At 28.6% G+C, this 144,179-nt stretch overlaps 9 protein-coding genes across 12 annotated transcripts; 1 reads left to right on the top strand and 8 right to left on the bottom strand.

The window, feature by feature from the left end:
- Positions 1-17,842: 17,842 nt before the first annotated feature.
- LOC145754695 (thioredoxin-like protein 4A) lies at positions 17,843-19,594 on the bottom strand. Its single transcript, XM_082570798.1, has 3 exons — positions 19,529-19,594; positions 18,576-18,701; positions 17,843-17,996 (listed from the first exon to the last, which is right to left on the bottom strand). The coding sequence occupies exons 1-3, from the start codon at positions 19,543-19,545 to the stop codon at positions 17,843-17,845; spliced, it is 297 nt and encodes a 98-aa protein (XP_082426924.1). The 5' UTR covers positions 19,546-19,594.
- An 11,384-nt stretch (positions 19,595-30,978) lies between these two features.
- LOC145754649 (thioredoxin-like protein 4A) lies at positions 30,979-32,292 on the bottom strand. Its single transcript, XM_082570741.1, has 3 exons — positions 32,164-32,292; positions 31,608-31,735; positions 30,979-31,150 (listed from the first exon to the last, which is right to left on the bottom strand). Exons 1-3 carry the CDS (start codon positions 32,290-32,292, stop codon positions 30,979-30,981), a joined length of 429 nt encoding a protein of 142 aa, XP_082426867.1.
- Positions 32,293-34,967: 2,675 nt separating this feature from the next.
- On the top strand, positions 34,968-36,055 carry LOC145755881 (uncharacterized). Its single transcript, XM_082572117.1, has one exon. The coding sequence runs from the start codon at positions 35,147-35,149 to the stop codon at positions 36,053-36,055; it is 909 nt and encodes a 302-aa protein (XP_082428243.1). The 5' UTR covers positions 34,968-35,146.
- Positions 36,056-40,084: 4,029 nt separating this feature from the next.
- Positions 40,085-58,145, bottom strand: LOC145755880 (uncharacterized). Its single transcript, XM_082572116.1, has 22 exons — positions 58,037-58,145; positions 57,133-57,182; positions 56,887-56,959; positions 56,060-56,103; positions 55,791-55,866; positions 55,056-55,105; positions 54,857-54,935; positions 54,685-54,734; positions 54,486-54,564; positions 53,831-53,880; positions 53,550-53,619; positions 51,516-53,317; positions 51,206-51,316; positions 49,627-49,851; positions 49,198-49,511; positions 48,994-49,036; positions 47,032-47,142; positions 46,232-46,286; positions 44,700-44,941; positions 41,999-42,157; positions 40,850-41,016; positions 40,085-40,395 (listed from the first exon to the last, which is right to left on the bottom strand). The coding sequence occupies exons 1-22, from the start codon at positions 58,143-58,145 to the stop codon at positions 40,383-40,385; spliced, it is 3,972 nt and encodes a 1,323-aa protein (XP_082428242.1). The 3' UTR covers positions 40,085-40,382.
- Positions 58,039-66,387, bottom strand: LOC145755458 (uncharacterized). Its single transcript, XM_082571697.1, has 7 exons — positions 66,222-66,387; positions 61,679-61,780; positions 60,555-60,922; positions 60,248-60,323; positions 59,095-59,262; positions 58,255-58,350; positions 58,039-58,109 (listed from the first exon to the last, which is right to left on the bottom strand). Exons 3-6 carry the CDS (start codon positions 60,912-60,914, stop codon positions 58,325-58,327), a joined length of 630 nt encoding a protein of 209 aa, XP_082427823.1. The 5' UTR covers positions 60,915-60,922; positions 61,679-61,780; positions 66,222-66,387; the 3' UTR covers positions 58,039-58,109; positions 58,255-58,324.
- A 524-nt stretch (positions 66,388-66,911) lies between these two features.
- Positions 66,912-68,203, bottom strand: LOC145755879 (3 beta-hydroxysteroid dehydrogenase type 7-like). The gene is made up of 4 exons (XM_082572115.1): positions 67,991-68,203; positions 67,740-67,928; positions 67,348-67,508; positions 66,912-67,026 (listed from the first exon to the last, which is right to left on the bottom strand). Exons 1-4 carry the CDS (start codon positions 68,201-68,203, stop codon positions 66,912-66,914), a joined length of 678 nt encoding a protein of 225 aa, XP_082428241.1.
- LOC145755416 (thioredoxin-like protein 4A) lies at positions 67,762-69,563 on the bottom strand. The gene is made up of 5 exons (XM_082571651.1): positions 69,435-69,563; positions 68,900-69,027; positions 68,335-68,493; positions 67,991-68,219; positions 67,762-67,928 (listed from the first exon to the last, which is right to left on the bottom strand). Exons 1-3 carry the CDS (start codon positions 69,561-69,563, stop codon positions 68,466-68,468), a joined length of 285 nt encoding a protein of 94 aa, XP_082427777.1. The 3' UTR covers positions 67,762-67,928; positions 67,991-68,219; positions 68,335-68,465.
- A 1,723-nt stretch (positions 69,564-71,286) lies between these two features.
- Positions 71,287-85,794, bottom strand: LOC145755878 (protein NLRC5-like). The gene is made up of 5 exons (XM_082572114.1): positions 85,529-85,794; positions 84,573-85,470; positions 83,492-83,650; positions 71,689-71,855; positions 71,287-71,334 (listed from the first exon to the last, which is right to left on the bottom strand). The coding sequence occupies exons 1-5, from the start codon at positions 85,792-85,794 to the stop codon at positions 71,325-71,327; spliced, it is 1,500 nt and encodes a 499-aa protein (XP_082428240.1). The 3' UTR covers positions 71,287-71,324.
- Positions 85,795-98,187: 12,393 nt separating this feature from the next.
- LOC145754541 (thioredoxin-like protein 4A) lies at positions 98,188-104,165 on the bottom strand. Of its 4 annotated transcripts, XM_082570609.1 has the most exons (8): positions 103,960-104,165; positions 101,083-101,210; positions 100,337-100,511; positions 100,007-100,165; positions 99,647-99,877; positions 99,089-99,280; positions 98,644-98,856; positions 98,188-98,375 (listed from the first exon to the last, which is right to left on the bottom strand). In XM_082570609.1, the coding sequence occupies exons 1-3, from the start codon at positions 104,086-104,088 to the stop codon at positions 100,358-100,360; spliced, it is 411 nt and encodes a 136-aa protein (XP_082426735.1). In that variant the 5' UTR covers positions 104,089-104,165; the 3' UTR covers positions 98,188-98,375; positions 98,644-98,856; positions 99,089-99,280; positions 99,647-99,877; positions 100,007-100,165; positions 100,337-100,357. The 4 variants fall into 4 exon arrangements, with proteins under 4 accessions (XP_082426735.1, XP_082426734.1, XP_082426733.1 ...); XM_082570610.1 differs by lacking the exons at positions 98,188-98,375; positions 98,644-98,856; positions 99,089-99,280; ... (2 more) ...; positions 100,337-100,511; positions 103,960-104,165 and adding exons at positions 101,477-101,538; positions 101,807-102,019; positions 102,252-102,720; positions 102,831-102,989; positions 103,410-103,528 and having other exon boundaries at positions 101,104-101,210; XM_082570608.1 differs by lacking the exons at positions 100,337-100,511; positions 101,083-101,210; positions 103,960-104,165 and having other exon boundaries at positions 99,647-99,935; positions 100,007-100,159.
- Positions 104,166-144,179: the final 40,014 nt, after the last annotated feature.

The raw sequence follows: 144,179 nt of genomic DNA, 5'->3' as shown, positions 1-144,179 counted from the left end.
AAAGTCAAGTAATAAAGTAGCTTTAACAAAGTTGCAACAATAGCCATACTATATTTAAGGTAAAAATAACAAAAACAAACAAAAGCACATTAAATATGAATTTGTTTGTAAAAATTACTTAAACTTACCCTCATTTTGACTTCTTCTTGGTCCTGGATATTCTTTTTTGTAAGTTTTCGCTGGAGTTTGCAATACCTCAAAATGTTCCTTCAAAACAAACAATTATTAAATATTAAAATTATTAATAAACAAATATTAAAACTTTTATTAAAAAAATGTTATTTTACAAAAATATTAACTTCATGTATTTTATTAAAAACACGCTTATATTTATTAATACATTTAAATTTAAAAACCTTATTTAAAGCAGAGAATCTTGGTTGTACATTTTCATTTAAGGTGGAACCTTCAATGCAAATTAAACTGGGCTATAGTTCTGTGTCATATATACTACTAATATTATAAAGCAATAATATAAACAAGGAACGAAGTAACAGGGGTGCTATTCGCTAAAAGCGAATCGTTTTTTTAAATTAGCGAAACATTTTTTACCAATATGTTAAAAAAAAATCAATCAAAAACGATTTAGGTGATAATAAAACACTTGTGTATATTTAAATATGTATTTTTGACAAAACTAATTTTAAACCGGTTTTATACTAATTTAATCACATCAACATGTCCCTGCGTAAATGTAGGTTGCTATAGGGCATTTAATAACAATAACTTTTTAGGATCTAATAATGCATAAATTTCACTCCCGCATTTCTTTAGTTGTTGAGCAATAAAGTTGAACTTCAGTAAGGATAGTATTACATATTAAAAATAAAACACAAGGCATTAGGTGTTATAAAAAAAACAAAGATCATGTCTTGGGCCCAGTAATTGCTCTAAAATGCGATCTAATTTTTAGCGAATCGATTTTTAAGCGTTAATTCAAGCCCTGATAAAGAAGACTGGACAAAATCTAAAATATCTCTAACAGTAAACTGTTTGTTATTTAATAAACCAAGTCACAGATATTTTTTCATTCTGGTCACAAGTATTATCGAAATAAAAACCATTTTTTAAATCTCATATTTTACAGGGAAAAATAATAATAAAAATATTAATTATTTAATATCCTATTATTAACAACATTGAACATTTTATGGTTCAGTTTCAACCTTAATATGTTTTATTTCAACAAGCAATCAAATTTTTAGAATTGAACCCCATCTAATTAACTATAGTATGGGTAGACAACAGGGTTAGATATAGTATTTTTAATAATGATTGATAATTAACTTGCTGATTAATTTTAGGTTGATCAGAAGTGAGTATTGTTTGTAGCATCTTATTCAAGAACACATTGACATAAAAGCAATAGAAATCAGATATAAAGCCTTATATTGTAATGCCCTGTAGATTAACTACTGAATTAATTTTTCATGCTTTACTACCAAACCTAGCAACATTGTGCAGTGGGTATGGTATTTAATATTAACAAATAAAGGTTTAATTTACCCTCATTTTGTCTTCTTCCAGGTTCTGGATCAACCTCATACAGAAGTTTTACTGAAGTTTGTGATTCTTCAGGTTGTTCCTTTAAACAAAATTTATTGCAAATTAGAAATTAAATTCAAAATTACCATAAACAGTATTTATTCTTTGTTTTTGATTGTTTATATAACAACATTTTTATTGAGAAGTTTAGTGTTTAAACCTGATTTGAAGCAGAGGATCTAGGTTGTACATTTTCATTTGATGCAAAACCTTTAATATATAAAAAATATTAAAATAAAGAGGTTCTTTATAAACCACGATACTGCTGGTATTACAAAACAGTATTCCATTTTTTTTTGTATATATCTTTATCCTCGATGTGTGAAAGTCGAGTGCGCGACTTAAACATAGAGTAACATCAGTTACTCCAACCCAGTCTCGAGTTGCCTGTGGCAGTTTGGGATATTACAGATTATAATTGCCCGATAATTATGCTGCTGAATAAGTGGTGGCTCAGCAGGAGCTCATACAGTTTATAGCACCTTACTCAAGGGCACTACAGCTTGGGATCAGTGGGGATTGAACCAACGACCTCATGTGTGGTGTTTTTAACTTAGACTTTAGGTTAAGAGTATTGTTTAAAGCATCTTTAACCATTAGCGTGGTGTCGTGGCAAGAACACTTGCTACATCACCATGAGGTCGTAGGTTCAATCCCCACTGCTTTTATGCAGGAGTGCCCTTGCCTAAGGCGCTACAAACGGTATGAACTCCTTCTGAGTTCACAAAAAAGTTAAATTTACCCTCATTTTGTCTTCGTCTAGGTTCTGGATCAACCTCATGTGGAAGTTTTACTGGTGTTTGTGATTCTTCAGGTTGTTCCTTTGAACAAAATTAAAATTAAGTAATACAACTTTATTCCTGTATTATGTGGTTGAAATTTTATTACTTTACATTTTTATTTAACAGTTTACCAAAATCCAAAACATGATAAAAAATAATAACAGTATTTGACATTTGTTTTTTAGTATAAATAAAACAAAAGTTTATTGATAAAATTAAAGTTAAAACCTGGATTGATGCAGTGGATCTTGGCTGTACATTTTCATTCGAAGTGGAACCTTTAATGTGTAAGACTTTTGTTAATATGGGATTTAGTTTTAATTTTTAAATTCTTTGTAAAATATCAAAACAATAAACTTAAAGGTTTTAAAGTTAGTGGCTCAGCTTTTTGATCTGTGCTAGCATTCTTTCAACAAAACACGCAGACTGTTATGATAAAAATATTAACTTTTTAAATTGGCTGTAATTCAAGATTAAAAACCACTTTTAAAAAAAACCTTCTTAAACGCAAATTGTTATGTCGGATGCAGATAGCTAGAACTCATCAGGAGTAATATAGTTTAAACCCCACCAAAAATGGGAAAAAGAAATCGGATTTCTTGTGAAAGAAGAAGTTAATAAAACTACACAGCTGCTACGCATTGAATTTCAAAAAGAGACTGAATAACAGATATTGCAAGTTAGTTTGGAAATGCACCAAGCTTTAGAACATGCTGTGTTTGGTATGGAACAAAAATATAAAACGCTGGAAATAAATGTACAAAACTCCAGCACGTCCACAATAAAGTCAAATAACAACCTTAAAGAGAAATTGGACAAATATACAGTAGTTGCGGATCCCATCATCGCTGATGAAATAACATGAATAAAAGAAAAAGTGGAGGTTAAGTCAAAAGAATTTGTAGATAAGTCGCAATCATAACAAAAACTTATTTCCGATCAACTAAACAAGCGGATTAAAAAAGAAGAGTTAATTCAACCTTATGTTTAAACACTAATGGGTACAAACCAAAATATAGGCGAAGTTAAGGTTAAAATGTTTGACAGAAAGAGGTCATATAAAGATTTTATGGTTAAGTTTTATGGTTAAATGAAGTAAAAATAAAGATTTCATGGTTAATTTTAAACTGGCAGCAACATATACCAAATGGTCAAACTACATTCAAGGAATTCGACTTGCTTTACATTTAACCGATACAGCCTTTAGCGTGGTGACAACTCGAACTTCGTACCCAATACTATCTTAAAAGAAAAGTTAAAGCAGAAATTTGGAATAAAGATACCTGACTCTGTTTCGGCATTGCATACCAGAGTTCGTCTAGAAAAGAAAGTTTGGTAAATTTGGCAGAGAAAATTAATTCATTGGTTAGACAGTGTCGAGCGTCCGATGACGCAAAAATATGATTACCCTGCAGCTTAATAATAACAATGATTAAGTGCAGTTAAATTTGCCAAATAAGAAGAGAGCTCAACTGGCCCAAACATTATTATATCGTCCCATGGGGTGTTTTTAGACTCGGAAGAGACTTAAAAAATAAATGAGATTTGTACATTGGAATTAAATCAGGCCCAAAAACAAATATGCGTAAATTTAATACAAGATTACAGAATAAAATACAACTATCCAGCAATAACTGATATGACTAAGCATAAGATTGAAACTGGAGGCTCTAGGCCTATAAAACAAAGGCTATTGCGCATCAACTGAAAGCTGATGGATTGATCAAACAAATGCTTTAGGAAAAAAATATTTTACCGTCGAACAGCCCGTGGTGCTCAACTATAGTGTTGGTACAAAAGAAGATGGTTCTACTCGTTTTTGTGTAGATTACAGAAAACTAAATTCTGTGACAAAAAAGGATTCATACCCTTTACCGGGAATCAACAGCATATTAGATACTCCGTAAAAGGTTTACATTGGTTTTCAACACTTGATTTACAGAGTGGTTACTGGCAAGTAATTGTTAAGCCTGAAGCAAAAAAAACAGCATTTTTGAATGTTTAGTGGCTGGGTGCTTTTAGATGTACCTCATAGTAAATGCATCATGCATTTTTTTTGTAAATGCATCATGCATTTACATATATCTTTATCCTCGATGTGGAAAAGTCGAATGCGGGACTTAAACATACAGTAACATCAGTTACTCCGACCCAGTCTCGAGTTGCCTGTAGCAGTTTAGAATATTATAGATTATAATTGTCCAATAATTATACTGCTGATTAAGTGCTGGCTCAGCAGGAGTTTGTACAGTATATAGCGCCTTACTCAAGAGCGCTACAGCATGAGGTCAGTGAAAATTGAACCCACGACCCCATGTGTGGTGTAGCTAGTGTTCTTACCACTACACCTCGCTGCCGGTTTAGATGACATCTTAGATCATGGTCGCACTTTTAAAAGCCTCTGTGATACTATAAAGAAAATTTTTAATTGTTTACCAAACGCTAATCTGTTATTGAACCCCGAGAAATGTGCACTTTACGACAAAATGTGAAGTATCTGGGCATGTGATATTAAGAAAAGGAATTTGAATGTCAACCAAGAAAATAGAAGCAATCAAGGAATGGCCCCAACCAAAAACTGTTAAAAAAATTCAAAGTTTTATAGGTTTATGCTCCTACTACTGAAAGTTTATTCGTGGATTTGCCGATATTGTCTCTACATAAGTTATTTAAAAAAAATACGAGGTATATATGGTAAAGCAATTGCAAGCAAGCTTTTTCGTGATTCCAAAACTTCAATGATTTTCGCACCCATATTGCAATTTTCAGAAAAGGGCTAATATATCATAGATGGCGATGCAAGTAACTACGCCATAGGTGCAGTATTGAGTTAGCTCCAAGCTGATGGAACTTCGGGTGTTATAGAATATTTTACCGAGACGTTTTCAAAAGCAGAACAGAATTATTGTACGACACGAAAAAGCAATGGAAAAATTTCATTTTTATGTTTTCGGTAGACCGGTGACGATTTGTACAGAACACGGATTTTTACGAGGGCTACTTAACTTTAAAAAACTGGACGGGATGACTCGCCAGTTGGAGCGTTCACAGCAGTATGATTTTAAAATTATTCATCGTGCGGGCCTAAAACATAACATCGCTGACACGTTATCATGGCACCTTTTGAATCATGTAAATCGTGCAGTGAAATCGAAGAATAGGAATAAATAATCAAAGGGACAGTGGCAACAACGACAAAACCTGCTTCGGAATCAACACTAACTACGCAACAAAAAATGTTGGTGGCACAACGTAACAATCCCCATATTTTAGAGTGATTTTGGCTGCCAAAGAAATTAATGTACGGCCTAAACGAGACATAAATTTACCATTAAGTCAAGCGGCTAAATCTTATTACTTTTAATGGGATTTACTAGTTTTGCAAAATAAAGGATTATGTCGGAAATGGGAGAGTGCCGACAACAAAAACTGTTATTTTTAATTACTTGTACCAAAATAAAAGCGCTAAGCAATCATTAAAGTAATGCATGGGGCGCCTTCCACCAGACATTTTGGCATAAAAAAAACGTTTGATAGGCTTAGTTGCAATTACTATTGGTTTGGCAGTAAAACAGATATAAGCACATTTTGCAATTGTGAACTGTGTGCTTCTTAAAAAAGTCTAATGAGAAAATCAAAATTTCCACTAAAATTACACATGGTGGGATATCCAATAGAAAGAGCTACAATCGACGTGCTATGTCAATTGCTTTGTACCACAAAAGAGAATCGCTACATATTTGTAGCCATGGACTTTTTTTCTAAGTGGCCAGAGGCTAATCCCATACCTGACCAGAAAGCAAAAACTGTGGCAGAATGTTTTAACTTTGCAACTTTTCACACAATTTGGAGTTTCTTGCGAACTATTTTCTGATTAAGACTCCAAGTTTGAGTTATTTTTATTTAAAGGAATTTTAAAATCATTTGGCGTATGTAAAACAAGAACTACTCCCTATTATGCCCAAAGTGATGGAATGGTTGAGTGCTTTAACCGGACCATACTTGCACAGTTATCTATGTACATCGACATCAATCAAAAAGACCAGGACCAATACCTGCCATATTTGTTAACGGCTTATCAAACTGCTATCAATAAAAGCATTCACCTTACACTGGCAGTTATAATTTTTAGAAAACAAATAAATATGCCAATGAATTTTTTTTGGCAGCCCAGAAAACACCCAGTACTCGATAATTGAATACGTTAAACAACACCAAATAACAGTGGATTCTGCTCACGACTTTGCCTGCGAAAAATTGCAAATTTTAACACATCGCATGAAACGGTAGTACGACCGTAATACCGTAGCTGATCCCCTAAATGAAGGCGATTTAGTTTGGCTTTATTAGCCTATACGAAAAAAAATATTGTTATATAAACCCTGACAAGGCCCATTTACAGGTCCAGCGAATAAACGATTTAGTGTATAAAATTAGACTGTCGCAAAAACACAAACTAAAAGTGGGTAATCGCAATCGACTTATAAGAGAAACTCTCCTCCCACATAGTATTATAAACCTAACAAGCCAAACATGGGTTTACTGCATGAACCCATGTCCACTTCTTCTCCAATGCTGTGCTTTATAAAATGTTTTTCATTGAATGTCGGTAGTATATAGCTATGTAAGGGGGGTAGTGAAACATTTATTTGATTAAATAATACTCTTGAGTATATTTGTGTAACACTAATTCAACTAAATTTGTTTCTGACACTAAAATCAACTTTTATCAACAATTAAAAGGAGTAACTGACAAAAAGAATTGTGTTCATAACAAAGAACCATTTTATGTTCATTATTCTTGTTAGGGAATGACAAATACCAAAGGTGACTATACTCCAAGCAAGATCATAATTTCACTTTAACAATATTGAATGGGCAGCTATCTTTGTTTGTAATTGGAAAAAATTGTATTGTATTAAAAATGAGAGTCAGCATCTGAATCCAAATTTAACTTGCAAATAGTTGTTCCAGTATCATTGCAGGCAAACATTTTAAAAGGGCCCATCAAAAGCATAAAGGTGTTATGTCAATATTAAAGAATTTACAAAATCGTTTATATTGGGTTTCATTGAAGTGCAATGTAATCGAACATAGTAAAAAATAGGGATGGGTCCGAGTTGCGAGTACTCGACCCATGCTAGGAATATTTTAATACTCGCGCTCGTCAAGCATTTTTTAGTACTCGGATGCCGAGTAAAATGACGTCATAACCGAGTACTCGGACTCGGCCAAGTATCGCGACAAAATACTTAGGCTCGTCGAATCTGAGTAATTTTGATTTCAGCCCATCCCTAATAAAAAATGTGCGGGTTGTTTTGAAGCAAAAATAAAAAGAAAAGATAAACAGCAGCATCTATTTCCTGGTAAAACGGTTTGGCTTAACAAAATTGTGGTTTAAAATTCACAAAGAGATGCTTGCTTAGCCTTTGTAATAACGAAAAAACTTAAAGACAATACTTACCGTATTAAAAGACCAAAGTATCATAACAAACCGATGGTAGTTAGTAGATCACGGCTGTATAAACATGGGTTAGCTAAATGGTGTATTCGTTTATTGTATATTACTTTTTGGGAAGGGAAGTGTGTTACGAATTTTACATCATCTTATTTAGTCAAAGTTGTTATCTGCATTTAGTCACGTGTTTACACATATAGTCACATTTTTAACCTATAGTCACGTGTTTACACCTTCTCTCTATCACATAAGCTGTACCACTTGACTTGTTACTTAAAATGTATTGAAATGATATGTATAGAGATTCGTGATGCGAGCTGTGAACAGTTGTGTGTTAATTTTCTCGCAATAAAGTATCAATTTAGAAAAGGTTTTTCTGTCCCGAAATGAACTGAATTGAATGAACTTCACAATAGAAAAAGAAGAGATAACGAATCATTAAATGTACTAACAAGCGACATATTAACTATGGGTAAACATTGTCCAATTTATAACAGAAAATTAGGAATTTTATGATACTTAAGAGCTAGGAATTTCATGATTAAATTTTTCTTAACCCCATTACCTTCAGGTAGTAACATTAAATATTGATTTATAAATAAATGAACAGAAATAAAACATAATTTAACAATGCTAGGTTAATAACTTGTTATAGAGTAATTTTTAACTTATGATAAAACTAAAACTGTTTTATTATGCCAACTCAACAAGATTTATTTATTTAATATTTGAGCTATACTACTAACTTGTTCAAAAGTAAAAAGATTTGGTAAAAATACCTGTTTTATAAAATTCAGAATCATATACTGAAGCCCCAGGCATGAGTACTCCACCATATTGCTTATTTTCATGGTAAGTGATATTTTTGGTGATTTCATTTTGGTGAACTTCACGAATTATGTTGATTTGTGGATTATTAAAGTTTATTATAGTATCTTTAATAAAATAAATTTTAATGATAAAAAGCTACAGTTGTATTATGTTTATTGTCTCGATGAGGGAAGGTTAAATGCGCAACCCAAACATAGACTAATATCAGTTACTCTAACCCAGTCTCGAGTTACCTTTACCAGTTTCGGATATAATATAGATTAAAATTGCCCAGTAATTAAGCTGCTGATTAAGTGCTGGCTCAGCAGAAGTTCATACCGTTTATAACACTTTACTCAAGGGCGCTACAGCACGAGAGCAGTGGAAATTAAACCCACAACCTAATGGTGGTGTAGATAATGTTTTGTTGAGTCTATATTTAAATTAAGACTTGGTCTGGTTTCTATAGTCGGGCAAACCCACTCATATTAAACTAACAAACAACTTACTTGGAAGCAAATTCCTTGAAATTTCAGCAAATTCACCGCCAGAAACATTTAAACTAAAAGGTTCTGCTCGCAAGTTCTGTAAAGTTGAAGTTAATTCAAAATTAAAGTGTCGTTACAATTTATTATAAGTAAACCAGTAAATTATTGTTACATTAATAATTCACTTGTACGTTACGGTTCTCAGAAAAACTTTCTTATTGTACAGTCTTAGCGAATTCTCTACGGTAGTTTGCGGTCCTAAGTTATTTTTTCAAGTACCTTGTGTCCTAGCTAACTCACTCAAGTACCTTGCAGTTGTAGCTGACTCTCTCTTATACTTTACAGTCCTAGCTGACTCTCTCTTGTACTTTATGGTCCTTGCTATTTCTCTCTTATACTTTACAGTCCTAGCTGACCCTCTCTTATACTTTACAGTCCTAGCTGACTCTCTCTTGTACTTTACAGTCCTCACTAATTCTCTCTTATACTTTACAGTCCTAGCTGACCCTCTCTTATACTTTACAGTCCTAGCTGACTCTCTCTTGTACTTTACAGTCCTCACTAATTCTCTCTTATACTTTACAGTCCTAGCTGACCCTCTCTTATACTTTACAGTCCTAGCTGACTCTCTCTTGTACTTTACAGTCCTTACTAATTCTCTCTTATACTTTACAGTCCTAGCTGACCCTCTCTTATACTTTACAGTCCTAGCTGACTCTCTCTTGTACTTTATGGTCCTAGCTAACTCTCTCTTGTACTTTATGGTCCTTGCTTATTCTCTCTTATACTTTACAGACCTTACTAATTCTATCCCGTATTTACGGTTCAAGCTTTTTTTTCTGCAACCGTGAAGTGCAAGTGACTTAATTAATTAAAATTAAAAACGTACCTAAAGTTTTATTACAAGAATATTTAATTTTTTAGTGGTATTAGGTTGGTATTAAAATTTTACTAACAACAAGATACCTGGGAATTTAAATTTGATTGTGGATTATTATTGTTTGGCAAATCTGGATCATTATTGTTTGGCAACTCTGAATCATTATTGTTTGGCAACTCTGAATCATTCAATTCATTGGTTTCTTCCATAATAAAAATTTCGAACAAAATTTAATAGTTTTCGATGATATTATTTTTAGCAAGACACCTGAAAAATTAACACAAAATTTCGTATTCTGATAACACTCATTTTAAATTACATTTAATTCCCTAATCACTTTTGCAATGTCAAAAATACACCAACACTATTACAACACTATTATCACTTCTGCAATGTCAAAAATTTACCAACACTATTATAACATTATTACAACACTATTACAACACTATATACAGATATAAACAAAAAAGTCTATTTGAAATAAGGTGCCTTTGAGCAGCGAGGTTAATACTGTCTATCATTCGTCTAATTTCTCCTTTTTATTCCTGACCAGTGTTCCCGCTAAGAAAAACCCACCGCACAGATGCCCAAAAAAGTGCACAATTTCGAAACCGGGTGCACAGGTGCCTAAATTCTTTTAAACCCACAAATTTCACTTAAATATATAACCTACCCCTTCCAAGCCTTATAAACATGATCAATTTATGTGTTTTGTTAAAAATAATAGTGTGTCGTTTTGTAGTGCGTCGTTTGTGCCTTTTTTAAAATTTTCGTAGTGTATCCTTAATTCACACCATGGGTCTCTTGTTTTTAAAAATGTTTTTCTACATTTTCGTATATACTTATTACACCAAAACCTTAAAGTTTCATTAAAATAGCGTTCCTTTTTTGCGCGGTCCGAAGATTTTACTGCGCAGGTTCCCTGCAAAGTTGCAGGTTTCGCGCTTAAAGGGAACATTGTTTATGACTTATTTCTTACAAGTTGGTGAATATTTAATTGGCCTGTTGGGCAATTAAGCACCTTTAAAGTATAAACATCAAAAACGATTATATGTTATAAAAAGAAATTCTTTAATACAATTTTTTGCAAAATTTGCATTAGTTTTGTAACTTTAAAGTGCGTTACTTTAAATCTTTTTTTCTACTTTTATTGTGACCATTATTATAAAAAGTAGTTTTAAAACGGATCAAATCAAGTGCTTTGGCCTGCAAAATTTTTCATGAAACTGCAGAGAGCTTGCAGCATAAAATCCGCAAATAACCTTAAAGCAAGACCATATTTTACCGATATTTAAAATAAAATTTGCAAAAAATAAATAAGCAAAAAATTTTTATCAGTTGTTAAGATAATTAGGTATGTTAATTTTTAAAACTTTTATTCTTTTGTATGTGTTTTAAAATAAATTAAAAACAGGCATTTTTATGCTGCAAAATTTTACGACTAACCGTTTTTAGTTATATTTGAGGTTGTCAGTCGATCCGTACTCGGGTTCAAGTCGATTCTTACTCACATTACGTAACCCTTTATACAATTTAGGCACATATATGTGACGAATCAAATGTACTTTATCTTAAGAGTAATATGCGATAAGTGTGCGTGCACTATTTTAATTTACAACAAAAATAATGAACATTCAAAATTTCTGTTGTGTTAGTTCAGATCGACTAGGACGCATTGACCCGAGTCTGGGTCGACCGGCAACCATATTTGAAACTATAACAAAACTTTTTCTGTAATTTTGCTTTAAATATCGATAATATAAATTTAAAATAATGTTATGTTGCCAGAAGGTTTGGCTGTAAAGAGATTCAGCCGGAAAAAACACGGCATAAGTCTACGACAATATTCCCGCTTATAATGTCAGCATAAGATCATCATTTACTAATATTTAAATTTTGCAATAAGTACAGCATATATAAAAGTTTTGATAAGTTGTTACAATAATGACATTTTTTTTTTAAGATTAATGTTTTAAAAAATAATTTTAAAATAAACTATTAACAAGAGATTGCGCCTGCAAAAAACGGCAGAAAGTCGAAGACAAAATTGCTGTGTACGCAGCGTAAGACCATATATCGCCGACTAAATATATACTGTTTTTTTGCAAAATTTTATTTTAAATATTAGGAAAACATGGTCGGTCTTATGCTGGCATTACACGCTGCAGCCAGTCTGGAAAGTAGGGCAGCGTGAATGCACGATATTTTTTTCATTAAAAAAAGGCACGCCTGGAATTAGCGTTTTGCACACCTGGTTTCTTAAAAAAAATATGCACGCGCAGTACTGACGCCTAAAACACGCTAACATATATCACGCGTGCACGCCTAGACCGGAAATTTTGGTACGCGTGCACGCGCGGTCATGCATTTTTTTACGCTTGCATGCACAAGATCTCGTGAAAAACTCCCCTACTTTCCAGACAAGCGGCTAGCATGAATTTTTACCGCATAAACGCCTGTTTTTTCCGTTTTAAATATACATTTTTAAAATAAAAACAATTGTATTTTTTCTATTATATATGCTAGCGTGAATTTTTAACCAAAAAAAATATGTCTTTGTTAGTTTTAAATTTTGGTTTTTAGAATATAAAATAAAAAGCGGTGTTTACATTTTGCTTTTTATTAAATCGTTACTAATACAAACTTGTTTTTATAACATTGTTAATAATACTAGCTTAAAGTTAAAACAACTTTTATGTTTAACTTACACGAAACATGAATGACTTTGTAGCGACCTTCGAGTGTTGATGTTTATATCAACAGATTAAGTGATACATTTACGTCTAACGCCACAACCACCATTAACTATTTTAATTATTTGTCCTCCACTCCAAAACATTATATTGCAAGAAAAATAAAACAAACTTGAACAATATTTATATATTTTAAATAATTATTTTAATACTCAAACCAGAAAAGGGTTTATTGTTACCAGAAGATTATCGATCAGTTACCTTACTAAAAGGAGATTACGAAATTTGATTTAGTTAAAAAGTTGAAATATCAAAAATAATTTGAACATATAACATAGTTACACAGCCCAAAATAAATATTTTATTATATTATATACAAATCTTTGTGTTAATTCTATTATTTTTATTCCTGTTTAAATTGTTAAATTGGTTTTTGTCGTTTTTAACCGTCGTATTAATATAACAAAGTACTGCGAAAGCCCCAGCAAGAGGTCCTTGGTTCGATCCCCACTGCTTTCATTCCGTAGCGCTATTTAGTTCAACTATAAGTAGTATAAAATTCTGCTGAACCAACACTTTTTTTTGTGATAGGTTTTGATATTTTTATTGGCTAAGTGTGTGCTGTTATGACGTGTATGAGCTATCCGTAAACGCTGGGCTCAAGGGCGAATAGTGTGGCAATGGTGCAGCTCGAACCCGAAACCATTCGGCTCGTAATCCGCTGTCATGACCGCTTAACCACACTACTGGACTGCCGAGCCAACACTTATTTAGTAGCATAACTATCAGGCAACAACCCCACCTTAACTTGAAGACAATTTAAAAATATTACTCTAAAATAAATTTTTTTTACAATATGTATTTATGATGCTAAAATATGTACATTAAAAACGAATTTTACTAAAGTAATCTATTTAAAAAAATGATTTTTAGACAGAATTTAATATATACATAAGAAGACAGTGCTAAAATAATTTAAATTTTTGAATTTTATATTTCATCAAATTAACAAAAATCTTAAAAATTTAGTTTTGTTTGTTTTCGGTCTCTGAGAGCAGGGGTTGTTCATTTAATGTGTTTACGTAGTTGTCATTGTAGTTAAGAGTGCTGCTCACATCTAAAAAATAAAAAAAAATGCATTATCAATACATCTTGTATTTTATTTATCCTTGATGTAGAAAGGTCGACTTTACAACCCAAACATAAAGTAACATTTGTTACCCCAACTCGGTTTCCAATTGACTTTGCCAGTTTAGGATATTATTGATTTTTTTTGTATATATTTTTATTCTCGAGATTATAATTGCCCGGTAGTTATGCTGCTGATTAAGTGTTGGCTCAGCAGGAGTTTATACCGTTTATAGTGCCTTACTCAAGGGCGCTACAGCATAAGAGCAGTGGGGATTGAACCCACGACCTCATGGTGGTGTAGCAGGTGTTTTTACCACTACACCACGCTGCCGGTATTGATTATAATTGTTAACTTATTAAGCTGCTGATTAAGTGCTGGCTCAGCAGGAGTTTAAAAAGTTATTTTTCTACAAAATAAATTTTTTATAAATAAAATTTAAAAGTACATACCCGAAAGATTGGCAATATTCTTTGTATCCAAGTTCGTAGAAAAAATGTTTTCTTGAACGCATTCAGTGGGATTTGAACTCGATGCGTCTTGCTTTGCCTTTGGTAGAATTAAACCAAATTTGCCAGGGTCTAAAAAAAAAAACTAATAGGTCATTATTTGATAAAATTATGATGGTTAAAACATTTGGCTTAACTACATGAAGTCTTTGGTTCGATCCCCACTACTTTAAAGATGTAACACCCTTAAGTGGTCTGGTGTAGTGGTAAGAACACTTGCTTCACCACACATGAGGCCGTAGGTTCAATCCCCATTGATCTCATGCTGTAGCGATCTAGAGTAAGGTGCTATAAACGGTATGAACTCCTGCTGAGCCTGCACTTAATCAGCAGCATAATTACTGGGCAATTATTATCTATAATATCCCAAACTGCCACAGGCAACTCAAGACTGGGTCGAAGTAACTGATGTTACTCTATGTTTAGGTTGTGAAGTCGACCTTTTCACATCGAGAATAAATAATTTAACATGAAAATGGTGGAAAATTTTTTTACCGGCATTTTTTTCGCTATTCAATTTTGAATTCTTAATCTCATCAAATAAAGGTTGGATTCCGATCATTTTATGAATTTCAGAAGCTGTGAAACCCAAAATCCGTTCCAGGTTATTTACATACTTGTAAACATAACGCCTAAAACAAAAAAAATATTAAAAAATTTTAATTTTTAAATTTATTTTTCTTTAATGCCGGAAGATCAACTTTACGACCAACTTTTGTCAGTTTGGAATAATATTGATTATAATTGCCCAATAATTATGCCGCTGATTAGGTATTGGCTTAGCAGGAGTTCTATTTATAGCGCCTTACTCAAGGGCGCTACAGCATGAAATCACTGGGGATCGAACCTAAGACCTTTTGTAGTGATGCTAAGTGTTCTTATCGGTAAGATTTGCTGTCAGATTAAAACTGAGTAAGAGAGTTAAAAAACTAAAATGTTAAAGCCAATATGCCACAAAAACTAGTTACCTTGACATATCAAAATTTTAAAACCACATATTACAAAAATTTTGTTTAAATTTTATTTTTTCAAAGGAGGGTTAAGATAGAGAAAAAACGAATCAATGTTAACATTTCTATGTAATAAAACATCGTTATAAAAACATTGAACATTTTATTACCTTGCTGGACATTTGACGATGATATTTTTATCGTAATAATACCGAATTCCCCTCGACAATTTCTCGTACGTCATTTTTGGTTTATTTTTTCTTAAACCCCATCGGCTAAAAAAATTACAGAATTTAATTGATAAAGTTAGTATAAATTTATTTATCCTTGATGTAAAAAGGTCGACTTCACAGCCTATACATAGAGTAACATCAGTTACTCCGACCTATTCTCAAGTTAACTTTGGCAGTTCAGGATAATATATAGATTATAATTGCCCGATAATTAAGCTGCTAAGTAAGTGCTGGCTCAGCAGGAGTTCATACCGTTTATATCGCCTTACTTAAGAGCGCTACAGCATGAGAGCAGTGGGAATTGAATCCATGACCTCATGGTGGTGTAGCAATTATTCTGACCACTACACCACGCTGCCAGTTGATTATAATTGCCCGGTAATTAACCTGCTGATAGTTTTTAGCTTTAGTTTTTAATGCTTTAATCAAGGACGCTAAAAAAAATATTAAAAAACTTTGGATGTAAAATATAAAAATGGTAGAATCAATTACTTCGCCACTTCATCAGGTTCTTCCATTTTAAACTGCCATTTTCGCCAGTCCATTTAATCAGATACAGGTTGGATCGCATAATAACTCCAATAAAAACTGCCACAACTGAATAGGAATGTAGTGGTTGGAACATTTGAATTTATTACAAGAGGTCCTGGGTTTAATCCCCACTGCTCTTATGCTGTAGAGCCCTTGAACACCAAACAACCAACGTTGAAATGAGGATAAACAATTAAACTGACAACACTGGCTCCCTCTTGTTGATGGTGAAACCCATAAGTCGTAGAATTTCAGGTTTAATCTCAGGTAAGATAAATCTGGGGTTTTGTCACACAGAAAGTAGGTGTTTTCCCCAACCAAAGAAGGGGACTCCTGTACAATATAAGTTATAGTCAGAATACAAGTTTATTTCTTTAAAATTATTAAACTTAAATTAAACATCAACCAATATTTTTCACTAAACTTAAAACCTAATCTTTCAGTAAGATCATGCTGAGACATATCTGTTACAACCGAATTTATATATGGCTGTGGTGGTGCTCCAACCAGAAACCTTTTGCACACTAACCCAATATTAAAGCAGTTAACAACTAAGTTTTGTTTACCTGCATTTTTGTGGCCGCGATCATGTGACACCAAGCTACGTTTTCAACGTACATTCGAGTTTGTAGCGCCTCTGGTGGAATAGGAGAATTAATTACTTTAGTCGCAAGGTGACGCAAAAGAAACAATTTGGTGTTGTTGTTATCTTAGCCATAAATACCAGAACCTGTGAGTGCACGCGTGACCAGTTTCTACAAAATATTATGCTGTCAATAATAAAAAAAAGAACAAAAGCAAACAATTATATGCTGAGTACACCGACAGCGTGGTGTAGTAGTAGGAACACTTGGTACACCACCATAAGGTCGTGGATTTAATCCCCACTGATATCATGCTGTAGCGCCCTTGAGTAAAGTGTTATAAACAATATAAATTTCTGTTGAGCCAGCACTTAATCAACAGCATAATTATCGGACAATTATTATTTATAATATCTCAAACTACCACAGGCAACTTGAGACTGGGTTAAACTAACTATTGTTACTCTATGTTTGGGACACTTGTTCGACTTCCCTGCATCGAGAATAAAGACATAAAAAAAATATAAATAATGTGACTTTACCTAAAATGTTTCCATTTTTTATCTTTTTTTCGTTCCACTCCAGCACAAGCTCCTTCACGGTTTCTTTGTACTTCTGTATGACGTCACAGAAGAGTAACAGTAAATAGTGTCTTCACTAGCACCCACTAGTGGTTCCATGGTTCAATTTGGTCCGAAAGCTTCGATTGAGCTCGTGTAGAGACAATAACCGACATTGTTTGCACAACAAGCCTCCAGCACGTTCATTGTTCCTATATGACGTCATAATACATTAAAGAATAGGCTGTAGTAATCTGCACCAATTTAGTTCTAGAATAAATCAACTATGTTGTCGAATTCTAATATAACAACGACGTAATTTATGACATCACAATGCCTACCTCCAACATTTATTTTCCATAATTTTTGTCAAGGAACTAAATCCCTGTAAGTGACAACACTGGCCTTATGCAAAACAACATGACATCCTTGTCTGACTGACATGAGACTACTACAATCTATGACGTCACACTTAATCCATTTAATTTTTATGTGGCATCTAAAAAAATAAACAAAATAAGATTTAAAAAAAAATTAAAATTTTATAAAAAATATCGAATATAAATACTTAATACCACGCATAAAATTAAATTATTAAAATTTTGTGTTTTAAATAAACTTCATTTTTTTAAACTGACAACAAACCAATCAATTTTAGAATATTCCTACTCGTTAATATTGATATTTTGTTTAGTAATCCTTTGGGGAAACCACCAAACCTGTCCCCTTTCTTGTCCTCCTAAATATTGTCTCTAGAATGTCAATCATTTCTTGTTTATCCTCCATTGGCCAGTTAATCTTGTTTTTGTTTCCTGTCCCAAAATCGATCATTATGTGCTTGTTCCTGAAAACAATTTTATTCAGTTAATAATTTGTAAATATTTTAAACCTAATTTTAATATTTGATTTGTTAAACTTTCATGTATTTATTCTTATTCGTTCTTGATATGGGAAGATTGACTTTATGACCTAAACTATGAGCAACATCAGTTACCCCGACCCAGTCTTTAGTTGCCTTTGGTAGTTCGGGATATTTTTTTTTGTATATATCTTTATCCTCGATGTGGGAAAGTCTAAAGCGCGACTTAAACATAAAGTAACATCAGTTACTCCGATCTAGTCTCGAGTTGCCTGTGGCAGTTTGAGATATTATAAATTATAATTGCCCGATAATTATGCTGCTAATTAAGTGCTGGCTCAGCAGGAGTTTATACCGTTTATAGCGCCTTACTCAAGGGCGCAACAACATACGAGCAGTTGGGATTGAACCCAGAACCTTATGTAGTGTAGCCAAGTGTTCTGACCACTATACCTTATTGCTAGCTCACTGAACCAATAAGAATTAAACCGCAAACTGCGGGTTAGTCTTTCTAATGCTTAATTATTGTGCCGACAAAATTACATTCTTAATGTGAACAACAACCTGTAGAAGAACATAGTTGTGCAGGGGTCGTATAATTCGTACATTTTCTTGAAGTCTGGCACCTCAGTAATCTCAACCAAGTAAACAACAGCAAAGTTCTTCACTTTGTCAGCTATACTATACAAGGTCTAAACATAATTGTTGATTTATTAAAATGTCAAATACAGAATTCTAAAGCAAAATATTTGTGTTGTATAAACGTCAAAATTAAATATCTCGTAGAATGATCAAAAAAACTTTATTTTTATTAATAAAACATATTGTTTTTTTAAATTTAAAATTATGGCACCTTAACACTACACAGCATATTATTCTATAAAAACTTAATTTTCTTTAATAAATTAATTTTAATTAAACTTTCTTTAAACGCAGAAAACAAGTCTAGTAAAGAAAATAAATCATTAAATTGATTTTGTCATTTTTTCCCGTCGCATTGTTGTAATATTAATTGTATATCGTATTTATTATTTACTATTATCAATGCGCGAAAAACCAAAATAAAAAAAAAAAATAAAATAACACAAATCCACTTTTCCACCAAAAATATTAAACTTATGCCTAGTTTACCTAAAATTTTGTCTAAAATATCGTTTCTTAATACGTGAAAATATTAAAATTCGGCGCGGTAACAAAATTTAAACATTATTGAACTTATTTAGGATCTCTATTAGTTTCGCACGCCCTACATAAACAGGGTGTGTAACCGAAATTCGGCACATGTAATTAAACAAAAAGGTTGCATAAATTAAACCCTTACCCTAACCCTCACATATTCAGTTAACCCATAAACACATCTGACTCGTAAAGCGGACTTAGTTATACTCATTAAAACATATTTCAACTAATTTTTAATGTCTGGTTGAACAATTGCCATACTTAGGTTATAACGCCTTGTTAAATTCGGGCGTGCAAAACTAATAGAGATCCCTTATTTATATTTAAAATCATTAAATATCTCGTCCATTTTCATGCAGGCCGGGTCCCAATCGTGGCCGAACCGAATCACGACAACTTTTTCTTGCTCGTTTAAGATCGGTTGATCGACTTGCCAGCCGTTTGTAAGATGTACGACATGGTTACCTTTTAACTACATCAACCACTACCAAATATATCATTTAAATACCGGTCCTACTAATCACCACACGGCACCACACGGCACCACACGGCTCACCACACGGCACCACACAGCTCACCAGACGGCACCACACGGCTCGCCACACGGCACTTACCAATCACCACACGGAACTTACTAATCACCACACGGCGGTTACTAATCACCACACGGCACTTACTATTTACCACACGGCACTCACCGATCACCACACGTCACCTACTAATCACCACACACCATCTACTAATCACCACACGGCACTTACCAATCACCACGCGACAGTTACTGATCACCACACGGCACTTACTATTCACCACACGGCGCTTACTAATCACCACACGGCACCACACGGCATTTACTAATCACCACACGGCACTTACTATTCACCACACGGCGCTTACTTATCACCACACGGCATTTACTAATCACCACACGGCACTTACTATTCACCACACGGCATTTACTAATCACCACACGGCACTCACCGATCACCACACGGCACTAACTAATAACCCAGTCCATCTACTAACCACCACACAGCGCTTACTAATCACCACACGGCACTTACTAATCACCACACGCCACTTACTAATCACCACACACCATCTACTAATCACCACACGGCGCTTACTAATCACCACACGGCGCTTACTAATCACCACACGGCACTTACTAATCACCACACCGCACTCACTAAACACCACACGGCCCAAACCAATCACCACACACCATATACTAATCACCACACACCATATACTAATCACCACACGGCACTTACCAATCACCACACAGCGCTTACTAATCACCACATGGCACTTACTAATCACCACACGGCACTCACCGATCACCACACGGCACTAACCAATCATCACACACCATCTACTAATCACCACACGGCACTTACCAATCACTAAACGGCACTTACTAATCACCACACGGCTCTTACTAATCACCGCACACCATCTACTAATCACCACACGGCGCTTACTAATCACCACACGGCACTTACAAATCACCACACACCATCTACTATTCACCACACGCCAATTTTTTTATTTTTTATTTAAAACGAACATAACACAACATAAGATTTTTATCAAAGCAAAAAGTCGAACATTTGAAATTTATTTATTAAGTTTTAATTTTTTGTAGATTTTGATTTTTTCGCTTTTGGTCGTTTTCGTTGATTCGGTTTTCTAGCAATTTTTTTTGATATCCGGTATGATCAAGTTTTTAGATTAGATTTGGGGTCGCCTGTGGTTTCCAGTCAATTTCTAGTTTTATTATGTTGTTAATGCTTTCGCAATTGTTGTTAGTCCAAAAGCCAAATTTTTTTTCTCGTTGAGATTTGTTTACATGTTTAAGAATTTTAAGTTTTAAGTTTTTAAAATATTGTCCAAATTTGGGATATGTATCAAGGTTGTTTTGTAATTGATTTGCCACATCCGCAAATTCAATAGTGGTGTCTGCAGATACTAAACCATCATTATTTTTTGCTAATTGCTTGTTCATTTATTAAAATTTAAAAATCGTTATTAACTTTTAAAATCTTGGTCAATTGTATATCATGATAATAGTAACTCAAAAATGAATCAAAATTATAATTTTTATTACTAATTACTAATTAATGGATGTTTGTTTATTAAAATTTAAAGGTTGTTATTTATTTTTCAACTCTTGGTCAGTTGTATATTATGATATTAATAACTCAAAAATGAATTAAAATTTTAATTTTTGTCACAAATTACTAATTAATAGGTGTTTGTTTATTAAAATTTAAAGGTTGTTATTAACTTTTGAAATCTTGGTTAATTGTTTATCATGATATCAATAACTTGAAAATAAGTTAAAAAATAAATTTTCGTCTGTTTATTTTATTTAAATGCTTGTTTATTTAATAAAAAATAGGAATTGATATTAAGCATTGAAACTTTTGTCTTATGTTTATCATGGTATTAGTAATTTAAAATTTTATTTAAAAAATATAATATGTTTGATTTTTTTATTTAAATGCTGTTTGTTTATTAAAACTCAAATATCAAAAAAATGTAATATTCTTAGTTAAGGTTTATGCATTTCTATTTTATCTTTAAAAGTTTATGGTATAAATAATCAAATAATTTCAAACCGTATTTTATTTATCAAATAAATTTAGTTATTAATTTGTACCCAAATCTAACTTCAAAAGCTTACGTATTTTCGCCATGGGAAGACAAAGTTGATTTGTTGGAAAAGTGTTGCGGGTGAAGTCTTCTTCTATGTTTAGAATCTCATTTGTCCACATCCAACCAGAGCTCGAGTTATTAACTAAAAGGTCAGGGGTACCTTAGTGTTGTGCGTCACTAAATTAGAGTCAATCACAACTTAACTTAATAACACATAAGCATAAATTCTTTGTTTTAAGACGGTATGCAAGCTGTTCCGATGGTAAAACGTAAAAAATGCTGTAACAAGTGAATAAGAAATGGTGTTTGGTGATTAGTATGCGGTGTGTGGTAATAAGTAGATGATGTGTGGTGATTAATTAGTAAGTGGTGTGCGGTGATTAGTAAGTGGCGTGTGGTGATTAGTAGATGGTGTGTGGTGATTGGTTTGGGCCGTGTGGTGATCGGTGAGTGCCGTGTGGTGATTAGTAAGCGCCGTGTGGTGATTAGTAAGTGGCGTGTGGTGATTAGTAAGTGCCGTGTGGTGATTAGTAAGTGCCGTGTGGTGATTAGTAAGTGCCGTGTGGTGATTAGTAAGTGCCGTGTGTGGTGCCGTGTGGTGACGTGTGGTGCCGTGTGGTGCCGTGTGGTGAGCCGTGTGGTGCCGTGTGGTGAGCCGTGTGGTGCCGTGTGGTGCGTAGGACCCTTTAAATACAACTTTTTAAACTGGTTTTATTATTTCGTGCAATTTCGTAAAATTTTTCGCAAAACTAAAAATCCCAAAAATTTGTACGAGCAAAAGTTTACGCTGTTTCGTGTTTATCGAATTTGTTAAAACATCTGTTATTGCGTAAACGTTTATCCTTAAAACATTTTAAGAGATAAATATTATTAAAAAGGAAATGTGTAGGTGTACGCTTGTAAAAGTAATTTATAGGATTGTCAAGAAAACAGTAAATTTTTTTTTTTAAAGATGACCCTATACACTTACTAGAAGACAAGTTGTTTATAGGCAACTTTTCTTAAATTTACTGATAAGTTATTTGTCTAAGTATGGGCTTAAGTCTTTTTGTGGGAAAGGAAGAATTGTTAAGATTGTACTTGTTCCAGTAAAGACTTTAAATAATATTTAACATTGCTGGATATTTAAACATAATCTTATAAGCATCGTTACAAATAAAACACAATATTGCTGAATAATTAGAAATTTTAATCGCTTCTACAAAGTGTTTGGCAAGCGGTGAAGAAATAATATTTGCATAACATACAAGCACTTAAAAGCACATCTACAATAACTTCATAAGACTCAAGTTAACATACAACAGTGGTTGCAAGTCAAAATAATAGAAAAGACTCAAAATTTCATTAAAATATTATTTGCACTAATTGACATACATCTTTAAAATTCATTTTAACTAGTTAAATATATGACAAGAAAAAGTTTAAAGCCATGCCCTTTATGCCTCTATTGTAACATATAAAGTAATAAAGAAGTTAAAATGTTTTTATAGGTTGATAAGATACAAGTAAAATAATGTCTAATATTGTCATTTATGCAAAAGTTTTATAATATAATAAATTCCCTGCCAACATTTAATATATATAGAAAATAACAACATTAAAACCTAAAGATCCCTACTAAAAACTACACAAAACTACATATTAGTAAAGCACATGCACACTTCCTCATTAAAATGCATTTTTTAACAACGGAATTAATCTTAAACTCAAATAAACAAACAGTTCATTAGAAGTAAATTATTCCCAATATTTCCACAAAATCAAATATAGTAAAAATTAGCACTTATCTGAGCACATTGTTTACAACACAGAAATATTAAAGACCAAATAATGAATGAAAATTAATAATTGAAAATAAAACTGTAAAATGAATTAATAAAAACTAAAATTAGCACTTATACAATAAAGAGCACGTTGTATACAACACAGAAATATTAAAGATCCAAATAATGAATGAAAATAACTTTAAAAATAACTTTTCTAACTTTTCCATTTTCTTACAATTTACTTTTTTGCACAGAAAAGTTTTTTTTTCAAACAAAATGAACAAAGTTTTCATGATTTCAGGGCCACAACCTAGTTAAGTATAAGTGAGTGTAATCTTGATGAAATATAACTTAATTGTTGAGAAAAATTATCAACATTTTTAAATATAACTTTAACAAATACTTAAAATTTATTAAATTACTATTATGTATGGAAAAGTGAAAACTCACATTATTTGTTGCTTCAGTTACTTTATAACTGGATGATGGTTGATTATGTTTCACTAAATAAAACAAATTGACAGATTAACAAAAAGTAAAAATTTAACAATAAAAACATTTTTATCGTAGACTGTAATTAATATCATGTTTTAGAGGTTAAAAAAAATATATAAATAGGTTTAAAATATTGTGTTTTAAGAGTTTAAAATATTGTGTTTAGGGGTTTAAAATATTGTGTTTTGGGGGTTTAAAATATTGTGTTTTGGGGGTTTAAAATATTGTGTTTTGGGGGTTTAAAATATTGTGTTTTGGGGGTTTAAAATATCGTGTTTTGAAGGTTTAAAATATTGTGTTTTAGGGGTTTAAAATATTGTGTTTTGGGGGTTTAAAATATCGTGTTTTGGAGGTTTAAAATATTGTGTTTTGGGGGTTTAAAATATCGTGTTTTGAAGGTTTAAAATATTGTGTTTTGGGGGTTTAAAATAATGTGTTTTGGGGGTTTAAAATATTGTGTTTTGAAGGTTTAAAATATTATGTTTTGGGGGTTTAAAATATTGTGTTTTGGGGGTTCAAAATATTGTGTTTTGGAGGTTTAAAATATCGTGTTTTTGGGGTTTAAAGTATCTTGTTTTAGGGGTTTAAAATATTGTGTTTTGGGAGTTTAAAATATTGTGTTTTAGGGGGTTAAAATAACGTTCTTTAGGAGTTTGTATTTGTGTTATAATTTAAAGTTATTCTTCTTGCCTAGTAAAATGTAAATGGACGTCTTAAAAAATTACAACCATTTAAAAAACAAAAAATTTAAAAATAGAATGTTACAAAACAAAATATTTAATAAACAATCTACAAAAACAAGTAGTCTTAAAAGTGTTAAAAACCTCTTTTACTAAAAGTTAGTTTTAGTTTATTCTAGTTAAGGGATTTAAATATAGTCAATATGTTTGTTCTATAGTAAACATGTTTAAATAATGTTGTATAGTAATCAAAACTTACAGTTTCATATTTGGAACTTTTTGGCTTGCTTCCCATAATAGTTTTCTTCCATCCTCAGTAAAACCACAATCCGATGTTTCTAAGTATTGAATGTTGTGGAGGCATGATGAGAAAGCAACAGCACACTCATATCCAAGATTGTTGCAACTAATATCCAACTTTTTTATCTGAAATATTTAAACTTTAATTAAAATTTATCATTAGCAAACCAATAGTTTAAATAAAGTTTTATTGTTAAATTATAATTTGCTTTTTGATAACTTTAATGAAATATTTTAAATATTAGAAATTGAATTTGTTTAATATAACTTAAAAAAATAATAATTGTTAAGTTTAAATATTTTTGTTCTAAAGATTTAAATTGTTCTTGTAGTTAGGTTACATGTTGCATTTATTAATTTTTAAAACTTTTAATTTTCAAATAATTTGATTCTGGAAAAATACTAAAACTTATTTTAGCAAACATTTATACAATGGATTGTAACTTAACAATGGAGCATTGTTAAAGTTAATGGGCATTGTGACTGTTTAACTTTTTTTACAAAATTATAAATTTAATAAAAATTAAAGTTTTGTTTAAACAAATCAATTTTAATATTAAATGTTTAAATTTATCTTAAACAAAATTTATATTTTACTTAATTTAAAAATTACTCTAATTCAAATAATTAATTTAAAACAACTATTAATCCGATAACTATTGAAACAATAAATTTAATTGTTGTAGTTAATTTTAGTAAGTGAAGTTAAACTTTAAGTTTGAATAAAATAAAATAAACTACTAATTAAAATAAATTAAAAATAATATTAATAAAATAAATTCATCAATTTTCTTAAATTATACCAGAAATTTAATAAAAAACATTTTATTGATTTTTAATTATTTCTAAATAGGAAAAATACAAAAATAATTTTATTTAAATATAATACAATAAATTGTAACTTAACAATGACCCATTGTTAAAGTTAATGAGCATTGTGACCGTTTTTACTTCTTGTTATAAAATTGAAAATAAATTTTTGTTTATATTCCTATAAACTCATTAAAAAAGTTTTGTTGTTACATAAAGTAATTTTAATATAAATTTTATTTAAATCTAGTGCTTGTTCAAATAATTAATCTTTAAATACCAAGCAATAAAGTAATATACTCACAGGAGATGTTAGTTTTGAACAACCTCTAGCAATGGCCAATCCACCAACTTCTGTGATGTTACACTTCCAAATATCAAGTTCCTCAAACTTGTCAATAACCTCACCCAGTAATGTTGCAGTTCCATCACCAATTTCGTTCCCTAATAAGTTCAACTTTATCTAAAACAAAATTTATATTTTACTTAATTTAAAGATTACTTTAATTTAATTACCTAAAAAAGTTTTAAAAAATATATTCTTTATAAAATAGTAATTATGAGCATTTTGAATTAAAATAATAATTACCAACATTTTAATTCTTCTTTAAAGCTAGTTTAAATAAATTTAAAATTTAATTTTGATAACTTCAAGTAATTTAAGCCCAGATATTTATAAACAATACTTTGCAATTAACCCAGTGAGTACAAAAATATTTAGGGGTAATAATAAAAACCCCAGCAATAATATGGGGGTAAATATTATTTTATCCCAATTTTTTAGTTTATGAATCAAATTATTTTAAGCTTTGTTTGGATCAATATTTTATGAGAGTTTTTTTAAGTGAAGCAAATTTAAAGTTAACATCGATTTCTGTTTTCTTTGTTATAATTGTAAATAATAAGACTTTTACGTAAACTTGTAATATTTGTTGCTATCGACTGTGTTAATCAATACATAAGAATTTAAATACATTTTTGTAGATTTTAAAAAACAACAATATAAGACACCTTAACAATTATAACAAAGTTCAGGATAATAAACGATATATTTAACAGAAAGCATGCCCCCTAGTGGGTCTGTAATTTTATACATTTACCCCCTGCTGTTGATTTTACCCCAATAGTTTTGTAATTTACCTTCATAGCATAACAAAGCTGCCCATTTTAAGCTGTTTATGTATTGGATTGATATGACATTAACCTGCCAATATATAATCACTTAATGATCAACTTTTTTTACCAGCACCCAACTTATATCATTTTCATTTTGTGTGTGTAAATACATATATATCTATATGTTATATTATAAAATTTTTACAGGATTTTGTTTTAAATAAGTTCAATAAGTAGTTAGTAACATTTAACTTAATATTTGGACAAAAGTTTAAACTTTAAAACAGAATAACTACACCACTAAAATTGATAAAGTTTTAAAAATAATTTAACAACAACAACAACATATACGTTAATATAGAACCAAGTTGTATAATCCAACTTGTTAATAAAATAAGTAATTAAGTGAAATTCCACCGACATATTGGATCTATTTTATCTACATGTTATTGTGCCAAACTTAACCGTTACTTTAAAGAAACATTACTTGTTGAACTTAAAGTTTAATTATTGAACATTTTTTATTTTTTATTTTAAATTTATTTTGTATTAAGATAAAGAATGTTGAGTTTTGCTTTCAAAAATTTATTGAAATTTACTTATTATCACACTTATTGTTTTAATAAAATTTTATTGTTAATTTATAAATGTTTTTTTTAATAAATGAGCCAAAATATTTAAATGTTTAAAACTGAATTTGTTAAATGTCACTAAAAATAATGTATTGATTGTTAAATTTAATTATTTTTGTTTACTTTAAGTTTAAAATTCTCCAAAAGTTTACGAAGTAATTTTGCTTTAAATATTTTTTTAAAACTTTCAATTTTTAAATAATTTAATCCTGAGAAAATACAAAAAATAATTTTATTTAAATATAATACAATAGACTGTAACTTAATAATGGACCATTGTTAAAGTTAATGGGCATTGTGACCGTTTTTACTTCTTGTTATAAAATCGAAAATAAAATTGTGTTTAAATTTCTATAAACTAAATAAAAAAGTTTTGTTATTACATAAAGTAATTTTAATATTAAATGTTATTTAAATCTAGTGCTTGTTTAAATAAATAATCTTTAAATACCAAGCAATAAAGTAATATACTCACAGGATGTGTTAGTTTTGAACAACCTCTAGCAATGGCCAATCCACCAACTTCTGTAATGCGACACTCACTAATATCAAGTTCCTCAAACTTGTCAATAACCTCACCCAGTAATGTTGCAGTTTCATCACCGATTTCGTTCCTTGATAAGTTCAACTTTATCTAAAACAAAATTTATATTTTACTTTAATTAAAAGTTACTTGAATTAAAATAACTAGGATAAAAACAGTTTAACAAAACACTTTATAAAAATAATAATAACTAAAATTTTGAAGTAACACAAAAATGACCAACATTTAATTTTTACTAACTTGTTATTTATTTAGAAAATTTAAACTTTAATTAAAATTTACTTATTATCACACTTATTGTTTTAATAAAATTTTACTGTTAATTTATAAATCGTTTTTTAATAAATGAGCCAAAATATTTAAATGTTTAAAATTGAATTTGTTTAATGTCACTATAACTTATTATTTATCTAAAATATTTAAACTTTAATTAAAATTTACTTATTATCACACTTAGGGTGAAGTAATTAAAGTCGAGTTAACGGTAATTGCGAAATAAACTCGAGTTAAATCGCTAAAAAGTTAACTTTCGAATTAAGGTAGTTTAAACTCAGATTAACTTAAAATTAATTAGCTACTTTATCAAAAAAAAATTACGGCAATAGTCCAATAGTAAAACTAGATTGGCCTAAAAGTTGTTGTGATCGTTTGGACAGAGTCGATAGGTAATTCATAGGTAGCCTATAGAAAACAATACAACAGCACAACAAAGTTGTATAATTAGTAAGTTAGTACTGGTTGTAATGGCTTTAGTCAGTCCGTAAATCGTCAGTGATGTACCGGACATATCATTGTAAGGTATTTTACCTTTTTTTTGTCTCCTGTTGCATATATAATGTGTATAGTCAGTTACAACCTAAGTTTTATATGGGCTCTGCCAAATAAATTTAGTTAAAAGATTTATAATTAACTATTTAAGTAGTATTTTATTAAGTTGTGGCACGGGCAATATATTTAACCTTTATTGTAGTTATTGAAAATAGAAATTACAAACATCCTGTCAATCCCTAACAATGGGCAGGTCACGAAGTTTGGAGAATACTTTTATGTCGTTAAAGTTAAAAACCGTCCACCCTGGCTTGGCTAAACAAGGAAATGTGCGATGATGGTTTTAAGCATTTTGCTTTGGTAAATACCTATTTTGGACAGGGTATCATATTTTTAATCTAGAAAAGCTTTGGTATTATATTCATGCGAAGTAAAATCTAAACCCTTCCATTTAAATTTTATTGATAACTATTTATTCGAATAACAAAATATAAAAACATAAATAATACAATAAATAAATATGCAAACTATTAAATTTCATAAAAGTTGTTTAAACATGCTGCTCGGTAATTTTTTAAATTTTTTGTTTGCTATATTTTTATTTCAAGTTCTTTCATTTTTAAATCATGTTCTTTTATTTTCATTTCTTGGTCCTTTATTAGTAACTTTTTGGTTAGTATATGAATTTCTTTTTTATTTTCTATTTCCTGCCTAAGTGGTAACATTTTTGCCTCCCTTACGTCACCAGAATCGCTTTTTCTTTTTAAAGATTCCTTTTTTAAACTAGATCTCTTTATTGGTAATAATATTCACAACATAAAATTTAACCTGGTAATTCTTTACATTCTATAAAAATTCCTCCATTTGAAGAACATTCAGTAACAATTTGATCATGACTGGGGTGCTACCAGTAAGATCAAGAATCAGCAAGGCATCATCATCAAAACTGTTATGCAGTGAATTGATTTCATTGGGAATTAGAGCTATTATTTAAAACAAAGTTTTGCAGGTTTGTAGTAAATTTATCGTTGTGTGTTATTTGGTTTATCATAAAAAAACAATTGTTACTATTGATTCGAAACATTGTTACTATTGATTCGAAACAATTGATTCGAGTTCCTCTTTGAGGTCCAGGAAGCGTCCGCAATAGCCTCAGCTGTTACTACAATACAACACGCATTTAATGCAGGCTTTAACTAATATAAAATATGGTAATATTCAGATAAAGTTAAATAGCTCTTTTATATTTTTAAGCACATTTTTCAATAATTTAGCTTTTAAAAAATGAATTGATAATTAAACTTTTATTTAATTTATTTGTCACCATATATTTTTGCTTATTTTATTTGACCTTCAAGTTCAGTATAAAAAAATGTCCTAAAACTGGCTGACTTTTGTTTAAAGTGCAGTTAACGGTTAACTAAAATATAATCAAAACAAAACATAACCTAAAGTATTTGAAAACCTATTAAAAATAAACTAAGTTGCATTTTAATTTCCACAACAAAAAGGTTTATGTTAAACTCACCAATATTCAATTTCCATGTTCACTATTTTACAATCGCCCATTTTAAAAAAATTATTAAAAAAATCTGAAAAAGAAAAAACTTGGTAAATTTCACCACTTGGCGAGTCATTGTAACAATCACTACAGTTGAGTCAACAAAGCACTTATAATGATGTCATAGTACAAATAATGACGTGGAACAATAACATTTGTTGCCATATTGTCATTGAAGTTTTTAATATTTATAAGAAAAAATAAAATAAAAACTTAATCATGAATCTGAATAAAAAAATATAAGAAGCAAAATTGTGTTTCGATAAAATAGTAAAAGTAAAAGTTAATTTTTAACCAAGTTTTTAATTTCATAGGTTTTTTAACATTTTAAAATTCTCTTAATTAATTGTACCAACTGAAGTAACTTAACATCAACTTTAAAATTATTTTAATTTTTCTTTGAGCTTCCAACATCTAAAATCCATTATTTCAAAAACTTTTGAATATTCTATCTGTTAATATCGATATTTTGTTGAGTAATCCTTTGGGGAAACCACCAAACCCCTCCCCTTTCTTGCTCCCCTAAATATTGTCTCTAGAATGTCGATCATCTCTTGTTTATCCTCCATCGGCCAGTTAATCTTGTTGTTGTTTCCTGTCCCAAGATCGATCATTATGTGCTTGTTCCTATAAACATTTTTAATCAGGTAATAGTTTGTAAATATTTTAAATCTAATTTTAATATTTGATTTGTTAAACTTTCATGTATTTATTCATTCTTGATATGGGGAGGTCGACTTCATGACCTAAACAATGAGTAACATCAGTTACCCCGACCCAGTCTCGAGTTGCCTTTGGTAGTTCGGGATATTATAGATTATAATTGCCCGATAATTATGCTGCTGATTAAGTGCTGACTCAGCAGGAGTTTATACTGTTTATAGCGCCTTACTCACGGGCGCAACAACATACGAGCAGTTGGGATTGAACCCAGAACCTTATGTAGTGTAGCCAAGTGTTCTGACCACTACACCTTATTGCTAGCTCACTGAACCAATAAGAATCAAACCCCAAACTGCGGGTTAGTCTTTCTAATGCTTAATTATTGTGCCGACAAAATTACATTCTTAATGTGAACAACAACCTGTAGAAGAACATAGTTGTGCAGGGGTCATATAATTCGTACATTTTGTTGAAGTCTGGCACCTCAGTAATGTCAACCAAGTAAACAACAGCAAAGTTCTTCACTTTGTCAGCTATACTATACAAGGTCTAAACGTAATTGTTGATTTAATAAAATGTCACATACAGAATTCTAAAGCAATATATTTGTTGTATAAACGTCCAAATTAAATATCTCGCAGATTGATCAAAAAAAACTTAATTTTATCAATAAAACATTTTTTTTTTATTTTTGTTTTAAAATTATGGGACTTTAACACTACACAGCATATTATTTTATAGAAACTTAATTTTCTTTAATAAATTAATTTTAATTAAACTTTCTTTAAACGCAAAAAATAAATCTAGTAAAGAAAATAACACAAATCCACTTTTTCAGAAAAAAATATTAAACTTATGCCTAGTTTACCTAAAATTTTTTTTAAAATATCGTTTCTTAATACGTGAAAATATTAAAATTCGACGCCGGTACCACTTAAACATTATTGAACTTATTTGTATTTAAAATCATTAAATACCTCGTCCATTTTCATGCAGGCCGGGTCCCAATCGTGACCGAACCGAATCACGACAACTTTTTCTTGCTCGTTTAAGATCGATTGATCGACTTGCCAGCCGTTTGTAAGATGGGGAAGCATGTACGACATGGTTACCTTTCACCTACACCAATCACTACCAAATATATCATTTAAATACAACTTTTTAAACTGTTTTTATTATTTCGTGCAATTTCGTAAAAATTTTCGCAAAACTAAAAATCTAAAATTTTGTACGAGCAAAAGTTTACGCTGTTTTGTGTTTCTCCAATTTGTTAAAACCTCTGTTGTTGCGTAAACGTTTATCCTCAAAACATTTTAAGGGATAAATATTATTAAAAATAAGTGTGTAGCTTGTAAAGGCTTGTAAAGGTAATTTAAAGAATTGTCAAGAAAACAGTAAATTTTAAAGATGACCCTATACACTTACTGGAAGACAAGTTGTTTATGGGCAACTTTTCTTAAATTTAAGTTATTTGTCCAAGTATGGGCTTAAGTCATTTTGTGGGATAATTATTAATAGGGGGAAAATAAAGGAAAGAAACCCGACAAAGAAAGGGTTGTTAAGACTGTACTTGTTCCAGTAAAGTACTTAAAATAATATTTAACATTGCTGGATATTTAAACATGATCTTATAAGCATCGTTACAAATAAAACACAATATTACTAAATAACTAGGAATTTTAATCGCTTCTACAAAGTGTTTGGTAAGCGGTGAAGAATTAATATTTGCATAACATACAAGCACTTAAAAGCACTTAAAAGCACATCTACAATAACTACATAAGATTCAGGTTAACATACAACAGTGGTGGCAAGTCAAATAATGTCCTGGGTCCAAATAATAGAAAAGATTCAAAATTTCATTAAAATATTATTTGCACTAATTGACATACATCTTTAAAATTCATTTTAACTGGTTAAATACATGACAAGAAAAAGTTTAAAGCCATGCCCTTTATGCCTCTATTGTAGCACATATAAAGCAATAAATACAAAGTTAAAATGTTTTTATAGGTTAATAAGATACAAGTAAAATAATGTTTAATATTGTCATTTATGCAAAAGTTTTATATTAGAAGAAGTTCTCTGCCAACATTTAATATATATAGAAAATAACAACATTAAAACCTAAAGATATATATAGAAAATAACATTAAAACCTAAAGATCCTTACTAAAAACTACACAAAACTACATATTAGTAAAGCACATGCACACTTCCTCATTAAAATGCACTTTTTTAACAATGGAATTAATCTTGAACTTAAATAAACAAACAGTTCAATAGAAGTAAATTATTCCCAATATTTCTACAAATTCAAATATAGTAAAAATTAGCACTTATCTGAGCACATTGTTTACAACATAAAAATACTAAAGACCAAATAATGAATGAAAATTAATAATTTAAAATAAAACTGTAAAATGAATTAATAAAAACTAGAATTAGCACTTATATACGGTGGCCCAGAAGGGCAAACCAAAAAAATGATAAAAAACGAAAATATATTTTAAAACCGAAAATAACTTTTTAAAACCGAAAATAAGTTTTACGTAAACCGAAAATAAGTTTTCATAAACCGAAAATAAGTTTTACGTAAACCGAAAATAAGTTTTCATAAACCGAAAATAAGTTTTACGTAAACCGAAAATAAGTTTTCAAAAACCGAAAATAAGTTTTACGTAAACCGAAAATAAGTTTTCAAAAACCATAAATAAGTTTTACGTAAACCGAAAATAAGTTTTACGTAAACCGAAAATAAGTTTTCAAAAACCGAAAATAAGTTTTACGTAAACCGAAAATAAGTTTTCAAAAACCATAAATAAGTTTTACGTAAACCGAAAATAAGTTTTCAAAAACCGAAAATAAGTTTTACGTAAACCGAAAATAAGTTTTACGTAAACCGAAAATAAGTTTTACGTAAACCGAAAATAAGTTTTCAAAAACCGAAAATAAGTTTTACGTAAACCGAAAATAAGTTTTCAAAAACCGAAAATAAGTTTTACGTAAACCGAAAATAAGTTTTCAAAAACCGAAAATAAGTTTTTAAAAACCGAAAATAAGTTTTCAAAAACCGAAAAAAAGTTTTACGTAAACCGAAAATAAGTTTTCAAAAACTGAAAATAAGTTTTCAAAAACCGTAAATATATTTTCATGACCTTTCACCTTTGAAAAGGCTTAACTTTACTAGCCTTATGCGAAGGAACACCGGTTAGCGATTAGCCTTCCCTTTTGGGTTAAAAAGAATATTTGTTTAATAAATGTCAAACTTGTAAAGATATAACTTGTTTATTTAAGCTGGGCACTATATTATTAATCTTAATCTGTTAATATAAGATAACAAAAATGAGGTAAAACTGTGTCTGACTGTAGTTATCTTCCAATTTATAAATCTTATCCAAATTGTTTAAGTTTTAGTTGGCCTTTGCTCTTCTATAAGCAGTAAGTTGCGGCAGTTTTTCTTCTAAGTTATTTATTGGTCAATATGATTAACAACATTCAAAACTTATAAAGGCAACTTAAAACTAAGTTTGTTAAAAGAACGTTACCCTTTAATAGGGCTGGGAAGCTAATTAAAAAAAATCAGCCTTAAGGGTGTAAGTCCCAATATTTACCTAGTTTGCACATTGTTAAATTTGTTTTTATGTTTTAAAGAGAAAAATGGTGTTTATTGTTTGTAAGTATTGTAATAGCAATGAACAAGTTAAATTAAACCATAAATTTTGTACACAATGTGGTTTCCTGTTGAATAAAGAAGAGATGGCTATAAGATATTATTTTTTTAAAGGATATACATATGATGTTATAACCAACTTTCTGTACAAGCATCATGGCATAAAATTAAGCACAAGAACTTTAAAGTCAAGACTATCAGTTTATAATTTGTCACGCCGCTCTTTGTTAAATGAAAATGAATTAAAAAATTTAATCAAAGAAAAAATTAATGGATCTGGCTGCCTAATGGGTTACAGAATGATGTGGAATTCTTTAAAATTGGATGGTGTCGTAACCACCAGAAAGAGTGTAGAAATTGCTCTTCGAGAACTTGATCCTGAGGGATCTTCATTAAGACGGGCAAAAAAATTAAAAAGAAGATCATACTGTGTTCCAGGACCCAATTACTGCTGGCATGTAGATGGGTATGATAAGCTGAAGCCATATGGATTTTGTATTCATGGATGTATTGACGGGTATAGTCGCAAAATTCTTTGGCTTGAAGTTTTAAGATCAAATAATAATGGTTCAACAATTGCAAAACTGTTCTTAACACACGTGGAAAATGAAGGTGGCTGCCCCAAAAGAGTAAGAAGCGATTGCGGGACCGAAAATGGAATATTAGCATCTGCACAATGCTTTTTTATTGATTCTACTGAAGGACATATTTATGGGACATCTCCTCATAATCAACGTATTGAATCTTGGTGGTCCACATTGCGAAAATCTGTAACAACATGGTGGATGAATTTCTTTAAAGATTTGGTTGATCAAAATCATTACACTCCAGGAAGTAACATGCAGAGTGAATGTTTATGGTTCAGTTTTTCAAATATTTTACAAAAGGATTTAATCAATTTTAAAGAAAATTGGAACACACACTATATTAGAAAATCAAGATTTGATACAGTTTGCGGCCGTCCTAATGAAATATACAACTTTCCTGAATGTAGAAACACCTACGATTTTTTAATACCCATTGATTTACAACAATGCGAATATGTTAGACAAAATTTCTTACAAAATTCTAATCAAGAAAGTGCTTTTCAGGATTACTTTACGTATGTTATGGAAGAAACCGGCTTAGCATGTCCGCAAAACTGGCATGAGTCGTTATTGCTGTACTTTAAACTGTGTGGATATGCTACTGACTAAAATAAGTGTTGTTTTATAAGGTTCAAACATGCCAAACACAAGCAAATTTGCTATTTCAAGCTCTGTGTAATAAGTAGTTAGTAGCCTATTAAATTATGAAAATATATTTTGGGTATTTAGAAGGTAAGGAAAGGGATTTGAATTAAATTTACCTCTTGTTGCATGTGTAGTAAGTTTGTATTATTTAGCAGTGCCCTTATATATATAAATATTTTTTGTAATCATTCGCTATTTTAATTTGTAATCATTTGGCATTTTTTAAAAATTATTTTAGTGTTTGTAGTACTACTTAAGTTTCTATTGTATTACATTCATTTTTTTTTAAATATGAAAATCAATAAAACGAAATTGATTGTTATCAAATTAAAAATTTTATTTGCAGTATTTAAATCAATCCAAACCCAATTTCCCATTGAACAGCTTTTTCAAAAGAACTTTCCATATCTCTAGCAGAGCTTATATGTGTGGGCAATCTTAGTGGTAGTGAACATGTGCTAACTGTTGGTAAACACTGGCAACTCGTGCCATTTGCAGTTTTTTTGCAATCATTCACAAATTCAACCGTTAAATTATAAGGCATACCAAGCGCAGGCTTAGTAGGCGATCCACATATAAATTTCATGATAGTAGACAGTTTTATTCCAGCCTTTTCTGTAATTAAGTTGTACATCGAAATATTTCATAAATGTTAATGGTTACACGAAAAAAACATATTTTCATCATCTACCCATAAATTTTAAAATTTACTGTCATAATATTTTAAAATTTACCGTCATAATAGGAAGCTTCAAGAAAATCTAGGAAACTTTTGTATGTCTGAATTTCTCGGGTTTTGTAATTGCTTCCTTCTTCTGAAAATTGAGGTTTGAGAAGGTTGCTAATCGTATCAAAATCCCAATGAAACAATTCAGAAGGACAAAACACTGATTCAAACAATGCCACATTAGCACATAGTGCAGACCTCATATTGTAACATTCCATTTCCTTTGAAATCTCATTCAGTGCATTTAGGGACGGTTCAACCCTTTCTTTGATGAATAAACTTCTATTGAATAAATCGTTGAATATGCTTAATGACCTTTTACAAACATTGAGTAATATATAACAAACATACATATCTAATCCATTATCTACAAATTGGTTGGTACTCATAAACGAAGAAAAAAAATAACTTACTTTAACAGGGACCATTTATTTGTTAATTTAGCTTTTAAAGGGTCTCCCCTGTACCCAATGGCTTCTAATGCTGGTGATGCAACATCAGAACACAGTGTATCTGAGAACTCATTGTCTGTTTTAGCTTTTACTACCTACAAATAAAAATAGCATTGTTAATTTAATTATATTGCTGGTGATAAAAAATGTACATATATAGGCTATCAATTAATAATTAAAAGTACTTTAAAAAACATTTATTAAAACAACAATTTACCTGAATATATAAATTGGAAAACAATGAATCACTTTTAAGTTCATCCGGAACAGTTTCAGTAGCACCATCAATTCCATTTAGTAAGTATTTGTAAACCCATGGGGATAGAAAGCCAGGTCCACACCCTCCATTGCATAAGCTTGCAACAAATAAATGACCAATTGCCTGTGCAGTGCCATCAACAACACTTACAATTCCACAACACGGTTCTAAACCCTTTTTTTCATCTCCACTAAAATACTGCGACTTAATGTCATTAATGGCTTCTGTACATAACCATTATATATAATTTATCATGAGAACCCAACATTATTATTTTAATAAATAAATATAACAAAATCTAATGTTACTCTAAAATATCTGCATTGATTAAACATAAATTAAGTTAAATTTAAACCTGCATAGAAGTCACGAGAAACGCTACCAGTGTCAACTCCACTTTCTCCAATAAAGGTAAATCTATACGCCATATTCTGTTTCTTTTTATTCCAGGTCTTGTCAAAAAATACTTTAAAATCTTTAAAAGCCCATCCTCTTCTAACATTGATGTTAAGAAAATCATCATTTTGAGACACATTTACTTTTTGAATTTCTTCTACAATAGATTTTAAGATATCATCACCATTTTTTGGTAATACTGATGTTGTACTGATACCATGATCAATACTGCCTTCAGTTTCAACATCTTCACATAAGTCAATTGTGGGGCTACTATTTCCACAATAATAAACTGGGTCTCGACTTTGGCCACACTCACTGGCATGGACCTCAATAATGCTCCGCAAAAACCTTTGGTTGCATATTGGGCACAATGTTGTAGGCTCTCTGTTTGAATAAAACTAAGTTAAGCATAATCTTACCACAAAACTTGTGATTTCTAATTTAACTTTAAAAGTAGGCCTGTCTACCCAATTAATTGTTTTAATAAAGTTTACATTTATACTATAAATTCATTACTTAGCTAAATCAGCTGCTTTTTCTGTTTTGCTTGTGCTTGCTATTTCAGAGTTGTCTGTACTAGTCGAATTAAAAGCTTCATCTTCATTACCTTTAAATAAAGCAGGTAGGCACCAGTCATCTATGCTGTTTTTTTTTAAACAAGTGTCATTGTTTTTATCGGGACACAAGTAAAAGACTATTTTTCCAAAGGGCCTTCCCAGTTCCTCTTTATACCTTATCAAAGAAAATTTTGTATCGCTGCCTGGAATACTGTTAACTATTGTTCCATCCGGGTACAGTAGGTTATAATCTATATGGCTGTTAAAATGTTGATCGTATGCAATTCTCTTTTTTATTGCCTCTTGTCTAATTGTACCTGAAGAACACCCCTTTGTTACTTTTAAGGGTAAAATAGAACCACGCATAATTTGAAAGTTGTTATTCATTAACCCAATGCCAATAGTTACTTCTTTATCCAACTTTAAAAACTTTTCTTTTGTTCGAAAAGACAGAGATTGACGCTTGGTTGACTGTTGATTATAGTAGTCATTATAAGTCATTGGGCGTTTGTTACTTGAACTATTATGAACAACATCATTGCTTGAATGTAATGGTACTTCAGTAGCATCATTTTTTTCAATAGGAAGGCTACATTGCGGACAATATTTATAAAGAGCTTGAATTGGATAACCACAGTTTTTACAAAATCCCATTATTTTAACATAAAAGATTTTTCCCTTACTCTTAAAAGGGAAGAAATTACAATGTATATAACTGTTAAATGAAGTTTTTGTGTGACAGACTGTCATTGTCACACAGCGTGCCTGGTAATTACCAATTTTTTATAAATATATATTTATTTTTGATGTGGGTTCTAGACCTAAATATAGAGTACCATCAGTTAACACGACCTGGTCTCGAGTTGACTTTGGCAGTTTAGAACATTATAGATTGTTTTTGCCTGATAATTAAGCTGCTAATTTAGTGTTGGCTCAGCAGGAGTTCATACTGTTTATAGCGTCGAACCCAGGACCTCATGCAGTCATGCCAAGCCAAGTGTTCTGACAGCTACACCAATCTGCCAGTGCGATTTGGATTAATAATTACAAAACTAGGCATAAGCAAGCAAAATATACTAGCTACCAGATTAAATAAACTAGTTTTAACCTTACACGTTTGACATTTATTAAACAAATATTCTTTTTAACCCAAAAGGGAAGGCTAATCGCTAACCGGTGTTCCTTCGCATAAGGCTAGTAAAGTTAAGCCTTTTCAAAGGTGAAAGGTCATGAAAATATATTTACGGTTTTTGAAAACTTATTTTCAGTTTTTGAAAACTTATTTTCGGTTTACGTAAAACTTTTTTTCGGTTTTTGAAAACTTATTTTCGGTTTTTAAAAACTTATTTTCGGTTTTTGAAAACTTATTTTCGGTTTACGTAAAACTTATTTTCGGTTTTTGAAAACTTATTTTCGGTTTTTAAAAATTTATTTTCGGTTTTTAAAATATATTTTCGTTTTTTTATTATTTTTTTTCGGTTTTAAAAAGTTATTTTCGGTTTTTAAAATATATTTTCGTTTTTTTATTATTTTTTTTCGGTTTTAAAAAGTTATTTTCGGTTTTTAAAATATATTTTCGTTTTTTATTATTTTTTTGGTTTGCCCTTCTGGGCCACCGTACTTATACGATAAAGAGCACGTTGTATACAACACAGAAATAATAATGAACCAAATAATGAATGAAAATTAATAATTGAAAATAAAACTGTAAAATAAATTATTAAAAACAAAATTAGCACTTATACGATAAAGAGCATGTTGTAAACAACGCAGAAATATTGAAGACCAAATAATGAATGAAAATAACTTTAAAAATAACTTTTCCATTTTCTTAAAATTTACTTTTTTTGCACAGAAAAGTTTTTTTTTAAACAAAATGAACAAAGTTTCCATGATTTCAGAACCACAACCTAGTTAAATACAAGTGGGTGTAATTTTAATAAAATCTAATCTAATTATTGGGTAAAATTATCAACATTTTTAAATATAATTTTCGATTATACAATCCTAAATAAAACAAATTGACAGTTGAAATAACATGTTTTATAGGGTTTAAACTAACGTGTTTTAGGGGTTTGTATTTGTTTTTAAATTTGAAGTTATTCTTCTTGCCTAGTAAAATGTAAATGTATGCCTTAAAAATTATCAACAATCTAAAAAAATAAAAATTGAAAATAGAATGTTACGAAAAAAAAATATTTAATAACTAATCTACAAAAATAAAAGGTAGTCTTAAAAGTGTCAAAAACCTCTTTTATTAAAAGTTAGCTTTAGTTTATTCTAGTAAAGGGATTTAAATATAGTCAATATGTTTGTCCTATAGTAAATATGTTTAAATAATGTTGAATAGTAAACAAAACTTACAGTTTCATATTTGGAACTTTTTTGCTTGCTTCCCTCAATAGTTGTTCCCCATCCTCAGTAAAACCACAATCCCATACACGTAAGCATTGAATGTTGTGGAGACATGATGAGAAAGCAACAGCACACTCATCTCCAAGATTGTTGCACCTAATATCCAACTCTTTCATCTAAAACATTTAAACTTTAATTAAAATCTGTTATTAGCACACCAATAGTTTAAATGAAGTTTTATTGTTAAATTATAATTTGCTTTTTTAACTTAAAAAAAAATATTTTAAATGTTTAAAATTGAATTTGTTTAATATAACTATAAAAAATAATTATTGTTAAATTTAAACGTTTTCTAAAGATTTAAATTGTTCTTGTGGTTAGGTTACATGTTGCATTTATTAATTTTTAAAACTTTTAATTTTCAAATAATTTGATTCTGGAAAAACACTAAAACTTATTTTAGTAAACATTAATACAATGGATTGTAACTTTACAATGAAGCATTGTTAAAGTTAATGGGCATTGTGACTGTTTAACTTTTTTTACAAAATTATAAATTTAATAAAAATTAAAGTTTTGTTTAAACAAATCAATTTTAATATCAAATGTTCAACTTTATCTTAAACAAAATTTATATTTTACTTAATTTAAAAATTATTCTAATTCACATAATTAATTTAAAACAACTATTAATCCAATAATTATTGAATCAATAAATTTAATTGTTGTAGTTAATTTTAGTAAGTGAAGTTAAACTTTAAGTTTAAATAAAATAAATTAAACTACTAATTAACATAAATTAAAAATAATATAAATAAAATAAATTCATCGATACTCTTAAGTTGTACCAGAAATTTGATAAAAAACATTTTATTAATTTTTAATTATTTCAAAATAGGAAAAATACAAAACTTAATTTAAAAAAAATATTAATAGATTGTAACTTAACAACGACCCATTGTTAAAGTTAATGGGCATTGTGACCGTTTCTACTTCTTGTTATAAAATTGAAAATAAATTTGTGTTTATATTTTTATAAACTAAATAAAAAAGTTTTGTTGTTACATAAAGTAATTTTAATAATAAATGTTATTTAAATCTAGTGCTTGTTTAAATAAAAAAATTGAAAAATACCAAGCAATAAAGTAATATACTTACAGGATGTGTTAGTTTTGAACAACCTCTAGCAATGGCCAATCCACCAACTTCTGTGATGTTACACTTCCAAATATTAAGTTCCTCAAACTTGTCAATAACCTCACCCAGTAATGTTGCAGCTTCATCCCCAATTTCGTTATTTGATAAGCCCAACTTTATCTAAAACAAAATTTATATTTTACATAATTAAAAGTTACTTTAATTAAAATAACTGGGATAAAAAATAGTTTAACAAAACACTTTATAAAATAATAATAACTAAAATTTTGAAGTAACACAAAAATGACCAATATTTAATTTTTAATAACTTGTTATTTATCTGAAATATTTAAACTTTAATTAAAATTTACTTATTATCACACTTGGGGTGGAGTAATTAAAGTCGAGTTAACGATAATCGCGAATTAAACTCGAGTTAAATCGCTAAAACGTTAACCGGCGATTGAGGTGGTTTAAACTCAGATTAACTTAAAATTAATTAACTACTTTATCAAAAAAAATTTTTTAGTTGTTTCATGGTTCATTAGTTTTTAGGTTAATTGGTTTAGTAACTTGTTAACATGTGCAATGCATTCTTTGCTGGAACAACAACGTTTCATTTTGAGTTCGTAGTTTAGAAAATCACGGCAATAGTCTAATAGTAAAACTAGATTGGCCTAAAAGTTGTTGTGATCGTTTGGACAGAGTCAATAGTAATTCATAGGTAGCTTATGGAAAACAATACAACAGCAAAGCAAAGTTGTATAATTAGTAAGTTAATACTGGTTGTAATGGCTTTAGTCAGTCCGTAAATCGTCAGTGATGTACCGGACATATCATTGTAAGGTATTTTACCTATTTTTGTTTCCTGTTAAATGCATATAAAATGTGTATAGTCAATTACAACATAAGTTTTATATGGGCTCTGCCAAATAAATTTGGTTAAAAGATTTATAATTAACTATTTAAGAAGTATTTTATTAAGTTGTCACAAGAGCAATATATTTAACCTTTATTGTAGTTATTGAAATTAGAAATTACAAACATCCTGTCAATCCCTAACAATGGGCAGGTCACAAAGTTTAGAAAATACTTTTATGTCGTTGAAGTTAAAAACCGTCCACCCTGGCTTGGCTAAACAAGAAAATGCGCGATGATGGTTTTAAGCATTTTGCTCTCAGTAAATACCTATTTTGGACAGGGTATCATATTTTCAATCTAGAAAAGCTTTGGTATTATATTTATGCAAAGTGGTAAGTAAACCCCTTTATTTAAATTTTATAGATAACTATTTTTTTTGAGTAACAAAATTTAAAAACATAAATAATACAATAATTAAATATGCAAACTATTAAATTTCATAAAAGTTGTTTAAACATGCTGCTCGGTAATTTTTTTAATTTTTTGTTTGCTCTATTTTTATTTCAAGTTCTTTCATTTTTAAATCATGTTCTTTTATATTTATTTCTTGGTTCTTTATTAGTAACTTTTTGGTTAGTTTATGAATTTCTTTTTTATTTTCTATTTCCTGCCTAAGTAGTAACATTTTAGCCTCCCTTACATCACCAGAATCACTATTTCTTTTTAAAGATTCCTTTTTCAAAACTAGATCTCTTCATTGGTAATAATATTCACAACATGAAATTTAACCTGGTTATTCTTTACATGCTATAAAAATTTCTCCATTTGAAGAACATTCAGTAACAATTTAATCATGACTGGGGTGCTACCAGTAAGATCAAGAATCGGCAAGGCATCATCATCAAAACTGTTATGCAGTGAATTGATTTCATTGGGAATTAAAGTTATTATTTAAAACAAAGTTTTGCAGGTTTGTAGTAAATTTATAGTTGTGATTTGGCTTTCTTTTTAATATTTTTGTATAAATTTTGTAAATTTTCTGGTGTTCTATTGCATCATTTATTGATTAAATTAAATTTTTTTGTTAAATCAACCCAAACTTTTTTTTTGCAGTTGTGGTAGAAGAATTTGTTAATTTTGAAGTTATAACTGGATAAAATTTTACCAATTCCAACAGTTCTCCTTCGCTTTGATCGTAGTTAAGAGTTCTCATTTTTTTTATCCATTTTATTCCTAGCTACAAAAAGATTACATAAAACACATAAACAATAATTTTTATGCAGTCTAACTATATTAACGTAAAAATTTCTTCTTAACTTTAAATATTACTGAAAATAGTTATTTATTATTTGGTCTCGCACAGCTCACCCAGCCAATAAATGACCAGCTTCTCCATTTGTTTCAATTACTGGGATTTCAGCATCGTAAGGTGCCAGTTTCTCTTGCCTTGTTTTCAGTGCAAAATTATGAAGACACATAATTGCAACTATTATAATTATTAAATTGTTCAGACGTGTCCGAAGTGGAATTGTAAGGGCCCGAAAGATTTGTTTTAAAATGCCAAAAGACTGTTCAATTCTTGATCTTGTTTTTATGTGAGCTTTATTGTACTTTTTTGTGGTAATGTTAAGGGATGAAGTAAAGGAGTCATTAAATATTTTTTACAGGGGTAACCATTGTCACCTAACAACAGACCAGACACAAATCAATCTTCAGAATGGTCACGAATTCTTTAATTTTCAAAAATTCGGGAGTCATGAGTCGATTCTGGCCAACGCACAACAATGTTGGTAAATACTCGGTGAGCATCACAGATGGCCTAAACATTATAGGAAAAAAATCCTTTTCTGTTTCTGAACACCTTAGGAGAATCACCACCAGGTGAAACAATAAGGATATGTGTGCTATCTATTGCTCCAACTACTTTGGGAAACCCTGAAACTTGTCCGAAATCATCCATGCATGTTTGCAGAGCCAATCCATAAGGAAATGTTACAAATAAGTGTTTGCGCGAAGTTATACACTTAGAAATCCAATGTACGATAAGACACATCGTACATCTATGTACCCCAACTAAGTCTCCATCACTACGTTGCAAATTCACTGTTGCATAAAACCTTAGGGTTATCAAAAGCTGCAACAATGCTGAAACACCATGGCTTCTAATTTTTAAACCTAAATCTTTTTCAATAATGTTATAAAGCTGTAAAATGCTATTTTTATTAAATCTGTAACGCTGGACTATTTCTCTTTCTATATATTTTTCAGGGGATTTGTAGTATCTTTTAATCGTTTTTGGGAATTTTGTTATTTGTATTCGTTACCTCAACAATTTCCAAAGTATCCATTTTAATAAAAAATTACTTAACAATCGTTTATTCCTATTGACAATATTTAAGAACAATTTGTAAAAAAAGTTTCTATAGCATTCATTTTTTTATAATAGTAATCTTAAGCCTGAATAAGCTAAAGGTCTGTTTTTTGTTTACTAACAGTAACTAATCTTAACTAAGTCTAACTTAATAAAGAAAGTTAAATGTTAAATTATTACTAAAACCCTTCAAAATCACGTTTAGCCTTATTATTTACAATAACTTAAATCTCGTGCAAAAAAGTGAACAAACCGTCCTTGGTTACAGCAAAAATCAACAAAAAATGTCGTTCGCTGTTTTGATTCGCTATAGCGATTTCAAACCTGTTTAAACCAGTTTTTAAACAAAAATTGCAAGTTAAACTAGGATTAGTTAATCCAAGTTTAACTCGACTTTAATAACACAAAAAAATAAAAAGTTAACCGGGGATTAAGTTAACTCGACTTTAATAACTCCACCCTTATTGTTTTAATAAAATTTTACTGTTAATTTATAAATAGTTTTTTAATAAATCAGCCAAAATATTTAAATGTTTAAAACTGAATTTGTTGAATGTCACTAAAAAAATGTAATAATTGTTAAATTTAATATTTTTGTAAAATTTTGTTTTAGATATTTCTTTAAAACTTTTAATTACGAAATAATTTGATTCTTAGAAAATACAAAAAATAATTTTATTTAAATATAATACAATAGACTGTAACTTAATAATGGACCATTGTTAAAGTTAATGGGCATTGTAACCGTTTTTACTTCTTGTTATAAAATTGAAAATAAATTTGTGTTTATATTTCTATAAACTAAATAAAAAAGTTTTGTTGTTACATAAAGTAATTTTAATATTAAATGTTATTTAAATCTAGTGCTTGTTTAAATAATTAATCTTTAAATACCAAGCAATAAAGTAATATACTCACAGTATTCGTTAGTTTTGAACAACCTCTAGCAATGGCCAATCCACCAACTTCTGTGATGTTACAACCCCTAATATTAAGTTTCTCAAACTTGTCAATAACCTCACCCAGTAATGTTACAGCTTCATCACCAATTTCGTTCCCTGATAAGTCCAACTTTATCTAAAACAAAATTTATATTTTACTTTAATTAAAAGTTACTTTAATTAAAATAACTAGGATAAAAAACAGTTAAACAAAACACTTTATAAAAATAGTAATAACTAAAATTTTGAAGTAACACAAAAATGACCAATATTTAATTTTTACCAACTTGTTATTTATCTGAAATATTTAAACTTTAATTAAAATTTACTTATTATCACACTTATTGTTTTAATAAAATTTTACTGTTAATTTATAAATGTTTTTAATAAATAAGCCAAAATATTTAAATGTTTAAAACTGAATTAGTTGAATGTCACTAAAAATAATGTATTAATTGTTAAATTTAAATATTTTTGTTTATTTTAAGTTTAAAATTCTGCAAAAGTTTATAAGGTAATTTTGTTTTAAATATTTCTTTAAAACTTTTACTTTTTAAATAATTTGATCCTGAGGAAATACAAAAAATATTTTATTTAAATATAATACAATAAATTGTAACTTAACAATAGACCATTGTTAAAGTTAATGGGCATTGTGACCGTTTTTACTTCTTGTTATAAAATCGAAAATAAAATTGTGTTTATATTTCTATAAACTAAATAAAAAAGTTTTGTTGTTACATAAAGTAATTTTAATAATAAATGTTATTTAAATCTAGTGCTTGTTTAAATAATTAATCTTTAAATACCAAGCAATAAAGTAATATACTTACAGGATGTGTTAGTTTTGAACAACCTCTAGCAATGGCCAATCCACCAACTTCTGTGATGTAACAACCTTCAATATTAAGTTCCTCAAACTTGTCAATAACCTCACCCAGTAATGTTACAGCTTCATCACCAAAATAGTTCTCTGATAAGTTCAACTTTATCTAAAACAAAATTTATATTTTACTTAATTTAAAGATTACTTTAATTAAAATAACTGAGATAAAAACTGTTTAACAAAACACTTTTAAAAATATTAATAAATAAAATTTTGAATTAACACAAAAATGACCAACATTTAATTTTCACCAACTTGTTATTTATCTGGAATATTTAAACTTTAATTAAAATTTACTTATTATCACACCAAGAGTGAAGTAATTAAAGTCGAGTTAACGGTAATCGCGAATTAAACTTGAGTTGAATCGCTAAAATGTTAACCGGCCAATTGAGGTAGTTTAAACTCAGATTAACTTAAAATTAATTAGCTACTTTATCAAAAAAAAATTACGGCAATAGTCTAATAGTAAAACTAGATTGGCCTAAAAGTTGTTGTGATCGTTTGGACAGAGTTAATAGTAATTCATAGGTAGCTTATGGAAAACAATACAACAGCAAAGCAAAGTTGTATAATTAGTAAGTTAGTACTGGTTGTAATGGCTTTAGTCAGTCCGTAAATCGTGAGTGATGTACCGGACATATCATTGTAAGGTATTTTACCTATTTTTGTCTTCTGTTAAATGCATATATAATGTGTATAGTCAATTACAACCTAAGTTTTATATGGACTTTGCCAAATAAATTTGGTTAAAATATTTATAATTAACTATTTAGGTAGTATTTTATTAAGTTGTGGCACAGGCAATATATTTAACCTTTATTGTAGTTATTGAAATTAGAAATTACAAACATCCTGTCAATCCTAACAATGGGCAGGTCAAAAAGTTTAGAAAATACTTTTATGTCGTTAAAGTTAAAAACCGTCCACCCTGGTTTGGCTAAACAAGGAAATGCGCGATGATGGTTTTAAGCATTTTGCTCTCGGTAAATACCTATTTTGGACAGGGTATCATATTTTTAATCTAGAAAAGCTTTGGTATTATATTCATGCGAAGTGGAAAGTAAACCCTTTTATTTAAATTTTATTGATAACTATTTTTTTTAGGTAACAAAATATAAAAACATAAATAATACAATAAATAAATATGCAAACTATTAAATTTCATAAAAGTTGTTTAAACATGCTGCTCGGTAATTTTTTAAATTTTTTGTTTGCTATATTTTTATTTCAAGTTCTTTCATTTTTAAATCATGTTCTTTTATTTTCATTTCTTGGTTCTTTATTAGTAACTTTTTGGTTAGTATATGAATTTCTTTTTTATTTTCTATTTCCTGCCTAAGTGGTAACATTTTAGCCTCCCTTACTCCACCAGAATCGATTTTTCTTTTTAAAGACTCCTTTTTTTAAACTAGATCTCTTTATTGGTAATAATATTCACAACATGAAATTTAACCTGGTTATTCTTTACATGCTATAAAAATATCTCCATTTGAAGAACATTCAGTAACAATTTGATCATGACTGGGGTGCTACCAGTAAGATCAAGAATCGGCAAGGCATCATCATCAAAACTGTTATGCAGTGAATTGATTTCATTGGGAATTAGAGCTATTATTTAAAACAAAGTTTTGCAGGTTTGTAGTAAATTTATCGTTGTGTATTATTTGGTTTATCATAAAATATAATTGTTACTCACAAATGACTTTCTGTGTAAAAGAGCTAATGGGATTAGGTGGTGGCCACCTCCTGTTTTTCTAATTTCTCTTTTTTGTTCTGTATTAGCTGATTTGGCTTCTTTTTAACATTTTTGTATAAATTTTGTATATTTTCTGGTGTTCTATTGCATCATATATTGATTAAATTAAATGTTTTTGTTAAATCAACCCAAACATTTTTTTGCAGTTGTGGTAGAAGAATTTGTTAATTTTGAAGTTATAACTGGATAAGATTTTACCAATTCCAACAGTTCTCCTTCGCTTTGATCGTAGTTAAGAGTTCTAATTTTTTTTTATTCATTTTATTCCTAGCTACAAAAAGATTACATAAAACACATAAACAAACATTTTTATGCAGTCTAACTATATTAACATAAAAATTTCTTCTTAAATTTAAATATTACTGAAAATAGTTATTTATTATTTGGTCTCGCACAGCTCACCCAGCCAATAAATGACCAGCTCCTCCATTTGTTTCAATTACTGGAATTTCAGCATCGTAAGGTGCCAGTTTCTCTTGCCTTGTTTTTAGTGCAAAATTATGAAGACACATAATTGCAACTATTATAATTATTGAATTGTCCAGACGTGTCCGAAGTGGAATTGCAAAGGCCTGAAACCTTTGTTTTAAAATGCCAAAAGACTGTTCAATTCTTGATCTTGTTTTTATGTGAGCTTTATTGTACTTTTTTGTGGTAATGTGAAGGGATAAAGTAAAGGAGTCATTAAATATTTTTACAGGGGTAACCATTGTCACCTAACAACAGACAAGACACAAATCAATCTTCAAAATGGTCACGAATTCATAAATTTTCAAAAATTTGGGAGTCATAAGTTGATCCTGGCCAACGCACAACAATGTTGGTAAATACTCGGTGAGCATCACAGATGGCCTGAACATTAACAAAAAAAAATCCTTTTCTGTTTCTGAACACCTCAGGAGAATCACCACTAGGTGAAACAATAGGAATATGTGTGCCATCTATTGCTCCAACTACTTTGGGAAACCCTGAAACTTGCCCAAAATCATCCATGCATGTTTGCAGAGCCAATCCACTAGGAAAAGTTACAAATAAGTGTTTGCGCGAAGCTATACACTTAAAAATCCGATGTACGATAAGGCACACCTTGCATTTATGTACCCCAACTAAGTCTCCATCACTGCGTTGTAAATTTTCTGTTGCATAATACCTAAGGGTTGCCAAAAGCTGCAACAATGCTGAAACACCATGGCTTCTAATTTTTAAACTTAAATCTTTTTCAATAATGTTATAAAGCTGTAAAATGCTATTTTTATTAAATCTGTAACGCTGGACTATTTCTCTTTCTGTATATTTTTCCAGGGATTTGTGAAATCTTTTTATTGTTTTTTTGGAATTTCGTATTTTGTATTTGTTATTTCAATGATTTCCAAAGTATCCATTTTAATAAAAAATTACTTAACAATCGTTTATTCCTATTGACAATATTTGAGAACAATTTGTAAAAAAAGTTTCTATAGCGTTCATTTTTTTATAATAGTAATCTTAAGCCTGAATAGGCTAAGGGCCTGTTTTTTATTTACTAACAGTAACTAATCTTAACTAAGGGTAACTTAATAAAGAAAGTTAAATGTTGAATTATTACTAAAACCCTTCAAATTCATGTTTAGCCTTATTATTTACAAAAACTTAAATCTCGTGCAAAAAAGTGAACAAACCGTCCTTGGTTACAGCGAAAATCAACAAAAATTGTTGTTCGCTGTTTTGATTCGCTATAGCGATTTCAAACCGGTTTAGACCAGTTTTTAAACAAAAATCGCAAGTAAAACTAGGATTAGTTAATCCGAGTTTAACTCAACTTCAATAACAACTAAAAAATAAAAAGTTAACTGAGGATTAAGTTAACTCGACTTTAATAACTCCACCCTTATTGTTTTAATAAAATTTTACTGTTAATTTATAAATCGTTTTTCAATAAATACGCCAAAATATTTAAATGTTTAAAATCGAATTTGTTTAATGTCACTAAAATAATGTGTTAATTGTTAAATTTAATTATTTTTGTTTATTTTAAGTTTAAAATTCTCCAAAAATTTATAAAGTAACATTTTGTTTTAAATATTTCTTTAAAACTTTTAATTTTTAAATAATTTGATCCTGAGGAAATACAAAAAATAATTTTATTTAAATATAATACAATAAGTTGTAACTTAACAATGACCCATTGTTAAAGTTAATGAGCATTGTGACTTTACTACTTCTTGTTATAAAATTGAAAATAAGTTTGTGTTTATATTTTTATAAACTAAATAAAAAAGTTTTGTTATTACATAAAGTAATTTTAATATTAAATGTTATTTAAATCTAGTGCTTGTTTAAATAATTAATCTTTAAATACCAAGCAATAAAGTAATATACTTACAGTATTCGTTAGTTTTGAACAAGCTCTAGCAATGGCCAATCCACCAACTTCTGTGATGCGACAACCACTAATTTTAAGTTCCTCAAACTTGTCAATAACCTCACCCAGTAATGTTACAGCTTCATCACTAATTTTGTTCGATGTTAAGTTCAACTTTATCTAAAACAAAATTTATATTTTACTTAATTTGAAGATTACTTTAATTTAATTACCTAAGAAAAATTTTAAAAAATGTATTCTTTATAAAATAGTAATTATGAGCATTTTGAATTAAAATAATAATTACCAACATTTTAATTCTTATTTAAAGCTAGTTCAAATAAATTTAAAATTTATTAAAATTTTAAAATTTGCTTACCTTCACTTTTAAACCTTTAAAGATACTAGGCAGTTGAGAAGATTTATCTTTACTAAAGCCCATCATTAAAGAAAGGGGTTTGGTCAGTTGTTCAAACAAGTAGCCAAGATGGATGTAGTCACTCGGCAACAAAGATTCCTCAAACTCGAAGTATAAATGATCAGGTAGAAGACTTAGAACAGACTGGTTGAGGTCATCATCGTTGGATTCATACAAATAACTGCTAAGTTCATTAATAGTTGATGAAGAATCAACATTTTTACACAAATCTTTAGCATATGTTTCTAGAACAGCTCGTTTTTCATCATAAGCTGTTGAAGAACCAGATTGAAATTCAGACAAATCCTTGGAACTGTAAAACCCAAACAGAAATTTTGTGACGACTTCCCATCGACTAGTGGAAAACTGTGGAACACATTCTTGAAATTCATCCAGACTTGCCCATAAGAATAAATACATGGCAGCAAACAGTTCTTGCCAGGTGAGATGACTGAAGTTGCTTCGCTTGTCTCCTTCTAATATCTTGACTTTCATGTTTGACGAATCATAAACAAAAGTGTCAAGAAATGTTTTAAGCATTTTTTCGGTAATTCCAGCCTTTTTAATGTCTTTTTGATCAAAAATAATTTTTTTCTTCTCAAACCCATTCCAGGCAAGATAAGCTAGACATTTAAATTCATTCTCAGGAACTACTGTGTTGTCAGGAAAATGATCTGACCTCATATAATGCAATAAAGAAGCAAGCATAACATTTGTCATAGTTTTTAGATTAACCTCTGAACCAGACAAAATTGCTTGATTGATGCAGTGCATGGATAGGATACAGTTGACAGGAACATAATTGTAAGCATCAATATCTGGATGATCTTGTAAGTAGGTTAAGACTTTAGGTGAATTTTCCCCACATATTTGCACGCAAATGTTTTCTTGTGCTTCCTTATTGAAACCAAGTAGTTTTAACACTAAGATAGGTCTGCAAGAAGGATGCCACTCATACATTTGCCTTGGTCGAGAAGTAATAAACTTATAAGCATTGGGAAATAACTTTCCAGTAAAAATGTTTTTTAGAAAATCCTCAGCAGAGCCATTTGTAGATACCAAGTTTTTGGGTGCTTTCCCTAAGGTAGTACTATCAGCTTCATCGAGTCCATCAAAGATGAGGATAGTGTCAGAACTGTTTTTAATGCAATTAAATGATTCTACATCAGTAGACTCTGGTCGATTCCAATCTATGGATGAATTTGCAACAAGAAACCTGAAAATCGACATTTTTTCATGAAAATCAACTGATCGCAAAATAATGCTGAATATAAATTTTATTTTCTGAAGAAACTTGTTATTATTAGAAACAATTTCCTGAATCAGAATTTTAATAAAAGTTGATTTACCAGTCCCTGCGTGCCCAACAAGTGCCATGACTTTAGAATGTATTTTAATAAAGTCTCTTTTTTTCTTGTCTAATTCAAGTCGTTCAGTTTCATTTCTTGGCTCTTTGTTGAATTTCCATTCAGCTGCTGCTTCAGCATTTCTTTTTGCTAATTCAAATACGTCATTCACCTTAATCTTTGTGCCATAGTGTTTGCCAGGTTGAGTTAACTTGGACATTCTTTCAAATTGTTCTTTTCTGGTATGAAAGTGATCAACTGAATCTAAATCTTGAATATCAGTGGAAGAATATTGAGTAAGTTCTAACTCAACAAATTCTAATTGTTTGTCTAACTGAACAGGAGAGCAGAATTCATGGGCAAAATTTCTAGCTTGCTCAAAACACTTAATGGAAAGTTGTTTACATAAAGAATTATCTAAAACAATAAAGTATTAAATGTAATATATTCATATAAATTATTTATATATTGTATATATTATAGAGTAGTGAACTTCTTTGTTAAGGCCCATTACAAAATAAAAATCTGCCCAAGATTCTATATTAACTGTACTGATAAAAATTACTCAGTTTTGTTACAAAGTTATCAAAATTGCAACCTCAAATTAAATAATAACATATAAATTTACTAAGAATTTTTTTTCTTTTACCTTTTTCTGTTAGTTTTGAAAAAAATTTTCGAAAACGTTTGACAAAAGATTTGGATTTTTTAGGAATTAGCTGAAAACATAAATTTAATTTTCAAAATGTTTAAAAATAAGTAAACATTTATTTCAAAAACTTTAAAATTCTTGCAATAGAGCTTAAATAATTTTTAAAACATCTCTTATAACTTTAATTAGTTAATTAATTATACTTAAACTGTGTCTCTAATGTAAATATGACACAACTTTGTAAATATTTATTTTTTTAACAAATCTAAAGTTAAAACCTGATTTGAAGCAGAGGATCTTAGCTGTACATTTTCATTCAAACTGGTACCTTCAATGTTAATAAAGTTTGTTTTTAGGATATTGAGATTTAAAGGTAAATATTGTATATAGAGAAAATCCCTACGCTCGCGTTTTAATGGTAAACTTTGCTTCAATAACACTTACTTTTTGTGTATTTTTGTAAGTTATTTGTAACCGTTTCTGACTGGTAAACTTTTAAAACTAACGACATACCCTTAAATTGTTAGAATTTTTCAAATACAGCCTACCTAATTAAAATACTTTTAAAAGTAAGAAATGTCTTACATAGTATTGCAAAATATTGTTTTTTATGTTAAGTTTGTTTCCTGCGAAAAAATTTAAAAAGGTGCAACAAATGGTTAAAAGGGAAAAATAAGAATATTTCCCTATGTCTGCCAGCATATGAGCTAACGACAATGATGTCGTGCGCTATGTGACTCGCAAGCACAGGGACTTTTTCTATTGACAATATTCTCGAAAACTACCAATTTTCAAAATAATGTTTCCTCGTGCAAGTTGGAAAAATTCGAACATAATTTAAAAAACCTGCAACTACATTTTACTATACTAAAAGTAAAAATAACAAAGACAAACACCACCACATTTTTGTTTGTAAAAGTTACTTAAACTTACTTTCATTCTGCCTTCTTCTTGGTACTGGAAACTCCTTTTTGTAAGTTTTCGCTGCAGTTAGTGAATTATCAGCATGTTTCTTTAAAACAAATATTTAAGTTTAGATTGATTTTATTAGACAAATTTCTTTAAACAAATATTAAAACTGTGTTTTTCAATTTGAACAAGCTTAAATTTATTGACAACTTTATAATTAAACCTGATTTAAAGCAGAAGATCTCGGTTGTACACTCTCAGTTAAAGTAGAACCTTTATTGTAAATGAAAATGAGTTAGATACAAGTTTGCTATATACTTCTTGTATTACATATTAATAAATATAAATATCAAGAGTCCCATACAATAAACATAATTTAATTTTGTTAAATTTACCTTCATTTCGTGTTTTTCTTGGTTCTGGATCAACCTGATGTGAAAGTTTTACTGGAGTTTGTGATTCTTTAGGTTGTTCCTTTAAACAAATTTTTTTGTAAAATTAAAATTTAATTCAATAATTTTTAAAAACAGTATTAAAACTTTTTTATTTATTGTACTTATAATAAAACTTTATTGATATTTCTAATGTTAAAACCTGATTTAAAGCAGAGGGTCCCAGTGGTACATTTTCCCTGGAAGTAGAACCTTTAATGTAAACACTTATGTTAATATAGAGTATGATTTCAATTTTTAAACTTTTTTTTTTACATTTAAAAAAAAATTTAAAGTATAAAGGAAGTTAGCAAAGAAAAAACTAAATTAATAAGATTATTTTCAATTGGCAGTTAAATCCAGAGAGCATAAAAAATAACAAAAAGGTAACTTTTAAAAGTATTTTAACATTTATAATGCAGCATTAAACTTTGCATAACAAACAAATATCTGAGATTAACTAAAACATAATAAATTAAAAATGCAATATTCAGTAAGAACCATAACAGTTGACTATGCATTTATAATAAAAAAAGTCATATGATCGCCCGACTTATTTTAAGTCAGGCTATACTTCTAACTTGTTTAAAGGTAAAAAAATTAGAAAAAATATCTGTAAATAATATTGTGTACAGTAATTTTACTGCTAGGATTACAGTACAAAAATATAAAATATAGAACTGAAAAGTCTGAGAGTTTTTTTAAATACTGTAAAGTACAAGTAATTCTAAATTTATTCTTATATGGAAAGTTTTATATTTACAGCCTAATTATATAGTTACTTTTGTCAGTAAATATTTAAAATCTTTTTTTCAAAAAATCAGCCTCCTCATTATGCAAAGAAGTAAATATTAAAACACTTTTATATAATAACATGATTATATTTTGGTAAATTTACCCTCATTTTGACTTTTTGGTTCTGGATCAACCTCAAGTGGAAGTTTAACTAAAGTTTTTGATTCTTCAGGTTGTTCCTTTAAACAAAACTTATTATAAAAAAAAATTTAATTTTACAACTTAGTTTCAATCATAAATGCCTAAAGGTTTAATGATAACCATTTAAATTAAAAAAAAAGTTGTCCCTTCAATTAAAAAAATCTAATTTAATATTTTTACTTTATTTGTTAATGTAAATATTTAAACATTGTATTGACAACAATTTAAAACCTGATTTGAAGCAAAGGCCTGTAAATTTTCATTTGAAGTAAAACCTGTAAAAATGCTGGTATTATGTAACAACAATTACTAGATTTATTATATTTAAGGTTAAATATAAATTGTTTTAAGTCAAGGTAAGAAGAATTTTCAATCCTCTTTACTTAACCCCTTTTATTATTGTATATTACTTCCACTAAATTTAGCGACCAGATAATATTGCATTATAATAAACAGATAATTAATTTTTTAGTTTAGCAGAAATAAGTATTGTAACAAATATAGACCGTTGTTATCTATTACAGCGATGACATGTTTCCACCTTTACTTGTTTGTTATCTTTATTTTAAGTTTCGTCACTTTTATGTAAGTGGCGCAGTTGTAATGAGATCTTAAGTGTTATGTTAAGTTTTATTTCAATATATTTTTGTTTTTTGATTCTATTTGGATAAGATTGTTTTTGTAAAATATAAGCAAAAAAACTTAATTTTGAATATAGAAAAGAATTGCTTGTAGCATCTTATTCAATAACACTTCGACATGTAAACAGTAAAATCAAACACAAGACTTTATGTAGTGATACCAGTGGTTATATCATTAGGTATTACCGCACAAGGTTTAAGGTTTAATACCAACTGCATCTATCTTAAAGTGTTATTTTGTTGATGACAAACTTAGTCACTTTTGCTATTACTAAATACATAAGCAGATTAAAATTACCAAACTTAATAAAGACATTTACATCCGATGCAAGATTAGACTATGATGTCAGTCTACTTATATCAAAGATAAACATATACCAAAAACACTTCCATATTATAAACAAGATTTAAATTTACCTTCATTTTGTCTTCTTCTTGGTTCTGGATCAACCTCATGTGGATCTGGAGTTTGTGATTCTTCAGGTTGTTCCTTTATAAACAGTAAAACTTTGGTTAAGTAACTACAAAAACTTTTTTATGATTACTAGTTATATTTATTATTCAAACTAAGTCCAAAATCTTATTATTTATTATAAACAACATTTAAACTTTGTTATTTAGTTTAAGCATGCTTATATTTATTGAAAACTTTAAAGTTAAAACCTGATTTGAAGCGGAGGATCTCGGTTGTACATTTTCATTAGAAGTAGAACCTTTTAAAGTAAATAATATTGGATTAAAATAATGTTTCTTACAGGTGGTATTATATTGCATGAATATAATACATTTATTATACTTAAAGATCCCAATAACCTGTTAATCGTTAATTAACAAAGTTAACTTTGAAAATCGATATTAAACTTATTAATCTCCATTGCATTACGCTCTTTTTAATATAAGTTTATTAATCTAATTTTTTTACTAGTAAACCATGCTAAGAAGGGGTAGAATATATGAAAAATATCATCGTTTATCGGGTTTAAACAGTGCCATTTTTTAAATGATGTAACAGTGTATGTAAATGCCAACTGGTTGTCATCATTAACCAATCAAGTCTGCTTTAGAAATTTTTATAATTTTGTTTGTTTAGGTAAAATATCAACTATGGTCTAAATTATTGTATTTATCAAAATAGGATTGTTCCTTGTTTGTTTTAATTAAATTTTAACGGTAATGGTTATCAATAACTAAGCAGTGATAACAAGTTAATATATTGTGTAACAAATAACCATTTAATAAAGTTACTTTTTAGGTTAGCTGTGCCCACCTACAATTACATTAAAACCTGAGAAGTTAGTTTCGAATGGTAATAAATATTTTACAACAACCAACATTTGTTTATGTTAAGAATAAGATTAGTGACAATTAAACATTTTAATCATTGTTAAAAGTTTACTTTACAGCCTTATTCTACAGTTACTTTACCGAAACTAAATCAGTGTTTAGAATTATATAATGTTATTGACCACATGATATATTTATATTATCATAGACAGACCATAGACAAGCAAGGATCTTAAAAAAATATTAGAAACACTTCCATAAAATAAACAAGAATAAAACTTACCTTCAAATTGTCTTCTTCTTGGTTCTGGATCAACCTTATGTGGATCTGGGGTTTGTAATTCTTCAGGTTGCTCCTTTAAAAACAGTAAAACTTTGGTAACTACCAACATTTCTAATGATAACCAGTCATATTTTTTGTTGAACAAGATCTTATGACCCAATTTATATCAGTGTTTAACTTTTATTTGAGTAAGTATCGAATAGTTTTAAAGTTAAAACCTGATTTAAGCCAGAAGTTCTTGGCCGTTCATTTTCATTTGAAGTGGAAACTTTGATGTAGATACACAAGTTAATTAGAGCTAACTTTTATACTTGCTATGAAATAACAAAAAATAACAAAAAACTTTAAAATATAAAAAATAGTTGGCAAACTCCTAATGTTGTGTTGAAAGTAAAAATCAATTACAAATTTTTCGTTGTAAATATCTTTATTTTTAATGTGGGAAGGTCGAATGCGTGAGTTTGAAATATTATAGATTATGGTTGCCTGATAATTTAGCTGCTGATTAAGTGCTGGCTCAGCAGAAGTTCATACCATTTATAGCTTTTAACTCAACAGAGCTACAGCATGAGAGCATCGGGATTCGAATTCAGGACCTAATATGGTTTAGGTACACCATGCTGCCGATTCAAAATAAAGCCCGAAATCGTAAATGAAATAAACTGACTCTAACTGTACAATATAAAAGTCCTGATTGTAAGTATTATTTAATTTTGCATCACAAACAACTTAAATTTCTTGAGTTAGGTAAATAATTTAACTAGTTTCATGCAATATTTAAAAGGCAGTTAACACCTCGATTATATTTAAATTGTTTTATATTTGCTTAAACTATTATGCTCAACCCCATTTACATATTTAATGTAGTATTTTGTACATCATTATTATATAAGCCATAATCTTTTAATTTTGATTATTGAATAAATTTATAAAAATCAAACATAATTTAACAATATAAGGTTAATAATTTACTAGCACAGTTTTTTTAACTCTTCTATCAGATCAAAAATGCAATTTTCAGAGTATAATTATGTATTGTGAAAATAACTTGAAAATACCTGTTTTAGGAAATGTAGAATCGTATATTGAAGCCCCAGGCATGAATGCTCCACTATATTGCTTATGTTGAGTGATGTTTTCATGGTGAGTGATGTTTTGAGTGATCTCGTTTTGATGAAAATCACGAATTACGCTGACTTGTGGGTTATAAAAGTTTATCACAGCATCTATAATAAAAATAATTTAATATTAATAATAAAATTTGCATTGCTAATATGTTGCATAAAATAATGTTTTGTTAAGTCTATAAATAAACTAAGACTTGGCCTAGAGCAGCATTATGAAACTCGTTAGGTTAAATTTAACGATCTTGCTAATGCTTCAAAATTTAACGAGTTATCTTGCTCGTTAACTAATTACAAAACCACCTAGTTCATTAAAAATAAGAGAGTACAAAAAAAAGGATTTCTTGCTTCGCAAAGGGACAATTCTTACATTTTTACTGGATATCTCGGGGTTACATCAAAGCGGTGATGTTAAAATTTTATCCACAGGGGTGCTTTTATATTGTCATTTTTATAATGAAAAGTTAAGGCTATAGTGGATAGCCCAGCAATAGTCCATTTGTATGGTAATTTGATAATATGGTAAATGTTTAAAAACACATTTATTAACAAAACAAAATATAGTTATTTTATATATATACTTGTTTGTAAAAAAAACTTAAAGAAAACCATGACTTAAGATTAAACAGTTTGGTTATATCATCCATTTCGAAATAATGTTTTCCTTCGAATCCTTTATGTTTAAATGCTAAATTAAATTGAGTTTGGCAGATTGTTCAGTTTAAAGTTTCATGGCATTATATGTTAAGCATTTATTACACCAATTGTATATGTAACAATTTATATTAATAAGTGACAGTATATTTATGAACTTAAAAATATATCTTAGATGTAAAGTGATAACCAAGACAAAATACTTCTTGCTAAGTTAATGAATAGTAAATTCTACTCGCTAAATTTTGCCCGATCTTGTTCTTAAAATTTGATATTTTTTGTTTCGAAATACCCATTTTTTCTCTAAATACATTTTCGCTTGCTAATGATATATAAGTAACAAGATCGTTAACTTAACAAGTTTCGTAATGTCGGCCCTGGTTTCTATAGTCAGGCAAACCCAATCATATAAAATTAAAAAACAAAAACTCACTTGGAGGCAAATTCCTTGAAATTTCAGCAAAATCGCCGCCATAAATATTTAAACTAACTGGTCCTGCTTGCAAGTTCTGTAAAATTTATTTAAATTTTAATAAATGTAACATCACTATAGTAACACAACCTCATCCAAACACTTAAAATAATAAAATTAAAAGGTTAATGTTATTATAACAGCCATAAAGTTTTAAATTTGTTTCCTTTAACCCTTTTTTTAAATATATTTAGCAACCTTGTCCTATTAGATGGTTTTGGGAAAGTTTAATTATAAACCTTTATTTAGGTTTAAGTAAATAAAATACCTGAGTATTTAAATTCGATTCTGGATCATTATTGTCTGGCAACTCTAGATCATTATTGTTTGGCAACTCTGGATCATTATTGTCTGGAAACTCTGGATCATTATTGTCTGGAAACTCTGGATCATTATTGTCTGGAAACTCTGGATCATTATTGTCTGGAAGCTCTGGATCATTATTGTCTGGCAACTCTGGATCATTATTGGCTGGCAACTCTGGATCATTATTGTCTGGCAACTCTGGATCATTATTGTTTGGCAACTCTATTTCACTATTGTTTGGCAACTCTAGGTTATTATTGGCTGGCAACTCTGGATCATTATTGTTTGGCAACACTGGATCATCCGATTCAGTTTCCTCCATAATAAAAACTTCGAACAACTTTTAAAGTTAGAAAGCACAAAAATTCATTTAATAACGAGATAGTGTTTAGAAATTTATTAAGCAGATTACCTTAAAAATAAACACAAAATTTATATTTTGGTTAACTAATTTAAAATTTTTTAATAATTAGTGCAAATAGAACAAAATTAAATACGAAAATAATGGATTACAAAAATATTTTTTGGAATTATTTTTTACAAAGTGTTACAAATACATTTAATGCTTTTAACTCACATAGTTCCAGCAAAATTTAAATATTTTAGTAGTTGCAATTTTATATTCGGGTTTTGAAAATTATTAATATATAATGCCTTAATAATAGTCTTTTAATATAATGCTTTAGTAATAATCTTCTATTGCACAAAATAAGAATTTGGTTTTGTCTATTTCGTTGCATTAATTTAATATTCATTAATTAACTTTTTATGACTTTATTAATGCGCTAAAAATCATAAAAGTTTAATATACAAGTTTTACTAAAACATAGTCATCAACTCATGTTAGAATAACTTTTAGACTAGAGCAAAACGTTAACGAATATGCTTGGTTGGTTTTAGTGCTATTATAATGCCATCGTGTATGTATGGCTAAAGTTACAAGTTTTTGTTTAATTTAAAGTTGGGGTTTAATCTTCCTCTAAAAAATAAATTGCTAGGGACAAAAAAAAATATTTTTCCTTTTTTTAACGCTTCTGTTTTACTAAAACAAAGACAAAACCATTAACAACAATAAAAAATATTAACCTTGTGTTTTCTATGCTGCAATTTAGATGGAGTGGCTGTTTTCCGAAGTCACGTAGTCACAGAAAATATTTGTTAACACAAAAAAGTGATTGGTGCTGAAACCTAAATAAAAATAAAATATCAAAATACGTTAATCTCACAAATAACTGCACTCTTTCTATTAGCACAAAAGTGAAAAAAAAATTTGTAACAAAAAAACTATTAATTATTGCCAGCAAACTAATTTCTGTTTTTTTTAAAAGACAAACACAATCCTTAACATTTATAAACCTTTAACAATTAAGTTAATATTACAAATAGATACCAGGCACCAAGCTTACTACTTGATTATTGAATGTACCAATAAACATATTTTAAAGTTAATTACTTTTTGGTTAATGGGCTTACAAGTAACAACAAATTTAAAAATTTCTTTATATAACTAATAATTTCAGATTGCCAATTTATATTTAAGCATAAAAAAAAAAAAAAAAAATATTTTACTTTGTTAGAGATTTAAGTAGACAACATAAATTTTTATATTTTTTAATATTTACACTTCATTTTTTTATAAAATTTAACTAAAATGCTACTAAGCGTGTATGTATAATTAAAATTATATAAACAGGTCCACATAACTTTGTTTCAACAGCTTAAGTTAATGATAGGCAAAGACTAATCCATATTTTTACAATAGGAAAATCTATACCCACTTTTTACTATTTATAGCATTATCTAGTTCCACGCTATAAACTGTATGAACTTCTGCTGAGCCAGCACTTAATCTGTTAATCACCAGCATAATTATCAGGCAAATATAAATCTATATTATTCCAAACTGCCACAGGCAAGTTGATGTTAGATTGGGGAACAAATGGTCACGCATTCGACCTTCCCACATTGAGGATAAAAATATGTGCAAAAAAAAGAATATTGCCACTATATACCCAAAACAAGGATGTTATTTTATACAACAAAAACTTTTAATTAAAGTCACTGCTCTTATACAAGATGGCACACAAATTATTCATAAAATCAAAAAATAACAACCTTGTGTTTTCTATGCTGCAATTAGTTGGTGTGGCTGTTTTTTTAAAGTCAAACAGTAACATAGGCAAAACATAAGTGATATTAAAAGACCAATTCGAAATACGAATAAAACTTATATGTGAATTTAAAAACAACGTAAATAATAACAAAAATATGAATTACTTCGAATAAAACTCTCTTAAACTTTGTATTTACTGCCGGCTTAAGTCAATAAGTCAAGCATGAAGAGTAAACGACTACAATATTATAAAAACTACCCAAGCTTGAAGCTTGTAGTATAATTTTAGCCATTCCAACCCTCTTGTTAAAATTACTTTTGGTGCCAGATTAAAACTTGGTTTATGCTGCCGGCTTTAGTAAATAAGCCAAACTTGAAGAATAAATTACTACAATTTTAACACAACTACACAAAGCATGTCTGCACTATTCAAGCCATTTGTGAAGAAATATTTAACCCATTTGTATAAACCTTTTGTATAGAAAATTTTTTCTCCAGATTAGGGGTGGTTTATACTAAGCCAGACATGAGGGAAATTTTTAGCAATATTTTAAAAACACATTTAGCTATGCCAACTAAAATGACTTTATATTAAGCCTTTTACAAGCTTCAACAAACCTTTGTAATTTAAACATAAAATAAATAACCAACAAAACTTAGACGACATTACAATTTGATCATTTATTAATCATTTTATAATTTACAAAAAAAAAAACGTTAAATTAATATTGTAATTGAAAACATATTGTGTTATTAGTTTTATGTCAATAAATTGTTTAAAAAAGTTTTACTGTTAAGTTACAGCATTAAGTTTAAAACAAAACCATGTTAAATTTAAGTAACGCTTTTTCTTAAATGTATTCTTTTATAACAAGAAACTATTTTTTCCCATGAGCAGAAATATAGTTAGATAGTTATGTCACTTCTCTTTAGTAAAGTAACAAAATACAGACGTTACCCTTATTATAAATTATAAAGGCCAACCACTATGCTTGCTCTAGTTACAAAGACTTTAAAAGAATAAATCAACTAATAAACATTGCTATAACATCAAAGCTACCACTTATACTTTATGTACAGTGCGACGCCGACAACAGTAACTTAAAAAGCAACTGATAAAAATTTTTCAGAAACGCAATTTTTGTTGTATATAAATTTTATTTCCATTACTACAAATGTTTAAAACCGTGTTTTTAAATATATTACGTTTTGCATACATCTAATGTCTATTTGTTTAAAGAAAAATATATACACATAGTCGTGGGCGTCAATCCAAAAATAAATAAATAAATAAATTTAGAGGTGCCAAAAAATAGTAAAATCTTCGCTAAAAAATTCCGTTTTAAAGTGCTCATTAAACTTAACTCTTAACAGTCTTAAATTTAATATTCGCAAAGATAGCAGACAACATTAGTCTTTAACCAACTGAAGTACAATTATTACGTAAAATAAGGCACTGGACAATCGGTATTTGTTTCGCAATAATGCCAGTTTTAGACAATCTACAACGTGGCACACAGAATATGCCGTTTTTTGGCAACATATCAAAAAAAAATCGCTTATATAACTATCAATTATACGCAAAAAATGCAACATTTGCAAACAACCTAGGGGTGCCACATATATTCAGCACTTATTAAAATTATAAATGGGGGTAAATGGACCCCCTGCACCCCCAGGATCGACGCCAGTGCACATAGTAGCCAGCGACCACCAATATTCACAATTTATTTAAAAACCCCCGAGTACGAATTACCCATTGATATAGCGGCCTACAAGATTGTCTACAAGGCAAAAATACCTGTAGTTTAAAGTATGGATCAACATAAACTTAAGTAAGGATTAACCCATAATCTTTAACAAAATACTTTTAAATAATTTATGTTATTTTGAAATTTTAACATAAAAATATTTCAAACACCATTTTACCAAAAAAAATGCAACAAAAATATTAAAAACTCTTCAATCTTGGCCACTTACAAGCAAATGAGTGTAAATAAAATTGTTGGTAACCAGACATTTTGATCAGCCCGAAGATTTGTTTTAAAATAGCGGGGCGTTTGCAGTTCAATTACAGCGAAATATTTCGCGTATTCATGGAAAGTTGTCTATTGTATTTGAAATAAAATAAGCATTGAATCGATAATTTGTTTAATAAATAATGTGAAAAAATATGTTGTCTTTCATTTCCTGCGTCAATTTTACAATTACACAAACTAAATCCTATAAATAAGTTAGTTTAAAAGCAAGTGGTTTTCAGAAGCAAATGCGTAATACCATAACGTATTTTGTGGAATAAAGCCGTTTTTCTGAACAATATTTAAAGGAAATAAAACATCAATTCAAAATTTATTTACTAAATAATGTGTATAAATATGTTATTTGTTATTTGCCCGTGTCAAGTTATATCAAAGTATAAACTAAAACAAGGAAATGTCGAACGCTTTCAAGCGATAAAAAGAAGAGAAACAGCGAGTCTCGTTTTTCGTGTTTTAAGACCAATATTTAAAGAAAATAAATCATCATATAACTATTTATTGCTACAAAATTAGCAAAACATTATTGTTATTTTCTATGTCAACTTTTTAACTTAATAACACAAAATTATTAAAAAAAACGATTTAAAGTAGCGCACTTTAAAGTTACAAAAAGCAATGCAAGTTTTGATTATTTTTTAAATGTCGTTATTTAAAACAATATTTGATAAAAATCAATTATATTATAAAAATTTTTCACTAAATAATTTGCGAATATAAATTGTTTTTTTTTGCGTGTTTAATATTTAAATATATCCCTTAAAACTTGAAAAAAAATGTAATTTAAATTGGCGTGTTTTTGTTAACTATCCTGAATCAGTAAGATTAAGTCAGGATGTACTGAACGACCTTCTGACTTAATTTAAAGAATTTCGCGTTATAACACCTGCTCATAGCAACGTTTTCGGCAGAAATGCTTTGATGTTGCCCGAAAATGCGAGAAAGTGCGAGTGTCGCTTAAAAGCGCCTAAAATTTTAAAATTTAACACCGAAATTGGACGACAACATATTTTTGATCAATAATAAATAAAAAAATATCAATTTATGCTCCGTTAGCTTGAATTATTGCATTGAATAAGGGCATTTTTGCGTAATACGACCAATCGACAACTCACGTTTTGCATTGTTGCCTAACTCTATAAATTTTATCATAAGTTTTTAAGTGTAAATTAACATGGTATCTAATTAACAACATGTTTTTAAACAAATTTTGTTCAAGGAAATTGTTTTTTTGCATCTTTTAGTTTAAAAAAATCGTCTACAATATCGTCTGTTACTACGCGAAAAATATTTTTTTGACGGGCTTCTGCCCCGCTGTTTTAGACAAAAATTTACGGTCCGAGCTGTCTGGGCCGAAGTGTCTTGCATTACAATTTTTTGAAGTTGTTTTCGAGCTGTTTGGGCCGAAGTGTCTTGCATTACAATTTTTTTAAATTTAATAATTAGCAACATATTTATATAAATGTTGATGTTATTTTACTTGAAATATCGGCAAAGAATATCCACACCACCATCAAGAAGCAATAAAAATTCGAATGTCTAAAAACTCCACACAAACAATATTCTTCCAGCTGACCCACAGATCAAGTTTGGAAAACTGGATCCAAAAATTACTCACATTAGATTTGCACATAAAATACCCTACACTCTTCACTTTATGCTAAAACATAAAAATTAAATAAAATAAACGAATATTAAATTTTCAAACGAATATTAAATTTTCAAAAATGCCAAAATATTTTAATTCAATAAATCTTTAGCAATATAAGCTTAATGAAATTACCAATCGTGTGTTTTCTAATCTGCTATTAAAGATAACTGCTTCAAATTGCACTAAATTAAAGTTACTATCCACGAACTTACGCAAGAACAAGCTTCGAAACAAAACCTTCAACTTTAAATAGCGCGGCACGTGCGTCAGCTGTTTATATACAGAGAGTGGATGACGTATTTACGACCGACGTCATAACTGGCAAAACATATTTCTATAATTTATCCTCGACTTAAAACTTTAAGTTTATTGCACGTTGTCTTTATTTTATTACACAACAAAATTCTAATACAAACATTCCAACAAAATTGAATCACATATATATAAATTAATTTATTTTTTTCAAATTATTATTTTCTACTTCATTTACAATCTTGTTCACATATTCCTTCATTATATTCAACGATTCAGGCCAACTATACTTTGGTTTGTAGCCAAAATGTTCCACAAACTTTCGATTGGAGACGGTAAATCTTGTGCAAAACAACTTGGCCATGTTTGGTGTAATATTGGGCTAAAAATCACAAAGTGGTTTACCATTAAAAGTATTATACATAAAATAAATGTTTAACACTTGCAATAACTTAACATACTGACCCTCGTAACCAAAGTATTATTCAAATAGGTATGGGTTTATTTCAAAGGGATAAGTTTTAGACCATGACATTTAACCAAAATTTAGGTCGATGTTTTTGGTAAAATGGTGTTTTTGCGAATATGTTTTCAGTAAAACCTTTATGACAGTAACCCACTTAAAAACTACTCAATAAACTAAATAATTACCCCTTTTTTGATCCCAAGCCAACCCAGCACCTGACAACACCAAACAACAAACGTCGAAATGAGGATAAACAACCAAAACGGCAACAATGGCTCCCTCTTGTGGATGGTGAAACCCAAATGCTCGTAGAATTTCAAGTTCAATCTCAGGTAGGATAATTCTGGGGTTTCGTCACACAGAAAGTAGGTGTTTCCCCCAACCAAAGAAGGGGACTCCTGTACAATATAAGTTATAGTCAGAGTACAAATTAATTTCTTAGAATTTTTTAATATAACCAAAATATAAACCAATATTTATCACTAAACTTAAAACCTAATCTTCAGTAAGAACATGCTGAGACATATTAGTTACAACCGAAGCTATATACGGCTGTGGTGGTGCTCGAAACAGAAACCTTTTGCACACCAACCCAATATTAAAGCAGTGAACAACTTAATTTTGTTTACCTGCATTTTCGTGGCCGCGATCACGTGACACCAAGTCACGTTTCCAACGTACATTCGAGTTTGTAGCGCCTCTGGTGGAATAGGAGACTTGATCACTTTAGTCGCAAGATGGCGCAAAAGAATCGATTTGATGACGTTGTCATTCTCGCCATAATTACCAGAACCTCTAAGTGCACATGTGACCAGTTTCTACAAAGTATTATGACATCATTATTGAAAAGAACTAAGGCAGACAATTATAATGACGTCACCTCTCCATTTTTCATCTTTTTTTCGTTCCACTCCAGTACGAGCTCCTCCACGTCCTTCTTTGTACTTCCGTATGACATCACAGAAGAGTAACAGTAAATAGTGTCTTCACTACCGCCCACTAGTGGTTCCATGGTTCGGTTTGGTCCGAAAGCCTCGATTGAGCTCGTGTAGAGACAATAACTGACATTGTTTGCACAAAAAGCCTTTAACATATTTATTGTTCCTGACCTATATGACATCATAATATATTTAACAACAAAAATCTGTACCATATAAGTTCTAAAACAAATGTTGTCAGATTCTGTTATAACAATCCCATCACTTATGACATCTCAATACTTACCCCCAACATCTATTTTCCAAGATTTTTGGCAAGAAACTAATTCCTTGTAAGTGACAACACTGGCCTTATGCAAAACCACATAACATCCTTGTACGGCAGAGATGAGACTACTATGATCTATGACGTCACACTTAATCCATTAAACTTTTATGTTGGCATCTAAAAAAATAAACAAAATAAGATTTAAAAAATTTTCTAATATTTACACAAAAAAAAAGATAATTACAAATTTTAATAGAAAATACTGAATATAAATACTTTGCATAAAGTTAAATTATTAAAGTTTATGTGCTTTGATTAAATTTCGTTGGTTCAGCAGAAGTTTATATCATTTATAGCTTTTTTTATATCATTTAGAGCACTACAGCATGAGAGCAGTATGAATTGAACCTAGGACCTCATGTAGGGTAGCCAAGTGTTTTGACCACTACCCATGTTGTCGGTTCACTGAACCAATGGGAATTGAACCCCAAACCAGAAGTTAGTCATCCTAATGCTTAACAATATACCCAATATACCCAATACTAAAACAAAACCATCAAAATTACATTCTGTAAATAACAACCTGTAGAAGAACATAGTTGTGCAGGGGTCGTATAATTCGTACATTTTGTTGAAGTCTGGCACCTCAGTAATGTCAACCAAGTAAACAACAGCAAAGTTCTTCACTTTGTCAGCTATACTATACAAGGTCTAAACATTAAAAATTGTTGATTTATTAAAATGTCACATACAGAATTCTAAAGCAAAATATTAGTGTTGTATAAACGTCAAAATTAAATATCTCGTAGAATGATCAAAAAAAACTTAATTTTATCAATAAAAGATTCTTTTTTAAATCTGTTTTAAAATTATGGCACCTTAACACTACACAGCATATTATTCTATAGAAACTTAATTTTCTTTAATAAATTAATTTTAATTAAACTTTCTTTAAACGCAGAAAACAAGTCTAGTAAAGAAAATAACACAAATCCACTTTTTAGCAAAAAATATTAAACCTAAAATATCGTTTCTTAATACGTAAATATATTAAAATTTGACGCCGTAAAAAAACTTAAACATTATTAAACTTATTTATATTTAAAATCATTAAATACCTCGTCCATTTTCATGCAGGCCGGGTCCCAATCGTGACCGAACCGAATCACGACAACTTTTTCTTGCTCGTTTAAGATCGATTGATCGACTTGCCAGCCGTTTGTAAGATGGGGAAGCATGTACGACATGGTTACCTTTTAACTACACCAACCACTACCAAATATATAATTTAAATACAATTTTTTAAATTGATTTTATGATTTTGTACAATTTCGTAAAATTTTTCGCCAAACTAAAAATCGAAAAATTTGTACGAGCAAAAGTTTACGCTGTTTTGTGTTTATCCAATTTGTTAAAACATCTGTTGTTGCGTAAACGTTTATCCTCAAAACATTTTAAGGGATAAATATTATTAAAAATAAGTGTAGGCTTGTAAATGAAATTTAAAGGATTGTCAAAAAAACAGTAAATTTTTTGTTTTAAAGATGATCCTATACACTTACTGGAAGACATATCGTTTATGGGCAACTTTTCTTAAATTTAAGTTATTTGTCCAAGTATGGGCTTAAGTCATTTTGTGGAATAATTATTAATAGGGGGAAAATAAAAGAAAGAAACCCGACAAAGAAAGGGGAAAAAGAAGGGGTTGTTAAGACTGTACTTGTTCCAGTAAGGTGCTTTAAATAATATTTAACGTTGCTGGATATTTAAACATAATCTTATAAGCATCGTTACAAATAAAACACAATATTGCTGAATAACTAGGAATTTTAATCGCTTCTACAAAGTGTTTGGCAAGCGGTGAAGAATTAATATTTACATAATAAAGCACTTTAAAGCACATCTACAATAACTACACAAGACTGAGGTCAACATACAACAGTGGTGGCAAGTCAAATAATGTCCTGGGTCCAAATAATAGAAAAGATTCAAAATTTCATTAAAATATTATTTGTACTAATTGACATACATCTTTAAAATTTATTTTAACTGGTTGGATACAAGAAAAAGTTTAAAGCCATGCCCTTTATGCCTCTATTGTAACACATATAAAGCATTATTGGAGTTGAAATGTTTTTATAGGTTAATAAGATACAAGTAAAATAAAGTTTAATATTGTCATTTATGCAAAAGTTTTATATTAGGAGAGGTTCCCTGCCAACATTTAATATTTATATAGAAAATAACAACATTAAAACCTAAAGATCCCTACTAAAAACTACACAAAACTACATATTAGTAAACCACGTGCACACTTTCTTAATTAAAATGCATTTTTTAGCAATGGAATTAATCTTAAACTTAAATAAACAAACAGTTTAATAGAAGTAAATTATTCCTAATATTTCTACAAAATCAAATATAGTAAAAATTAGCACTTATCTGAACACGTTGTATACTACATAAAAATACTAAAGACCAAATAATGAAAGAAAATTAATAATTGAAAATAAAACTGTAAAATGAATTAATAAAAACTAAAATTAGCACTTATACGATAAAGAGCACGTTGTAAACAACAAATATTAAAGAACCAAATAATGAATAAAAATTAATAATTGAAAATAAAACTGTAAAATGAATTAATAAAAACTAAAATTAGCACTTATACGATAAAGAGCACAATGTAAACAACACAGAAATATTAAAGATCCAAATAATGAATAAAAATAACTTTTCCACTTTTCTTACAATTTACTTTTTTGCACAGAAAAGTTTTTTTTTAAACAAAATGAACAAAGTTTCCATGATTTCAGGGCCACAACCCAGTTAAATATAAGTGGGTGTAATTTTGATAAAATCTAATTTAATTATTGGGTAAAATTATCAACATTCTAAATATAACTTTAACAAATACTTATAAACCTTATAAAATCACTAATATTTATGTAAACTAAAAACTTACTTTATTCGATGCTTCAGTTACTTTATAACTGAAAAGTGGTTGATTATAAATTCCTAAATAAAAACAAATCGACAGTTGAAATAACATGTTTTAGAGGGTTTAAACTAACGTGTTTTAGGGGTTTGTATTTGTTTTTAAATTTGAAGTTATTCTTCTTGCCTAGTAAAATGTAAATGTATGCCTTAAAAATTATCAACCATTTAAAAAAAAAATTTGAAAATAGAATGTAACAAATCAAAATATTTAATAACTAATCTACAAAAATAAAGGTAGTCTTAAAAGTGTCAAAAACCTCTTTTATTAAAAGTTAGCTTTAGTTTATTCTTGTAAAGGGATTTAAATATAGTCAATATGTTTGTCCTATAGTAAATATGTTTAAATAATGTTGAATATTAAACAAAACTTACAGTTTCATATTTGGAACTTTTTTGCTTGCTTCCAACAATAGATGTTTCCCATCCCCAGTAAAATCACATTGCCGTACATCTAAGTATTGAAAGTTGTGGAGGCATGATGAGAAAGCAACAGCACACTCATCTCCAAGATCGTTGCTGCTAATATTCAACCTTTGCATCTGATACATTTAAACTTTAATTAAAATCTGTTATTAGCTCACCAATAGTTTAAATGAAGTTTTATTGTTAAATTATAATATGCTTTTTTAACTTAAAAAAAAATATTTTAAATGTTTAAAATTGAATTTGTTTAATATAACTATAAAAATTAATTATTGTTAAATTTAAACATTTTTTAAAGATTTAAATTGTTCTTGTGGTTAGGTTACATGTTGCATTTATTAATTTTTAAAACTTTTAATTTTCAAATAATTTGATTCTTAAAGCCCCTGGTACATGCATTTTGCAAACGTTAGTAAAAGTATATTTTTGCATTTACGACAAAAGTTTATATTTTTTTGTAATTTATTTACAAAAAATATCTTAATTTTATTTCAGTTTTGGAAAGTTACAGTAATTTAAAAATAAATATTGTTAAAATCCCACGAACCGTTGTGAATTTACTTGTGACGTCAGAAGTGGCCTAACGTGGCCATTTTGGAAAGAATTTTTTTTTTGATTTAAGCGCATGTGCAGAAATATTTTTATTTTATCGGCGTTAATATGTTTTGCCAAGAAGAAAGCAAATATGATTCAGTTTTTTTTAATGAATCTCTTTTGGAAAATGGAACTTTTATTTAATATATGTTATAACCCGAGTATTTTGACGCCGAATTGGGAAGGGTAAACAAATCTGATATTGTTAGTACACACGTTTTTGAGGACTTTAAATCAAGTTTGCGTGAAGGCAGGCTGTAAAATACGAACTAGTAAGATGTTTATAATATCTGTGAACTTATTCAAAATACTTAAATCAGTTAAAATAAATACAAATTATAAGTAGCTCCTGCTTTTTAAAAAACAATTTAAAAAATATTTAGTATCACTTAGCCTTACTGCTAAACAGCGAAGCTAGGCCGTCTTTTTTGTTTTTTTATTTATTTAATAATAAGTTTTTATGTAAATAAAGTGCCATGTGACAACTGGGTTTCTATAAGTTCAGTTTTCCAATCAGTATGCTGTAGGAAAATTAGAAAACTGAACAGTAAGACAACGGTGCTTGCTTGCAAAACTGCTCACCTAGGCTTTAAAGGTGTTTGCCTTAATCAATGAGTTTTAGAAACAGCCTATTTGGTTTAGAACAAAATTATAGTGTCATGCAATTAAGGAATCTTATCACAAGTTAGTTTTTAATTTAGATTTATTTAAAAGAATGCTTTATCCTTTTTTTTACTAATTATTAGAAGTATAGGCATGTGGCCTACTGACAACTTATGCGATGGGGTTAGGGCTATTTAAAAAAGATCTTAGAGTTATTAAAAGAAATAATAAAACACGAAGATGTTTGAAATATTAACATAAATATTTAGAAAAAAGGGAATTTTACAACGTGATGATGTTTGCCACTCTTTTAAAATCGTATCGTTTGCACAAACTGAATCTTTTGACGCACAATTTTTGATTCCCGGGAATTCGTGGAAACTAAACATTTTGCCTAATGCATCAGCATTCTCACGGCCCCCGACCAGATATGTTTCCACTGTATTTTTTTCAGTTTTTAATAAATACAAAATATTTAAACGGAGCTTTTTAAATTTAGACTAAATAGGGTACTTTTTTGCCATGACTCTTAATATTTTGTCCTCTGCGTATTTCTTTGTTATTATTGTTAACGTCACAAAGGATTTGTTGTGACAATTTTAATATTTTTGAGTAGCTCATATTTTTTTGTTTTTTACTTCACGTTGAACAAACTATTTCTATACATAACCAAAACTTACAATTTTGCGTAAATGTAATAAATACAAGATAACAAACTTTAAAATCAATCATTTGCCAACTTTTGTTATTTGTAAACTGCGCAATTGTACAATTACGCTCCGTTTTGAATAAAAATGTGCGCACGCACTACTAATAAGATTTGTAATGCTTTTTTACCATATACGATATTATTTTTGTAGGCAAAGCTTAGCCGAGTTACAAATTAAACATTTTGTTGAAAAACACATAAAATATTTGATTAAAAATACGTTTAAAGTTAAAATAAACACAGTGCAAACAGCAAAATATTTGCTATTTTTAGGCCTAAGGGCCACCTCTGACGTCACAATGGATTTGTTAGGATTTTAGTGTAGTACGATTTCAACCGCTCCTAACTTTATAAAAACACGTCATAACAAAATTTTTTTTCTAAATTTTTTTTTTCGAAGACCCAACGACTTTATCAAAGTCAAGTTACTTTATGATGTCCCAGGCGCTTTAAAAAACACTAAAACTTATTTTAGTAAATATTATTACAATGGATTGTAACTTAACAATGGAGCATTGTTAAAGTTAAAAAATAATAATAATAACTTTTAAAGTAACACAAAAATGACCAATATTTAATTTTTACCAACTTGTTATTTATTTGGAATATTTAAACTTTAATTGAAATTTACTTATTATCACACTTATTGTTTTAATAAAATTTTATTGTTAATTAATAAATCGTTTTTTAATAAATGAGCCAAAATATGTAAATGTTTAAAACTGAATTTGTTTATTGTCACTAAAAATAATGTATTAATTGTTAAATTTAATTATTTTTGTTTATTTTAAGTTTAAAATTCTCCAAAAGTTAATAAAGTAAAATTTTGCTGTTAACATTTCTTTAAAACTTTTAATATTAAAATAATTTAATGCTGAAGAAATACAAAAAATTTATTTTATTTAAATATAATACAATAAGTTGTAACTTAACAATGACCCATTGTTAAAGTTAATGGGCATTGTGATCTTTTTTACTTTTTAGTAACAAAATTGAAAATAAATTTGTGTTTATATTTCTATAAACTAAATAAAAAAGTTTTGTTATTACATAAAGTAATTTTAATAATAAATGTTATTTAAATCTTGTGTTTGTTTAAATAAATAAATTTAAAAATACCAAGCAATAAAGTAGTACAGTATTCGTTAGATTTGAACAAGCTCTAGCAATGGCCAATCCACCAACTTCTGTGATGTTACAAACCCTAATATGAAGTTCCTCAAACTTGTCAATAACCTCACCCAATAATGTTACAGCTTCATCACCAACATAGTTCCCTGATAAGTCTAACTTTATCTAAAACAAAATTTATATTTTACTTAAATAAAGGTTACTTGAATTAAAATAACTAGAATGGAGAATAGTTTAACAAAATACTTTATAAAAATAATAATAACTAAAATTTTGAAGTAACACAAAAATGACCATTATTTAATTTTTAATAACTTGTTATTTATCTGAAATATTTAAACTTTAATTAAAATTTACTTATTATCACACTTAGGGTGGAGTAATTAAAGTCAAGTTAACGGTAATCGCAGATTAAACTCGAGTTAAATCGCTAAAAAGTTTACCGGTGAATTAAGGTGGTTTAAACTCAGATTAACTTAAAATTATTTAGCTACTTTATCAAAAAAAATTACGGCAATAGTCTAATAGTAAAACTAGATTGGCCTTAAAGTTGTTGTGATCGTTTAGACAGAGTCAATAGGTAATTCATAGGTAGCCTATGGAAAACAATACAACAGCAAAGTAAAGTTGTATAATTAGTAAGTTAGTACTGGTTGTAATGGCTTTAGTCAGTTCGTAAATCGTCAGTGATGTACCGGACATATCATTGTGAGGTATTTTACCTATTTTTGTTTCCTGTTAAATGCATATAAAATGTGTATAGTCAGTTACAACCTAAGTATTATATAGGCTCTGCCAAATAAATTTAGTTAAAAGATTTATAATTAACTATTTAAGTAGTATTTTATTAAGTTGTCACAAAGGCAATATATTTAACCTTTATTGTAGTTATTGAAATTAGAAATTACAAACATCCTGTCAATCCCTAACAATGGGCAGGTCACAAAGTTTAGAGAATACTTTTATGTCGTTGAAGTTAAAAACCGTCCACCATGGCTTGGCTAAACAAGGAAATGCGCGATGATGGTTTTAAGCATTTTGCTCTCGGTAAATACCTATTTTGGATAGGGTATCATATTTTCAATCTAGAAAAGCTTTGGTATTATATTCATGCGAAGTGGAAAGTAAACCCTTTTATTTAAATTTTATTGATAACTATTTTTTCGAATAACAAAATATAAAAACATAAATAATACAATAAATAAATATGCAAACTATAAAATTTCATAAAAGTTGTTTAAACATGCTGCTCGGTAATTTTTTTAATTTTTGTTTGCTCTATTTTTATTTCAAATTCTTTCATTTTTAAATCATGTTCTTTTATTTTCATTTCTTGGTTCTTTATTAGTAACTTTTTGGTTAGAATTTCTTTTTTATCTTCTATTTCCTGCCTAAGTAGTAACATTTTTGCCTCCCTAACGTCACCAGAATCGCTTTTTCTTTTTAAAGACCTTTTTTTCTTTAAAATTATTTAAATAACTTCATTAAAAAAATTAATAAACTTAAAGGTAACAACAATATTTATTTTTTTGCATTGACTTACTTAGTACTTGATTGACACTATTTTTTTTGTTTTTCCTCAGGTGAATCTCGTACTACAACATCTATGAACAGACTGGTATTACTTTTTTACAACATAATTTAAAATTACATATTTGTAACTCCTTTTTTAAACTAGATCTCTTTATTGGTAATAATATTCACAACATAAAATTTAACCTGGTTATTCTTTACAGGCTATAAAAATTTCTTCATTTAAAGAACATTCAGTAACGATTCGATCATGACTGGGGTGCTACCAGTAAGATCAAGAATCAGCAAGGCATCATCATCAAAACTGTTATGCAGTGAATTGAATTTATTGGAAATTAGAGCTATTATTTAAAACAAAGTTTTGCAGGTTTGTAGTAAATTTATCGTTGTGTGTTATTTGGTTTATCATAAAAATATAATTGTTACTCACAAATAACTTTCTGTGTAAAAAGGCTAATGAAATCAGGTGGTGGCCACCTCTTGTTTTTCTAATTTCTCTTTTTTGTTCTGTATTAGCTGATTTGGCCTCTTTTTTAACATTTTTGTATAAATTTTGTAAATTTTCTGTTGTTCTATTGCATCATATATTGATTAAATTAGGTTTTTTTGTTAAATCAACCCAGACATTTTTTTTGCAGTTGTGGTAAAAGAATTTGTTAATTTTGAAGTTATAACTGGATAAGATTTTACCAATTCCAACAGTACTTCTCCTTCGCTTTGATCGTAGTTAAAATTTCTAATTTTTTTATCCATTTTATTCCTAGCTACAAAAAGATTACATAAAACACATAAACAAAAATGTTTATGAAGTCTAACTATATTAACATAAAAATTTCTTCTTAAATTTAAATATTACTGAAAATAGTTCTATATTATTTGGTCTCCAACAGCTTGACCAGCCAATGAATGACCAGCTCCTCCATTAGTTTCAATTACTGGGATTTCAGCATCGTAAGGTGCCAGTTTCTCTTGCCTTGTTTTTAGTGCAAAATTATGAAGACACATAATTGCAACTATTTTAATTATTAAATTGTCCAGATATTTTCAAAGTGGAATTGGAAATCCCTTAGAAATCCGATGTAAGATAAGGCACACCGTGCATCTATGTACCCCAACTAAGTCTTCATCACTGCGTTGTAAATTTTCTGTTGCATAAAACCTAAGGGTTACGAAAAGCTGCAACAATGCTGGAACACCATGGCTTCTAATTTTTGAACCAAAATCTTTTTCAATAATGTTATAAAGCTGTAAAATGCTATTTTTATTATATCTGTAACGCTGGACTATTTCTCTTTCTGTATATTTTTCCAGGGGATTTGTAATATCTTTTAATCGTTTTTGGGAAATTTCGTAATTTGTATTTGTTATTTCAATGATTTCCAAAGTATCCATTTTAATAAAAAATTACTTAACAATCGTTTATTCCTATTGACAATATTCAAGAACAAATTGTAAAAAAAGTCCTATAGCGTACATATTTTTATAATAGTAATTTTAAGCTTGAATAGGCTGAAGTTCTGTTTTTTCTAAACTAACAGTAACTAATCTTAACTAAGGGTAACTTAATAAAACAATTTAAATGTTAAATTATTACTAAAACCCTTCAAAATCACGTTTAGCCTTATTATTTACAAAAACTTAAATCTCGTGCAAAAAAGTGAACAAACCGTCCTTGGTTACAGCGAAAATCAACAAAAATTGTTGTTCGCTGTTTTGATTCGCTATAGCGATTTTAAACCGGTTTAAACCAGTTTTTCGACAAATATCACAAGTTAAACTACGATTAGTTAATCCAAGTTTAACTCGACTTTAATAACACAAAAAAAATAAAAAGTTAATCGGGGATTAAGTTAACTCGACTTTAATAACTCCACCCGTATTGTTTTAATAAAATTTTACTGTTAATTTATAAATCGTTTTTTAATAAATGAGCCAAAATATTTAAATGTTTAAAACTAAATTTGTTTATTGTCACTAAAAAAATGTTTAAAATGTTTAAAATTAAATTTGTTTGATATAACTTTAAAAAATAATTATTGTTAAATTTAAACATTTTTGTTCTAAAGATTTAAATTGTTCTTGTGGTTAGGTTACATGTTGCATTTATTAATTTTTAAAACTTTTAATTTTCAAATAATTTGATTCTGGAAAAACACTAAAACTTATTTTAGCAAACATTAATACAATGGATTGTAACTTAACAATGAAGCATTGTTAAAGTTAATGGGCATTGTGACTGTTTAACTTTTTTTACAAAATTATAAATTTAATAAAAATTAAAGTTTTGTTTAAACAAATCAATTTTAATTTTAAATGTTTAACTTTATCGTAAACAAAATTTATATTTTACTTAATTTAAAAATTATTCTAATTCAAATAATTAATTTAAAACAACTATTAGTCCGATAATTATTGAATCAGTAAATTTAATTGTTGTAGTTAATTTTAGTAAGTGAAGTTAAACTTTAAGTTAAAATAAAATAACTTAAACTACTAATTAACATAAATTAAAAATAATATTAATAACTAAATTTATCAATACTCTTAAATTATACCAGAAATTTAATCATAACCATTTTATTAATTTTAATTATTTCAAAATAGGAAAAATACAAAACTTAATATTATTTAAATATAATACAATAAATTGTAACTTAACAATGACCCATTGTTAAAGTTAATGGGCATTGTGACCGTTTTTACTTCTTGTTATAAAATTGAAAATAAGTTTGTGTTTATATTTCTATAAACTAAATAAAAAAGTTTTGTTGTTACATAAAGTAATTTTAATATTAAATGTTATTTAAATCTAGTGCTTGTTTAAATAAATAATCTTTAAATACCAAGCAATAAAGTAAAGTACTTACAGTATTTGTTAGTTTTGAACAACTTCTAGCAATGGCCAATCCACCAACTTTTGTGATGTTACACCTCCAAATATTAAGTTCCTCAAACTTGTCAATAACCTCACCCAGTAATGTTGCAGCTTTATCACCGATTTCGTTATATGATAAGTTTAACTTTATCTAAAATAAAATTTATAATTTACTTAAATAAAAGTTACTTTAATTAAAATAACTAGGATAAAAACTGTTTAACAAAATACTTTATAAAAATAATAATAACTAAAATTTTGATAAGAATAACTAAAAAAAAGTAACACAAAAATGAACAATATTTAATTTTTAATAACTTGTTATTTATCTGAAATATTCAAACTTTAATTAAAATTTACTTATTATCATACTTAGGGTGGAGTGATTAAAGTCGAGTTAAATCGCTAAAAAGTTAACCTACCAATTAAGATGGTTTAAACTCAGGTTAACTTAAAATTAATTAGCGACTTTTTCAAAAAAAAATTACGGCAATAGTCCAATAGTAAAACTAGATAGGCCTAAAAGTTGTTGTGATCGTTTGGACAGAGTCAATAGGTAATTCATAGGTAGCCTATTGAAAACAATACAACAGCAAAGCAAAGTTGTATAATTAGTAAGTTAGTACTGGTTGTAATGGCTTTAGTCAGTTCGTAAATCGTCAGTGATGTACCGGACATATCATTGTAAGGTATTTTACCTATTTTTGTCTCCTGTTAAATGCATATATAATGTGTATAGTCAATTATAACCTAAGTTGTATATGGGCTCTGCCAAATAAATTTGGTTAAAAGATTTATAATTAACTATTTAAGCAGTATTTTATTAAGTTGTCACAAGGGCAATATATTTAACCTTTATTGTAGCTATTTAAAATTAGAAATTACAAACATCCTGTCAATCCCTAACAATGGGCAGGTCACAAAGTTTAGAGAATACTTTTATGTCGTTGAAGTTAAAAACTGTCCACCCTGCCTTGGCTAAACAAGGAAATGCGCGATGATGGTTTTAAACATTTTGTTCTCAGTAAATACCTATTTTGGACAGGGTATCATATTTTCAATCTAGAAAAGCTTTGTTATTATATTCATGCGAAGTGGAAAGTAAACCCTTTTATTTAAATTTTATTGATACCTATTTTTTTGAGTAACAAAATTCAAAAACATAAATAATACAATAATTAAATATGCAAACTATTAAATTTCATAAAAGTTGTTTAAACATGCTGCTCGGTAATTTTTTTAAATTTTTTGTTTGCTCTATTTTTATTTCAAGTTCTTTTTATTTCTTGGTCCTTTATTAGTAACTTTTTTGTTAGTACATTTTTGCCTCCCTTACATCACCAGAATCGCTTTTTCTTTCTAAAGACTTTTTTTTCTTTAAAATTATTTTAAATAATTTCATTACAAAAATTAATAAACTTAAAAAGAACAACTATATTTATTTTTTTGCATTGACTTACTTAGTACTTGATTAACACTATTTTTTTTGTTTTTCTCCAGGTGTCTCTTGTACTACAACATCTATGAACAGACTGGTATTACTTTTTTACAACATAATTTAAAATTACATATTTGTAACTCCTTTTTTAAACTAGAACTCTTCATTGGTAATAATATTCACAACATGAAATTTAACCTGGTTATTTTTTACATGCTATAAAAATTTCTCCATTTGAAGAACATTCAGTAACAATTTGATCATGACTGGGGTGCTACCAGTAAGATCAAGAATCGGCAAGACACCATCATCAAAACTGTTATGCAGTGAATGGATTTCATTGACAATTAAAGTTATTATTTAAAACAAAGTTTTGCAGATTTGTAGTAAATTTATCGTTGTGTGTTATTTGGTTTATCATAAAAATATAATTGTTACTCACAAATGACTTTCTGTGTAAAAGGGCTAATGGAATTAGATGGTAGGCCACCTCCTGTTTTTTTAATTTCTCTTTTTTGTTATGTATAAGCTGATTCGGCTTTCTTTTTAATATTTTTGTATGAATTTTGTAAATTTTCTGGTGTTCTATTGCATCATTTATTGATTAAATTAAATTTTTTTGTTTAATCAACTCAAGCTTTTTTTGCAGTTGTGGTAGAAGAATTTGTTAATTTTGAAGTTATAACTGGATAAGATTTTACCAATTCCAACAGTACTTCTCCTTCGCTTTGAAGTAGTTAAGAGTTCAAATTTTTTTTATCCATTTTATTCCTAGCTACAAAAAGATTACATAAAACACATAAACAAAAATGTTTATGCAGTCTAACTATATTAACCTAAAAATTTCTTCTTAAATTTAAATATTACTGAAAATAGTTATTTATTATTTGGTCTCGCACAGCTTGACCAACTAATAAATGACCAGCTCCTACATTTGTTTCAATAACTGGGATTTCAGCATCATAAGGTGCCAGTTCTTCTTGCCTTGTTTTTAGTGCAAAATTATGAATACACTTAATTGCAACTATTATAATTATTAAATTGTCCAGATGTGTCCGAAGTGGAATTGTAGGGGCCCGAAACCTTTGTTTTAAAATGCCAAAAGACTGTGCAATCCTTGATCTTGTTTTTATGTGAGCTTTATTGTACTTTTTTGTGGTAATGTTAAGTGATGAAGTAAAGGAGTCATTAAATATTTTTACAGGGGTAACCATTGTCACCTAACAACAGACCAGACACAAATCAATCTTCAAAATGGTCACAAATTCTGGAATTTTCAAAAATTCGGGAGTCATAAGTCGATCCTGGCCAACGCACAACAATGTTGGTAAATACTCGGTGAGCATCACAGATGGCCTGAACATTAACTGAAAATAAAATCCTTTTCTGTTTCTGAACACCTCAGGAAAATCACCACCAGGTGAAACAATGAGGATATGTGTGCCATCTATTGCTCCAACTACGTTGGGAAACCCTGAAACTTGCCCGAAATCATCCATGCATGTTTGCAGAGCCAATCCATAAGGAAATGTTACAAATAAGTGTTTGTACGAAGCTATACACTTAGAAATCCAACGTACGATAAGGCACACTGTGCATTTATGTACCCCAACTAAGTCTCCATCACTACGTTGCAAATTTTCTGTTGCATAATACCTAAGAGTTACCAAAAGCTGCAACAATGCTGGAACACCATGGCTTCTAATTTTTAAACTTAAATCTTTTTCAATAATGTTATAGAGCTGTAAAATGCTATTTTTATTAAATCTGTAACGCTGGACTATTTCTCTTTCTGTATATTTTTCCAGGGGATTTGTGATATCTTTTAATCGTTTTTTTGGAATTTCGTATTTTGTATTTGTTATTTCAATGATTTCCAAAGTATCCATCTTAATAAAAAATTACTTAACAATCGTTTATTAGTATTGAAAATATTCAAGAACAATTTGTAAAAAAAGTTTCTATAGCGTACATTTTTTTATAATAGTAATCTTAAGCCTGAATAGGCTGAAGTTCTGTTTTTTGTTTACTAACAGTAACTAATCTTAACTAAGTTTAACTTAATAAAGAAAGTTAAATGTTAAATTTCTACTAAAACCCTTCAAAATCACGTTTAGCATTAATATTTACAAAAACTTAAATCTCGTGCAAAAAAGTAAACAAAACGTCCTTGGTTACAGCGAAAATCAACAAAAATTGTCGTTTGCTGTTTTGATTCGCTATAGCGATTTCAAACCAGTTTAAATCAGTTTTTCGACAAATATTGCAAATTAAACTAGGATTAGTTAATCCGAGTTTAACTCGACTTTAATAACACAAAAAAAATAAAAAGTTAACTGAGGATCAAGCTAACTCGACTTTAATAACTCCACACTTATTGTTTTAATAAAATTTTACTGTTAATTTATAAATTGTTTTTTAATAAATGAGCCAAAATATTTAAATGTTTAAAACTGAATTTGTTTAATGTCACTAAAAAAAATGTATTAATTGTTAAACTTAATTATTTTTGTTTATTTTAAGTTGAAAATTCTCTAAAAGTTTATAAAGTAATTTTGTTTTAAATATTTCTTTAAAACTTTTAATTTTTAAATAATTTAATGCTGAGGAAATACAAAAAATAATTTTATTTAAATTTAATACAATAAATTGTAACTTAACAATGACCCATTATTAAAGTTAATGGGCATTGTAATCTTTTCTACTTCTTGTTATAAAAATAGAAATAAAATTGTGTTTATATTTTTATAAACTAAATAAAAAAGTTTTGTTGTTACATAAAGTAATTTTAATAATAATTGTTATTTAAATCTAGTGCTTGTTTAAATAATTAATCTTTAAATACCAAGCAATAAAGTAATATACTTACAGGATGTGTTAGTTTTAAACAACTTCTAGCAATGGCCAATCCACCAACTTTTGTGATGCGACAATAATTAATATTAAGTTCCTCAAACTTGTCAATAACCTCACCCAGTAATGTTGCAGTTTCATCACCGATTTTTTTATCTGATAAGTTCAACTTTATCTAAAACAAAATTTATATTTTACTTAATTTAAAGATTACTTTAATTTAATTAACTAAAAAAAGTTTTAAAAAATATATTCTTTATAAAATAGTAATTATGAGCATTTTGAATTAAAATAATAATTACCAACATTTTAATTCTTCTTTAAAGCTAGTTTAAATAAATTTAAAATTTAGTTTTGATAACTTTAATAAGTTTAAGCTCAGATATTTATAAAACAATACTTTGCAATTAACCCAGTGAGTACAAAAATATTTAAGACAATTTTGTTTTAAATAAGTTCAATAAGTAATTAGTAACATTTAACTTAATATTTGGACGAAAGTTTAAACTTTAAGACAGACTAACTACACCACAAAAATTGATAAAATTTTAAATATAATTTAACAACAACAACAACATATACGTTAATATAGAACTAAGTTGTATAATCCAACTTGTTATTAAAATAAGTAATTAAGAAAAATTCAACAGACATATTGGATCTATTTCATTTCATCTACATGTTATTGTGCCAAACTTAACCGTTACTTTAAAAAAACATTACTTGTTAAAATTAAAGTTTAATTATTGAACATTTTTTATTTTTTATATAAAAAATTTATTTTGATTCAGGTAAAGAATGTTTTGCTTTCAAAAATTTATTAAAATCTTTTATTTATTGAATAATGTAACTTGGGGAAAGTACAAAATAGGGGATTGTATCTCAACAATGAACCATTGTTAAACAATATGAGCATTGTTATCATTTTACTTTTGACAAAATTGCAAATAACTTATTCAAACAAAAAGTTTTATTATATCAATAGAGTTATTAAAATATAATTGATTTTTGGTAATTTTATCTACTTTAGTAAATAAATTTCCTGTGTAAATTTACCTGGGCATCATATTCAAAATAACAATAATGTTTTTGCTTACCTTCACTTTTAAACCTTTAAAGATACTAGGCAGTTGAGAAGGTTTATCTTCACTAAAGTACATCATTAAAGAAAGAGGTTTGGTCAATTGTTCAAACAAGTAGCCAAGATGGATGTAATCACTCGGCAACAAAGATTCCTTAAACTTAAGTTCTAAATGATCAGGTAGAAGACTTAGAACAGACTGGTTGAGGTCATCAATGCCAGATTCAAGTTCAATAATATTTGATGAAGAATTAACATTTTTACATAAATCTTTTGCATATGTTTCTAGAACAGTTTGTTTCTCATTATAAGCTGTTGAAGAACCAGATTGAAATTCAGACAAATCCTTAGAACTGTAAAACCCAAACAAAAATTTTGTGACTACTTCCCATCGACTAGTGGAAAACTGTGGAACACATTTTTGAAATTCATCCAGATTTGCCCATAATAATAAATACATGGCAGCAAACAGTTCTTGCCAGGTGAGATGACTGAAGTTGCTTCGCTTGTCTCCTTCTAATATCTTGACTTTCATGTTTGACGAATCATAAACAAAAGTATCAAGAAAGGTTTTAAGCATTTTTTCGGTAATTCCAGCCTTTTTAATGTCTTTTTGATCAAAAATAATTTTTTTCTTCTCAAACCCATTCCATGCAAGATAAGCTAGACATTTAAATTCGTTCTCAGGAACTTCTGTGTTGTCAGGAAAATGATCTGACCTCATATAATACTTTAAAGAAGTAAGCATAACATTTGTCATAGTTTTTAGATTAACCTCTGAACCAGACAAAATTGCTTGATTGATGCAGTGCATGGATAGAATGCAGTTGACAGGAACATAATTGTAAGCATCAATATCTGGATGATCTTGTAAGAAGGTTAAGACTTTAGGTGAATTTTCCCCACATATTTGCCTCCAAATGTTTTAACACTAAGATAGGTCTGCAAGAAGGATGCCACTCATACATTTGCCTTGGTCGAGAAGTGATAAACTTATAAGCATTGGGAAATAACTTTCCATTGAAAATGTTTTTTAGAAAATCTTCAGCAGAGCCATTTGTAGATACCAAGTTTTTGGGTGCTTTCCCTAAGGTAGTACTATCAGCTTCATCCAGTCCATCAAAGATGAGGATAGTGTCAGAACTGTTTTTAATGCAATTAAATGATTCTACATCAGTAGACTCTGGTTGATTCCAATCTATAGATGAATTTGCAACAAGAAACCTGAAAGTCGACATTTCCCTACGAAAATCAACTGATCGCAAAATAATGCAGAATATAAATTTTATATTCTGAAGAAACTTGTTTTTATTAGAAAAAGTTTCCTGAATCAGAATTTTAATAAAAGTTGATTTACCAGTCCCTGCGTGCCCAACAAGTGCCACGATTTTAGAATGTATTTTAATAAAGTCTCTTTTTTTCTTGTCTAATTCAAGTCGTTCAGTTTCATTTCTTGGCTCTTTGTTGAATTTCCTTTCAGCTGCTGCTTCAGTATTTCTTTTTGCTAATTCAAATGAATGCCAGACACTTCGGCCCCCGGACACTTCGGCCAAAATTTTTTTTTTAAAACAGCGGGGATTTTGCATTTTAATTACCGCGAGAAATTTTATTTTTGCGTAGTTTTATACAGTTTTTTAGACAGTATTTGAAACAAAATAAGCAGTAAATTAATATTTTTTTTTAATAATAATGTGCAAGAACATGTTATCTTTCTTTTGGCGTGTCAATTTTTTAATTTTACAAACTAAAACCTATAAAAAACTAATTTTGAAAGCGCGCGCTTTTAGGTGACGGAGGACAATGCATAATGTTATCTCGTATTTTGCCAAATAGTCCCGCCTTTCCAAACAATATTTGAAGAAAAAAGAGCGTTATTTTTTTATTTTTTTCATTGAGTATTATGCATAAATATGTTATCTTTCTTTTCCCGTTTCAATTTTTTAATTTTACAAACTAAAACCTATAAAAAAACTAATTTTGAAAGCGCGCGCTTTTAGGTGACACAAGACGATGCATTATAATATTAATAATATTTTAAAAACTAACATATGTCATTAAGGTAACAACTAATAAAAACTTTTATATATACTGTACTTTATGCAAAATTTTATTTTGAATATCGGTAAAATATGGTCTTGCGCTGACTATATACACGGGAATTTCATCGCCGACTCCCCGCCGTTTTTTTGCAAGGACAAATCTTCTGGCAACTCATTAAACGTTTCATTCTTTGTGTTTTAGTTTATAAATTTATATACATTATCACGGTCAATAACTAATAACATATTTATGCACATTCCTCAGTGTAAAAAATGATTAATTCATGATCTATTTTCTTCAAATATCGTTTAGAAAGACGGCCCCCATTTCGCAAAATACGTGATATCATAATGCATCGTCTTGTGTCACCTAAAAGCGCGCGCTTTCAAAATTAGTTTTTTATAGGTTTTAGTTTGTAAAATTAAAAAATTGAAACGGGAAAAGAAAGATAACATATTTATGCATAATACTCAATAGAAAAAATAAAAAATTAACGCTCTATTTTCTTCAAATATTGTTTGGAAAGGCGGCACTATTTGGCAAAATACAAGATAACATTATGCATTGTCCTCCGTCACCTAAAAGCGCGCGCTTTCAAAATTAGTTTTTTATAGGTTTTAGTTTGTAAAATTAAAAAATTGACACGCCAAAAGAAAGATAACATGTTCTTGCACATTATTATTAAAAAAAAATATTAATTTACTGCTTATTTTGTTTCAAATACTGTCTAAAAAACTGTATAAAACTACGCGAAAATAAAATTTCTCGCGGTAATTAAAATGCAAAATCCCCGCTGTTTTAAAAAAAAAATTTTGGCCGAAGTGTCTTAGCCGAAGTGTCCGGGGGCCGAAGTGTCTGGTTACCATCCAAATACCTTATTCACCTTAATCTTTGTACCAGAGTGATAGCCAGGTTGAGTTAACTTGGACATTCTTTTAAATTGTTTTATTCTGGTATGAAAGTGATCAACTGAATCTAAATCTTTAATATCAGTGGAAGAATATTGAGCAAGTTCTAACTTAACAAATTCTAATTGTTTGTCTAACTGGACAGGAGAGCAGAACTCATGGGCAAAATTTCTAGCTTGCTCAAAACACTTGATGGAAAGTTGTTTACATAAAGAATTATCTAAAACAAAAAATTATTAATTGTCATATATTTATATTGTATATATTATAGAGTAGTTAACTTCTTTGTTAACATTTTACAATATTTTGCTTCACTTTTATTTTCTGGCCTTGGTTCTGGATCAAGATTAGTTATAAATTACTTTAAAGTTCATACAACAAAGCCCATCACAAAATAAAAATCCATCCAAGATTCTATATTAACTGTACTGATAAAAATTACTCAGTTTTATTACGAAGTTATCAAAATTAAAACCTCAAATTAAATAATAACATATAAATTTACTAAGAATTTTTTTTTCTTTTACCTTTTTTTGTTAGTTTTGAAAAAAATTTTCGAGAACGTTTGACAAAAGATTTGGATTTTTTAGGAGTTAGCTGAAAGCATAAATTTAATTTTCAAAATGTTTGAAGATAAGTAAACATTTATTTCAAAAACTTTAAAATTCTTGCAATAGAGCTTAAATAATTTTTGAAACATCTCTTATAACTTTAATTAGTTAATTAATTATATTTAAACTGTGTCTCTAATGTAAATATGACACAACTTTGTAAATATTTATTTTTTTGACAAATTTAAAGTTAAAACCTGATTTGAAGCAGAGGATCTCAGCTGTACATTTTCATTCAAACTGGTACCTTTAATGTTAATAAAGTTTGTTTTCAGAATATTGAGATTTAAAGGTAAATATTGTATATAGAGAAAATCCCTACGCTCGCGTTTTAGTGGTAAACTTTGCTTCAATAATACTTAGTTTTTGTGTATTTTTGTAAGTGTTTGTAACCGTTTCTGACTGGTAAATTTTTAAAACTAGCAACATACCCTTAACTTGTAAGAATTTTTCAAATACGGCCTACTTAATTGAAATACTTTAAAAGTAAGAAATGTCTTACATAGTATTGCTAAATATTGCTTTTTATGTTAAGTTTGTTTCCTGCGAAAAAATTTAAAAAAGTACAACAAATGGTTAAAAGGGTAAAATAAAAACAATTCTCTATGTCTGCCAGCATATGAGCTAACGACAATGATGTGACTCGCAAGCACAGGGACTTTTTCTATTGACAATATTCTCAAAAACTACGCGACCAATTTTCAAAATAATGTTTCCTCGTGCAAGTTGGAAAAATTCGAACATAATTTAAAAAAACCTGCAACTACACAATCTCTTAAAAAAATCAGCAAAATAAACTTTACTAAAATAAAAAAGGGAAATTAAACTGAAGTCAAGTAACAAAAGTTGCTTTGACAAAAACGCGACAAAAGCCTTACTATATTAAAAGTAAAAATAACAAAGACAAACACCACCACATTTTTGTTTGTAAAAGGTACTTAAACTTACTTTCATTCTGCCTTCTTCTTGGTACTGGAAACTCCTTTTTGTAAGTTTTTGCTGCAGTTGGTGAATTATCAGCATGTTCCTTTAAAACAAATATTTAAGTTTAGATTGATTTTATTAGACAAATTTCTTTAAACAAATATTAAAACTGTGTTTTTCAATTTGAACAAGCTTAAATTTATTGAAAACTTTATAATTAAACCTGATTTAAAGCAGAAGATCTCGGTTGTACACTCTCAGTTAAAGTAGAACCTTTATTGTAAATGAAAATGAGTTAGATACAGGTTTGCTATATACTTCTTGTATTACATAATAATATATATAAATATCAAGGGTCCCATACAATAAACATAATATAATTTTGTTAAATTTACCTTCATTTCGTGTTTTTCTTGGTTCTGGATCAACCTGATGTGAAAGTTTTACTGGAGTTTGTGATTCTTTAGGTTGTTCCTTTAAACAAATTTTTTTGTAAAATTAAAATTTAATTCAATAATTTTTAAAAACAGTATTAAAACTTTTTTATTTATTGTACTTATAATAAAACTTTATTGATATTTCTAATGTTAAAACCTGATTTAAAGCAGAGGGTCTCAGTGGTACACTTTCCCTGGAAGTAGAACCTTTAATGTAAACACTTATGTTAATATAGAGTATGATTTCAATTTTTAAACTTATTTTGTTACATTTAAAAAAAAAATTTAAAGTATAAAGGAATTTAGCAAAGAAAAAACTAAATTCATGATGTTCTATTCAACTGGCAGTTAAATCCAGATAGCATAAAAATTAATAAAAAAGTAACTTTTAAAAGTATTTTAACATTTATAATGCAGCATTAAACTTTGCATAACAAACAAATATCTGAGATTAAGTAAAACACAATAAATTAAAAAGGCAATATTCAGTAAGAACCATAACAGTTGACTATGCATTTATAATAAAAAAAGTCATATGATCGCCCGACTTATTTTAAGTCAGGCTATACTTCTAACTTGTTTAAAGGTAAAAAAATTAGAAAAAATATCTGTAAATAATATTGTGTTAAAATACAGTAATTTTTACTGCTAGGATTACAGTACAAAAATATAAAATATAGAATTGAAAAGTCTGAGAGTTTTTTTAAATACTGTAAAGTACAAGTAATTCTAAATTTATTCTTATATGAACACAACAAAGCCCATCACAAAATAAAAAACAAAGCCCATCACAAAATAAAAATCCGCCCAAGATTCTATATTAACTGTACTGATAAAAATTACTCAGTTTTGTTACAAAGTTATCAAAATTAAAACCTCAAATTAAATAATAACATATAAATTTACTAAGAATTTTTTTTTCTTTTACCTTTTTCTGTTGGTTTTGAAAAAAATTTTCGAAAACGTTCGACAAAAGATTTGGATTTTTTAGGAGTTAGCTGAAAGCATAAATTTAATTTTCAAAATGTTTGAAAATAAGTAAACATTTATTTCAAAAACTTTACAATTCTTGCAATAGAGCTTAAATAATTTTTGAAACATCTCTAATAACTTTAATTAGTTAATTAATTATATTTAAACTGTGTCTCTAATGTAAATATGACACAACTTTGTAAATATTTATTTTTTTGACAAATTTAAAGTTAAAACCTGATTTGAAGCAGAGGATCTCAGCTGTACATTTTCATTCAAACTGGTACCTTTAATGTTAATAAAGTTTGTTTTCAGAATATTGAGATTTAAAGGTAAATATTGTATATAGAGAAAATCCCTACGCTCGCGTTTTAGTGGTAAACTTTGCTTCAATAACACTTAGTTTTTGTGTATTTTTGTAAGTGTTTGTAACCGTTTCTGACTGGTAAATTTTTAAAACTAACAACATACCCTTAACTTGTAAGAATTTTTCAAATACGGCCTACTTAATTGAAATACTTTAAAAGTAAGAAATGTCTTACATAGTATTGCTAAATATTGCTTTTTATGTTAAGTTTGTTTCCTGCGAAAAAATTTAAAAAAGTACAACAAATGGTTAAAAGGGTAAAATAAAAATAATTCTCTATGTCTGCCAGCATATGAGCTAACGACAATGATGTCGTGCGTCATGTGACTCGCAAGCACAGGGACTTTTTCTATTGACAATATTCTCAAAAACTACGCGACCAATTTTCAAAATAATGTTTCCTCGTGCAAGTTGGAAAAATTCGAACATAATTTAAAAAAACCTGCAACTACACAATCTCTTAAAAAAATCAGCAAAATAAACTTTACTAAAATAAAAAAGGGAAATTAAACTGAAGTCAAGTAACAAAAGTTGCTTTGACAAAAACGCGACAAAAGCCTTACTATATTAAAAGTAAAAATAACAAAGACAAACACCACCACATTTTTGTTTGTAAAAGGTACTTAAACTTACTTTCATTCTGCCTTCTTCTTGGTACTGGAAACTCCTTTTTGTAAGTTTTTGCTGCAGTTGGTGAATTATCAGCATGTTCCTTTAAAACAAATATTTAAGTTTAGATTGATTTTATTAGACAAATTTCTTTAAACAAATATTAAAACTGTGTTTTTCAATTTGAACAAGCTTAAATTTATTGAAAACTTTATAATTAAACCTGATTTAAAGCAGAAGATCTCGGTTGTACACTCTCAGTTAAAGTAGAACCTTTATTGTAAATGAAAATGAGATAGATACAGGTTTGCTATATACTTCTTGTATTACATATTAATATATATAAATATCAAGGGTCCCATACAATAAACATAATTTAATTTTGTTAAATTTACCTTCATTTCGTGTTTTTCTTGGTTCTGGATCAACCTGATGTGAAAGTTTTACTGGAGTTTGTGATTCTTTAGGTTGTTCCTTTAAACAAATTTTTTTGTAAAATTAAAATTTAATTCAATAATTTTTAAAAACAGTATTAAAACTTTTTTATTTATTGTACTTATAATAAAACTTTATTGATATTTCTAATGTTAAAACCTGATTTAAAGCAGAGGGTCTCAGTGGTACACTTTCCCTGGAAGTAGAACCTTTAATGTAAACACTTATGTTAATATAGAGTATGATTTCAATTTTTAAAATTATTTTGTTCATTTAAAAAAAAAATTTAAAGTATAAAGGAAGTTAGCAAAGAAAAAACTAAATTCATGATGTTCTATTCAACTGGCAGTTAAATCCAGATAGCATAAAAATTAACAAAAAAGTAACTTTTAAAAGTATTTTAACATTTATAAAGCAGCATTAAACTTTGCATAACTAACAAATATCTGAGATTAAGTAAAACACAATAAATTAAAAAAGCAATATTCAGTAAGAACCATAACAGTTGACTATGCATTTATAATAAAAAAAGTCATATGATCGCCCGACTTATTTTAAGTCAGGCTATACTTCTAACTTGTTTAAAGGTAAAAAAATTAGAAAAAATATCTGTAAATAATATTGTGTTAAAATACAGTAATTTTTACTGCTAGGATTACAGTACAAAAATATAAAATATAGAACTGAAAAGTCTGAGAGTTTTTTTAAATACTGTAAAGTACAAGTAATTCTAAATTTATTCTTATATGGAAAGTTTTATATTTACAGCCTAATTATATAGTTACTTTTGTCAGTAAATATGTTAAAATATTTTTTTTTTAAAATCAGCCTCCTTATTATGCAAATAAGTAAATATTAAAACACTTTTATATAATAACATGATTATATTTTGTTAAATTTACCCTCATTTTGACTTTCTGGTTCTGCATCAACCTCAAGTGGAAGTTTAACTAAAGTTTCTGATTCTCCAGGTTGTTCCTTTAAACAAAACTTATTATAAAAAAAATTTAATTTTACAACTTAGTTTCAATAATAAATGCCTAAAGGTTTAATGATAACCATTTAAATTTTAAAAAAGTTGTCCCTTCAATTAAAAAAATACAATTTAATATTATTACTTTATTTGTTATTGTAAATATTTAAACATTGTATTGATAACAAGTTAAAACCTGATTTGAAGCAAAGGGTTGTAAATTTTCATTTGAAGTAAAACCTGTGAAAATGCTGGTATTACGTAAAAACAATTACTAGATTTATTATATTTAAGGTTAAATATAAATTGTTTTAAGTCAAGGTAAGAAAAATTTTCAATCCTTTTTACTTAACCCCTTTTATTATTGTATATTACTCCCACTAAATTTAGTGACCAGATAATATTGCATTATAATAAACAGCTAATTAATTTTTTAGTTTAGCAGAAATAAGTATTGTAACAAATATAGACCTTGTTATCTATTACAGCAATAACATGTTTCCACCTTTACTTGTTTGTTATCTTTATTTTAAGTTTCGTCACTTTTATATAAGTGGCTTAGTTGTAATGAGATCTTAAGTGTTATGTTAAGTTTTATTTCAATATATTTTTGTTTTTTTGATTCTATTTGGATAAGATTGTTTTTGTAAAATATAAGCAAAAAAACTTAATATTGGATATAGGAAAGAATTGCTTGTAGCATCTTATTCAATAACACTTAGACATGGAAACAGTAAAAATCAAACGCAGGACTTTATGTAGTAATACCAGTAGTTATTTTATTAGGTATTACCGCACAAGGTTTAAGGTTTAATTCCATCTGCATCTATCTTCAAGTGATATTTTGTTGGTGACAAACTTAGTCACTTTTGCTATTACTAAATACATAAGCAGATTAAAATTACTTAACTTAATAAAGACATTTACATTCGATGCAAGATTAAACTGTGAAGTCAGTCTACTTATATCAAAGATAAACATAAACCAAAAACACTTCCATATTATAAACAAGATTTAAATTTACCTTTATTTTGTCTTCTTCTTGATTCTAGATCAACCTCATGTGAATCTAAAGTTTGTAAATCTTCAGGTTGTTCCTTTATAAACAGTAAAACTTTGGTAACTACAAAGATTTCTAATGATTATCAGTCACATTTACTGTTAAACAAGGTCTTATGACCCAATTAATATCAGTTTTTAATTTTTATTCTTTAGAGTAAATATCCCAAAATCTTAAGAACAATTTTAAAGTTAAAACCTGATTTGAAGCAGATGATCTCAGCTGTACATTTTCATTTAAAGTGGAACCTTTAATGTAAATAATATCAAGTTAAAATACAGTGCTATGTCATATTAAAGATGCCAAAATATAAAGTTAAACAAGGTCTTATGACCCAATCAATATCAGTTTTTAAACTGGGTCCTTTAGTATAAATATAACAACATTTGGATCACATATTTTGTCCGGCTCTAGACAAAACAATGTTCCGTTTACCATAGGAGAGAATTCTCTTGAAACGTAATCCGTAGGAAAGAATTTAGGAGGGCAGAAGTGTAATTATATTTTGTGTTAAATTTACATGTGTTCTTTCTACTTGTAAAAGTGTAACTATTTAACATAAAATGCTATAAATAATATAAATTACTACATTTTAGGGTAATATAGGTTAATTAAACAGTTGTAAGTTCAATTAAGTCTCAAATTATTCAGTATGCTTGTTGCTAATTAGTAGACAACGAAGAGAAAACAACATTCCGTTAACCATTGCAAAAAATTCTGACAAATTGTTCTCCATATGTAAAAATTCTCCAGCATCGTAAATCAGATGAGAGAATTTAGGAGAGCCGTAGTGTAATTATGTTTGGTCTAGAACCGGACAACATACGTGACCCCAACATTTTATTAATAACTTTCAAATTCGAACCTGATTTAAAGCAGAGAACCTTTGCTGTTTATTTTCATTTGAAGTGGAACCTTCAATGTAAATAAAATTGGGTTAATATAAAGTTTATTTTTAGACTATGATTCATAATAAAAAAAATTATAATTTAAAAATAAGTTGGGAAAAAACTCCTAATGTTGTGTTGAAAGTAAAAATCAATTAAACATTTTTTTGTATATATCTGTGTTCTTGATGTGGGAAGATCGAATGCGTTAGTTTGGAACATTATAGATTATGATTGCCCAATAATTAAGCTACTAATTAAGTGCTGGCTCAGCAGAAGTTCATACTGTTTACAGCCCCTTAGCAGAAGTTCATATCGTTTATAGCCCCTTAATGTAAGTTTAATAATTTACTAGCATGAATAAGGTTTTTAACTCTCCTATCAGATCAAAAATGCAATTTTCGTAAAATAATTTTGTATTGTGAAAATAATTTGAATATACCTGTTTGAGGAAATGTAGAATCGTATATTGAAGCCCCAGGCATGAATGCTCCACCATATTGCTTATGGTGAGTGATGTTTTCAAGGTGAGTGATGTTTTCATGGTGAGTGATGTTTTGAGTGATCTCATTTTAATGAAAATCACGAATTATGTTCACTTGTGGGTTATGTATATGTACCACAGCATCTACATTAACGAAGCTACAGTTGCTAATATGTTGCATAAAATAATGTTTTGTTAAGTCTATAAATCAACCAAGACTTGGCCTGGGGCGGCATTATGAAAGTCGTTAAGTTAAATTTAACGATCTCGCTAATGTATCAAAATTTAATGAGCTATCTTCCTAGTTAACTAAATCTGTTTTAAAAGCGGAGATGTTACATTTTATCCACAGGGGTGCTTTTATATTGTCATTTTTATAATGAAAAGTTAAGGCTATAGTGGATAGCCCAGCAATAGTCCATTTGTATGGTAATTCAATTCTATGGTAAATGTTTAAAAAACACATTTATTTACAAAACAAAATATAGTTATTTTATATATATATATACTTAAAAAAAACTTTAAACCGGCACAAGAAAACCATGACTAAAGATTAAACAGTTTGGTTCTATCATCTATTTCGAAATAATGTTTTCCTTCGAATCCTTTATGTTTAAATGCTAAATTAAATTGAGTATGGCGGATTTTTCAGTTTAATAGAGTTTCATGGGATTATATGTTAAGCATTTATTATAGTGATAACCAAGACAAAATGAAGTATGAACCATGTATAAATAATATAACCCATTGTTTTTTTAGCTAAATTATGGTAGAATAACCTTTGCACCAAAGCCACTGCTTGTACACAACGTAGCACACAAATAGACAATAATTTGCAACGTTGTGTACAAGCAGTGGCTTTATTCCAGAGGTTATTCTAGCATAAGTTAGCTAAAAATGGGTTATATTACTTATACATGGTTTATGGCAGTGTTACCTCTAAGGAAAACCATACCGCACAGGTGACCAAAAAAGCGCACAATCTCAAAATTGGGTGCACAGGTACCCTATTTTTTAACCCACAAGTGTCCCTAAAATCTATTACCTACTCTTTTCAAGCTTTATAAAAATAATCATTTAATATCATTTCGTGTATTTTATTAAAACATAATTAGACTACTTTTTTTTTAAATAATTAGCAACAGAATTTTAAAAGTTTTTAAAGAGCTAATGGTTTATTTTAACAAATTTAAACTTGTCATGGGTTAGAATGTGTGGAGGTTTGGATGAAATGGTTTAAATGTAAGACTTAAAATGTAAGGGTTTTAAATGTAGGGAATGCTATACAAAAAAACAATTAAACTTTCTTGTGCTACACAAAAAGAAATGATGTTTTTTATCAAAAACAAAATACCTTAATAGACAAAAATACCTGTAAATAATATTACTGAAATAAAACCAAGTTTTACTAAAACGAAGTCATTAAACTTTATCTAAAACAAACTTTAGACAAGGGCCACAGCCCTTACAACAGGGCTCACAAATTAATTATAAAATATAAAAATAATGACCTTGTGTTTTCTATGCTGCAATCAGATGATGTGGTCGTTTTCCAAAGTCACGTAGTCACAGAAAGTGGTTGTTTACCCAGAAAGGTGATTGGTGCCAAAACCTAAATAATAAAATGTTTAATCAATATTAGAGTTAATTTTTTTTTCTAAATAAGTGGTCATATTTAAACCATATTTTTAAGACCAATTTTAAAAAAATCAAAATTTTATTTTTAAATATTTAACAACAGAATTCTAATAGTTTTAATTAAAAGAAATGGCTAATGGTTTAAATTTACATATGTTAAATTGACTTTTCTAATAGTTTTTAATACATTTTTAGTAAGTAAATAAATACATAGAAAAGCTGCCTAAAAAAGTGTCAGGTGTTTGGTTTCTACAACTCACAGGTTGCCAGAAGTTTCTTCTAAAAACAAAATTGTCTTAAAAAGTTTCAGAAAAAATATATTTAGCAATATGCTAAACATAAAGTAAAAACCTGAAAATATATTGTTACTGTTTTCGAACGTTGAAGTTTTTGATTTTACTTTAAAACCTGAAAAAAAATAATTTTAAGTTAGAACAAAATTTTCCAAAAATAGGAAAATAAATAAAACATATTAAAAACTTTTTTATAATAAAACGACTTTAAACCTGGTGTTTTACAAATTTTAGAAAATATAAATTTATATTTTAAACAAGAAATATTTAACAACATATTTAAAAAAATTAATGAAACTTATTTTACTTGAAATTTCAGCAAAGAATATCCTTGACACCACCATGCAAAGTGTTCAGTTTCGACAACTATACAGCATATGTCTCTCTAGAAACTTTATGAAAATAATTTTCTTCCAGTCCAAAACTTCTTTTCTCCCAACCCACAGCAAACTAAGATTTTTGAAACCAAATTCAGAATTTATTCACACTAGATTAACATTTATTAAAATAGTTTTACACACTAAACTTTATGTTAGATATAAAAATTTATTCAAATATCACAAATTCAATTATTTATTGGAAAAACAATTATGTTAAAAAGCATATTAAACGTCCTAAAATATTTTAATTTGGTAATTCTTTAAAATCAGCCTAAAAATAACAAACCTGTGGTTTCCAATCTGCTATTTAGGATAACTGCTTCTTAAACAGAGATTGATTTTCAATTTACTAATTTAAAGCCACTAGCCACGAACTCACGCAATAACAAGCTTCCATACCAAACCTCCAACTTTAAATAACGCGGCACGTGCGTCAGTTGTTTATATACAGAGAGTGGATGACGTATTTACGACCGACGTCATAATTGGCAAAACATATTTTATAATTTATCCTCGACTAAAAACTTCAAGTTTATTGCACGTTGTCTTTATTTTAATTCACAACAAAAATTCTAATACAAACATACCAACAAAATTGAATCACATATATATAAATTAATCTATTTTTTTCAAGTTAATATTTTCTACTTCATTTACAATCTTGTTCACATATTCCTTCATTATATTCAACGATTCAGGCCAACTACACTTTGGTTTGTAGCCAAAATGTTCAACAAACTTTCGATTGAAGACGGTGAATCTTGTGCAGGACAACTTGACCATGTTTGGTGTAATATTGGGCTTAAAATCACAAAGTAGTTGTCATTAAAAGTATTATACATAAAATAAATGTTTAACACTTGCAATAACTTAACATAATGACCCTCGTAACCAAAGTATTATTCAAATTGGCATGAGTTTTTAAACAAAAATCAGTTTTAGACCACAAAATTTTACCGAAATTGAGATCAATGTTTTTGGTAAAATGGTGTTTTTGCGCATATGTTTTTAAGTAAAACCTTTATGACAGTAATCCAGCTAAAAACTACTCAATAAACTAAATAATTACCTCTTTTTTGATCCCAAACCAACCCAGCACCTGACAACACCAAACAACAAACGTCGAAATGAGGATAAACAACCAAAACCGCAACACTGGCTCCCCCTTGTGGATGGTGAAACTCAAATGCTCGTAGAATTTCAAGTTTAATCTCAGGTAAAAAAATTCTGGGGTTTCATCACACAGAAAGTAGGTGTTTCCTCCAACCAAAGAAGGGGACTCCTGTACAATATAAGTTATAGTCAGAGCACAAGTTAATTTCTTAGAATTTTTTAATATAACCAAAATATAAACCAATATTTTTCACTAAACTTAAAACCTAATCTTTCAGTAAGAACATGCAGAGACATATTAGTTACAACCGGAGCTATATACGGCTGTGGTGGTGCTCGAACCAGAGATCTTTTGTACACTAACCCAATATTAAAGCAGTGAACAACTAAATTTTGTTTACCTGCATTTTTGTGGCTATGATCATTTGACACCAAGTCACGTTTTCAACGTACATTCGAGTTTGTAGCGCCTCGAGTGGAATAAGAGACTTGATTACTTTAGTCACAAGATGGCGCAAAAGAATTGATTTGGTAAAGTTGTCATCTTCGCCATAAATATGAGAACCTCTAAGTGCACATGTGACCAGTTTCTACTAAATATTATGCTGTCAATAATAAAAAGAACAAAAGCAGACAATTATATGCTGAGTAGACCAACAGCGTGGTGTAGTAGTAAGAACACTTGCTACACCACCATAAGGTCGTGGATTCAATCCCCCTTACTCTCAGGCTGTAGCGCCCCTGAGTAAGGTGTTATAAACAATATAAATTTCTGTTGAGCCAGCACTTAATCAACAGCATAATTATCGAACAATTATTATTTATAATATCTCAAACTACCACAGGCAACTTGAGACTGGGTTGAACTAACTATTGTTACTCTATGTTTAAGACACTTGTTCGACTTTCCCGCATCGAGAATAAAAACATAAAAAAAAATAAAAATAATGTGACTTTACCTAAAATGTTTCCATTTTTCATCTTTTTTTTCGTTCCACTCCAGCACAAGCTCCTTCGTGGTTTCTTTGTACTTCTGTATGACGTCACAGAAGAGTAACAGTAAATAGTGTCTTCACTAGCACCCACTAGTGGTTCCATGGTTCAATTTGGTCCGAAAGCCTCGATTAAGCTCGTGTAGAGACAATAACCGACATTGTTTGCACAACAAGCCTCCAGCACGTTCATTGTTCCTATATGACGTCATAATATATTAAAGAATAGGCTGTAGTAATCTGCACCATTTAAGCTCTAGAATAAATAAACTATGTTGTCGAATTCTAATATAACAACGACGTAATTTATGACATCACAATGCCTACCTCCAACATTTTTTTTCCATAATTTTTGGCAAGGAACTAATGCCTTGTAATCGATGACACTGGCCATATGCAAAACCACATGACAACCTTGTAAGACTGACATGAGACTACTACAATCTATGACGTCACACTTAATCCATTAAACTTACATGTTAGCATCTAAAAAAATAAATCAAATAGAAATTAAAAAAAAAATTAAAATTTTATAAAAAATATCGAATATAAATACTTAATACCACGCATAAAATTAAATTATTAAAATTTTGTGTTTTAAATAAACTTCATTTTTTTAAACCGACAACAAACCAATAAATTCTAGAATATTCCTACTCGTTAATATTGATATTTTGTTTAGTAATCCTTTGGGAAAACCACCAACCCCGTCCCCTTTCTTGCCCTCCTAAATATTGTCTCTAGAATGTTGATCATTTCTTGTTTATCCTCCATCGGCCAGTTAATCTTGTTGTTGTTTCCCGTCCCAAGATCGATCATTATGTGCTTGTTCCTGAAAACAATTTTATTCAGTTAATAATTTGTAAATATTTTAAACCTAATTTTAATATTTGATTTGTTAAACTTTCATGTATTTATTCGTTCTTGATATGGGAAGATTGACTTCATGACCTAAACTATGAGCAACATCAGTTACCCCAACCCAGTCTTTAGTTGCCTTTGGTAGTTCGGGATATTTTTTTTTGTATATCTTTATCCTGGATGTGGGAAAGTCTAAAGCAAGACTTAAACATAGAGTAACATCAGTTACACCGACCTAGTCTCGAGTTGCCTGTGGCAGTTTGAGATATTATAGATTGTAATTGCCTGATAATTATGCTGCTAATTAAGTGCTGGCTCAGCAGGAGTTTATACCGTTTATAGCGCTTTACTCAAGGGGGCAACAACATATGAGCAGTTGGGATTGAACCCAGAACCTTATGTAGTGTAGCCAAGTGTTCTGACCACCATACCTTATTGCTAGCTCACTGAACCAATAAGAATCAAACCGCAAACTGCGGGTTAGTCTTTCTAATGCTTAATTATTGTGCCGACAAAATTACATTCATAATGTAAACAACAACCTGTAGAAGAACATAGTTGTGCAGGGGTCGTATAATTGGTACATTTTCTTGAAGTCTGGCATCTCAGTAATGTCAACCAAGTAAACAACAGCAAAGTTCTTCACTTTGTCAGCTATACTATACAAGGTCTAAACATAATTGTTTATTTATTAAAATGTCACATACAGAATTCTAAAGCAAAATATTTGTGTTGTATAAACGTCAAAATTAAATATTTTGCAGAATGATAAAAAAAAAACTTAATTTTATCAATAAAACATTTTGTTTTTTTTAATCTATTTTTTTCAAGTTATTATTTTCTACTTCATTTACAATCTTGTTCACATATTCCTTCATTATTTTCAACGATTCAGGCCAACTATACTTTGGTTTGTAGCCAAAATGTTCCACAAACCTTTGATTGGAGACGGTGAATCTTGTGCAGGACAACTTGACCATGTTTGGTGTAATATTGGGCTAAAAATCACAAAATAGTTGTTATTAAAAGTATTATACATGAAATAAATGTTTAACACTTGCAATAACTTAACATACTGACCCTCGTCACCAAAGTATTATCCAAATAGGTATAAGGTTTATTTCAAAGGGATAAGTTTTACACCATGACATTTAACCAAAATTCGGGTAAAGTTTATGATAAAATGGCGTTTTTGCGAATATGTTTTCAGTAAAACCTTTATGACAGTAACCCAGCTAAAAACTACTCAATAAACTAAATAATTACATCTTTTTTGATCCCAAACCAACCCAACACCCGACAACACCAAACAACCAACGTTGAAATGAGGATAAACAACCAAAACGGCAACACTGGCTCTCTCTTGTGGATGGTGAAACCCAAATGCTCGTAGAATTTCAAGTTCGATCTCAGGTAAGATAACTCTGGGGTTTCGTCACACAGAAAGTAGGTGTTTCCCCGAACCAAAGAAGGGGACTCCTGTACAATATAAGTTATAGTCAGAGTACAAGTTAATTTCTTAGAATTTTTTAACATAACCAAAATATAAACCAATATTTTTCACTAAACTTAAAACCTAATCTTTCAGTAAGAACATACAGAGACATATTAGTTACAACCGGAGCTATATACGGCTGTGGTGGTGCTCGAACCAGACACCTTTTGCACACTAACCCAATATTAAAGCAGTGAACAACTAAGTTTTGTTTACCTGCATTTTCGTGGCCGCGATCACGTGACACCAAGTCACGTTTCCAACGTACATTCGAGTTTGTAGCGCCTCTGGTGGAACAAGAGACTTGATTACTTTAGTCGCAAGATGGCGCAAAAGAATCGATTTGGTAAAGTTGTCATCTTCGCCATAAATACAAGAACCTCTAAGTGCACATGTGACCAGTTTCTACAAAGTATTATGACATCATTATTGAAAAGAACTAAGGCAGACAATTATAATGACTTTCCATTTTTCATCTTTTTTCCGTTCCACTCCAGTACGAGGTCCTCCGCGTCCTTCTTTGTCCTTCCGTATGACGTCACAGAAGAGTAACAGTAAATAGTGTCTTCTCTACCGCCCACTAGTGGTTACATAGTTCTGTCCAAAAGCCTCAATTGAACTCGTGTAGAGACAATAACCGAGATTGTTTGCACAACAAGCCTTTAACACATTCATTGTTCCTGACCTATATGACATCATAGTATGTTTAACAACATAAATCTGTACCATATAAGCTCTAAAAAAAATGTTGTCAGATTCTGTTATAACAATCCCATCACTTATCACAATACTTACCTCCAACATTTAATTTCCAAAATTTTTGACAAGGAACTAAATCCTTGTAAGTGACAACACTAGCCTTATGCAAAACCATGTGACATCCTTGTACGGCAGAGATGAGACTACTATGATCTATGACATCACACTTAATCCATTAAACTTTTATGTTGGCATCTAAAAAATAAACAAAATAAGATTTAAAAAAAAATTTAAAAATTTTCTAATATTTATACAAAAAAAAGTATAATTACAAATTTTGATAGAAAATACCGAATATAAATACTTTGCATAAAGTTAAATTATTAAAGTTTATGTGCTTTGATTAAATTTCGTTGGTTCAGCAAAAGTTTATATCATTTATAGCTCCTTACTCAAGAGCACTACAGCGTGAGAGCAGTATGAATTGAACCTAGGACCTCATGTAGGGAAGCCAAGTGTTTTGACCACTACCCATGTTGTCGGTTCACAGAACCAATGAGAATTGAACCCCAAACCAGAAGTTAGTCATCCTAATGCTTAACAATATACCCAATACTTAACAACATACCCAATACTAAAACAAAACCATCAAAATTAAATTCTGTAAATAACAACCTGTAAAAGAACATAGTTGTGCAGGGGTCGTATAATTCGTACATTTTGTTGAAGTCTGGCACCTCAGTAATGTCAACCAAGTAAACAACAGCAAAGTTCTTCACTTTGTCAGCCATACTATACAAGGTCCAAACATTAATAATTGTTGATTTATTAAAATGTCACATACAGAATTTGTGTTGTATAAACAGCCAAATTAAATATTTCGCAGAATGATCAAAAAAAACTTAATTTTATCAATAAAACATTTTCTTTTTTTAAATTTGTTTTAAAATTATGGCACCTTTACACAGAATATTATCATTTGAAAACCTTATTTTCTTTAATATTTAAGTCTTAATTGAACTTTCTTTAAACATAAAAATATATTTCTAAAAAGTCTAAGAAAATAACACAAATCCACTTTTTTAGCAAAAAATATTAAACTTATTCCAGTTTACCTAAAATTTTGTCTAAAATATGGTTTCTTGATACGTGAAAATATTAAAATTCGACGCCGGTACCAACTTAAACATTATTGAACTTATTTATATTTAAAATCATTAAATACCTCGTCCATTTTCATGCAGGCCGGGTCCCAATCGTGACCGAACCGAATCACGACAACTTTTTCTTGTTCGTTTAAGATCGATTGATCGACTTGCCAGCCGTTTGTAAGATGGGGAAGCATGTACGACATGGTTACCTTTCAACTACACCAACCACTACCAAATATATCATTTAAATACAACTTTTTAAACTGTTTTTATTATTTCGTGCAATTTCGTAAAATTTTTCGTAAAACTAAAAATCGAAAAATTTGTACGAGCAAAAGTTTACGCTGTTTTGTGTTTATCGAATTTGTTAAAACATCTGTTGTTGCGTAAACGTTTATCCTCAAAACATTTTAAAAGATAAATATTATTAAAAATAAGTGTGTAGGTGTAGGCTTGTAAAGGTAATTTATAGAATTGTTAAAAAAACAGTAATTTTTTTGTTTTAAAGATGATCCTATACACTTACTGGAAGACAAGTTGTTTATGGGCAACTTTTCTTAAATTTAAGTTATTTGTCCAAGTATGGGTTTAGGTCTTTTTGTGGGAAAGGAAGAATTATTAGGATTGTACTTGTTCCAGTAAAGTACTTAAAATATTATTTAACATTGCTGGATATTTAAACATGATCTTATAAGCATCGTTACAAATAAAACACAATATTGCTGAAAAACTAGGAATTTTAATCGCTTCTACAAAGTGTTTGGCAAGCGGTGAAGAATTAATATTTGCATAATATACAAGCACTTTAAACACATCTACAATAACTACATAAGATTTTTAACATACAATAATGGTGGCAAGTCAAATAATGTCCTGGGTCCAAATAATAGAAAAGATTCAAAATTTCATTAAAATATTATTTGTACTAATTAACATACATTTTTAAAATTCATTTTAAGTGGTTGAATACAAGAAAAGTTTAAAGCCATGCCCTTTATGCCTCTATTGTAGCACATATAAAGCATTAAAGAAGTTAAAATGTTTTTATAGGTTAGTAAGGTACAAGTAAAATAAAGTCTAATATTGTCATTTATGCAAAAGTTTTATAATATAATAAATTTTCTGCCAACATTTAATATATATAGAAAATAGCAACATTAAAACCTAAAAATCCTTCTTAAAAACTACACAAAACTACATATTGGTAAAGCACATGCACACTTTCTTATTAAAATGCATTTTTTTTAACAATGGAATTAATCTTAAACTTAAATAAACAAACAGTTTAATAGAAGTAAATTATTCCCAATATTTCTACAAAATCAAATATAGTAAAAATAAGCACATATCTGAGCACATTGTTTACAACATAAAAATACTAAAGACCAAATAATGAATGAAAATTAATATTTAAAATAAAACTGTAAAATGAATTAATAAAAACTAAAATTAGCACTTATACGATAAAGAGCACGTTGTACACAACACAGAAGTACTAAAGAACCAAATAATGAATGAAAATAACTTTAAAAATAACTTTTCTACTTTTCCATTTTCTTACAATTTACTTTTTCGCACAGAAAAGTTTTTTTTTTCAAGCAAAATGAAGTTTTTTTTTCAAGCACAAAAAAGTTTTTTTTTCAAGCAAAATGAACAAAGTTTCCATAATTTCAGGGCCACAACCTAATTAAATATAAGAGGGTGTTATTTTGATAAAATCTAATTTAATTGTTGGGTAAAATTATTAACATTTTTAAATATTATTTCACTAATATTTATGGTAAGGTGAAAACTTACATTTTTTGTTGCTTCAGTTACTTTATAACTGGAAGATGGTAAACTATATCACACTAAATAAAACAAATTGACAGATTAAAGAAAAGTGAAAATTTAACAATAAAATATATTTTTATTGTAGACTGGAATTAATATCATGTTTTAGAGGTTGAAAAAACAAAAAATATCAATAGGTTTAAAATGTTGTGTTTTGGGGGTTTAAAATATTGTGTTTTGGGGGTTTAAAATAACATGTTTTAGGGGTTTAGAGTAACGTTTTTTTGGGGGTTTAAAATATCGTGTTTTGGGGGGTTAAAATAACAGGTTTTGGGGGTTTAAAATATTGTGTTTTAGGGGGTTAAAATAACATACTTTAGGGGTTTGTATTTGTGTTATTTAAAGTTATTGTTCTTGCCTAGTAAAATGTATGCCTAAAAAAATATCAACAATTTAAAAAAAATTTAAAATAGAATGTAACAAAACAAAATATTTAATAACCAATCTACAAATAAAAGTAGTCTTAAAAGTGTCAAAAACCTCTTTTATTAAAAGTTAGTTTTAATTTATTCTTGTAAAGGAATTTAAATATCAATATGTTTGTCCTATAGTAAATATGTTTAAATAATGTTGTATAGTAAACAAAACTTACAGTTTCATATTTGGAACTTTTTCGCTTGCTTTCCTCAATAGTTTTCTCCCATCCTCAGTAAAACCACAATCCCATGCACATAAGCATTGAAAGTTGTGGAGGCATGATAAGAAAGCAACAGCACACTCATCTCCAAGCTTGTTGCCGCTAATATTCAACTCTTCCATCTGAAATATTTAAACTTTAATTAAAATTTATCATTAGCACACCAATAGTTTAAATGAAGTTTTATTGTTAAATTATAATTTGCTTTTTATTAACTTAAAAAATATAAATGTTTAAAATTAAATTTGTTTCATATAGCTTCAAAAAATAATTATTGTTAAATTTAAACATTTTCTAAAATTTAAATTGTTCTTGTGGTTAGGTTACATGTTGCATTTATTTACATGTTGCATTTTTATTAAATAAGAATCAAATTCTTTAAAACTTTTAATTTTCATATAATTTGATTCTGGAAAAATACTAAAACTTATTTTAGCAAACATTAATACAATGGATTGTAACTTAACAATGGAGCATTGTTAATGGGCATTGTGACTGTTTAACTTTTTTTACAAAATTATAAATTTAATAAAAATTAAAGTTTTGTTTAAACAAATCAATTTTAATTTTAAATGTTTAACTTTATCGTAAACAAAATTTATATTTTACTTAATTTAAAAATTATTCTAAATCAAATAATTAATTTAAAACAACTATTAGTCCGATAATTATTGAATCAGTAAATTTAATTGTTGTAGTTAATTTTAGTAAGTGAAGTTAAACTTTAAGTTAAAATAAAATAACTTAAACTACTAATTAACATAAATTAAAAATAATATTAATAACTAAATTTATCAATACTCTTAAATTATACCAGAAATTTAATCATAACCATTTTATTAATTTTAATTATTTCAAAATAGGAAAAAGACAAAACTTAATATTATTTAAATATATTACAATAAATTGTAACTTAACAATGACCCATTGTTAAAGTTAATGGGCATTGTGACCGTTTTTACTTCTTGTTATAAAATTGAAAATAAGTTTGTGTTTATATTTCTATAAACTAAATAAAAAAGTTTTGTTGTTACATAAAGTAATTTTAATATTAAATGTTATTTAAATCTAGTGCTTGTTTAAATAAATAATCTTTAAATACCAAGCAATAAAGTAAAGTACTTACAGTATTTGTTAGTTTTGAACAACCTCTAGCAATGGCCAATCCACCAACTTTTGTGATGTTACACCTCCAAATATTAAGTTCCTCAAACTTGTCAATAACCTCACCCAGTAATGTTGCAGCTTTATCACCGATTTTGTTCCATGATAAGTCCAACTTTATCTAAAACAAAATTTATATTTTACTTAATTTGAAGTTACTTGAATTAAAATAACTGAGATAAAAAATAGTTAACAAAACACTTTATAAAAATAATAATAATTAAAATTTTGAAGTAACACAAAAATGAACAATATTTAATTTTTAATAACTTGTTATTTATCTGAAATATTCAAACTTAAAATTTACTTATTATCATACTTAGGGTGGAGTGATTAAAGTCGAGTTAAATCGCTAAAAAGTTAACCTGCTAATTGAGATGGTTTAAACTCAGGTTAACTTAAAATTAATTAGCTACTTTTTCAAAAAAAAATTACGGCAATAGTCCAATAGTAAAACTAGATAGGCCTAAAAGTTGTTGTGATCGTTTGGACAGAGTCAATAGGTAATTCATAGGTAGCTTATGGAAAACAATACAACAGCAAAGCAAAGTTGTATAATTAGTAAGTTAGTACTGGTTGTAATGGCTTTAGTCAGTTCGTAAATCGTCAGTGATGTACCGGACATATCATTGTAAGGTATTTTACCTATTTTTGTCTCCTGTTAAATGCATATATAATGTGTATAGTCAATTATAACCTAAGTTTTATATGGGCTCTGCCAAATAAATTTGGTTAAAAGATTTATAATTAACTATTTAAGCAGTATTTTATTAAGTTGTCACAAGGGCAATATATTTAACCTTTATTGTAGCTATTTAAAATTAGAAATTACAAACATCCTGTCAATCCCTAACAATGGGCAGGTCACAAAGTTTAGAGAATACTTTTATGTCGTTGAAGTTAAAAACTGTCCACCCTGCCTTGGCTAAACAAGGAAATGCGCGATGATGGTTTTAAACATTTTGTTTTCAGTAAATACCTATTTTGGACAGGGTATCATATTTTCAATCTAGAAAAGCTTTGTTATTATATTCATGCGAAGTGGAAAGTAAACCCTTTTATTTAAATTTTATTGATACCTATTTTTTTGAGTAACAAAATTCAAAAACATAAATAATACAATAATTAAATATGCAAACTATTAAATTTCATAAAAGTTGTTTAAACATGCTGCTCGGTAATTTTTTAAATTTTTTGTTTGCTCTATTTTTATTTCAAGTTCTTTCATTTTTAAATCGTGTTCTTTACGTTTTATTTCTTGGTCCTTTATTAGTAACTTTTTTGTTAGTACATTTTTGCCTCCCTTACATCACCAGAATCGCTTTTTCTTTCTAAAGACTTTTTTTTCTTTAAAATTATTTTAAATAATTTCATTACAAAAATTAATAAACTTAAAAAGAACAACTATATTTATTTTTTTGCATTGACTTACTTAGTACTTGATTAACACTATTTTTTTTGTTTTTCCTCAGGTGTCTCTTGTACTACAACATCTATGAACAGACTGGTATTACTTTTTTACAACATAATTTAAAATTACATATTTGTAACTCCTTTTTTAAACTAGAACTCTTCATTGGTAATAATATTCACAACATGAAATTTAACCTGGTTATTCTTTACATGCTATAAAAATATCTCCATTTGAAGAACATTCAGTAACAATTTGATCATGACTGGGGTGCTACCAGTAAAATCAAGAATCAGCAAGGCATCATCATCAAAACTGTTATGCAGTGAATGGATTTCATTGACAATTAAAGTTATTATTTAAAACAAAGTTTTGCAGATTTGTAGTAAATTTATCGTTGTGTGTTATTTGGTTTATCATAAAAATATAATTGTTACTCACAAATGACTTTCTGTGTAAAAGGGCTAATGGAATTAGATGGTAGGCCACCTCCTGTTTTTTTAATTTCTCTTTTTAGTTCTGTATTAGCTGATTTGGCTTTCTTTTTAATATTTTTGTATGAATTTTGTAAATTTTCTGGTGTTTTATTGCATCACATATTGATTAAATTAAATTTTTTTGTTAAATCAACCCAAGCTTTTTTTGCATTTGTGGTAGAAGAATTTGTTAATTTTGAAGTTATAACTGGATAAGATTTTACCAATTCCAACAGTACTTCTCTTTCGCTTTGATCGTAGTTAAGAGTTCTAATTTTTTTTATCCATTTTATTCCTAGCTACAAAAAGATTACATAAAACACATAAACAAAAATGTTTATGCAGTCTAACTATATTAACCTAAAAATTTCTTCTTAAATTTAAATATTACTGAAAATAGTTATTTATTATTTGGTCTCGCACAGCTTGACCAACTAATAAATGACCAGCTTCTCCATTTGTTTCAATAACTGGGATTTCAGCATCATAAGGTGCCAGTTCTTCTTGCCTTGTTTTTAGTGCAAAATTATGAATACACTTAATTGCAACTATTATAATTATTATAATTATTGAACTATTATAATTATTAAATTGTCCAGATGTGTCCGAAGTGGAATTGTAAGGGCCCGAAACCTTTGTTTTAAAATGCCAAAAGACTGTGCAATCCTTGATCTTGTTTTTATGTGAGCTTTATTGTACTTTTTTGTGGTAATGTTAAGTGATGAAGTAAAGGAGTCATTAAATATTTTTACAGGGGTAACCATTGTCACCTAACAACAGACCAGACACAAATCAATCTTCAAAATGGTCACGAATTCTGGAATTTTCAAAAATTCGGGAGTCATAAGTCGATCCTGGCCAACGCACAACAATGTTGGTAAATACTCGGTGAGCATCACAGATGGCCTGAACATTAACAAAAAATTCTTTTCTGTTTCTGAACACCTCAGGAGAATCACCACTAGGTGAAACAATGGGGATATGTGTGCCATCTATTGCTCCAACTACGTTGGGAAACCCTGAAACTTGCCCGAAATCATCCATGCATGTTTGCAGAGCCAATCCATAAGGAAATGTTACAAATAAGTGTTTGTACGAAGCTATACACTTAGAAATCCAACGTACGATAAGGCACACCGTGCATCTATGTACCCCAACTAAGTCTCCATCACTGCGTTGCAAATTTCCTGTTGCATAATACCTAAGGGTTATCAAAAGCTGCAACAATGCTGAAACACCATGGCTTCTAATTTTTAAACTTAAATCTTTTTCAGTAATGTTATAAAGTTGTACAATGCTATTTTTATTAAATCTGTAACGCTGGACTATTTCTCTTTCTGTATATTTTTCCAGAAATTTGTGATATCTTTTAATCGTTTTTTTGGAATTTCGTATTTTGTATTTGTTATTTCAACAATTTCCAAAGTATCCATTTTAATAAAAAATTACTTAACAATCGTTTATTCCTATTGACAATATTTAAGAACAATTTGTAAAAAAAGTTTCTATAGCATTCATTTTTTTTATGATAGTAGTCTTAAGCCTAAATAGGCTGAAGTTCTGTTTTTTGTTTACCAACAGTAACTTATCTTAACTAAGTCTAACTTAATAAAGAAATTTAAATGTTTAATTATTACTAAAACCCTTCAAAATCATGATTAGCCTTATTATTTACAAAAACTTAAATCTCGTGCAAAAAAGTGAACAAAACGTCCTTGGTTACAGCGAAAATCAACAAAAATTGTCGTTCGCTGTTTTGATTCGCTATAGCGATTTCAAACCGGTTTAAACCAGTTTTTTGACAAATATCACAAGTTAAACTAGGATTAGTTAATCCGAGTTTAACTCGACTTTAATAACACAAAAAAATTAAAAAGTTAACCAGAGATTAAGTTAACTCGACTTTAATAACTCCACCCTTATTGTTTTAATAAAATTTTACTGTTAATTTATAAATCGTTTTTTAATAAATCAGCCAAAATATTTAAATGCTTAAAATTAATTTGTTTAATGGCACTAAAAAAATGTTTTAAATGTTTAAAATTAAATTTGTTTGATATAACTTCAAAAAATAATAATTGTTAAATTTAAACATTTTTGTTCTAAAGATTTAAATTGTTCTTGTGGTTAGATTACATGTTGTATTTATTAATTTTTAAAACTTTTAATTTTCAAATAATTTGATTCTGGAAAAATACTAAAACTTATTTTAGCAAACATTAATACAATGGATTGTAACTTAACAATGGAGCATTGTTAATGTTAATGGGCATTGTGACTGTTTAACTTTTTTTACAAAATTATAAATTTAATAAAAATTAAAGTTTTGTTTAAACAAATCAATTTTAATTTTAAATGTTTAACTTTATCGTAAACAAAATTCATATTAAACTTAATTCAAAAATTACTCTAATTCAAATAATTAATTTAAAACAACTATTAGTCCGATAATTATTGAATCGGTAAATTTAATTGTTGTAGTTAATTTTAGTAAGTGAAGTTAAACTTTAAGTTAAAATAAAATAACTTAAACTACTAATTAACATAAATTAAAAATAATATTAATAACTAAATTTATCAATACTCTTAAATTATACCAGAAATTTAATCATAACCATTTTATTGATTTTAATTATTTCAAAATAGGAAAAACAAAAAATAATTTTATTTAAATATAATACAATAAATTGTAACTTAACAATGACCCATTGTTAAAATTTATGGGCATTGTGACTTTTCTACTTCTTGTTATAAAATTGAAAATAAGTTTGTGTTTATATTTTTATAAACTAAATAAAAAAGTTTTGTTGTTACATAAAGTAATTTTAATATTAAATGTTATTTAAATCTAGTGCTTGTTTAAATAAATAATCTTTTAATACCAAGCAATAAAGTAATATACTCACAGTATTTGTTAGATTTGAACAAGCTCTAGCAATGGCCAATCCACCAACTTCTGTGATTTTAAAACTACTAATATTAAGTTCCTCAAACTTGTCAATAACCTCACTCAGTAATGTTACAGTTCCATCACCAATTTCGGTATATGATAAGTTTAACTTTATCTAAAATAAAATTTATAATTTACTTAAATAAAAGTTACTTTAATTAAAATAACTAGGATAAAAAGTGTTTAACAAAATACTTTATAAAAATAATAGTAACTAAAACTTTGAAGTAACACAAAAATGAACAATATTTAATTTTTAATAACTTGTTATTTATCTGAAATATTCAAACTTAAAATTTACTTATTATCACACTTAGGGTGGAGTAATTAAAGTCGAGTTAAATCGCTAAAAAGTTAACCTGCTAATTGAGATGGTTTAAACTCAGGTTAACTTAAAATTAATTAGCTACTTTTTCAAAAAAAAATTACGGCAATAGTCCAATAGTAAAACTAGATTGGCCTAAAAGTTGTTGTGATCGTTTGGACAGAGTCAATAGGTAATTCATAAGTAGTTTATGAAAAACAATACAACAGCAAAGCAAAGTTGTATAATTAGTAAGTTAGTACTGGTTGTAATGGCTTTAGTCAGTTCGTAAATCGTCAGTGATGTACCAGACATTAAATTGTAAGGTATTTTACCTATTTTTGTTTCCTGTTAAATGCATATAAAATGTGTATAGTCAGTTATAACCTAAGTTTTATATGGGCTCTGCCAAATAAATTTAGTTAAAAAATTTATAATTAACTATTTAAGCAGTATTTTATTAAGTTGTCACAAGAACAATATATTAACCTTTATTGTAGTTATTGAAATTAGAAATTACAAACATCCTGTCAATCCCTAACAATGGGCAGGTCACAAAGTTTAGAGAATACTTTTATGTCGTTGAAGTTAAAAACCGTCCACCCTGGCTTGGCTAAACAAGAAAATGCGCGATGATGATTTTAAGCATTTTGCTCTAGGTAAATACCTATTTTGGACAGGGTATCATATTTTCAATCTAGTAAAGCTTTGTTATTATATTCATGCGAAGTGAAAAGTAAACCCTTTTATTTAAATTTTATTGATAACTATTTTTTCGAAAAACAAAATTCAAAAACATAAATAATACAATAAATAAATATGCAAACTATTAAATTTCATAAAAGTTGTTCAAACATGCTGCTCGGTAATTTTTTTTAAATTTTTTGTTTGCTCTATTTTTATTTCAAGTTCTTTCATTTTTAAATCGTGTTCTTTACGTTTCATTTCTTGGTCTTTTATTAGTAACTTTTTGGTTAGTACAATTTTGCCTCCCTTACATCACCAGAATCGCTTTTCTAAAGACCTTTTTTTCTTTAAAATTATTTAAATAACTTCATTACAAAAATTAATAAACTTAAAAGTAACAACTATATTTATTTTTTTGCATTGACTTACTTAGTACTTGATTGACACTATTTTTTTTGTTTTTCCTCAGGTGTCTCTTGTACTACAACATCTATGAACAGACTGGTATTACTTTTTTACAACATAATTTAAAATTACATATTTGTAACTCCTTTTTTAAACTAGAACTCTTCATTGGTAATAATATTCACAACATGAAATTTAACCTGGTCATTCTTTACAGGCTATAAAAATTTCTCCATTTAAAGAGCATTCAGTAACAATTTGATCATGACTGGGGTGCTACCAGTAAGATCAAGAATCAGCAAGGCGTCATCATCAAAACTGTTATGCAGTAAATTGATTTCATTGGGAATTAAAGCTATTATTTAAAACAAAGTTTTGCAGGTTTGTAGTTAATTTATCATTGTGTGTTATTTGGTTTATTAAAAAATATAATTGTTACTCACAAATGACTTTCTGTGTAAAAGAGCTAATGGGATTAGGTGGTAGGCCACCTCCTGTTTTTCTAAATTCTCTTTTTTGTTCTGTAATAGCTGATTTGGCTTTCTTTTTAATATTTTTGTATAAATTTTGTAAATTTTCTGGTGTTCCATTGCATCATATATTGATTAAATTAAGGTTTTTTGTTAAATCAACCCAAGCTTTTTTTTTGCAGTTGTGGTAGAAGAATTTGTTAATTTTGAAGTTATAACTGGATAAGATTTTACCAATTCCAACAGTACTGCTTCTTCGCTTTGATCGTAGTTAAGAGTTCTAATTTTTTTATTCATTTTATTCCTAGCTACAAAAAGATTACATAAAACACATAAACAAACATTTTTATGAAGTCTAACTATATTAACACAAAAATTTCTTCTTAAATTTAAATATTACTGAAAATAGGTATTTATTATTTGGTCTCGCACAGCTCACCCAGCCAATAAATGACCAGCTCCTCCATCTGTTTCAATTACTGGAATTTCAGCATCGTAAGGTGCCAGTTTCTCTTGCCTTGTTTTCAGTGCAAAATTATGAAGACACATAATTGCAACTATTATAATTATTGAATTGTCCGGACGTATCCGAAGTGGAATTGTAAGGGCCCGAAACCTTTGTTTTAAAATGCTAAAAGACTGTGCAATTCTTGATCTTGTTTTTATGTGAGCTTTATTGTACTTTTTCGTGGTAATGTTAAAGGATGAAGTAATAGAGTAATTAAATATTTTTTACAAGGGTAACCATTGTCACCTAACAACAGACAAGACACAAATCAATTTTCAAAATGGTCACGAATTCTGGAATTTTCAAAAATTCGGGAGTGATAAGTCGATCCTGGCCAACGCACAACAATGTTGGTAAATACTCGGTTAGCATTACAGATGGCCTGAACATTAACTGAAAAAAAAATCCTTTTCTGTTTCTGAACACCTCAGGAGAATCACCACCAGGTGAAACAATGGGGATATGTGTGCCATCTATTGCTCCAACTACGTTGGGAAACCCTGAAACTTGCCCAAAATCATCCATGCATGTTTGCAGAGCCAATCCACTAGGAAAAGTTACAAATAAATGTTTGCGTGAAGCTATACACTTAGAAATCCAATGTACGATAAGGCACACCGTGCATCTATGTACCCCAACTAAGTCTCCATCACTCTGTTGCAAATTTCCTGTTGCATAAAACCTAAGGGTAACCAAAAGCTGCAACAATGCTGAAACACCATGGCTTCTAATTTTTAAACTTAAATCTTTTTCAGTAATGTTATAAAGTTGTAAAATGCTATTTTTATTAAATCTGTAACGCTGGACTATTTCTCTTTCTGTATATTTTTCCAGGGATTTGTGATATCTTTTAATCGTTTTTTTGGAATTTCGTATTTTGTATTTGTTATTTCAATGATTTCCAAAGTATCCATTTTAATAAAAAATTACTTAACAATCGTTTATTCCTATTGACAATATTTAAGAACAATTTGTAAAAAAAGTTTCTATAGAATTCATTTTTTTTATAATAGTAATCTTAAGCCTGAATAGGCTAAAGGTCTGTTTTTTCTTAACTAACAGTAACTTATCTTAACTAAGTCTAACTTAATAAAGAAATTTAAATGTTTAATTATTACTAAAACCCTTCAAATTCACGTTTAGCCTTATTATTTACAAAAACTAAAATCTCGTGCAAAAAAGTGAACAAACCGTCCTTGGTTACAGCGAAAATCAACAAAAAATTGTTGTTCGCTGTTTTGATTCGCTATAGCGATTTCAAACCGGTTTAAACCAGTTTTTCGACAAAAATCGCAAGTTAAACTTGGATTAACTAATCCTAGGATTAACTAAGACTTTAATAACACACAAAAAAAAAAGTTAACTGAGGATTAAGTTAACTTGACTTTAATAACTCCACCCTTATTGTTTTAATAAAATTTTACTGTTAATTTATAAATAGTTTTTTAATAAATCAGCCAAAATATTTAAATGTTTAAAACTGAATTTGTTTAATGTCACTAAAAAAAAGTAATAATTGTTAAATTTAATTATTTTTGTTTATTTTAAGTTTAAATTGCTCATAAAGTTAATGAAGTAATTTTGTTTTAAATATTTCTTTAAAACTTTAAATTTTTTAAAAAATTTTAATCCTGAGGAAATACAAAAATATTTTATTTAAATATAATACAATAAATTGTAACTTAACAATAGACCATTGTTAAAGTTAATGGGCATTGTGACCGTTTTTACTTGTTATAAAATTGAAAATAAAATTGTGTTTATATTTCTATAAACTAAATAAAAAAGTTTTGTTGTTACATAAAGTAATTTTAATATTAAATGTTATTTAAATCTAGTGCTTGTTTAAATAAATAACTTCAAAAATACCAAGCAATAAAGTAATATACTTACAGGATGTGTTAGTTTTGAACAATCTCCAGCAATGGCCAATCCACCAATTTCTGTGATGTTACAACCACTAATATTAAGTTCCTCAAACTTGTCAATAACCTCACCCAGTAATGTTGCAGTTTCAACACCAATTTCGTTCTCTGATAAGTTCAACTTTATCTAAAACAAAATTTATATTTTACTTAATTTGAAGATTACTTTAATTAAAATAACTAGGATAAAAAACAGTTTAACAAAACACTTTATAAAAATAATAATAACTAAAATTTTGAAGTAACACAGAAATGAACAAGTTTAATTTTTAATAACATGTTATTTATCTGAAATATTTAAACTTTAATTAAAATTTACTTATTATCACACTTAGGGTGAAGTAATTAAAGTCGAGTTAACGGTAATCGCAAATTAAACTCGAAATAAATCGCTAAAATTTAACTTGCGAATTAAGGTAGTTTAAACTCAGATTAACTTAAAATTAATTAGCTACTTTATCAAAAAAAAATTACGGCAATAGTCCAATAGTAAAACTAGATTGGCCTAAAAGTTGTTGTGATCGTTTGGACAGAGTCAATAGTAATTCATAGGTAGCTTATGGAAAACAATATAACAGCAAAGTAAAGTTGTATAATTGGTAAGTACTGGTTGTAATGGCTTTAGTCAGTCCGTAAATCGTCAGTGATGTACCGGACATATCATTGTATGGTATTTTACCTATTTTTGTTTCCTGTTAAATGCATATAAAATGTGTATAGTCAATTACAACCTAAGTATTATATGGGCTCTGCCAAATAAATTTAGTTAAAAGATTTATAATTAACTATTTAAGCAGTATTTTATTGAGTTGTCACAAGGGCAATATATTTAACCTTTATTGTAGTTATTGAAATTAGAAATTACAAACATCCTGTCAATCCCTAACAATGGGCAGGTCACAAAGTTTAAAGAATACTTTTATGTCGTTGAAGTTAAAAACCGTCTACCCTGCACTGGCTAAACAAGGAAATGCGCGACGATGGTTTTAAGCATTTTGCTCTCGGTAAATACCTATTTTGGACAGGGTATCATATTTTCAATCTAGAAAAGCTTTGGTATTATATTCATGCGAAGTGGAAAGTAAACCCTTTTATTTAAATTTTATAAATAACTATTTGTTTTAGGTAACAAAATATAAAAACATAAATAATACAACAAATAAATATGCAAACTATTAAATTTCATAAAAGTTGTTTAAACATGCTGCTCTGTAATTTTTTAAATTTTTGGTTGCTCTATTTTTATCTCAAGTTCTTTCATTTTTAAATCATGTTTATTTATTTTTATTTCTTGGTTCTTTGTTAGTAACTTTTTGGTTAGTATATGAATTTCTTTTTTATTTTCTATTTCCTGCCTAAGTAGTAACATTTTTGCCTCCCTTACGTCACCAGAATCGCTTTTTCTTTTTAAAGACTTCTTTTTCAAAACTAGATCTCTTTATTGGTAATAATATTCACAACATGAAATTTAACCCGGTTATTCTTTACATGCTATAAAAATTTCTCCATTTGAAGAACATTTAGTAACAATTTGATCATGACTGGGGTGCTACCAGTAAGATCAAGAATCGGCAAGGCATCATCATCAAAACTGTTATGCAGTAAATTGATTTTATTGGGAATTAAAGTTATTATTTAAAACAAAGTTTTTCAGGTTTGCAGTAAATTTATCATTGTGTATTATTTGGTTTATCATAAAAATATAATTGTTACTCACAAATGACTTTCTGCGTAAAAGAGCTAATGGGATTAGGTGGTGGCCACCTCCTGTTTTTCTTATTTTTTTTTGTTCTGTATTAGCTGATTTGGCTTTCTTTTTAATATTTTTGTATAAATTTTGTAAATTTTCTGGTGTTCTATTGCATCATATATTGATTAAATTAAATTTTTTTGTTAAATCAATCCAAACATTTTTTTTGCAGTTGTGGTAGAAGAATTTGTTAATATTGAAGTTTCAACAGTTCTCCTTCGTTTTGATCGTAGTTAAGAGTTCTAATTTTTTTTATCCATTTTATTCCTAGCTACAAAAAGATTACATAAAACACATGAACAAAAATTTTTATGCAGTCTAACTATATTAACATAAAAATTTCTTCTTAAATTTAAATATTACTGAAAATATTTATTAGTTATTTGGTCTCGCACAGCTCACCAAGCCAATGAATGACCAGCTCCTCCATTTGTTTCAATTACTGGGATTTCAGCATTGTAAGGTGCCTGTTTCTTCTTGCCTTGTTTTTAGTGCAAAATTATAAAGACACATAATTGCAACTATTATAATTATTGAATTGTCCGGACGTGTCCGAAGTGGAATTGTAAAGGCCCGAAACCTTTGTTTTAAAATGCCAAAAGACTGTTCAATTCTTGATCTTGTTTTTATGTGAGCTTTATTGTACTTTTTTTGTGGCAATGTTAAGGGATGAAGTAAAGGAGTCATTAAATATTTTTTACAGGGGTAACCATTGTCACCTAACAACAGACCAGACACAAATCAATCTTCAAAATGGTCACGAATTCTTAAATTTTCAAAAATTTGGGAGTCATAAGTTGATCCTGGCCAACGCACAACAATGTTGGTAAATACTCGGTGAGCATCACAGATGGCCTGAACATTAACGAAAAAAATCCTTTTCTGTTTCTGAACACCTCAGGAGAATCACCACCAGGTGAAACAATGGGGATATGTGTGCCATCTATTGCTCCAACTACTTTGGGAAACCCTGAAACTTGTCCGAAATCATCCATGCATGTTTGCAGAGCCAATCCACGAGGAAATGTTACAAATAAGTGTTTGCGCAAAGCTATACACTTAGAAATCCAATGTACGATAAGGCACACTGTGCATCTATGTACCCCAACTAAGTCTCCATCACTGCGTTGCAAATTTCCTGTTGCATAAAACCTAAGGGTTACCAAAAGTTGCAACAATGCTGGAACACCATGGCTTCTGATTTTTAAACTTAAATCTTTTTTAATAATGTTATGAAGCTGTAAAATGCTATTTTTATTAAATCTGTAACACTGGTCTATTTCTCTTTCTGTATATTTTTCCAGGGGATTTGTGATATCTTTTAATCGTTTTTTTGGAATTTCGTAATTTGTATTTGTTATTTCAACGATTTTCAAAGTATCTATTTTAATAAAAAATTACTTTACAATCAGTTATTCCTATTGAAAATATTCAAGAACAATTTGCCAAAAAAGTTTCTATAGCGTACATATTTTTTTTTATAATAGTAGTGTAACATATATGTTTTGTCATGCGTCAGTGGCTCCTGACACCTGATAGTCTGTATATGCCCTAGTATATCTAATTAATTAACCTTATCGGGATTTCTTGCCCTAAACCTGATTGTAGCGTTTACTGTTGTATGTGGCGCCTACCAAAAGGTTAGTTCTGACTTGGGTGCGGTTAGGTGTAATCGTATTGTTTTTATACTGTTTTATTACTCTTATCTTTTTATTGCAAGTATTGTTTTAGTAGTTTTTATTGATTATTAAAAGTAAGCTTACACACCTACCGTACATGTTAATATAAATAACAGAGTTAGCCAACTTGGTTTTTACGATGGACCGTTAAAGCGGGGTATCCTAGGCTTTACTAAATTAGGGAGATCGTCTCGTCCCAATAAACAGTTAGGGTGAGGGTTTAATACAATTAGGACCTTTATTATATCGCCACCTAAACATTAGGCTAAATTACGAGACGATCAAACTTTCCTTGTAACAAATTGGCGAGCGCGCCAGGACCCCGCCACCGTGCTAGCTCTGTTAGATATAGTCAGTACTTGGTAATCTATGCTTATGTTAGTATGGTAGTATATGGATGTTATGATGTGCCCCCGTTTTATATTAACGTTATAACTCCTCCACGGTTTCTAACGGGAAAAAATTTTATTGAGTTTTTTTATGAATTTAATTCATTTTGTACATGTATTGAAGTCACGGATGCACAAAAGAGACATTTATTTCTTGGCCAAATTGATGTCATTCTAAAATCGAGAATTCAGCAAAGAGACATCAATGTTTACTCGCTGGATTACAATGTAATTATTCAAAGGGCTTTGGAAGCCACAGTGCACAAAATGCTTATCCCCGGCGTTTACCGTCAGTTAACAATCTTGGCTCGAAAGGCCAATAAAAATAAAGAAGAAATCCCATTTGAGAAGTTGGATTTGACAGATATGGAGTCCAAACTGAAAAGAAATAATTTACCACATTCGGTTATGGATTCAGTCGATGAATCAAGAAATATAAAGAACCCTGTTGTTGGTAGCCTGCATAAAACTGCAAAACAGAGAAAGGTGATGTTGGCACAACAATATGTCCGAATTCGCAGTTGTTCCAGTAAATTAAATCAAATAAATCAGCCACGCTATGGATTAAAGCATAACTACTGCAAAAATATTAGAAGAACGTGGGAATCAGTATTAAATGACTATTTTAGGCAAATTGTAAAAACATCGTATGCCTCAGATAAATATTGCAATGAAGTTGTGATTTTACCCAACATGGTAAACACTTCAATACTTGATAAGGGTGAGACGAAAACGTCTACTAAATTTAATATTCTAAATCTGGACAAACAGGCTTATCATGACCCTGCCCACAAGATAAAACCTATGGCCCTTAAAAGAAACCTGCAACAAGAGCAGAGGTTAGTAGCTGGGAATTTTCCACGTATAATGATATTTTTTATGTTTTTCTATATTACCTCACTAAATTTCCCTCGTTTTTGTTTACTTGCACATTATTGTCACTTTAGACTTGCGTTGATCATAACCAACAGTATTGTTTTTTCTTTCACTTAAACATGTTTTGTAGTTTATAATGCGTTTCTTGTTTTTTTTTACTCTTAATTGTATTTGTTGTTTAAAACACTATTAACGCTTACACTTAAATAGTTCGTTGTTGTATTGAATTTTCCTGTAATGTAAAAGTTCAGATTTTGTTGTTGTCGTGCCTTTAGTAGTATTTAAATGTTTGTTTCATTTTTTGTATCACAATGTTATTGCAGGCCTACGTTTTTTTACCTCTAAGTATTGTACATGTTGATGTTTTCTTTATGTCATAAGGAATCTGTTTTTTGTAGTATTTCAACCACAGGAGTTGGTTGTATTTAAGTAGGGGGGTGTAACATATATGTTTTGTCATGCGTCAGTGGCTCCTGACACCTGATAGTCTGTATATGCCCTAGTATATCTAATTAATTAACCTTATCGGGATTTCTTGCACTAAACGGAAATGTAGCGCCGAATGTTGTATGTAGGGCCTACCAAAAGGCTAGTTCTGACTTGGGTGCGGTTAGGTGTAGTCGTATTGTTTTTATACTGTTTTATTACTGTTATGTTTTTATTGCAAGTATTGTTTTAGTAGTTTTTATTGATTATTAAAAGTAAGCTTACACACCTACCGTATGTGTTAATACAAATAACAAAGTTAGCTAAATTGGTTTTCACGGTAGACCGTTAAAGCGGGGTATCCTAGGTTTTACTAAATTAGGGAGATCGTCTCGTCCCAATAAACAGTTCAGGGTGAGGGTTTAATACAATTAGGACCTTTATTATATCGCCACCTAAACGTTAGGCTAAATTACGAGATGATCAAACTTTCCATGTAACAGTAGTCTTAAGCCTAAATAGGCTAAAGGTCTGTTTTTTCTTAACTAACAGTTACTAATCTTAACTAAGTCTAACTTAATAAAGAAAGTTAAATGTTAAATTATTACTAAAACCCTTCAAAATCACGTTTAGCCTTATTATTTAGAATAACTTAAATCTCGTGCAAAAAAGTGAACAAACCGTCCTTGGTTACAGCGAAAATCAACAAAAATTGTTGTTCGCTGTTTTGATTCGCTATAGCGATTTCAAACCGGTTTAGACCAGTTTTTTGACAAAAATCGCAAGTTAAACTAGGATTAGTTAATCCGAGTTTAACTCAACTTCAATAACACAAAAAAATAAAAAGTTAATCAGAGGATCAAGTTAACTCGACTTTAATAACTCCACCCGTATTGTTTTAATAAAATTTTATTGTTAATTTATAAATCGTTTTTTAATAAATGAGCCAAAATATTTAAATGTTTAAAACTGAATTTGTTTAATGTCACTAAAAAAGAATGTATTAATTGTTAAATTTAATTATTTTTGATTATTTTAAGTTTAAAATTCTCCAAAAGTTAATAAAGTTAAATTTTGTTTTAAATATTTCTTTAAAACTTTTAATTTTTAAATAATTTGATCCTGAGGAAATACAAAAAATAATTTTATTTAAATATAATACAATAAATTGTAACTTAATAATGACCCATTGTTAAAGTTAATGGGCATTGTGACTTTTTTACTTCTTGTTATAAAATTGAAAATAAATTTGTGTTTATATTTCTATAAACTAAATAAAAAAGTTTTGTTTTTACATAAAGTAATTTTAATATTAAATGTTATTTAAATCTAGTGCTTGTTTAAATAATTAATCTTTAAATACCAAGCAATAAAGTAATATACTCACAGTATTCGTTAGTTTTAAACAACCTCTAGCAATGGCCAATCCACCAACTTCTGTGATGTTACAACCTTTAATATTAAGTTCCTCAAACTTGTCAATAACCTCACCCAGTAATGTTGCAGTTTCATCACCAACATAGTTCCCTGGTAAGTCCAACTTTACCTAAAACAAAATTTATATTTTACTTAATTTAAAGATTACATTAATTAAAATAACTAGAATGGAAAATAGTTTAACAAAATACTTTATAAAAATAATATTAATAACAAAAATTTTGAAGAAACACAAAATCACCAATATTTAATTTTTACCAACTTGTTATTTATCTGAAATATTTAAACTTTAATTAAAATTTACTTATTATCACACTTAAGGTGGAGTGATTAAAGTCGAGTTAACGGTAATCGCGAATTAAACTCGAGTTAAATCGCTAAAAAGTTAACCGGCAAATTAAGGTAGTTTAAACTCAGATTAACTTAAAATTAATTAGCTACTTTATCAAAAAAAATTACAGCAATAGTCTAATAGTAAAACTAGATTGGCCTAAAAGTTGTTGTGATCGTTTTGACAGAGTCAATAGGTAATTCATAGGTAGTTTATGGAAAACAATACAACAGCAGAGCAAAGTTGTATAATTAGTAAGTTAGTACTGGTTGTAATGGCCTTAGTCAGTCCGTAAATCGTCAGTGATGTACTGGACATATCATTGTAAGGTATTTTACCTATTTTTGTCTCCTGTTTAATGCATATAAAATGTGTATAGCCAGTTACAACCTAAGTTTTAAATGGGCTCTGCCAAATAAATTTAGTTAAAAGATTTATAATTAACTATTTAAGCAGTATTTTAATAAGTTGTCACAGGGGCATTATATTTAACCTTTATTGTAGCTATTGAAATTAGAAATTACAAACATCCTGTCAATCCCTAACAATGGGCAGGTCACAAAGTTTAGAGAATACTTTTATGTCGTTGAAGTTAAAAACCATCCACCCTGGCTTGGCTAAACAAGGAAATGCGCGATGATGGTTTTAAGCATTTTGCTCTCGGTAAATACCTATTTTGGACAGGGTATCATATTTTCAATCTAGAAAAGCTTTGTTATTATATTCATGCGAAGTGGAAAGTAAACCCTTTTATTTAAATTTTATTGATAACTAAAAGTTGTTTAAACATGCTGCTCGGTAATTTTTTTAATTTTTTGTTTGCTCTATTTTTACTCTATTTTTATTTCAAGTTCTTTCATTTTTAAATCATGTTCTTTTATATTTATTTCTTGGTTCTTTATTAGTAACTTTTTGGTTAGTATATGAATTGTCAGTATATGAATTTCTTTTTTATTTTCTATTTCCTGCCTAAGTAGTAACATTTTTGCCTCCCTTACGTCACCAGAATAGCTTTTTCTTTTTAAAGACTCCTTTTTCAAAATTAGATCTCTTTTTTGGTAATAATATTCACAACATGAAATTTAACCTGGTTATTCTTTACATTCTATAAAAATTTCTCCATTTGAAGAACATTCAGTAACAATTTGATCATGACTGGGGTGCTACCAGTAAGATCAAGAATCAGCAAGGCATCATCATCAAAACTGTTATGCAGTGAATTGATTTCATTGGGAATTAAAGCTATTATTTAAAACAAGTTTTGCAGGTTTGTAGTAAATTTATCGTTGTATGTTATTTGGTTTATCATAAAAATATAATTGTTACTCACAAATGACTTTCTGTGTAAAAGGGCTAATGGGATTAGGTGGTGGCCACCTCCTGTTTTTCTAATTTTTTTTGTTCTGTATTAGCTGATTTAGTTTTAATATTTTTGTATAAATTTTGTAAATTTTCTGGTGTTCTACTATTGCATCATATATTGATTAAATTAAATTTTTTTGTTAAATCAACCCAAGCTTTTTTTGCAGTTGTGGTAGAAGAATTTGTTAATTTTGAAGTTATAATTGGATAACATTTTACCAATTCCAACAGTACTTCTCCTTCGCTTTGATCGTAGTTAAGAGTTCTAGTTTTTTTATTCATTTTATTCCTAGCTACAAAAAGATTGCATAAAACACATAAACAAACATTGTAATGCAGTCTAACTATATTAACGTAAACATTTCTTCTTAAATTTAAATATTACTGAAAATAGTTATTTATTATTTGGTCCCGCACAGCTAGACCAGCCAATAAATGACCAGCTCCTCCATTTGTTTCAATTACTGGGATTTCAGCATCGTAAGGTGCCAGTTTCTCTTGCCTTGTTTTTAGTGCAAAATTATGAAGACACATAATTGCAACTATTATAATTATTGAACTATTATAATTATTGAATTGTCCAGATGTGTCCGAAGTGGAATTGTAAGGGCCCGAAAGATTTGTTTTAAAATGCCAAAAGACTGTGCAATTCTTGATCTTGTTTTTATGTGAGCTTTATTGTACTTTTTTGTGGTAATGTTAAGGGATAAAGTAATGGAGTCATTAAATATTTTTTACAGGGGTAACCATTGTCACCTAACAACAGACCAGACACAAATCAATCTTTAAAATGGTCACAAATTCTGGAATTTTCAAAAAATCAGGAGTCATGAGTCGATCCTGGCCAACGCACAACAATGTTGGTAAATACTCGGTGAGCATCACAGATGGCCTAAACTTTAACGAAAAAAATCCTTTTCTGTTTCTGAACACCTTAGGAGAATCACCACCAGGTGAAACAATAGGGATATGTGTGCCATCTATTGCTCCAACTACGTTGGGAAACCCTGAAACTTGCCCGAAATCATCCATGCATGTTTGCAGAGCCAATCCACTAGGAAATGTTACAAATAAGTGTTTGCGCAAAGCTATACACTTAGAAATCCGATGTACGATAAGGCACACCGTGCATCTATGTACCCCAACTAAGTCTCCATCACTACATTGCAAATTTCCTGTTGCATAAAACCTTAGGGTTATCAAAAGCTGCAACAATGCTGGAACACCATGGCTTCTAATTTTTAAACCTAAATCTTTTTTAATAATGTTATAAAGTTGTAAAATGCTATTTTTAATAAATCTGTAAAGCTGGACTATTTCTCTTTCTGTATATTTTTCCAGGGGATTTGTGATATCTTTTAATCGTTTTTTGGAATTTCGTTATTTGTATTTGTTATTTCAACAATTTCCAAAGTATCCATTTTAATAAAAAATTACTTAACAATCGTTTATTGCTATTGACAATATTTAAGAACAATTTGTAAAAGAAGTTTCTATAGCAGACATTTTTTATAATAGTAATCTTAACCCTGAATAGGCTAAAGGTCTGTTTTTTCTTAACTAACAGTTACTAATCTTAACTAAGTCTAACTTAATAAAGAAAGTTAAATGTTAAATTATTACTAAAACCCTTCAAAATCACGTTTAGCCTTATTATTTACAAAAACTTAAATCTCGTGCAAAAAAGTAAACAAAACGTCCTTGGTTGCAGCGAAAATCTACAAAAATTGTTGTTCGCTGTTTTGATTCGCTATAGCGACTTCAAACCGGTTTAGATCAGTTTTTAAACAAAAATCGCAAGTTAAACGAGGATTAGTTAATCCGAGTTTAACTCGACTTTAATAACTCCAACCTTATTGTTTTAATAAAATTTTACTGTTAATTTATAAATCGTTTTTTAATAAATCAGCCAAAATATTTAAATGTTTAAAATTAATTTGTTTAATGTCACTAAAAAAATGTAATAATTGTTAAATTTAATTATTTTTGATTATTTTAAATTTAAATTGCTTATAAAGTTAATGAAGTAATTTTTTTAATTTCTTTAAAACTTTAAATTTTTAAATAATTTGATCCTAAAAATATACAAAAAATAATTTTATTTAAATATAATACAATAAATTGTAACTTAACAATGACCCATTGTTAAAGTTAATGGGCATTGTGACCGTTTTTACTTCTTGTTATAAACTTGAAAATAAATTTATGTTTATATTTCTATAAACTAAATAAAAAAGTTTTGTTGTTACATAAAGTAATTTTAATATAAAATGTTATTTAAATTTAGTGTTTGTTTAAATAAATAATTTTAAAAATACCAAGCAATAAAGTAATATACTCACAGTATTTGTTAGATTTGAACAACCTCTAGCAATGGCCAATACACCAACTTCTGTTATGTCACACTGACTAATATTAAGTTCCTCAAACTTGTCAATAACCTCACCCAGTAATGTTACAGCTTCATCACCAACATAGTTCTCTGATAAGTTCAACTTTATCTAAAACAAAATTTATATTTTACTTAATTTAAAGGTTACTTGAATTAAAATAACTGAGATAAAAACTGTTTAACAAAACACTTTATAAAAATAATAATAACTAAAATTTTGAAGTAACACAAAAATGACCAACATTTAATTTTTACTAACTTGTTATTTATCTGGAATATTTAAACTTTAATTAAAATTTACTTATTATCATACTTATTGTTTTAATAAAATTTTACTGTAAATTTATTAAATCGTTTTTTAATAAATGAGCCAAAATATTTAAATGTTTAAAACTGAATTTGTTTAATGTCACTAAAAAATGTATTAATTGTTAAATTTAATTACTTTCGTTCATTTCAAATTTAAAATTCTTTAAAAGTTGATAAAGTAAAATTTTGGTTTAATTATTTCTTTAAAACTTTTAATTACGAAATAATTTGATTCTTAAAAAATACAAAAAATCATGTTTTTAAAATATAATACAATAAATTGTAACTTAACAATGACCCATTGTTAAAGTTAATGGGCATTGTGACTTTTCTAGTTCTTGTTATAAAATTGAAAAATAAATTTGTGTTTAAAAAAACTCAACCTTATATTCTTTTTTAAAGCTAGTTTAAATAAATTTAAAATTTAGTTTTGATAACTCTAATTACTTTAAGCCCAGATATTGATATAACAATACTTTGCAATTAACCCAGTGAGTACAAAAATATGGGAAAATATTATTTTAACCCAATGTTTTAGTTTATGAAACAAATTATTTTAAGCTTTGTTTGGATCAATATTTTATGAGAGTTTTTTTATGTGAAAAATATTTAAAGTTAACATCGATTTTTCTTTTCTTTGTTATAATTGTAAATAATAAGACTTGTTACGTAAACTTGTAGTATTTGTTGCTATCGACTGTGTTAATCAATACAAAAGAATTTAAATACATTTTTGTAGATTTTAAAAAACAACAATATAAGACACCTTAACAATTATAACAAAGTTCAGGATAATAAACCATATATTTTACAGAGAGCATGCCCCCTAGTGAGAATGTAATTTTATACATTTACCCCCTGCTGTTGATTTTACCCCAATAGTTTTGTAATAAGACTTGTTACGTAAACCTAAAATGCTTGTGTAGTTTTGAAACCTACCTTTATAGTAATATAAAGCTGCCTGCTTTAAGTAGGCATACTAAATACTAAAAGTTTAAGTTTTTACATTATTTTTTATTTATTATTCTAAATTTATTTTGTATTCAGGTAAAGAATGTTGAGTTTTGCTTTTAAAAATTTATTAAATCTTTTATTTATTAAATAATGTAATTAGGGGAAAGTACAAAATGGGTTTGTATCTCAACAATGAACCATTGTTAAACAATATGAGCATTGTTATAATTTTACTTTTTACAAAATTGCAAATTACTTATTCAAACAAAAAGTTTTATTATAACTACAGAATTATTAAAACAATATTAAATACAAATCTATAAATTTTGATGATTTTATCTACTTTAGTAAATAAATTTCCTGTTTAAATTAAACCTGGGCATAATATTCAAAATAACAATAATGTTTTTGCTTACCTTCACTTTTAAACCTTTAAAGATACTAGGCAGTTGAGAGTGTTCATCTTCACTAAAGTCCATCCTTAAAGAAAGAGGTTTGGTCAGTTGTTCAAACAAGTAGCCAAGATGGATGTAGTCACTCGGCAACAACGTTTCCTCAAACTCAAGGTCTAAATAATCAGGTAGAAGACTTAGAACAGACTGGTTGAGGTCATCATCGTTGGATTCATACAAATAACTGCTAAGTTCAATAATAGTTGATGAAGAATTAACCTTTTTACACCAATCTTTAGCATATGTTTTTAGAACAGCTTGTTTCTTATCATAAGCTGTTGAAGAACAAGATTGAAATTCAGACAAATTCTTGGAACTGTAAAACCCAAACAGAAATTTTGTGACTACTTCCCATCGACTAGTGGAAAACTTAGGAACACATTTTTGAAATTTATCCAGACTTGCCCATAAAAATAAATACATGGCAGCAAACAGTTCTTGCCAGGTGAGATGACTGAAGTTGCTTCGTTTGTCTCCTTCTAATATCTTGACTTTCATGTTTGAAGAATCATAAACAAAAGTGTCAAGAAAAGTTTTAAGCATTTCTTCGGTAATTCCAGCCTTTTTAATGTCTTTTTGATCAAAAATAATTTTTTTCTTCTCAAACCCATTCCAGGCAAGATAAGCTAGACATTTAAATTCGTTCTCAGGAACTTCTGTGTTGTCAGGAAAATGATCTGACCTCATATAATGCAATAAAGAAGCAAGCATAACATTTGTCATAGTTTTTAGATTAACCTCTGAACCAGACAAAATTGCTTGATTAATGCAGTGCATGGATAGAATACAGTTGACAGGAACATAATTCTAAGCATCAATATCTGGATGATCTTGTAAGAAGGTTAAGACTTTAGGTGAATTTTCCCCACATATTTGCCTGCAAATGTTTTCTTGTGCTTCCTTATTGAAACCAAGTAGTTTTAACACTAAGATAGGTCTGCAAGAAGGATGCCACTCATACATTTGCCTTGGTCGAGAAGTAATAAACTTATAAGCATTGGGAAATAATTTTCCATTAAAAATGTTTTTTAGAAAATCTTCAGCATAGCCACTTGTAGAAACCAAGTTTTTGGGTGCTTTCCCTAAAGTAGTACTATCAGCTTCATCGAGTCCATCAAAGATGAGGATAGTGTCAGAACTGTTTTTAATGCAATTAAATGATTCTACATCAGTAGACTCTGGTTGATTCCAATCTATAGATGAATTTGCAACAAGAAACCTGAAAATCGACATTTTTTCATGAAAATCAACTGATCGCAAAATAATGCAGAATATAAATTTTATATTCTGAAGAAAGTCGCTATTTTCAGAAAAAATTTCCTGAATCAGAATTTTAATAAAAGTTGATTTGCCAGTCCCTGCGTGCCCAACAAGTGCCATGACTTTAGAATGTATTTTAATAAAGTCTCTTTTTTTCTTGTCTAATTCAAGTCGTTCAGTTTCATTTCTTGGCTCTTTGTTGAATTTCCATTCAGCTGCTGCTTCAGCATTTCTTTTTGCTAATTCAAATACCTCATTCACCTTAATCTTTGTGCCAGGGTGATAGTCAGGTTCAGTTAACTCGGACATTCTTTCAAATTGTTCTTTTCTGGTATGAAAGTGATCAACTGAATCTAAATCTTTAACATTAGTGGAAGAATATTCAGCAAGTTCTAACTCAACAAATTCTAATTGTTTGTCTAACTGGACAGGAGAGCAGAATTCATGAGCAAAACTTTTAGCTTGCTTAAAACACTTTGTGGAAAGTTGTTCACATAAAGAATTACCTAAAACAACACAGTTATAGATTATTATTTGTTTTTTATATTTAATAAAATATTTATTGTTAACAGCACATATATTAATGCAAAAATATATTTTTTTAATATTTTTTTAAATAATAAATTGTAAAACCTAACTAATATTGCTATAATGGAACTATATAACAGGTAATAAATGTCATAAAAGCAATCATAAATATTTACATTTATTTTTTTTGGTTAAAAGCGCTACAGCATGAGATCACTGGGAATCGAACCCAGGATCTGGTGTTTGGTAAGAAAGTGTTCGGACCACTACCACACAAACAAACCGATGATAAATACACAAAGCCGATTTTTTCCTAAATGCGTTACTCTTAATTTAGTAGTGCTGATTTTTTTGTCAGCATAGCAGGAAGGTAATTATGTCACTATTACTATGTAACAAATAGCGTAAGCTGGCAATAAAAGTTAAATGCTGTGTAACAATAACTTTAAAAAATAAGTCAACTGATAAAAAAAGATCAACAACACAATAATTTATCACTCTATATAACACATTTAATAATGCATATATCCAATATTTATTTGTTTAAAAATAGGCATAGATAATATTTAGTGACACAAGATATTCACAAATAACTTGAGTAGAATCGCTCGTTGATACAGCAGCCTGCGAGACAGTTTGCAAGGTGAAAAACTCCCGCAAAAAATTTTTTTTTAAATTCTTGTTGTTTCGAGTATGAATTGCTAGGTCGCATAAACCCGAGTATGGTTTGACTAGCAACCATATATAATAACCAGTATTATTCTTGTTCTTTCATTGTTATTCTTTATGGCCCAAGGTGCTGTAAATTATAAGCATTTGAAGAGTGTGCTCCTAAAGCAAAACAACTTAACTGAAGATAGAGATCAGAAAAAAGTGCGACAAGCAAAACCCAAAACCAATAAGAGTTCGAGGCAGTTTAAACCAAAAAACTTGAAAAGGGGTTTTAAACCTTAGAGTAAAAAACAATTTGTGGCAGCAAGTGTTTCTTTATTTGAAATTCTGTTTAAACTTGCAACACTAGACTTAAAAGGGCTGATACACCCGTCTAGTTACAAGGAACACAAGTACATCTTGACACTTGAAGATTACACAACATGGTACTCAGGAGAGTTGTTGATTAAAATCCACTGAAAGAGTTGCTGAAGCTTTAGTAAATATGTAGTGTAGACTTGACATACCTAAAGAGTTATTAGGTGACATGGAAACCAAAGTTTTTTCGAAATGCATGAAGAAACAGAATCCTTATCATTCCATGAGCCATAACCTTGTGGAGAGATTTAATGGTTCGGTAAAGTCCATGCTAAAGCGACTTTGTTGTAGAAGTCAAACAAATGGCATCGTTAAATTTTACACATTACCTTTCGCATTTCAGGAGGTGCTGCAAGAGTTTACCGGGTTTTATCGTTTGAGCAGCTGTATGAAAGAAAGGTGCAAGAGCCAATGCACATCTTGAAAGAAGATGTGGACCCACACTGTTTTAGAGCTGGAAGTTAGGAACAAGAAAGGCCATAAGGAATGCCCTACAAAAATACTTTGATTGCAAAACAAAACAACAATTTGCGAATTGGTTCTGGTGTTGTTACCTACATTAATAAATTATTAAATCAAAGGGTTTTTAGGTAGTTAGGAAAGTTGGTAGTAGTGATTATAAACTGGACATCAATGAATAAAACAAAATTATTTCAGGTAAATTTGCCTTAAAATATCTAAACAGAAAAGATGCTTTTAAAGTAGACGATTGGCAAAGTGTCTTGGCTAATTTCACTGCCATAGGACAATATAGAAACAAAATGAACTATAATAGCCTGTTGTTGAGGAACAGTTACCAGAGTTAAAAGCAAAAATGTGTGTTAACCGGGTACAATGAACTGTGTGGAGCACAAAATAAATTTGATTTCGGATCCAGTCTAAACCTTGTTCAATACTAAATGGGTTTTGATTTAAATTAAAGCTGATTTGAGTTTAATTTTGAGATCTAAATTGCCATTTGAGATGCTAGTAGTGATCATAAAAAAAGAAAGAAATGATTCCGACTTGTATAAACTTAAGAAAATTAAATAAAGTGACAACGTTTGATCCTGAATCTATGGTGACAGCGGAGAAAATATTTCAAGAATTCATGAAGATAAATATTTAATGAAATTGGATATAACAAATGGTTACTGGGAAGTACCATTGCAAATAAAATATATTTACAAGACATCCATCCCTTTGTGATGCCTGAAGGCACCATTTGGGAAGCTAATTTTAGATGCAACCTTTGTCCAAAGTACCAGGCCTATGCTAATGAGGTTAGAAAATGTTGAAAGTTTTTTTAGATGACAATTGTACAAACAAATTAAGTAAAAATCATGCAGAGGTGCTAAAGAAACTGTTTTAGTGTTTAAGCCAAGCCATCGTCAACTTTCTAGAACAAGAAATTTATGTGCAAACTAATACTAAAACCTCCTGACCGTTTGTGCTACAAACGAATGCGTCTAGGTGCAATGTTACTTTATGAAGAGCAGCATTTTTCTGTCAGTTTTGCGAGCAAAAACTTGCAATCGCTGAGACTAAATATTCGACGATTGAATGGGATTGTTTAGACGTGATTTTGTACATTAAAAAATAAAAAGATAACTGTCTGGGCTAGAATTTACACTGGCATTAGACAACTAGCCCTTAGTTTATATTAAGCATGCTTAATTAATTAACAACCATGTTATCAGATGGGGAAAATTTTTACAGAGTAAACATATTAAGTCCAAGTATATAAAGGGTTCTGTTAATGTTGAAACAGATTACATGAAGCTTTTTTTTATTAATTATATTTTTGTTTAAATATTAATTTGTGATGTTGCTTAAAATCTTAAAATAATAAATTAACTTACCGTCCCAAATATTTATTTTTAAACATGACATATGCGTGATAATGTTAAATAAAAGTTATGATTATTTTGCTTTGTAAATTTACCTTCATTTTGTCTTCTTCTTGGTTCTGGATTAACCTCATGTGAAACTGAAGTTTGTATTTCTTCAAATTGTTCCTTCAACTAAAAAATATAATTTAATAAATACCATAAACAATATTAATCTTGGTCCTTCAAGGTTAATAGAATAACATTTTATTGACAACTTTAAAGTTAAAACCTGATTTGGAGCAGGGAATCTTGGTTGTTCATTTTTATTTGAAGTAGAACCTTTAATGTAAATAAAATTAAGTTAAAATACAGTGCTATGTCATATTAAAGATGAAAAATGCCAAGGTATAAGCTCATACAATAAAATAAATTTGTTTGGATAATTGCTTAAACTTACGCTCATTCTGCCTTTTTCTTGGTACTGGAAACTCTTTTTTGTAAGTTTTCCCCGGGGTTCGTGATTTTCCAGAATGTTTCTTTAAAATAAAAATGATTTAAAAGTTATTTAAATTTATTATTAAAATTAATTATTTAAAAATATTTAACTTTATAAATTCAAAGTTTAAATGTTTAAACAATCTTTAAAAGTAAATATTTAAACAATCTTTAAACTCCATCCTCTAACATAAATATAACAACATTTTATTAATAACTTTAAAGTTAAAACCTGATTTGAAGCAGAGGATTTCAGCTGTACATTTTCACTAAAAGTGGAACCTATAATTTAAATGCTTATATTAATATGACGTTAATTTTTAAAATCAAGCTCTAAGTACAACAAAAGAAATTAAACAAACTAAAAGCAGATGCCTTGATTGCTTGCGCTTTAATGACCAAAGTGTTAATTGCTTGAAATATGTTTAACAATATATTTAACATAGCATGCATGTATTTTTAAGGTGACGAATTTTAATGTTGTTTTTTCATAAATTCTTACTTTAAATAAAAAAAAGTTTAAAAAGAAACTTCTCATTGTCGACCATGAAATATATGTGGGATTTGTGTTATATTGCTTTTGTTTATTAAAAGATTATGTTAGTAAAGTAGTGGAAATTTTTAATCTAGAAGGTATTGTTCTGTTACTTGGACTATAAATGATTTAGTGACCATGTTATAATATAAATTATAAATTTTAAATGAGTTTTAATTGGTTGGTTCTTTGTGATATTTTATATAAATTTTGAGTTGAGTAAAAACATATGATTTTTGAGTAAAGAATTGCGCTAAGTTACTTTCAGCGTGTTTTAATATAAAAACATTAGCATAAAAACTTCTATTTAAAAAAGCTAAACAACAATTTTTTTTCGTAAATTTACCCTCATTTTGTCTTTTTCTTGGTTTTGAAATATCTTTTTTACATTTTTTTGCTGAAGTTGGTGATTCTTCAGGTTGTTCCTTTAAAACAAAACTTGGCTTCACTTAAAACTAATTATTTTAAAATTATAAGTAATTAAGGTTTTGAGTGACGTTAATACTATAAAAATATTTAAACATTATTCATTAACGTAAATAATACAAAATATAAAAACAAATTAAGGTCAAAACCTGATTTGAAGCGGAGGATCTCGGTTGTACATTTTCATTAGAAGTAAAACCTTTTATAGAAAATAATAAAATTAATATAGCGTTAATTTTAAAACTCTTTGCAAAATGATAAAAAATGCTAATGCCTCTTTCAATATTTTGGTCATTTCAATATTTTCCATTAATCAACTGCTTTACTGTTTATTAATAAAAGTGTTTGGGCATTATTTTATTATTTTATAAATTTTACGTAAAGGTGGAGGTGGCTTAAAGAAAAATCAGTTTAAACTTTAAATAATAATTGTTCAGAATGACATATATGTGTTTAATTTAACATTATTTTAACAAGGTGCTGTTTAAATTTATTAAAAAGGCATAAAAGGTAAAAATTTAATTTAATCCATCTTAAAGTGTTATTTTGTGACAAACTTAGTCACTTTTGCTTTTACTAAATACATAAGCAGATTAAAATTACCAAACTTAATAAAGACATTTACATTCGATGCAAGATTAGACTGTGAAGTCAGTCTACTCATATCAAAGATAAACATATACCAAAACACTTCCATATTATAAACAAGATTTAAATTTACCTTCATTTTGTCTTCTTCTTGGTTCTGGATCAACCTCATGTGGATCTGGAGTTTGTGATTCTTCAGGTTGTTCCTTTATAAACAGTAAAACTTTGGTTAAGTAACTACAAAAACTTTTTTATAATTACCAGTTATATTTATTATTTAAACTAAGTCCAAAATCTTATTAATTAATATAAACACTATTTAAACTTGTTATTTAGTTTAGACATACTTATATTTATTGACAACTTTAAAGTTAAAACCTGATTTGAAGCGGAGGATCTCGGTTGTACATTTTGATTAGAAGTAGAACCTTTTAAAGTAAATAATATTAGATTAAAACAATGTTACTTACAGGTGGTATTATATTGCAATAATTTGATACATTAGTTAATTTAAATATTGCCATTTATACATTAGTTAATTTAAATATTGCCATTTTCAACTAAGGTCTAAATTATTGTATTTATAAAAATAGAAATGTTTTTTATTTGTTTTAATTAAATTTTAAGTTAATGGTTATCAATAACTAAGCAGTGATAACAAGTTAATATGTTGTGTAACAAATAACCATCTAATAAAGTTACTTTTAAGGTTAGCTGTGCCCACCTATAATTACATTAAAACCTGAGAAGTTAGTTTCGAATGGTAATAAATATTTTACAACAACCGGCATTTTTTTATGATAATAATAAGATTAGTGACAATTAAACATTTTAATCATTGTTAAAAGTTGTCTTCACAGCCTAATTCTACAGTTACTATACCCAAACTAAATCAGTGTTTAGAATTATATAATGTTATTGACCAGATAATATATTTATATTATCATAGACAGATCATAGACAAGCAAGGATCTTAAAAAAATATTAGAAACACTTCCATATTATAAACAAGAATAAAACTTACCTTCATTTTGTTCTCTTTTTGGTTCTGGATCAACCTCACATGAATCTAAAGTTTGTGATTCTTCAGGTTGTTCCTAAAAAAAAAATAAGAACTTGGTTTGAAAAAAAGGTCTTATGACCCAATCAATATCAGTTTTTAAACTGGGTCCTTTAGTATAAATAAAACAACATTTGGATCACATATTTTGTCCGGCTCTAGACAAAACAAAGTGCCGTTTACCATAGGAGAAAATTCTCTCAAACCGTAATCCGTAGGAAAGAATTTAGAAGGGCCGTAGTGTAATTATGTTTTGTGTTGAATTTCCATGTGTTCTTTTTACTTGTAAGTAAATATTTAACCTAAAATGCAATAATAATATACATCCACCATAAATAACTACATTCTAGCGTAATATAGTTTAATTAAACAGTTGTAAGTTCGATTAAGTCTCAAATTAGGCAGTATGCCTGTTGCTAATTAGTAGCCAACGAAGAAAAAACAACATTCCGTTCACCATAGCAAAGAATTCTGACAAATTGTTCTCCATACGTAAGAATTCTCCAGCATCGTAAATCAGAAAAGAGAATTTAAGAGAGCCGTAGTGTAATTATGTTTTGTCTAGAACCGGACAACATACGTGACCCCAATAGTTTATTAATAACTTTAAAATTCAAACCTGATTTAAAGCAGAGGATCTTTGCTGTTTATTTTCATTTGAAGTGAAACCTTCAATGTAAATAAAATTGGGTTAATATAGAGTTTATTTTTAGACTATGATTCATACTAAAAAAACATTATAAAATAAAAATAAGTTGGGAAACCTCTAATGTTGTGTTGAAAGTAAAAATCAATTACAATTTGTTTTTGTAAATATCTTTATTTTTAATGTGGGAAGGTCGAATGCGCGAGTTTGGAATATTATAATTAGGATTGCCCGATAATCGAGCTGCTGATTAAGTGCTGGCTTAGCAGAAGTTCATACTGTTTATAGTATAGAGATACTAATATATAAACATTATATATTAGTATCTCTATGGTTTATAGCCCCTTACTTAACAGCGCTACAGTATGAGAACATTAAGGACCAAACCAAGGACCTCATGTGGTGTAGGAAGTGTTTTGACCAGTACACCATGTTGCTGTTTTAAAATAAAGCCAGACATCGTAAATGGAAACAAACTGACTCTAACTGCACATTCTAACAGTCCTGATTGTGGGTATTAAAAAAAATGCAATTTTCGGAATATAATTTTGTATTGTGAAAATAACTTGAAAATACCTGTTTGAGGAAATGTAGAATCGTATATTGAAGCCTCGGGCATGAATGCTCCACCATATTGCTCATGGTGAGTGATGTTTTCATGGTGAGTAATGTTTTGAGTGATCTCGTTTTGATGAAAATCACGAATTACGTTGAATTGTGGGACATGTATATGTACCACAGAATCTATATTAACGAAGCTACAGTTGCTAATATGTTGCATAAAACAATGTTTTGCTAGGTCTATAAATAAACTAACACTTGGCCTAGGGCGGCATTATGAAACTCGTTAGGTTAAATTTAACGATCTTGCTAATGCGTCAAAATTCAACGAGCTATCTTGCTCGTTAAATAAATCGGTATTACAATATCACCTAGTTCATTAAAATTAAAAGAGTACAAAAGAAAGGATTTTATGCTATTTTATAATAAAAAGTTAAAACTATAGTGGATGCCTAACAATAGTCCATAAAAAATTTTGAGTATGGTGGTTTGTTCAGTTTAAGGTTTCATGGCATTATATGTTAAGCATTTATTACACCAATTGTATATGTAACAATTTATATTAATAAGTGACAGTATATTTATGAACTCCAAAAAATATTTTCGATGTAAAGTGATAACCAAGACAAAATACTTCTTGCTAAGTTAATGAATAGTAAATTCTACTCGCTAAATTTTGCCCCATCTCGTTCGTGAAATTTGATATTTTTTGTTTCGTAATACCCATTTTCTCACTTGCCAATAATAACAAGATCGTTAACTTAACAAGTTTTGTAATGTCGGCCCTGGTTTCTATTGTCAGGCAAACCCAATCATATAAAATTAAAAAACAAAAACTCACTTGGAGGCAAATTCCTTGAAATTTCAGCAAAATCGCCACCAGTAATATTTAAACTAACTGGTCTTGCTTGCAAGTTCTGTAAAATTTATATTAATTTAAATTTTAATAAATGTAACATCACTATAGTAACACAACCTTATTCAAACACATAAAATTATAAAATTTAAGGATTAATGTTATTATAACAGTCATAAAGTTTTAAATTTGTTCCCCTTTAACCCTTTTTTAAATATATTTAGTAACCTTGTACTATTAGATGGTTTGGGGAAATTTTAATTATAAACCTTATTTAGGTTTAAGTAAATAAAATACCTGAGTATTTAAATTCGATTCTGGATCATTATTGTCTGGCAACTCTGGGTCATTATTGTCTGGCAACTCTGAATCATTATTGTTTGGCAACACTGGATCATCCGATTCAGTTTCCTCCATAATAAAAACTTCGAACAACTTTGAAAGTTAGAAAGCACAAAAATTTATTCAATAACAAGATAGTGCTTAGAAATTTATTAAGCAGATTATCTTAAAAATAAACACAAAATTTATATTTTGGTTAACTAAGTTAAAATTTTTTAATAATTAGTGCAAATAGAACAAAACTAAAATACAAAAATAAATGATTACAAAATTATTTTTTGTATTTATTTTTTACAAAGTGTTACAAATACATTTAATGCTTTTAACTCACATAGTTCCAGCAAAATTTAAATATTTTAGTAGTTGCAATTTTATATTCAGGTTTTGAAAATTGTTAATATATAATGCCTTAATAATAGTCTTTTAATATAATGCTTAGTAATAATCTTCTATTGCACAAAATAAGAATTTGGTTTTGTCTATTTCGTTGCATTAATTTAATATTCATTAATTAACTTTTAATGACTTTATTAATGCGCTAAAAATCATAAAAGTTTAATATACAAGTTTTACTAAAACATAGTCATCAACTCATGTTAGAATAACTTTAAGACTAGAGCAAAACGTTAACGAATATGCTTGGTTGGTTTTAGTGCTATTATAATGCCATCGTGTATGTATGGCTAAAGTTATAAGTTTTTGTTTAATTTAAAATTGGGGTCTAATCTTCCTCTAAAAAATAAATTGCTATGGACAAAAAAAAATATTTTTCCTTTTTTTAACGCTTCTGTTTTACTAAACAAAGACAAAACCATTAACAACAATAAAAAATATTAACCTTGTGTTTTCTATGCTGCAATTTAGATGATGTGGCTGTTTTCCAAAGTCACGTAGTCACAAAAAATATTTGTTAATGCAGAAAAGTGATTGGTGCTGAAACCTAAATAAAAATAAAATATCAAAATACGTTAATCTTACAAATAACTGCACTCTTTCTATTAGCACAAAAGTGAAAAAAAAAATTGTAACAAAAAAAATATTAAATATTGCCAGCAAACTAATTTCTGTTTTTTTTAAAAGACAAACACAATCCTTAACATTTATAAACCTTTAACAATTAAGTTAATATTACAAATAGATACCAGCCACCAAGCTCACTACTTGATTATTGAATGTACCAATAAACATATTTTAAAGTTAATTAATTTTTGGTTAATGGGCCTACAAGTAACAACAAATTTAAAAATTTCTTTATATAACTAAAAATTTCAGATTGCCAATTTATATTTAAGCATAAAAAAAATAAAAAAACAATTTATTTTACTTTGTTAGAGTTTTAAGTAGACAACATAAATTTTTATATTTTTTAATATTTACACTTCATTTTTTTTATAAAATTTAACTAAAATGCTACAAAGCGTATATGTATAATTAAAGTTATATAAACAGATCCACATAACTTTGATTCAACAGCTTAACTTAATGATAGGCAAAGACTAATCCATATTTTTACAATAAGAAAATCTATAACCACTTTTTACTATTTATTGCATTATCTAGTTCAACGCTATAAACTGTATGAACTTCTGCTGAGCCAGCACTTAATCTGTTAATCACCAGCATAATTATCGGGCAATTATAAATCTATATTATTCCAAACTGCCACATCCAACTTGAAATTAGACCGGGGAACAAATGGTCACGCATTCGACCTTCCCACATTGAGGATAAAAATATGTGCAAAAAAAGATATATCGCCTCTATATAACCAAAACAAGGATGTTATTTTATACAAGAAAAACTTTTAACCAAGGCCACTGCTCTTATACAAAATGGCACACAAATAATTTATAAAATCAAAAAATAAGAACCTTGTTTTCTATGCCGCAATTAGTTGGTGTGGCTGTTTTTTTAAAGTCAAACAGTAACATAGGCAAAACATAAGTGATATTAAAAGACCAATTCGAAATACGAATAGAATTTATATGTGAATTTAAAAAAAAACGTAAATAATAACAAAAATATGAATTACTTTGAATAAAACTCTCTTAAACTTTGTATTTACTGCTGGCTTTAGTCAATAAGTCAGGCATGAAGAGTAAATGACTACAATATTATAAAAACTACCCAAGCTTGAAGCTTGTAGTATAATTTTAGCAATTCCAACCCTCTTGTTAAAATTACTTTTGGTGCCAGATTGAAACTTGGTTTATACTGCCAGCTTTAGTAAATAAGCCAAACTTGAAGAATAAATTACTACAATTTTAACACAACTACAAAGCATGTCTGCACTATTCAAGCCATTTGTGTAGAAATATTTAACCCATTTGTATAAACCTTTTGTATAGAAAAATTTTTCTCCAGATTAGGGGTGGTTTATACTAAACCAGACATGAGGGAAATTTTTAGCAATATTTTAAAAACACATTTAGCTATGCCAACTAAAATGACTTTATATTAAGCCTTTTACAAGCTTCAACAAACTTTGTAATTTAAACATGAAATAAATAACCAACAAAACTTAGACGAACTTACAATCTGATCATTTAAAAATCATTTTATAATTTACTAAAACAGTTAAATTAATATTGTAATTGAAAACATATTGTGTTATTAGCTTTATGTCAATAAATTGTTTATTTTTCACATGAGCAGAAATATAGTTAGATAGTTATGTCACTTATCTTTAGTAAAGTAACAAAATACAGACGTTACCCTTATTATTAATTATAAAGACCAACCCCTATGCTTGCTCTAGTTACAAAGACTTTAAAAGAATAAATCAATTAATAAACATTGCTATAACATCAAAGCTACCACTAATACTTTATGTACAGTGCGACGCCGACAACAGTAACTTAAAAAGCAACTGATAAAAATTTATTATTTTTGTTGTATATAAATTTTATTTCCATTACTACAAATGTTTAAAACCGTGTTTTTAAATATATTAATTTTTGCATACATCTAATGTCTATTTGTTTAAAGGCAAAAAAATAGTAAAATCTTCGCTAAAAAATCCTGTTTTAAAGTGCTCATTAAACTTAACTCTTAACAGTCTTAAATTTAATATTCGCAAAGATAACAGACAACATTAGTCTTTAACCAACTGAAGTAGAATTATTACGTAAAATAAGGCACTGGACAATCGGTATTTGTTTCGCAATAATGCCAGTTTTAGACAATCTACAACGTGGCACGCAGAATATGCCGTTTTTTGGCAACATATCAAAAAAAATCGCTTATATAACTATCAATTATACGCAAAAAATGCAACGTTTGCAAACAACCTAGGGGTGCCACATATATTCAGCACTTATTAAAATTATAAATGGGGGTAAATGGACCCCCTGCACCCCCATGATCGACGCCAGTGCACATAGTAGCTAGCGACCACCAATATTCACAATTTATGTAAAAACCCCAAGTACGAATTACCCATTGATATAGCGGTCTACAAGATTGTTAACAAGGCAAAAATTCCTGTAGTTTTAAGTATGGATCAACATAAACCTAAGTAAAGATTAACCCATAATCTTTAACAAAATACTTAATAAATAATTTATGTTATTTTGAAATTTTAACATAAAAATATTTCAAACACCATTTTACCAAAAAAATGCAACAAAAATATTAGAAACTCTTCAATCTTGGCCACTCACAAGCAAATAAGTGTAAATAAATTTTTTGGTAACCAGACATTTTGATCAGCCCGAAGATATTTTTAAAACAGCGGGGCGTTTGCAGTTTAATTACCGCGAAATATTTTGTTCCTGCGTATTCATGGACAGTTTTCTATTGTATTTGAAATAGAATAAACATAAAATCAATAATTTGTTTAATATATAATGTGAAAAAAAATGTTGTCTTTCATTTCCTGCGTCAATTTTACAATTACGCAAACTAAATCCTATAAAAAAGTTAGTTTAAAAGCAAGTGGTTTTGGCAACAAAAAATGCGTTAAGATATCACGTATTTTGTGAAACAAAGCCGTCTTCTGAACAATATTTAAAGGAAATAAAACATCAATTTATAATTTATTTACTAAATAATGTGTATAAATATGTTATTAGTTACTTGCCCGTGTCAAGTTATATAAAAGTATAAACTAAAACAAGGAAATGTCGAACGCTTTCAAGCGATAAAAAGAAAAGAAACAGCGGGTCTCGTTTTTCGTGTTTTATAACCAACATTTAGAGAAATAAATCATCATATAACTATTTATTGCTACAAAATTAGCAAAACATTCTTGTTATTTATTTCCTATGTGAACTTTTTAAATTAATAACACAAAATTATTTAAAAAAACGATTTAAAGTAGCACATTTTAAAGTGACAAAAGCAATGCAAGTTTTAATTATTTTTTAAATGTTGTTATTTAAAACAATATTTAATAAAAATTAATTACATTATTAAAAATGTTTCACCAAATAATTTGCAAATATAAATTGTTTTTTTGGGTGTTTAATATTTAAATATATCCCTTAAAACTTGAAAAAAATGTAATTTAAATTCGTGTGTTTTTGTTAACTATCCTGAATCAGTGAGATTAAATCAGGATGTACTGAACGACCTTCTGACTTAATTTAAAGAATTTCGCGTTATAACACCTGCTCATAGCAACGTTTTCGGTAAAAATGCTTTGATGTTGCCCGAAAGTGTGAATGTCGCTTAAAAGCGGCTAAAATTTTAAAATTTAACACGGGAATTGGATGACAACATATTTTTCATCAATAATAAATAAAAAAATATCAATTTATTCTTCGTTAGCTTGAATTATTTCATTGAATAAAGGCATTTTTTTGCGAAATACGACCAATCGACAACTCACGTTTCGCATTGTTGCCTAACTTTATACATTTTATCTTAAGTTTTTGAGTGTAAATTAAAACGGTAACTAAATAGCAACATGTTTTTACACAAATTTTGTTTAAGAAAAATGTTTTTTGCACTTTTTAGTTAAAAAATCGTTCACAATATCGTCTGTTACTACGCGAAAAATATTTTTTGACGGCCTTCTGCACCACTTT

Source organism: Corella eumyota, chromosome 6, assembly GCF_963082875.1.
Source record: "Corella eumyota chromosome 6, kaCorEumy4.1, whole genome shotgun sequence".
NCBI lineage: Eukaryota > Metazoa > Chordata > Ascidiacea > Phlebobranchia > Corellidae > Corella > Corella eumyota.
Note: the sequence above shows the minus strand (reverse complement) of the source record. Positions and strands in the feature narration are given on the sequence as shown.

Bases quoted from the DNA above. Each gene is read 5' to 3' on its own strand.
- LOC145755878 (XM_082572114.1), bottom strand. From the start codon at position 85,794: ATGTCGACTTTCAGGTTTCTTGTTGCAAATTCATCTATAGATTGGAAT. The intron at 85,471-85,528 runs GCAAATGTATGA...AAACATTTGGAG, and splicing joins TTTATCACTTCTCGACCAAG to GCAAATATGTGGGGAAAATT. The intron at 71,856-83,491 runs GTAAGTATATTA...TAAATGTATCAG, and splicing joins GTTTAAAACTAACACATCCT to ATGCAAAGGTTGAATATTAG.
- LOC145754695 (XM_082570798.1), bottom strand. The intron at 17,997-18,575 runs GTTGTTGTTCAC...AATTGTTTTCAG, and splicing joins ACAACTATGTTCTTCTACAG to GAACAAGCACATAATGATCG.
- LOC145755416 (XM_082571651.1), bottom strand. From the start codon at position 69,563: ATGTCGTACATGCTTCCCCATCTTACAAACGGCTGGCAAGTCGATCAA. The intron at 69,028-69,434 runs GTATTTAATGAT...TTTAATGTTTAG, and splicing joins CCTGCATGAAAATGGACGAG to ACCTTGTATAGTATAGCTGA. The intron at 68,494-68,899 runs GTTGTTATTTAC...TTATTTTTTTAG, and splicing joins ACAACTATGTTCTTCTACAG to ATGCCAACATAAAAGTTTAA.
- LOC145755880 (XM_082572116.1), bottom strand. From the start codon at position 58,145: ATGTTGGTAGTTACCAAAGTTTTACTGTTTTTAAAGGAGCAACCTGAA. The intron at 53,881-54,485 runs GTAAGTTTAAGT...TTAACATTGAAG, and splicing joins AAGAAGAAGGCAGAATGAAA to GTACCAGTTTGAATGAAAAT. The intron at 49,852-51,205 runs GTTGGTGGATTG...CGGATTTTTAAG, and splicing joins GTGGTTGTCGCATCACAGAA to TGTATAGCTTCGCGCAAACA.
- LOC145755879 (XM_082572115.1), bottom strand. From the start codon at position 68,203: ATGTTAAAGGCTTTTTGTGCAAACAATGTCAGTTATTGTCTCTACACG. The intron at 67,929-67,990 runs GTGACGTCATTA...AATACTTTGTAG, and splicing joins AAAAGATGAAAAATGGAGAG to AAACTGGTCACATGTGCACT. The intron at 67,027-67,347 runs GTTTGTTGTTTG...TGTGATTTTTAG, and splicing joins TTGTTTATCCTCATTTCGAC to CCCAATATTACACCAAACAT.
- LOC145755458 (XM_082571697.1), bottom strand. From the start codon at position 60,914: ATGGAGGAAACTGAATCGGATGATCCAGTGTTGCCAAACAATAATGAT. The intron at 59,263-60,247 runs GTGAGTTTTTGT...TTTTTATTATAG, and splicing joins TTCAAGGAATTTGCCTCCAA to ATGCTGTGATAAACTTTTAT. The intron at 58,351-59,094 runs GTATTTTCAAGT...GTTATTTCATAG, and splicing joins TTCTACATTTCCTAAAACAG to CAAGTATAAAAGTTAGCTCT.
- LOC145755881 (XM_082572117.1), top strand. From the start codon at position 35,147: ATGGGTTACAGAATGATGTGGAATTCTTTAAAATTGGATGGTGTCGTA.
- LOC145754541 (XM_082570608.1), bottom strand. From the start codon at position 99,142: ATGTACGTTGAAAACGTGACTTGGTGTCAAATGATCATAGCCACAAAA. The intron at 98,857-99,088 runs GTAAACAAAATT...TATATTGTACAG, and splicing joins TCATAGCCACAAAAATGCAG to GAGTCCCCTTCTTTGGTTGG. The intron at 98,376-98,643 runs GTAATTATTTAG...TGTGATTTTAAG, and splicing joins GGTTTGGGATCAAAAAAGAG to CCCAATATTACACCAAACAT.
- LOC145754649 (XM_082570741.1), bottom strand. From the start codon at position 32,292: ATGTCGTACATGCTTCCCCATCTTACAAACGGCTGGCAAGTCGATCAA. The intron at 31,736-32,163 runs GTATTTAATGAT...AATTACGTTTAG, and splicing joins CCTGCATGAAAATGGACGAG to ACCTTGTATAGTATAGCTGA. The intron at 31,151-31,607 runs GTTGTTGTTCAC...AAATGTTTATAG, and splicing joins ACAACTATGTTCTTCTACAG to GAACAAGCACATAATGATCG.